The sequence below is a fragment of the Clytia hemisphaerica genome, unplaced genomic scaffold (genome assembly GCF_902728285.1).
Source record: "Clytia hemisphaerica strain Z4C2 unplaced genomic scaffold, Clytia hemisphaerica genome assembly, whole genome shotgun sequence".
Classification (NCBI taxonomy): Eukaryota; Metazoa; Cnidaria; class Hydrozoa; order Leptothecata; family Clytiidae; genus Clytia; species Clytia hemisphaerica.
Genome location: NW_027104378.1, coordinates 1,382,617 through 1,487,548, shown reverse-complemented (window position 1 = coordinate 1,487,548; position 104,932 = coordinate 1,382,617). Strand labels below are relative to the sequence as shown.

The following is a 104,932-nucleotide window of genomic DNA, read 5'->3' as shown; positions in this document are numbered from 1 at the left end:
GCCACGCTATTTATCAGTGTGTATATATTGCATATGGTGGGTTATACTCTCTGCCACTCTTACCACGCTCAATGCATTATGCATGTGCATATGCATATACCTCAATCGTTAGGTGATGAATGAGATTTGTAAATAGCTGAAAGAGCTCTCGTCCAATCAGATCACACATTCAATGTTGTTCTGGATAACCCTTGAAATTGAAAAGGGACGGTGCTTGAAAAGGAATGAAGAAAGCAGCTGAACTGTGGAATGAGAAAGAAAGAAGATGGAATTTTTATTGTTTCATCAACAGGACAGCAGCCTCCTCAACGGAGTTGTTGCTTCGTTGCAAAAAGATGTTCAAAGCTGAAAAATGAACTGTATTATGATGGTAAGAGAATCATTCCTTGGATGATTGGATTATTGGATCTTGATTCTTGGTAGTAGAGAGCACAACATGAATTTGGACTTTTAGTATGTTTTGAAATGGGAAAAAGATAATATATTTTGGATATGGCTAACCTGGAAAAAATTTATTCCTCCCCTTATTGAGTGGAAGAAGAACTGTTTGTTTGTTGTTGCTTTTTAAATTCTGGCTTGGCCGACCCTCGCTCGATGATGTGGACTCTGAGGTTGTTGTTTGTTGTTTATGAATACGCATTGGTGGTCAGAGAAATAGAACATTGACATGTGATTGTATTTTAAAGGATTTTATTGTTGATAATGATAATGGTAATGACTTGTAAATGTCAAAATAGATCGACAAAACTTGACATTATTTTTATAACTGTTTTAAATTTCTGTGCTACAATTAATACAGCCTGCCTACAGCCGAGAAAAAAGTCACAGATTTTTTTTTACTTTTTTATGTGAAGAGTTTGCTCCTGTTTGTCAGCAACTCAAGGGTAAAAGATTTGCCATATTTGTCTCCAACATACTTAAGATTTTAAGAGCCTTTAGATTTCCCAACTTTGAAAAATTACACAGCCAGTAAAATTTAGAGATTTTGCTTAGTAGAATCGTAGAGGAATACTTTCAAAATCTCAGATCTTTACTTTTTATCTGGTTTTTCATCATTTTCATCTCAGGATTTTACAGCGCTAATAGTTTTAATATAATTTTAGAACGTTGTTAAAATTTTCAGAATTTATGATGCAATTAAACGATATTCCTAATTGCTTATGATTATTGAATTTTGAAATAGCATAAATCAACTTATTTCCATTAAATTCTAGTCTTGAAATTCTCTGTATTTCACATCCCTGTCTCAATAAACCGGGTGATGTCTCAAGTTTGTTTAATTTTGTTGCCTCTATGGTCTCGCTTTGCAAGGGAAACTTTTTGAAGAAGCTAGAGCGTAATTTTTCCACCAGAGACGAAATTTTTCCAAGTTTTCCAGCGGGTATGTGACACAGGGGTACGTGTTTATGTTAGTTCTTTCGTTAAGGGGTTTGTCAAAAACTTGCATTTTGGAAAAAGAGTTTTCGAATGTGCTTTTTATAATTCGAACGTTCGAAATTAAAGATTCGAAAGTTCGATTTCGAACTCAAGGAATTCGAAACCGGAAGTAAAACAAGTTCAAAACAAAAAATAATAACTAAATATACTTAATGCTTTTACGGCAGACAAACTTTCCCGAGCAAAAACGATTATTGAACTTTTGATTGAATATTCTTAGAGAGTAGAGAAGAGCATAATGGATTAGGGGAATATTTTTAACCTATTAATCACATTCATTTGAAAGTGCTCATTTTCCAACGATTCATAAAAAGATTTGTATAATTTTCCTCAAACCGTAGAAGTAAACATCGTAAGTTTGTACGCCTGAAGTGTTTGAGTAAATCTCTTAAGTCTTCTTGGACCCTAGCAGTTGTCGGGATTTCGCGGGGTTACGAATCTATTTTAAAATCGCGTGACCCTATAAATATTTTGCTTGCAATTTGCACGGCTGACGTCACATTTGTCCTGCCGGCACTCTGGCCAAAATAATGAAAGTCACGGCAGATTCCATGTGGCTTGTAATATAACCTGCCTGCACTTTAGTCAAATTCACTTAAAGTCACGGCAGATCGATGCTGACGTCACATTTGACCTGCCGGCACTCTGGCCAAGCGAGTTTATGTATTTGCACTTTTGAGGACGGTAGAGTGACTGAAGCGATTTGGAAAAACCCGCAATTCCGCCCCGCAAAATCGAGGACGTTAAAAGCGCTGATTTACCGTCGTCCTCAGCTGGTCAGGATCTACTCAAATTAGAACCTTACCGTCTCCGTCGCTGAAAAACACACACATACATCTTCAAGCACACCTGCCAAGTAAGCTCCCACAAGTTCATCCACAACATCAACTTCACCATCATCATCATCCTCTTCATCACTATCATCAGCTTCATAACCACTACTAGAATCACCATCTTCGTTCTCACTGTCATCAACATCACTTACTAAAACATCATCATCAGAAGACTCAAAACCATCACCAACATCAGAATCAACAACAACATCAGAATCAACAACAACATCAGAATCTTCATCATCTCCACTGGAACTGTCAACAATCATTTCTTCTTCATTTTGATCACCAACAGCAAAATCAATCTCCATCTCTTCATGATTGGCAGCATCCATTTTAAAAGCACTTTATTCTTAGACGTCTGAATAAGTCTGAAAAAGAAAGCTGAAAAACAAAAACCAAACAAAATTTTTTGAAGCTGGAACCGAAAGTGAAAGGCGGCAAAACAAACATTACGTCACACGGCATAGATAGCCTCTCTGCTTAACTGTTTTTTTCCTTAATACCGTAACGTTATAGGAGTCAGGCTAAAACACCCCGGACTGAGCCTAAAACCTTACGGTACGGCACAAAATAAACTCCTGCTTAACCTCGCTAGTATTAGTAAAAGTCACGGCAGATTATTACTGACGTCATATTTGGCCTGCCGGTAAATTCTCAGCTAAAGTTACGGCAAATCATGATTGAAGTCAGGTTTTACTCTAGGGTTTTTCTTCAACCTGCCGGTACTTTAGCTTGGTCTTAGTGGTTTCGTTAGTGAACCGGCAGGTTAAAAATAATCTGCCGGTACTGTAGTAGACTATAAACTCAGAAAGAACCAGAAAGTCAGAGAAACTACGAACAAGAGACTGGAAAGTACGAAATAAGTCCAGATCTGTCTTTCGTCTTTGTGAAGAAGCCACGACCTGATCTGTTCTCCATGACAGGATGAAGGTATGCTGAATTGAAGACATTTTCAAACTTCAATCAGTTCAATTGCAATGTATACTAAACAACACTAGCAAGGTATGCATTTAAAAGTAATTTGAAGTTGGTTTTATATTCTTTTTTTTTATGAATATACAGTACTAATATTTTTAACATGGTTACTCTCGGGTACCTAATAGCCGGGGGGGTTGGAAAAAATTTCAAAACTTAATAAGCGGGGGGGTTGGAATAAAAATGTCCTGGGTGGAAAATCTTTGAAAAGGAGGCTAATACAGCTGAATTAGGACAAAAAAGGGAACTTTTAAAAACATTAATTCGAAAAATTAATTAGCGGGGGGGGGGGCGGCTATAAGTACCCGAGAGTACATGTTAGGTTTTCTGTCTATTGACTATGATTTAACTATCAGCTGTGACCATATGGATTTATCATAATAATAACTCTGTCTGGATACCGTGAGATTGGGTAACTTGCATCAGTGGAGGCTAACATGCATAGCCCTTAAATGAAAGACCTGGCTGGTCATCAAAATACAATACGCAGCTTCCAAATTTTTGTTTTCATTTCATTTTGTATTATAATGACCAGTCAGGTCTTTCATTTGAGGGCTATGCATGTTAGCCTCCACTGGTGCAAGTTACCCAATCTCACAGTACACAACAACAATGAGCTGGTTTTTCATCGATTTCTCATGTACAAGCCTTATCCAGCAACGACCCTGGACACCGCCGTACATTGTACAGTGTTGTACGGTGGGTGTACGGTGGGTACGGTGGGGTGTACGGTGGATTTCGAGTTAACCTATTTCACCACCGTACCAAATTGATTTCAGTTTCAGAAAGCATGCAAATTTTCAGATATTCAACCGTGGTCGGACTTACTGAAAAACTTCTAAGTCAGAAAAACTTTCTTTGGTACATTAAGTTTGACCACGGAACTTGTCTTTCGCGATCGCATTCCCACCGCACTATTGTACGGTGGGAAATTTAATGTACGGTGGGAAAATGTACGGTGTTTTCAAAGTTAACCTTTAATTCCCACCGGACATTTAAATCAAGCCCCACCGTACAACACCGTACAATGTACGGCGGTGTCCAGGGTCGTATCCAGCAAATCTCATAGAAAACAAACTTGTTGTCAAGAGAGATTTAACAGTAAGTGAAAATACAGACCAGAAAGTCAACCATCCCATGATATGACCACTTGGCCCAAGTTAGAGCTGTTGACGGTAATCATTTTTGCGGAGTAGAGTACCGTAACTTGGTCTAATGTCGACTTCCCTCCTCTAATTTCAACACCCTTTTTATCAGCTGAAATTGATAGAAAGGTTGAAACTGTTTTTCTTTGCTTAATGGTCAGAGAGAGGAATTATTCTTTTTCAATCAGTGATTCAAGCTTTCATATTATTCCTGTCTCTAAAAAAAGGTGTCGGAATTAGATGAGGGATGTCGATATTAGACCAACTTATGGTAGTTGTTATCACGCTTGACTCCTGTCTGGGAGGCCTGAGTTCGATACCCACCACGGTACTATGATTCACTTAGCAAGTGAATGTGCCTTTGCCCAGGTCAACCCATACCATGTGAGGAGAATTAGGTACCACTACTCTGATACAAGAGTCTAGGTAGATAGATACTTCTAGACATTGTGAAGATTGTTCTCCCAGTGTCGTTCGAGTGTCAATAGAGACTTTCCGCAGGCACAGCGAAAACGGCAAAACTTGTGAAATAACATATAGATGTGGAAAAATAGAGAAGTTGCCGTTGTGGCTCATTTTTGATTCCCAATTATTTTTCACAACGACAACGTCTATCATTTTGTAAAAGTAACGAAAACCGAAAAATCCTGGAGAAAATCTCGAAGCTTTTCTTTTTCAATGCAAATTAAAAATACTGCAATGATCATCATAATTATTTTGTAATGTTATTAGTAACGAGATTAACAAACTGAACAAATTTAAAATCAGGATTTCAAAAATTCAATACTTGAAACTTTACACATCTAGCACAAGAAAACAAGCTAAAAAATGATAAAAAGTTTAAAGATTCAGAAATATAATTTTCAAATTGTCTTACTTTTTGCTTGATGTTGATTTTAATGTTAGAAATCTCACGTTGTCTGACAACGCCAAAATGTGTGATTTGCCGTCGGGCACGAGAAGAGAAAACCAGAAATTGGGGTTTACTCAGAGTTTTGGCAAGTTTTGACAGCCCAAAGGTGTGAACTTGATGTTTTCACATTCTCGTTGTCGTACTCGTTGTGATTGCGGAAAGTGCCTAATGTATATGCCATAACCCACGTCAGCTCGCACCTGCAGGGTTGCAATGTCTGCACAGTGATTCCTACTCCTTGGTGAGTAAGCACCCATTCCAATCGCTATCGGAGGGCATTATATCTATATCTATCAAAATCAAACTTGAGCCACCACCATGACAGTTGTCCTTGGCGGACAAAGTCTGTACTTCGATTGTTTTCTTTTAAACAATGGAACAGCAATGGTTTGCTCTCCACATTTTTATTTGATGTTTATCCAGAGTTCTATCTATGATAAATCCATGCTGTGAGGGAGCTGGAGGGAGATCAGCAGGTTTCTCTTTTATAGGTTTTTTTATTGTCATTTTACAAGGAGGTTGTATACCTTTTTCTTAGCTATAAGCAAAAAGCTTGTACTCATGTCTTGTTTTAAGCTGTTAAAGCATAATGATTTAAGTTAAGTTGTTTTTTAGGGCATAAAACTTGGATATTCAAAATCTACTCCAAATTCCGCTTCCAATGATATACATGATAGGGTTATTTTCAGGTTAATTTTATCATTTTTTGGATTTCAGCCTAAAATCACAAATGTGAAATACCGTGAAGTCAGGTAACTTGCATCAGTGCACAGTGGAGGGAAATTTGCATAGCCATCAAATGACTGACCAATCAAAGCAGCAAAATTTCAAAACAAGAAACATTATTATTTTGATGTCAAGTTGTCATAAAAATACAATGAGAATGGGCAGGTCTAAAACGCCTAATACCTACTACTTACTTTACAGACCAGAACTTCCAGGCCCTGACTCTCCTTCGCATATTCGCCCCCATGTTCGAAGTTTCGTGGAATTTGAATGCTAACACATAAGTCTTTGCTTTATATTTACCTAAAGTCTTTCGTTATCTAAAAAAATATTTAAATATTTAGCATTTTCTACTAGAAATTTCTATCTAGTGATATTTAAAGCATCTTATTAAGCATATTAATAATTCTTACTATAATGGTCATAATGAAGTTTAAAAAGGCCATATTAAATGACCCTGTCAATATTCTAGCTCGAAAGGGTCATTTGTAAATCAGGTTTGTAGTAAAATCAAGTCATGTCTAAATATTCTTTGCTATCTACTTCAGTTACGTCTGCTCCAATGAAACAGGAGCATACTTACTTATTTTAAATTTTCAGATCGACTGATTCTTATAAATAAAGCTAATTGAGCAACCGAAATATTTTTCTCCTACGAAAAAGTGTGTCTCGACAAAATGTTTGTAATCAGTAAACTTTATAGAAAAAGCGTGGGAAAATAAAGTGAAGAGCAAAAAAGAGAGAAAATACTTTCATGTCTTCAAAACGCTATAAGACAAAAAGTTGAAATTTTTTTAACACCAAATTTTCAGATTAGGTCGAATTGGGCATGCTGATTATTTTAAAGGTATTTTCGAGCAATTTTGAGGTATATACAGTAAATATTAAGTATTAGGTAGTAAGTATTTTTAGGTATTAGGCGTTTGAGAAAAATTATCTTTGAAAGTTAAAACATGCACTAAATCCTAAAAAAGGATAATATTGATCAAAAATGAGAAAATCCACCTTGCAGGACCTCCAGTTCATTGTAATTCTGGATTTTTGACCCAATTTTTGCATCTGAACTCTACTCCGTCGCGGTGTGACAAAAACTAAAAAGGACTATTATATATACAGAAAATCTTGTGGGTTGATTTTTGAATTTCTTTTTTAGGTTTCTGATTGATGACACTAATGGGTTGATATTTCCACTCTCATAGATTTTTACAGGCTACTAAAGATTTTTCGTCACAACGTTACAAAAACTATCAAATCATAGATTTAACCAGTCCAAGTTTTATGGAAAGTTGATTCAGCTTGCAAAAGAGGCCTTTTGATTATTATTTTGAATCCATACCTGAAAAAAAACCCTCTAATAAGGACATATCATTCCAAAGCAGTTTTTTAAGTACCGTAGCAACAGGCTCAGATTTAGCCCATGTTGATTTTTTGGGAAACATATATGCATGTTATATATCAAATTGTCAGAAATGTAGATAGATTTCATTTAAAAATGGTTAAAAGTTGGGGTTGAAAATGAAGTCAATAAGAAGAGAATGCAAAACTTGATGATTTTTTCTCCTATTTGGGCCTTACAAAAACCTGAAAAATGCGATAAAAATTTTCTAAAGCCAGGCTCTTTTTTTTGCTTTTTGCTACAAAATAGGTTTTAGCAATAAGCAAAAAGCTTGTCCCAGTTGTTGAAAAAACTACTTGAAGCACTAAAGCTCTCACCCAACAAAGTTGTGGATTTTAAAAATTAGAATCAGAATCTATTAAAAATTTCGCTTTCAATGATATATAACATCATGGGGTTTTCAGAATGTGCTGGAAAGATATTGGTTTTTGAAAGGTCAATAAATGGCCCATTTTGGCTTAAAATTTGATGAAACAATGAAAATCACAAATATGAATAATATATTTTTCTCATTGTATATTATTTCAACATATTGAATGAAACATTTTCGAAAAAAAATCTGTTAGTATTTTTCCTAGGCTATTTCTAAGGTATGAGTAAGTCTTAAATTAAATTTTAGCAATTAAATATTACCAGATGACTTGTTTGAACATGTCATATAAACATCAAGTTGATTGATGAACAAGTTTTGGAGAAAAGATAATTTTAAAACGATAACCTGGATTTTCCGTCACGGTGCAACGCAAACTTTAAAGTACACTAAAAAATTACCTTGGTGTTTTAGTGTGAATTCTTTTAGTGATTCTCAACAGCCCTATAAGTCTTATATTTTAAACATTTAAAAACTGAAAAAATTCTGCTTTGTTCAATTTTATTTAGAAATTATGATTTTCCGTCATGGCGCAACAGAATTTTAGACCCCCAAAAAACTCCATTGGACATCTGAAATGACTTAATTTTTTCAGTAACTTCAAAATTATCAATATTTAAAAACATTTGGTAACAGGGGGGGGGGGTCGGTACTAAAGTCTTATTTTGGAATTTGGTTCGAAGAATGCAGGTCTTTGGACTTTCAACAAAATGCCAACTCTGGTTATTTAAGCTGTCAATGAACCTGATCTATCTCTATCTACTCTAGATAAAGACTCAGAAACAGTCAAGACACTTTTGCTCTGCTCTACTTTAGTTATTGCAAAGATTGATTGGTTATTTTTCACCTCTAATTTACAGCTTGCTATTTCTTTTCTATCCAGTTACCCGCGGTTCTTTACAAAAAACAAAGCATTCAACTTCGAAAACATTTTTTATTCCATAATATATAAAAGCAGAACAACTAATTTGAAACATGGTTTAACAGCCCCAGAGGAACCTTTTTCCTCAGTTGAGATAAAATTTCCTATTGAAATGCTAATGGGGTTTGAAATTCTATTGTTCCAAGGTTAAAAACCCAGTGGGGATATGTTTTTGGAGTGTAATTTTTAAACATGGAATTTTGAGTGTAGATGAAATTCAATTCAAAGTCAATTTCCCAGTGGGGCTGATATTCAAGGGTATTTTACCACAGAGGAAGTATTTAAATCTTATATAGAGAGTTTTTATTTTTTCATTTTGCCTAAAATGCTCAGTCAATAGTTAAATTTCCTAAAATTTGGTGGTTTTTACTACTCATGTACTAATTCTTCATAAGCCTTCGTTTTGTCTTGTTCGGCTTGCAAGAGCTCATTTTCCAGTTGGTTGTGCGAGTAGATTTTGTTGGCTGAAAGATCGTACTCACGTCTAAATTTGTTAAAATAGGCATCTTGGTAATTTTTACCACCGTATTGGTTAAGTGTTTGTAAAGCATGCTCTTCCCCGACACATCTTAAAATTTGGGTGTTAGTGGACGGATAGCCGAAACCGTACTCTTGAAATTTAGACCAAATATACTGTGACAATTCGTAATTTTTTACGCCGTCAAAGTCCTTAGTTACCCGCCTGTAGGTCTCTTTGTGAGATTTTGAAACTTCTCTTTTGAGACGCGCCAACAATTCCCGCTCAGAGTTGTACTTTTTTCTATTGTGAAACATTTTTTTATGTGTCTGCCGTTCAGCTTGAACTTCAATAAAAATTTACCTGGAGTCTCGAAAGAAGATAGTATTTATTTAACTATTTCATTGAGTATATATATATCTTTTTCGTTCTTTCCCGTACAGACGGCTGCACGGACTTTAGGTGTCGAACCGGGTTCTGGGCCTACTTTTTAAAAAAATTTGTGTTTTTTGTCGTTTGTCTTGTTCTTGTTCTTGTCTGTTGTTTACCCTTTTTTGTTTCTTTGTATTTGTGTGGGAGTTTTTGTTTATTTTTCTATGTTTGTTAGTTTGTTTGGACTGCGGGTCGGTTCAGGGTTATGCAATCTGGGGGAGGCTGAGTGTTGGACGTCCATAAAACATGTTTAAAGCCGCTGCACCTGTCGCAAGTCAGGGACTCCAGATTGCATTGGTTGGGTTTTTGAGTGGGTTTTGGTGTTTGTGTTTTTCTGCTTGGCTTTTTAAACTTTATGTCTATTGGTTTGTTGGTTCTTTTTCGCATAAAATTCTCATTTCTTGACAGGATGTTTGATTGGTTTGATTTATATATTTAGAAAAATTCAAAAAAATGGAAAAAAACGTATAATTATAAAAATATTAGTGCCTTTTTATGTTTCATCTTTATTTTATTTCGTATTTTCAACACTTTCTCTCCTTGAGGTCAGATCTCTGATCTTCACCATATATATTTTTTAAACAATAGGGAAAATACTAAAAATCACAAAGTCCGATGCTTTAATTTTCGCTTTCACTGTCACTGCTATCGTTTTCACTACTGCACTCATACCCACTACCTTCGTCTTCGGACTCTTTGTTCACTTTGTAGGGAACGATTTTACTGGCAGGTAAAATTAACGAGCCTTTAGGGTTTCGAGACAACGCAGTCTTTCTAGGGTCTTCCAGTTTATATTTCTTATGTGCCTCATCACTATCGTCGTCTGAATTTTGTTTTCTCTTGAGGTTTTGAGGTTGACTTTGGCTTTGGCTTTGCTGTTGTTGTTTGCGATGTTGGAGCATTCTCGTGATACAAGCACTCAAATCAGACATGTATGAGATATTTTCGTTAAGTTTTGTTCTAGCAGCCCTGTTTGTGATTATGGAGCCGGCATTTTCAGTCATCTCTTGGACACGGTCAACCATCTTTTTGTAATTGTTGGTTGCATCATTTGAACATTGGTTCTGTTCGAGCTTTTTGAACATCATCACAATATTTGAACGGTTTTCCTTTAAAACTTTGACACACTTTTCCAGATAGTACTCCGCAAAAGGTGTGGAACTTTGCTCGGGCGTACTCTTTTCCAGCTGGTTAAACATCCAATCGTTGACGAGAGTAGTGAAAATTGTGGAACTATTCTTGTTGACGAGAAGTTCGTGTTTGCAAGGGATCTTTTTCTTTGACGTGGGTGAGGCGGATTTACGGAGTTTCCTTTCTGCCTCGAAAATAGAACTGCATACGGCGTAGAGTAACTTTTGAGGAATGATATTGTGAATCAATACGAAAGCATTGCTAATCTCCAAGGCTCTCAGCTCGATAAGGGCCGGGTTGAAAGGGTAAAATGTCTCCAAGATCATTATGATAATGTAGACTAGCGAACCTCTCTGAATCTCTTCAATCGGGTTGTTGGTAGTACAAAAATTACGAGCAGCTTGCTTCATTCTGGATTTTTGGCTTTTTCCTGACATGATTCCCATCCTAGTACGTTGCTCGTCGTTCAAAGAGTCAGAGGGTAGTTTGGTCCACTGGTCACGATACTTGGTTGCGTCGCTTAAAGGCTGTAAAATTCTCTGAACTTTTTTCTCACCGTTGACGTCCATGCACACGTTCTCGTATTTTCTCATGTTGGAAACCAATGAAATGGTTGCGGCAAAACTCCTCTTATTCTTGCTCTGCTCGTTCTTTTTGAGTGCCGCAGCCGCTGTCGCAGCAGCTGTTTTCGATGATTTCTTTTTTAAAGATTCCATTTCAGCTGTCATTTTTCGGTCCAAAACTATTTGTTCTTGACGATGTTTGACCTTGTTTTGGGCTTCGATGTACTGTTTATAGAGTTGTTCGTTACTTATAATAGTTTTTTCCGTCACGTTGTTCATGTCAGTCAAAGTCTGAGGAATTTGATAGTTGTTCTTTGTTGTGTTTTGCGGTTGGAGCAGAAACTGCGATGGATTGGGACTTTCGCCTACTGTGGTTGATATCATTTGAGAATGAAAATTGTTCTTCCTTTGCGAAGTTTTTGCTTCTTCGTCTCCGTTTTGGAAAGCTTGTTGTTTTCCCTCTACGATCGTGTCGAGAAAAGGAAACGATTGAAACGTCGTTTTCTCTTCTTCCATTTTCGGTTGGTCTTCTGCTTCTTTTTCTATACTTGTTGCTCTTTGAGGACTGTCTACTACTAAAATGAAGTTCTGGCAGTTCTCTTCTTTTTTTATATCTAGATTTGGATTTACTCAGGGGGTAAATCCTCGTTTTCGCTTGGAATATCGGTTGAATCACCACTGTCGCACTCGTCCTTGATTACACCCCTGTTATGATTTTTGAATGAATCTCTTTGTTTTGAAAAACTGGTTTCAAAACTAGTTTTACCTGTTTTCCCTCTACCTTCACCTAATTCTATAACCTCCCCACCATTTTCGGGGTTTTCCATTTCTTCTTGCAAATGGTCTTCACCTTGTCCTTCTTTCATGTATCTGGTTTGTTCTCTTTCCGACATCACTCGCATCGTGGCATTCATTCGGTTTTCAAAAGTCAATTTTTCCGTTCGTTTTGCGAACAAAATTTTCACCTGAGCACAACCTTCCTCTTTGAAACAGACCTGTCGGTGGGGATTGGCAATCGCGGTTCTGACGTGGGAAACATTTTTGGGTGCTCTTTTAGGCATTTCTATATACAAGTAAGACGTGTCATCGGGGTCGAAACCCAGCACAGAGTCATTCATTAACACCAGTTTTGTGTAAATGTATTGGAGGGACGATCGAAATAATTGGCTTTTTGTTCTCGACTTGGAAGAGTGTAAACTCAAGTCGTCCAAAAAACTATTCAGTGTCACTTTATTTTGTGACAATTTAAACAACACGACCCACATGAGATTCTCCTTCACCAAATCGTGCATGTTCACATTTTTAAAGGACTGTGTAACGAAAAGCATCTCTACACCAGAATGTCTAATGAAAGCGAATTTTGCTGCCACGTCCACAGATTTTACAACCTGTTTGTGCAAATCGTCTATAACAATTTTAACGTTTGCAAAAGCCATGCCCGGTCTGAGGTCTATGTCATCACATGAAGGTACGCCGAGTCTTTTGTATTCTGTGTTTCTGTGACGAATTAGAGCATCTTCTATCTCGTTTATTTTGGCCAGTAATTCTTCCTCGGTACGTATTTGGTACGAGTATATCAAAGTTTCCTCAGACTTTTTAGTGGACTTCCTACGACAGTGGGAAAAGCGACCATTAAGACACAAGTCGTCAACGAGATGTGATTTACCACATGAAGTTGTGCCGTAAATGGCTCCATGACCCGTCAAGTTTGGGTTGTACTCGTGCCCTTCAAACTTTTCGTATCGACTCACAAACTCAACCATTTCACACAGGGAAGCTCAAACGAATGAACATAAATTCAAATCAAAAAGGTATATTTATGAAAAAAATTGTATTAAAATAAGCTTGATAAAAAATATACAAAGAAAAAAAAATTGTTCTCAACTTCAGTTGAGCTATAATCTGACAATGTCTGTATGTCTGTCTGTCTGTCTGTCTGTATGTATGTCTGTATGTCCGTCCGAAAACTTTGGGGCAGCCTGGAGACTTCAAAAAAGGTCGGATTTGGCTGAAATTTGGCACACTTGTTCCTTGGGTGAATATCTGGGGGTGTTTTTTTCATTTTTTGAAAATTTTGATTTTTGGGGCCTGGGGACGAGTTTTTCGCCAAAACGAGGCTAAAACTTTGGGGCAGGCTGGACACTTCAAAAAAGGTCGGATTTGGCTGAAATTTGGCACACTTGTTCCTTGGGTGAATATCTGGGGGTGTTTTTTTCATTTTTTGAAAATTTTGATTTTTTGGGCCTGGGGACGAGTTTTTCACCAAAACGAGGCTGGCAGCCTGGACACTTCAAAAAAGGTCGGATTTGGCTGAAATTTGGCACACTTGTTCCTTGGGTGAATATCTGGGGGTGTTTTTTTCATTTTTTGAAAATTTTGATTTTTGGGGCCTGGGGACGAGTTTTTCACCAAAACGAGGCTGGCAGCCTAAACACTTCAAAAAAGGTCGGATTTGGCTGAAATTTGGCACACTTGTTCCTTGGGTGAATATCTGGGGGTGTTTTTTTCATTTTTTGAAAATTTTGATTTTTGGGGCCTGGGGACGAGTTTCAGCCAAAACGGACAAAGTATATTTGCTACCTAATACTAAATATTTGAAATGTTACAATTGGGCCTTCTAATAACGGGAAAATCTGAAGTTGAGCCCAGTGCGGTGCGCACGTTCGACTATATTAAAATAAGCTTGATAAAAAATATACAAAGAAAATTTAAAATTTATGAAACGCAAAAGTGTTTATTTACTCCATTTCTTCATCGCTTTCACCGTCAACATTTCTATCATATTCGACTTTCATAGCATTGATTTTGTTCGAAAGTTCTTCTTCATTGCACTTTGCTGTCTGCTTTTCCAAATACTCCGAGCAAACATTGTAATCAATCTCCTCCTCGAGTTTCACAAGTGCATTCGCTTCGACACCGTTCGGGTAATACCTGGGCATTTTTTCGAGGAAAGCGGTCTCCAAGGTATAAAGTTCAAAAAGATGATTTTTATCAAAAAGTTCATCATACGATTTGTTCTTGTTAAATCTTTTAACAGCATTGGCGAATCTGCTACCAATAGAATAAGCACCAAATGAATATCTTGGGAAAACAACTTTGTCTGAGGGTGCAACGCCCAATCTTTTTTCGACCTTGGTCATATAAACACCAAGTTGGGTGGTGTAAAAACTGTAAGAGGCATACTGTTTTGCATTAATCTCTTCCAAGTGGGAACTGTTTCTAACCATCTTTGGCTCCACTTTAGGATTTTTGGGAGCACGTTTGCCGCCTTTCTTGTTGTTGGTCTTTTGATTTTCCACGAACAATTGAAGCTCTTCGCCCAGACGTTTGTCCAATTTTTTGAATGCGTTTCTTCTGTCTTGAAGGGAATATGATTTTATGGCTCTAGTTTGGTCAAACTGTTTGTCCCAGGTCACCAAAAGCATGGAATAGTCCTCTTCAGTGACTTTTTGTGACTTTGGTACACCTTTGTGTTTGGTTTTACTCACAGTGTCGTCAGCATTTTTCACATCTTTCAACATCTTAAATTGATAATTTTTAGGTCCCACACATTGAAAGGAGACAATTAATCCTGGTAGGTGTGTTTCGTCTGTGTATAGACCCACGACCTTTTTGCGGCTTTCGTCGAAGTACGGCGCGTCTTTCTCATAGTGAGCTGCATCTATAATTCGACACATTTCGGGCGAGCAATTTAGAAGGTTTCGATATGTCTTTTCATCTTGTCACTCCCAAGGCCAGACATTACACTTTCCTTTTCTTCTTCATTTCTGAATTCCAATTGACGTGTGATCAGATTGCGTCTCAACAACACAGTGCAAGTGGCTTGAAGAGCGACAGAATCAGTGTCGGTCATCATGAGTTTGAGTGACAACCCACCCATTCTACTCGGCAAACAATCGTTAACGAGTCTGAAAAACTCACCAATTCGAGCTTTCGCGTGAGAAAGTACTGCAATGGCGACATCGTTCTTGGATTTCATTACAATACTCGTTCTGGGACTTGAGACCATTCCGAAACACACACTTTGAATTCCTTCATCTCCAGTGTTGAAAAGCACGACAGTGGTGTTTTTGTTAGATTTGCCTCGAAGTGCGTTTTGGACGACCTCGTCTCGCGTCTTGATGTTTTTCTTGTTGATTGGTTTTTGGCTCTGAGGGATTTCCCAAAACTTTTTACCTCTCGCCTCGCATTCTTCTCGTTTTCTTTGAAGTTCAATTTCTTTGACGGCTTCGTCAATTTCAAACATTGCCACGGTTTCGGATCTTGAAATCTTGGCTGACTCCACATACTTCATGAGTGTCTTCAGTTTCTTCTTTGTGACTCGAGTGCCAACTTCGTCTTGAGCATTCTCCAGTACGGTTTTCAAGGTGGAAATCTTTTCTCTGGCCATTTCGATCTGTCGGTCAAAGAGATCGTTGATTTTGTTCACCTTGTCCTCTTGGTTATCATGGGGGTTGTTTATTAAAAAAACTGCCCTTTCTTGAAGTGTTTTGTTGGAGCATAACACCTCGCTAGCTCGTTCGAAGTGCTCGTAACTGGTTTTGGCGCACAACAACAAATCGGTTCGCTTGTACTTCTCAACGGATCGACAGAACCCCATCCATAAAAGCCATTATTCATTAATTTATGAAACAAGCCCATAAATTCGCGGTTCAACTTCATATATCTCATTCGTTCGTCTTGGTTGAACTGGATATAAGATTCGCAAACACGTTGAGCCGTAAAGGTGAGCACGTTCAGGACCTTGGTGATTTTCCATCCATTTTTCAAAGCCATGTCAATGATTGCTGAGTGAGCCCAGTAGCAAAACATTGGTTTGGTACCAGACATGAGTTTCCTGTTGGTTGGAATGGATACATATTTCCCAGGTCTTCTGACGTATTCTTTTCGTTTGACCCTCAGCATTTTTTCTGTGTAATTGAAAACATTTGGAGTGTCTTTGCGTACGAGCAGATTAAACTCTTCCTCTCGTTGAATGTCGGCTTTGGAGCAGTATTCGTCATTCAGCTCGATGTTTACGCAAGCGTAAAAATCTATAACGCGAGCCTTGCGATTCTTTTTCAAATCTTCTTTCTGCTTTTTCAAGATTTTCTCCAATGTTTGTGGTGTTGACGTATTTAACCATGCATAATTTCCAACTGGCAATATCTGTTTTAAGGCTCTCCCATACTGATTATTCTCGTCGTAGTATATCAAGCATGATTGCAAGACGGCGATATACTGAGTAAAATCTTTCACCGATTCTTGGTTGTCTGGCTGATAAGTGGTTTCTCGTGTCTTAAGATTTTCATAAAATCTGGTCAGCTCATCAGCTAATTCGATCAAATCGGATCTGCTGTCAGAACCAGATTCTCTAATCTCGTCTCGTAAGTCTTGTTGAATTTGCTTGAGCTTTTCTTTACATTCTTTGACTGTGCGATTGGTTTCTTCCTTGATAACCCTCAACTCGTCTGAGCCTCTCAAGACCTTTACGAAAGGTGCACACTTTTCACAATCTGGAGAATATTGACACTCTTGAATGTGTGCGTTGAGTGGAGAGGCTATGCTAACTTGTTTTTTTACCATCGCAAATCCGGCTCGTTTCATATCTGCAATACAATTGAAAACTCTGCCGTTGGGAATGGTTTGCATGTTCAGATTCATCAATCGCTTGCACGCAATGTAGCTGTACTTGGCTGTGCTGGTGAAATTGGTGGGGTCCAGTCCTAAAGCCTCATACATGTCTTGGAACGTATTTGACATTATGATAGCCAACAGCATTCTATCTTCCAATGTGTAGATATGAAGAAGATCAGACATGTTTTTACATTCGAAATAATCGTAAATGTTGCTCATGTTAATATACTGTTCAGCTGTGATTTCCTTTTTACCCAACTTGTTTTGCATGAAAACCTCAATGTGTGGAAGTTTGTCGGACGGCTTGTGAACCCAATCTATGTCATTCATGTCTTCATACGGGAAAATCAATTTTCCCTTGAAATTATTTTTGAAGAAATCCAAATCGAATGGTCTCCCTTCTCGTTCACGTCTTTCAAGAACATGTTTGAACCGTTTGCTGCGCTGGAAATAGGAGAGATGAAGTTCGAAGAGCTGCTCGATGTCTCGCTCGTTCATTTGACTGGCCATGGTTGCAAGAGACGACGCAAAGAAATTCATTGAATCCGAAAAGGTACCAAAAGGAGTCATTAATAGTTTGATTTTATGTTTGTTTCCATCTGGTGAAATGACTGACCATTGGCGCTCTGTGTTTTTCCCTTTGTGAGCCATAACGTCTGGTGGAATCATCTTCAAAATGAAGTCCGAATCATAGTTGGTTAGATTGTGTACGAAAATGTGTGGAGTGGGAACACCTTTCGTATAGGTCACAATGTTGCAAGATTCATGAGCATGACCAATGGGATCCATTTCGGGAAAGTAGTGGTGATGGTGAACAACAATTGAATCAAGATAGATGTTGATCATTCTTGCCAAATTGTATTCCCCAACAACTTGATCTTGAAAGAAGAACCGCAACTCGAACTCGAACTTTGGATACATTCTCACGAAGGCATGAAAAAGACGATGCTTTAACACCTCGACACGTTGTTTGAAAAAGTCAGCTTGAAGCTCTTCTTGACTGACTTCGCCGACACTTTTGAAGTTGTTTTTAACTTTGATTTCTCGAATTCTTTCGTAAATGGTTTCTGGGGTGTAGTTCTCTTGGCTGTAAGTTTCACCATCGAAGAGCAAGGAGACCAAACGAAGAACATTTTCACCAAGTTGCTCATACTCGTTTTCATTCACGAACCAAAAAACGCGATTCTTCTTGTTAGACATGGGATCAAGTCTTGTTCGGTACTGTTTGCCTGTTTCCTCGTGCTCATCTTCAGCCGCACTGTTTTTCGAAAAGTAGCTCTTTACAGCGAAAAAGGTAAGGTGTTTATGTTTCTCAAAAAAAACTTTTTGAATTTCTTCTCCAGAAAATTTGATTGATGCTGGTTTTTTGACGGATTTTTTCGTTTTCTTTGTCGATGTAGCAAGAATCTTTTGCTGGGAACTCTCCCTTTTTCCCTTTACCAATGGTGATTTAACTTTCTTGAGTTTGGGTGTAGCCAGTTCTTCAGAATGTTGGTAATTTTTTTTGTTTTCATCTTCTTCTTTTTCCCACAGTTTTCTTTTCACTGCTCCAACACTTGTTTTGGGATTTGTTAAAAGTGACTTTTTAACAGGTGCGACTGGTTGTGCTGGAGGTATTGAAGATGACGCTTCATTACACTCAAAATCAGTTTCGTCTTCCTCTGAAGATGAAGATGAAGTTACTGTTACTATTTTTGAAGGCTTTCTGATCGATGGAAAAGGTACGACCAATTCACCTTCTGATTTTTGTGAAACTGCTTGCTTGCGTTTTCGGTGGGTTGATGATTGTTGTTGATCCTGATTCTGTTTTGTCATTGAATTCATAATGGTGATTGTTTGTTTGGAAAATGTTTTTATGGTCTCCAAATCGTCGTTGTTCAAAGTTGGGTAGGATTCCGAATTGATTTTCCTGGAGGTTGATGCGATATGCCCTTTCAACATCTTTTGAAGACGTTCTCGAGTCTTGGACCTGTTTGCGTGATTTGACTGGATTTGTTCATAGCACATCTTGAATAGGACTTCGAATTTTTTGATATCAATCTTAAATTCATCTTCTGCCATGTCTCCTGTTTTGTATTCGTTTGAGTCTATTCTTCCCTTGACGAGTCTGGAAAGTGATGCAAACGAATTAATATCATAAAGTACACTAATATTAAAGTTTACAATGCGCCTGACAGTCCAGTTACTACCGACAACATTGAAAGTGTTAACAACTTTGGAAGTTATGTTTCCTAGTCCGTCACTCAGGAGACGTTTAATATTAAGTACATGACCAGAAACAAGAGCAGAATATTCTCTGGTGGTTCTGCGTTCCGAACAATCTTCAAAATATTCATTCGTAGTATTAAAACCGTCTTCATAAGCAAAGTCATCCATTTTCTCTACGCTTTTTGAAAATTCAACAGTTATTTCAAACAATATTTGACAGCTGTTCTGGGTTTTTGAAATTCCAGCAAAAAACGTTTTAAATAAAACTTTTGATAGCATCATGAAAACTTCTAAGGGTGAACCAATACCAACATAGATTTTCATTTTACGATTAAAGTCAAGTTCTATATTCTCTTTCTGTTCAATTTTGACTCGAGCACATTTTACGTAATGTCGTTCTTCTTGAGAATAAAAGGTGGCAATGTTATTTGTCTCTTTTTCACTCAAAGTTTTCACATCGTTATATATAAACGCGTTAAAGTAGTAGAGAAACCAAGCCACGGCAGAAGATCTGTTAATTCTTTCACTCTCAACAATCGTTTCAGAATTTACACTGTCAGCCTCATCAAAATTCTCGTAAGCTTCAAACATGTGTCGTATTTTGTTCGAGTCAAGTTTCACCTTTTCTCTTTGTAAAGTGTATTTAGTAGCTTTTTGCTTTAAGACCTTCAAAAGCCTAAGCATGGTGTCAAAAGTTTTAGCATCGACCTCTTTTTTACTATATCGTAACTTGACATACCTTTCAAGTGTCTGGTCGTTTCTTGGAATATGATGTTCCTCAATGAAATGTTTTTTTAGTGTTTCTCGGCTTTTGAATATCTCGCTGCAAAGCACACATTTTACTTCTTTTGTCATTTTGAAAAATAACAATCAGATCAAAACCACCAATCGTTGTTGTACCTCCTTTTTTTTCCCTTATTTCTAATCTATTGATATCTGAAAAATACAAATAAACATGTTTGATTAATAAACAAAATTGATTAAAGCACTAAAACGTGAGAAACAGTTTTTTTTATATACAAAGCCAGACGCGAATGTAATTTTTTCTTTTCTCCAAACAAATTAATTTTTACAAACATATTCATATATAAAACTACACCTAGATTAACATAATTTATCCACAATAAAAATGTCAACGTTAAATAAAGGTTTGCAAATATTGCTTTCATAATCGTTGAAGTGGTGAATAAAATATTCATGTCTTAAAAATAAAAAATTGGTATTACAGCTATTAAAATTATCTATATACTTTCCAGACATTAATTCCTCTTCATTATAGTCAGGTGTGATGTCAATTATATGAAACTTCGCTTTATATTGCGTAACTTGTTTCACATAAGACTTTGCGCGCTTAGTTAGAAAAATACCAAAAAAACTCTGCACCACGTTCAAGACACTCTTTTTAAAACAAAAATCCTTATCTGAAAGTGCGATGCAGGTAAACAAAATACTGTACGCCGCGTCCAAATCATTTCCAACTTCGCTGGCTACATGAAAAAACCGCGCATATACATAAACACTCAACTCATCAAAAATTTCTGAAATTAAACTTTAGCCGCAAAAAAAAAGATTTAAAAAACTATCAAGTTTAAAATTAACATACAAATCAATTAATAACCGTAAATAACAATTGGCAAGCAAAGACAAAACTCTACGCCCTTTGTTGCCCGAAGAATACTTATCAATACATAAAATTTCTAAACCATTCTCACATATCAATTTATCATCGTCACCCACGTCATTCTGATATAAATTGGAATAATATTCTACACACAAAGTTTTGCCCACTTGAAGAGTGAAGCAATCTCTTCTATTATTTGAAAAATCAAATGAATATAATAGTTGAAAATGCTTATTATTAATCTGTAAAATACAAAGACTTTCCTGGCTTAATTGTAAACCAATATGAGTTTCCTTAGTGGTCGTTAAGGAAACAAAATCATAAATTTGAGGTTTTGAGATTACATTATAACATTTATCAATACCATACATATATTTGAAAATTCGAGTGGCACTGTCGTATTTTCCTCCTAAATTCCTTTCATTCATGATACTCATTAAAGATTTATCTGTAACAACCAAACGGTGATTATCATGAACTGGAATCAAGATCGAATAAAACAAAGTATTGAATATCGAAGGCTCGCATTCAAAATACTGATCATTTGACAAACCAGTGTAGATATAATGACGATCTGAACGGTATCGTGAACTATCCAAAATCATTTCAAATTGCTCGTCCAAAGGAATTATAGAATAGTGATTTTGCCAATGATAATCTTCCACCAAAAATATCAAATAAAAATTGCATTCGTTTTCTGCCTTGTCTAACCTCAGATTATGATCGTTTCTTCGGCTTTCCAAAAAGGTAAAAATATCATTTTGAATATAAGACAAATACGAACTGGCAAAAGTCCCCTTACCGTTTATCATCATAGAATCTTTTGAAAAATAGAGCGGTATGAGCATATTCGCGTTGTCATCAGAATCCCTATTTTCGAAAGTGAAAAAATTCGAAAGAATCAACTGCTCCAGAATTTCCTTATCGAGTTTGATCTTGTCAACGATATTCATTGTATCAAGGTACATTGTTGAATTGAGTTCGATCGAATTTTTTGCAAAATCAAAGGCCTTGACAAGCGAATCGACTCTTTGCTCTGAAAAATCAATTAAGAAAAAATATGTCAAAATTAATAAAGAATAAAACAAAAAAAGAAAACAACATCAAATTACTTAATTAAAAAACAAAGTCTGTAAACCACATAATAAGTAATACTATAATAGCATAATAGTACAACATTATGATGCAAGAATGATTAAATGTATTATCTTATTTTTTGTCCATGAATTCTATTGGTAATATGTGATTCACGTTTGTGAAACTTATTTGCATAGTCTTCCATGTAAGAAAGACAGTTTGCAAAAAAACCCTCAGTGGGAACATAATCTTTTAAACGATATCTCTCAGCCTCAGCTTCGAATTCGTCAATTGAAGGGTACACTCATTTCGTTTTATAAGCATACGGTAAATTTCGGCTGAAGCTCACTATGCTTAGGTAAAGTTCAATTTTGAGCCTCGACTATGCTTAACCCTAATGCTTGGTAAAAAAAATTATGAAGGGGGGTAAAAAATTTCGCGCATTTTCCCCTATCTTTAATCTTGAGAGAAATGAAGTCATTCTATTGTTTTCGAATGTTGTTGTTATTATAAGTTGTGTTATTTATAAGAGATTAAACAAAAATAAAATCACCAATTTTGTTTGTAATTCTCTTCTTCATTCTTCTGTTATTTTCTGAAGTTTTGGAAATTATGATTCTAAAAGTTTCTTTGGCTGAGCCTCAAGGTATGCTTAGCATATGCTTAATTTTTCTGGAAATTTGAGCTTCAGTATGCTTATAAACGTTATGCTTATAAAACGAAATGAGTGTAGTCCTCCTTTGTCATGTCAATTTTTTCGCAACACGGTTGATTTTTAATAAAAAAACATTAAAGGAATACTGGACTTGTTTTCGTCTTCCTCGTTTTTCCATTTCAATTCATCGTACTTAGGTACGAGAACCAAAGCTCCAATGAGAAAAGAGAGATCATAAGCATGTTCGAATTGGTCTTGAAATCTCTTTGGTAAATGGAATCTGAATTCAATTTCCTTGTAATCGATTTCATCGGGTTCACCATTTTCATTGTTACACTTGCGAACATTATCCTCCCCGGTTAAATCAAACAAAAATTTTATATCTATGACAATCTCCTCCCGACATTTGGGGTCCTTCTTCTTTGAGAAGTTGACCCGATTTGCACCCACACAAACGGCTATAGCTTGAGTTGGGAAGCGTTTTTTCTTCAAAATAACTTGCCTAGGGGCATCACAACAGTCAGTAGGGCTGATTGCATCGACGTCAAAAGCAGAAATTTCTCTTGACATAACTAAACTTTTACTACCCTTACTTGCTCTGGCAATCATCATATTTCTTTTAGCGTATCCATTATCCTCTTGTAATTGGATTCGTTGGTTGGTTGCAGAGCTGCTCGAAACTTTGGAAGTACGTTGCTTTTCAGTCTTCTTATTCTTTGGTGATGGCTTGAAAACCGGAATTAAGTCCTCTTCTTCAATTTCATCCATTTCTTGCTCATCCATTTCAGAATCAGAATTATTTTCGATGAGTTCTTCATCTTCTCCTTCCTCAAGAATTTTAGGTTGCTTATAAGCAACGGTGCGTGATCGTTTAGACATCGTTTTGGTGTTGATTCCAAGTCTTGATTTGTTGATTGGTTGTTTAGATGCTTGGTTTTCTTCTCGGCCTTCTATTTTTTCGGCATTGGGTGATTTTGTTAGAAAAATTATCGGTTTTTATAGAAATTTTTGAATTTTTAATTACAATGGTTTTTCCATATATGGTTCACACATAAAATACATAAATTAGAAAATAATTGAAACATTGATATAGCAATGTCGTAAACATTGTATGTAATTAGGGGGGGCATGGTTAAAAAAGACGATGTTGGGGCATACTTATGTCGAAAAAACAGGGTCTGAATAGAGTGGTAATTATGATATATTGGAATGAATTATTACATAATTACTAAAAATGTAATTTGTTAATAAGGAAGTACAGTCTGTGACGTCATTTTTTTCAAGATTTTTGAATTCTTTTAAAAAACGTTTAAGAAAATAATTGAAACATTGGTATAGCAATGTCGTAAATATTGTACGTAATTAGGGGGGACATGGTTCAAAAAGACGACGCGGGGGCATATGTCGAAAAACAGGGTAGTGGTAATCATGATATATTGGAATGAATTATTGCATAAAATATTTTATAACAAATTTATAGTATAATTACTCATTAAAGAAGTCATGAAAAAATGTTTTTTTGTCGATAAGAAAATATAATCTGTGACGTCATTTGCTCGGGTCTCGCGTAAAAATCAACAAAATTTGTGCAGGCAAGCCTCGAATTTTTTGGACCTACCTCCGGGTACCCCGGTGGAGGTCCTTTAAATTAACCCATGTCCGTTCGTCCGTTCGTCCGTTCGTCTGTTGCCAGCCGGAAATATGCCGGAAATCGCCGTTTTTCTGGATTTTCATTGGACTTTTTCCTTATAACTGATTGTTTTTCATTCAAAAACATTATTAATAGCAATGCCCACCATCAAGCATGTTTCAATTTTCAATAAAATTGATTTTTGAAGCCGGAACTATTTTAAAATCGCCGGAACAACCTATTTTCGCCGGAAAGACAGTATTTCTTGAATTTCTCGAGCTGTACTTTATATTTTTTTATGAAATTTTGCACACTGATGCAAAATGACAATACCTAAAGTGTGACGGGGCCCGATTTTCGAAAAACATTTTTTTCCGGCCGAAAATGCCGGAAATATGCCGGAAAAACCGGTTTTTTGGCATTTTCTCAAGATTTCATCATTAGTTTTTTCTGATTTTTTGCACAAAGATGCGTATTAGCAATGCCCAAAACTTGGCCGAGTCCGATTTTTGAGAAAAATTTTTTTCCGGTCGAAAATGCCGGAAATATGCCGGAAATCGCCATTTTTGCAGATTTTCATCGGACTTTTTCCTTATATTTCGTTGTTTTTTCACACAAAAACATTATTAATAGCAATGCCCACCATGAAACATGGTTCAATCGTCAATAGAACTGAGTTTTGAAGCCGGAACTTTCTAAAAATCCCCGGTGCAGCCCATTTTCGCCGGAAAAACAGTATTTCTTGATTTTCTCGAGCTGTACTTTATATTTTTTTATGAAATTTTGCACACTGATGCAAAATGATAATACCTAAAATGTGACGGAGCCCGATTTTAGAAAAAAAATTTTTCCGGCTGAAAATGCCGGAAATATGCCGGAAAAACAGGTTTTTTGGCATTTTCTCGAGATTTTATCATTAGTTTTTTTCTGATTTTTTGCTCAAAGATGCCTAATAACAATGCCCAAAACATGGCCGAGTCCGATTTTTGGGGAAAAAAATTTTCCGGCCGAAAATGCCGGAAAAACTGTTTTTTTGGCATTTTCTCGAGATTTTATCATTAGTTTTTGGGCTTTTTCCATACATTTCTTTGTTTTTTCACTTAAAAAAATTATTTATTGATAACAATGCCACCATCAAGCATGATTCAATTGTCAATAAAACTTTTGAAATTTTGCAACCGGAACTTTCTATTTCTTTTTTCCCTAAACCCCTCCCCCCCATTAACAATCAATGATGACATTTAATGCATTTTCGCTAAGCGCTATATTTTCTTAATGATTGTTTTTCTCCTTATTGCTATCTAAGTTTCATCATCAGGTAGGTCCATTCAGCATGTTGCTTGTTTATTTTGAAATGTGTGGGGGCAATATTCTTTTTTTCAAGATTTTTGAATTATTTCAAAAAATTTTGAGAAAAATTTTTTATGGTGAACACGTCTTTTTTTTTTTTTTTTTTTTTTTTGGGGGGGGGGGGCATGGTTCAAAAAGGCGATGGGGGGGCATATGTCGAAAAACAGGGTCTGAATAGAAGTCACGTGTCAAGCTCGAATCTGATTGGAGTTGCTATTGGATTCAATTGTCTTTTTTTTTGGGGGGGGGGGCATGTTTCTATCATCATCATAGATATGCTTATAAGTGCAATATTTTCGATGTTGTTTATTCAGGTTTTTGGCGAGCATCTTTTATCGCTTCCAACGTGGGCCGAAGTGCAGGTAGTAAGCGTTTGGAAAAGATTGATAATGAAGGACATATTTACCATTACCAGACCTATGCCAGTAAGTCGACTTCACTCTGATTGAAATTTTTATTCATCTCGAAAAAGTATAGAGGTTTTTTATGTTTTGTTAAGTTACGTTATTGCCGCCGTCATGGACACAAAACGTTCAATATGTGTAAAAGATCGTCTCTAAAGATTTGAACGTTTGCTTCCATATTGGCTGAAGTTACGTAACTTTGAAAAACCTCTTTTTTTACTGGAATAAATTCCGGTATTCCAATATTGTTTTGAAATCCTCGCCCCCGTGTATCCCAGTACTACGTTACTGATGGACGCAAGAAAATTATTATCTGTACCCATCATGTATCATTAAGCATTATTAAAAAAATAATGATACGCTGAACACGGGACTTATTTTAAATTAGTGATCTAGGTCAATTAATTTTAAGTGTGCACGTGGAAACCATACCATACCAGCGAAATTAGAATGAGCGTTGTTTTCACTTGGTGAAAGTAAGGAACAATCTGCAGTTTTTTTACAAGCTCTTTCTTGATTTGGTCGTTAGCCTGTAATAAATCAATTTTGTTACTTTTTCTAAAGAACGCGTCATCTCTATTACTTTAAATGACCAATTAGTGAAGTATCTTATAACAAGAGCCGCAAAGATGCGGATAAATATTTCCTTTACAAATGTTAATCCCTAAAAATTTCAAAATTCCATTTATGTAATTGCCAGTATTTACAGGATTATTCATAAGATAACTGTAGGTTCAAAGCTACGGATCACGAAATATATCCAAGCTGAACCCGACTGAGAACAACAATGCAGTAATCAAATTGGCTGGAACTTTAATTTTCGTTAGGTGGACTTTAAATTGATTTTAGTATTATACTAGCGGTCACCCGGCGTCGCACCGCCAAGTAGAGTGTTGTTGAACACATCAAAAGACCTGATTATATAATTATTATTTTAAGCGCTGATTTCCAGAAATATTATTTAGCCAAAAAGGGCAAACATTTAAAATGAAAGAATGACAAAAAGGAGAATATTTCACAGTAAGAAAACCAAAGAAAATTTTATATATTTTTAAAATGAGCTGAAATATTTTGTATTATACTTTCATTATATATAAAATATTGTAAAAAATGTAAAAATTTAAAGTAACTTTTGGAGTTTTTTGAAATAATGTACATGCCAAAAAGTAAAAATCTTTCAAAACAGGGAAACAATTTCAATTCCGACAGAATGCAAAAAAAAAAAAATCTCATTTTTATATATATACTGGGAAACATTTCATAATCTGAAAGAATATCGATAGGAAAAAAATTCCCCTAACAGAAGCCATTTTATGATTTCCAAAAGCATGCTACAAAAAATATTTACAGCAAAAGCAAAAAATGTCACATACTTGGAAACAATCATAATTTCCAAAAAAATGTCAGAAAATAAAATAAATTGTCATGCCAGGAAATCACTTGAGTTTTCTTCATTTTTTAAATGCATGTGGAAGAAAATGTCGTGTTCACAACAAAAGTTTTCCACGTTTTGCACGTTTTAAATGTACATACCGTCAACTGCTTTAACTTGGGACGATTGGTCGAAACATGGGACTGTTTGATATCTGGCCTGTATTTTCACTCACTTGTTAAATCTCTTTGACAACAAATTTGTTTTGATAACTTCACCAAGTTTATCAATCATACTTTCTTTCATAACATTTCACAATAACTTGATTGGAGAATTAGAGAACGCCCGCCGTCCAACCGCCTATCGCCCGATGGGATTAACAAAAAACAAGTGTGTAACTTGCCGCGCGAGTGACGTCAAACGCTCCATCATTTTGTCACTAATTTGTTCATCTTCGATCTAGACACTGGTGTGTATTCCACTACGGATTTTTTTCATATTTCGATATAAAAGCCTACACAGTGTGAAAGAGAAATCGTGTTTTCTTTTAATACGCCGTTCATTAACTCAAATTAAATGACTTTTGACTTTGGAAGTTCGGTGAAATGGCGGCCAAATTGCCGTCCCATGTTTTGTCAGATATTCCCAAGTTGGGGAGCAGTTGACGGTAAGAAAATCTCCAAGTTCATGACAAAAGTTTCCACGTTTAAAACGCACGTGGCAAAAGATCTCTAAATTCACAACTAAAGTTTTCCACGTTTTAAATGCACGCGGTTCCGGATCCGGTTATCAGCTTTAAAATTTGAAATTTATAACCGCAACGAGTTTTCACTATACTGTCACTAACCAGCAGTTAATTCATTGTTGTAGATAAAAACACCAAGGGAAATTCAATCATTAACCAGTCAATTTTGCTCCATGTTTAAATTTTTAGCTAAAATCAGTTCATCAACCATTCCCATTGTTGCATTGTCGGCATTGCATTCGTTGGGTGCAAACTATTTTCATATTTCAAGTTCAAGTATGTAATTTTTCAGGTATACCATGGTCAGATTTATTCACAGTCACTTGCCTTCGTACGATTTATGTATATATACAAGCAAAATTGAAGTTAGTTTGTTGTGAAAGTTGATAAAATGTCCTGTTTTTCCAAGACCAAGACTGCAAGAGATTGTATCTCTCATTCCAGCTCATTCCAAACCAACAGAATGTAAACGAAACATCAAATCCAGAAAGGAATACCAAGAAAAGTTCACTATCGACCATTCCTTGTGACAATCGTACAAAAATCATGATCCAATTCAACTCATTAAAGCATAAAAACCAAGCAAAGAAAAGTAGCGAAAGAGCAAAAGTTGTTGTAGTCTATTTCCTGCCATCTTTGTTTTGACAGTTAGAAACAAAGCATCGACAAGAAGAATAGAGCGCCGTACAGATATTTATCACAGACGTTTCTTGAAAACATAACGTCTTCCGCCTCGAAAAAAGAACATCCTACTGTTTTTACCGCCGGAGCTTGATTTAAAAAGAGACTCTTGTACAAACTCACGAAATTGACCAAAACCGGCGTTAGACTTGAAGGAGAAGGAGAAGGAGAAAAATTACCGTTTTAACAAATATTTCCTATATAGATAGGAAATATTTAAAAACTCCAGAACATCTCGAAAGTGCCAGCGAAATTACAATTTTTTAGAATGTTTTCCCTTAGAATTAGAATGTTTTCCCTTGGTGAAAGTGGTACACACTTAAAGCGAATGGGCTTTAGATCACTCATTGAAAATGCTTATTAATACTAACGAATGCTTGTAAATCATCGTTGGAAAATCTCTACTCGAAAATCTCAAAAGCACGGCTGCACTTGTCCTGTCGAGCGATTATAAACATTTTCAAAGACTCGCAGCTCAAACTCTCCATATTTCGAACGCTAACAAAGTTTCAATATTGTGAGTTGTAAATTTGATTCTATCTTTTAGATGTTGAAAGCATTTCACCTGACTGCGGAAGCATCATGGGTGGAACCCAACTCACCATCAGTAAAGGTTTTGGAAGTGCCGACGTCAGCAAAGTGAAAGTGAAAGTTGCAGGAGTGGAATGTCTAATTGATGAGGTCACTGATACGGTTATCAAATGTACAACTGATCTTGAAAGGGATAGTTTTCCAGGTAAGAAGATTGAATCGTAGATATCTTATATAAAACACTAGATAGAGATACTCTGTATTTCCCAAGTAACGGCAGGTGAAGCAAAATAATGCGCCATCTTTGCTGAAAGAAGGTCACAGTTCTGTACTGTTAATGGAGAGCTTCCATTATTTGATGACGTCAATAATTATGTATATATTTTTAATTAGAAGTCCCTTGTGCATAGCGTCCTTTCCTTTCAGTGTCCTTTTGTTTGAGTGTCTCGCGAGGCTTTCTTTGTTTTCAGTTCCTTTGTTCAGTGTCTTTAGTGTATTCCCGGGTCGTGTTTTATATTATTTTACGTCACTTTGTAATTCCTCTAGGGAAATTAGCGAAAGCTTTATCAAGTTGTGTTTTTGAATTGTAAACTAGTTCAGCACTGAGAGTCTGTGAGAAGTCTGTGTGTTGTGAGAGTGAGCAAACTTTTGATTTACGATACGAATTTGCATTTTAGTTTCTTTTTAAGTTCAAGAATTTTCTGTTGATTTTTACATTTCGTCTCAAGTTTCTGTTTGCATTTTTGTTCCTATTTTTTCTGTTCCTTTTTTACAATGTGATTTCGACCAGTGATCAAAAACAATTCTCTCCGTTCACAAAGTAAATCAAAAGTCCTTTTTTTTTTGTTCGGTTTTTTTTTTGCTCTGATTTTTTTCGTTCTAACTTTTTTGTTTTCTCGTGGCCTAAAGTGCTGAACTCCTCTTGCGTGTGCCTGAGAGTGTTTGAGTGAGCGTTAGAGCTTGGAGCTCTCGTTCTTAAGTTGATCTAGTTTTATCTAGTTTGCCGGCTAGTTTCTTGTTAGTCACAAGAATTTTGTTTTCTCTTTGAGAAATTGCTCATGGTTTGAGCTGTATTCCTCGTGAATAAATTTTGAAGTTTTATTGGCTAGCTTAGTCTGTCTGCCAAGTTTTTTGATTTTGAATTTTTTGTTTGTCTGAAATCCTTTGACTTTTGATCGTTAGATTTTGATTGAAATTTCTGTTTGGTTCAATTCCATTGCACTGCTCTTCTGAGCATTCTGTTCCGTAGTATTGTATTCCACCATTTGTTTGATTGCTCTCTTGTCGCTAATTTGATAGAAATTCACGATATATACTATGATTTATATAAATATTGGATGTTAATCACTTAAGTGTTGAAAATCCAATTAGGCTAGGCATTTATATCTGTGCCTTTGAAAATGTCTGATTGGGATAGAAATGTCACTAAGCGTCGTCCGGTCAAAAATCAATCTGACCAAGGTGAATTTAATTTTGAGCTTTTTGAGCGTCAAAGAGAAAGACTTACTACCGAAATTACAGAAAGACTAGAAAATGTTGACCTTTTATTGAAAAATAGGTCTTCTACCGATCTTGTAAGAAATGCCCTTGAATAGAGCTTTTGTTGAGCTTCTTTTTGTCTGTGAAAAATTAAAACCATTAGTGTATGAAGTCTCTGAATTTGATAACTGGTTAGGAATATTGATACGGACATTTTTCTTATAAAAAATTCTGCTATTCGTTATTTGAAAGATAATGAACCTCGTGAGTCTCAAGCTCCCTCTGGAGCTTCTTATCGTGATTCGAAAGCTTCGTCTTCAATTCGATCGACTTCTTCTTCTATGTCGACTGCAAGTCAAAAAATGCTTAAAACAGCAGCAGATGTTGCTACTCTTGAAGTAGAGCTCGCTTTTGCAGATAAAAAAGGGATTAGTGAAATGGATAAGACTCTTCTTGAAGAAAAATTGGCAAAGAAAAAGGCTCTTTTGAACGTTTATGAAAATTGGCATCCTAGAGTGCCACCTGATGAAAATGCATCGAGAAATTTAACTTCAGGTTCGATTATTGAACCTTCTGAATCTCCTAAAGTTGAATCTACTAGAGTTGAATCTCCTAGAGGAAATCCTGAGCCTCTTAGAGCTGAAACTCCTGAATTTGTTCCTACTGAGAATAGTCAAACTGTCGATGCATCCTCTGGTCATAAGACAACCTTTTTACCAGTGCCTCCTTCTGGACCAAGACCTCGTATTGCTAGAAGATTTGGTCTTCCTGTAGCTGCTTCCAGTCCTATAGATTCTGTACTTTCGAATGCAATTTTTGACTTGGTGAAACTTCAAGGTGCTCCATCTGTTGAACTTAGTGTCTTCGCTGGTGATCCTTTGGATTACAAATTCTTTATGACAAATTTTGAAGAGCTCGTCGAAAAAAGAATTTCAGATAGTGAAGGTCGTCTTGCTCGTCTTTTGAAATTTACTACCGGTGATGCCAATGATCTGATTCAGTGCTGTCTGTATATGACGAATGGCTATGAACGTGCTAAGGCTCTTTTGAAGAAGAAATATGGAGACCCCCATCGAATCATGATTGCTTATAAAAAACAGTTGGATAATTGGGAGAGTGTCAAACTTGGTGATTCCTCTTCATTTGGAAAATTTCATTCCTTTCTGCTTAAGTGTGGCTCAGTTATTGAGGGTAACTTGTGGAATAGTTTTGATACTGCTGACAATCTCTGCATCATTGCCAGTAAGCTTCCAAATGTATGTCAAGATAAGTGGAATAGGAAAGTTGTTGACATTCGAAATCGTTTTAAAAGAGAACCACTTTTTAAAGATTTGTTTTTGTTCGTTGAAATGGAAATGACAGTTGCAAGTGATCCTCTGTTTTCTAAAGAAGCACTTAAGGAGCGTTTTCCAAGTGATTCCAAAAGCTCTGGTTTTTCTGGCAGTTTTAAGCCAAGAAAGTATTTTGATAATAAATGTGTCACTTGCAATTTTAACCATGATATTGAGGCTTGTCCAACATTTAGATCCAAAACTCTTGAAGAAAAGTCCAAATTTTTGATGAAAGAGAGATTGTGTTATGGTTGTCTTGGTAAAGGCCATATATCTGCTCAGTGTAGAAATCGAAGAACTTGTGTTGTTTGTAACAAAAGACATCCTACAACTCTTCATGGTTTGAGAATTGAGCGTAGACCACCTGCTGATGATTCTAAGAAAACAGATTGTGATGTTAGACCTTCTCCTCCAGTGCCACGACCAAGGCCTGATATAGCCAAGTTTGATGATTCGAAATCAAAACCTGAAACAAAAGGTACTAAAGGAGGTGTTAAATGTGGAGTTCTGAATAACAGTGCTAATAAAAATCTCAGTATGTGTGTTGTACCAGTTCTTCTTCGACATGATCATTCAAAGTCTGATATTGTAACATATGCTCTTCTTGATACCTGTTCTCAAGCTTGCTTTATTTCTGACGAAATTGTTTCTTTGATGTCATTGAAAACTATAAGTACTGATTTGAGCATTAACACGATAACATCTGTCAAGTCAGAGAAGTGTCAAGTGGCTTCTGGATTAAGAGTGAAAGGTCTTCATGCTGGTGATGGTAGTTGGTTATCTCTGCCGAAGTGTTTTAGTAAACCTAATATCCCTGTTGATTCCAGTGAGATTCCGACAGCTGACTCTATAAAAGAATGGCCTTATCTTAAATCTATTGAAAATGAGCTTCCTAATACAACGTTTTTAAAGGTTGGAATTCTGATTGGTGCTAATTGTTTGAAAGCTATCGAACCTTTAAAAGTTATACCAAGTCAGGATGATGGTCCCTTTGCCTTTAAAACTAAGCTTGGTTGGTGTGTTGTCGGACCTATCAGTTCGTCAAGGTCATCAGATACTATTTCTTGTTGCAGAGTCATGGTAAATGATCATGGTAGATCGAACCATCTTGTTGTTGAAGAAACACAGGTTAAAGACTCTGGAATTGAATCTATGCTAAAAAATCTTTTTGATATTGAAAGTGTTCCTGAAACTAAGTTATCTACTGAGTACGAATCTTTTTCTCAAGATGATTTACACTTTCTAGAGATTGTTGAAAATCGTTCTGAATTCATTGATGGACACTATCATGTACCTCTGCCCTTTCGTAACGAAAATATTAGCTTTCCAGATAATCGTCCTCTAGCTCTGAAAAGGTTGAGTTTGCTGAAGAAAAAGTTTGAATCTTCTTCAAAATTTTACTCTGACTATGTTGCCTTTATGAACAACATTATCGACAAGGGTTGGTGTCAGGAAGTTTCATCACCTTATCCTGATGGTCAAAATTGGTACATCCCCCATCATGGAGTTTACCACCCCACAAAACATAAGATAAGAGTAGTGTTTGATTGTAGCTCTTCATATAAAGGTGTTTGTATGAATAAAGAATTGATGCAGGGTCCTGATCTGACTAATCATCTGATTGGTGTGCTTATAAGATTTCGTCAAGAGTTTGTTGCCATTACTGCAGATATTGAAGCAATGTTTTTTCAAATTTACATCCCTGAGTCTCAACGTCGGTTTCATCAATTTTTGTGGTGGAGGGATGGTGATTTCTCCAAAGATTCTGTTTGCTATGAAATGAACACTCATCTCCAAGGTAGTACCTCTTCGCCTAGTTGTAGCAATTTTGCTCTGAAACAAACAGCTTCTGCAGGTGAAAATGAGTTTGGAGTTCAGGCTGCCTGCCAACACACTAAGAAAAAATTTTTACGTTGATGATTTGCTGAAATCTACTGAGAGTGTTGAGTCTGCAAAGTTTCTTATTTCAGACGTTTCTAGTATGTGTGATTATGGAGGTTTTCATTTAACAAAATTTACTTCGAATTTTCCAGAGGCGTTAGAGTCTGTTCCTCCAAAAGAAATTAAAGAGTGCAAATCCACTGAACGTGTGCTAGGTGTTTTGTGGTCCCTAGAAGATGATGTTTTCCAGTTCAAAGCTCCTTCTAAAGTTTTCTCAAGATCTCGTAGAGGGATGTTATCAGCATTGAATTCAATCTATGATCCTTTGGGTTTGATTTCTCCTTTCATTCTTAAGGGAAGACTTATCTTTCAGACAGTGTGTCAGCTTTCAATCGGTTGGGATGATCCAGTTCCTAACGAGTATCTCATTCAATGGGATAAATGGGTTGAATCTTTAGTAAATTTACAAGTGCTCAGTGTCAGTCGTTGCTTTAAGCCAAGAAGTTTTACTCGAATTGTTGAAATCAGTTTACACCACTTTTCTGACGCTTGTGATTATGGTTATAGCGGTTGTCATTACTTAAGATTCGTAACGTCTGATAATTATGTTCATTGTTCTTTGGTAATGGGTAAATCTCGCGTTGTCCCAGCTAAAAGTAATCACACTATGCCTCGTTTGGAGTTGATTGCTGCTACTCTTTCTTCTCAAATAGCTAAGTTTATCTCAAAGGAATTTGATTATGAAATAGCTTATGAACTTTTCTGGTGTGACAATACGTGTGCTTTAGGCTATATTAGTAACACTACGAAGAAATTTAGAAAATTTGTTGCTAACAGGGTGTGTCTTATTACGAAAACAACGAAATCTTCTCAATGGAATTATGTTGAATCTGAGAATAATTCTGCTGATCATGGATCAAGAGGTTTGAAAATTGAAGGGAATGAGAAAAAGGTTTCAGAATGGTTCAATGGTCCCAGCTTTCTTTGGGAACATCCTCTAAAATATGATAAATCTCAAGTCATTAACGTCTCTGAAAGTGATCCTGAGGTAGTGGTTGATAAGACCACTTCTGTGATGGTCATAAAGCCTAATTATGTAGATATCATTTCTCATCTCGAGAGTCGTGTTTCAAGCTTTTTGAAAATGAAGAAAATCATTTCGTTTGTTCTTCTTTATATGGAGAAATTACGTAAGAAAAATCGTATTTATTTTAGAAAGACAAGATCACAACCTGAGTTTAAAATGAGTAGCCTTCTGTCTGTTGATATTATGACTAAAGCTTCAGTTAAAATCTTCAAGCTTCTTCAATCTAAGTACTTTTTTTCTTCTGCTTCAAATTCTAAGATCTCTAGTTTGAATCCTTTTACAGATGATAATGGTTTATTACGTGTTGGAGGACGTCTTGGTAGATCTCTGCTTGACCCATGTGTTAAGTATCCTATTATTATTCCTAGAGAGTCTGATATAGCAAAGGCAATTGTTAGGTTTTATCATGATAAGGTTCACCATGCAGGGAGAAATGTAACGATGAATGAGATTCGTGAAAATGGTATTTGGATAACTAGTCTTTGTTCTCTTGTTAAGTCGGTGATTTGGAATTGTTTTCTTTGTCGAAAGTTAAGAGGAAAGTTTGGTTCTCAAATTATGTCTGATCTACCTTTTGAAAGAACTTTAGAGGCCCCACCATTTAGTTTTTGTGGTGTAGATTTGTTTGGCCCGTTTTTAGTTAAGGAACGTCGCTCATTGGTTAAGCGTTGGGGAGTTATTTATACTTGTTTGTCAAGTCGAAGTGCACATATTGAATCTGTGGTTTCTATGAATACTGATTCTTTTATCTTGTGTCTAAGAAGGTTTATATGTCGTCGTGGATCTATTCGAATGCTTAGGAGTGATAATGGATCAAATTTTGTTGGTGCTCAGAGTGAGCTGAAGGAGTTGTTTAAAAGTCTTGATCATGACAAAATTAAAGCTTTTTGGAGAGACGAATTTGATGCTGACTATATTGTTTGGGAAAGAAATCCTCCTTATTCTAGTCATTTTGGGGGCGTTTGGGAACGCCAGATTAGAAGTATTAGAGCTGTATTGGATGGAATTTTGCAAACTCATAGCAGTTCATTCAACGATGAGTCATTGAGAACATTGCTTTGTGAAGCTGAGTGCATCATCAATTCTCGTCCATTGAGTGTGGAGAACATTGGAGATCCCTTAAGTTTGAAACCCATCACACCAATGATGCTTTTGACTGGTAAGTCAAGAATTGTCCTGCCTCCTCCTGGTGCATTTGGTGATGCAGCAGCTTATTCAAGACGTCAGTGGAAACGAGTGCAACACGTGGTCAATGAATTTTGGTCAAGATGGAGGAAGGAGTACTTGACCAACCTCCAAGAACGAACAAGATGGCTATCCAAACGACGAAATTTTCGGATTGGTGACATTGTAATGGTCAAAAGTGATGCCAAACGTAATCAATGGCCAATTGGGCGTGTCACCAAAGCAAATGTCGACGAACGTGGACATTGTCGAAAAGTAACAGTTAAGTTAATCAACGGTGAGGTCGAAAGACCCATAACAAACATTATATTGTTGGAAGAATACGAAAAATGAGATTCCCCACCGAGGAACCATGAAGATGTGAAATCTTCAGGGGAGCCATATGTTAATGGAGAGCTTCCATTATTTGATGACGTCAATATTTATGTATATATTTTTAATTAGAAGTCCCTTGTGCATAGCGTCCTTTCCTTTCAGTGTCCTTTTGTTTGAGTGTCTCGCGAGGCTTTCTTTGTTTTCAGTTCCTTTGTTCAGTGTCTTTAGTGTATTCCCGGGTCGTGTTTTATATTATTTTACGTCACTTTGTAATTCCTCTAGCAGGGGGGGGGGGGTGAAGCAGTTAATACAAGACATCATCCAATTAGTACCGTGGTGGTGTGCCATATGAATTGGATAAAATCACTTAGTACTCAGATGTACTAACTGCAAAAAAGGGTGGTCCCCTGCTAAAAATTTGCCAAATTTTGGTACTAACTGTGTAAAAAATAGGATTTTGTGAGAAAATTAAAAAAAAGACCATATTTTACCAAAAAAAATTTTTGGGAAGTAGATTTTTTTTTCAAATTTTCGAAATATTTTTTTAAAGTCTTAAAAACAATTTGCTGGTTGCAATAGAAATTTGATTTTCTAAAATGTTGTTTTTTCCTATTGAAAAGCTATGGAAAATTGAATCATTTTTAAGATATTAAATTTTATTTTATTAGATTTTATTGAATTTATGAAGGTCAAAAGCCTTTTTCAAGGCTAAATTCAGTTAGTACTAACTGTACTAAGTGTACCAAGGTGGTGGTGTTACTAACTTCTTCCGAGAAAGCAGTTAGTAGGCATGATGTCTTGTACTAACTGCTACACCCCCCCTGCCTCTAGGGAAATTAGCGAAAGCTTTATCAAGTTGTGTTTTTGAATTGTAAACTAGTTCAGCACCGAGAGTCTGTGAGAAGTCTGTGTGTTGTGAGAGTGAGCAAACTTTTGATTTACGATACGAATTTGCATTTTAGTTTCTTTTTAAGTTCAAGAATTTTCTGTTGATTTTTACATTTCGTCTCAAGTTTCTGTTTGCATTTTTGTTCCTATTTTTTCTGTTCCTTTTTTACAATGTGATTTCGACCAGTGATCAAAAACAATTCTCTCCGCTCACATGTACCGGCAATTTGTTCAACCAAGCAAAAAAACCTGAATGGCGCGATGGTAGTTTGAACAGTATCTGATACAAAAATGAAGATCTTAGTATTATTCTACAAGAAGTTGATTTTCTTCTTCTTCATTTTTGGACCTACCACGGAGGTCTTTTAAATTAACTGATGTTCGTCCATCCGTCCGTCCGTCCGACCAGCGTTTCGACCAGCTTTTTTTGCACAGTGATGCAAAATGGTGATTCCCAAAAAGTAACGGAGCTCGATTTTCTTAAAAAAAAAAATTTGGGGCAAATTAGACCCAAAAAGTGCCTAAATGGGGTTTTTTAAACTTTGTGTGAAATCGCTTCATTAGTTTTTTTCTGATTTTATGCATAAAGATAGAAGGCAAGGTTCTCTAAAATATGGTGGAAGCAGTTTTTTTTTGGAAAATTTTTTTTGGCCGTAAAAATCAAATTTCCTTATTTGGGGAAATTCTCTAATGTCATTTTTAGGGGAAAAAAGCATTTCTCGCGGATTTGCTTTATATTTTTTTCTAATTTTTTGCACAGTGATGTAAAATGGTAATTTTTATAATCTGATGGAGCCCGATTTTCACAAACATTATTTTTTTGGGCAAATTTGGGCCGAATTTGGATACTCACGGTAATCTATTCAAGCTGCTCACTACATTTTTTTACTCTCTTGCTATTTTTCCTATTTTTTCTGATTTTCATCATCAGGTAGGTCCATCTTCTATGTTCATCTTCGTTTTTCCAATTTTTTAATTTTTAAATTTTTTGAATATATTCCACTCCGGATTATCTTTTTAACGAGCACAAAACCGCTAACTAATTCAAATTCTATCGAAAGTTATTGAGGTTTGAAAAAACACTGTCAACTAATTTTAAATAGACTTTAGTTCCATCTATTCTGAATTGCAGAAAATATGAGGAACATGAATCCGTTGGAGAATTCCAGATAAGCCAATTGTTCATACAATTTTCTCCAACTCATCTCCTACCTCTCTTTAAAACAGATTTATAAGGATGTATTTAATATTATGTAATTCCTAAAGAGCAAGTAAAACTCAATAGAAAAAGTGCACTGTCTCAAACTGTCTTATTTTAAACGTAAACGATCATCGCTTGAAAGGGTCGGCGCGTTGAAAGTGAGTAATGTCTGAATTATATCCTTGAAGGCATCAATTTTCATTTCAGGCCAGTACATGTTTCAATTGGGACTTTTCGGTGGCAAAACATCTCACACAGAAACAGAATTGCCGGAAATTGCTCGTGATGAACAACAAGAAATCAAAGTCGTTTCCAATGCCCAACCCTCTGAACAGGTACAGTACACTTCTCTATAACTCGAACTAACCGCAGAATTCGTACTTTTTTTTCAAAATATAGAGAGTTTGAGTTTAAGTAAAGAGTCTTTGAAACTGTTTGAAAATGTTTATAATCGCTCGAGGGATAAATGCAGCCGTGTTTTTGAGATTTTCGAGTATAGATGTTCCAACTATGCAGCGATGCAGATTTTAATTTACAAGCATTCATCACAAAGATTTTGATTTCTTGGTGAGGTATCTGTCCAAGTCAAACCAATCTCGTCTGTTTGAGTATCAATCAGAGAGGTATCAAGTACCATTTTTCGTACTAAGTGCGAAGTCTTTGGTAAGACCCGGCTGATGATTGTAGCCGAATGCTTTATCTTTAAATCAAGGTTCGCTTCTAAAACGACAGTATTTAAACGCAACTTAAATACTAAAGTAATTTATTAAAAATTAGATGGGGAAATTGAATAAATTTTCCGATTGGCAGATTTTAGACCTTTCCAACTTCAATGGTGGTTCATTTAAATTGAAACTGGGAAGTCGAACCTCCACCAACTCATTGCGTGCATCAAGTACTACCAAGAAAGAAGAACTTCAAGCAATGATAGATGACGTCACTGGCATCAAGTGCACATACTCTATAAATGGTAAGCATTGTTAAAAGTTCAGTCTCGACGAAGTATATAAAGAAGTATTTCCGTTTCCAAATTCTGCATATCAAGAATATTTGCTAATTATACTGTGAAAATCAAATTTCAAGCTCATGCGAAATACCTTGCTTTGATTATTGGCAGCAGTTTAAAAAATATTTCACTGTCCCTTTAGAGCATGGATGGACGGATCCATCTCTCATATACCTGTTAAAAAACAAATATTATTTGAAATTTCGTCCAAATTTTCAAGAGAAAATAAGGGACAATGATAGCTTTTGAAATAAAGGACTTTTTTTTTCTTTGATCCATAAATCACGTGAGGTGATCTCTGAAGTAGGTTAGAGAGTCTAGGTCTGTATCTTGTCTTATCTTATCTCTGCTGAAAAATGTGTCTTTGGGTGACGAAGTTTAATTTTTGACTTTCTTCATTTTAATCTTTTCCAGTCGATGGAGGCTATTTCTTCCAAGATTTCGAAGCACCTGACCCTAGAAATGAAATTGGTACACGTACGTCCGAAAGACCATCAACGTGCGGACGAAAATCGTTGAGATTTTATAAAAACAATTGGCATAACCTCTTCCATCTTGGTCGATCATACCTTCGGAATGGAACGGTGCTCGGACCCTATCGTCTACAAGATCACCATTATGTAAGTTTTTTATAAGTCAAAATATTCGAAACTGTAATTGCACCCCAACCTCGTTCCCTGTGTATTATCAGTATTTTTATTGCTTACTGATAGCCTTAGATAATTCTCTGGCGTCTAGCAGTAACGTGAATAAAACCTGGAATAGATTTTAGCGATAAATTTTAGTTTCAATCCGGCGTCTGTGTAAAAAATATGCGCGGGCGTTCTGGATGGAAAATAAGTGAATTTTGAATGAAATAGCCTGCTGTTTTGACTGGCATGTTTGAATACGGCGACAACAATGGTATGAATGAATAACACTCCAATTTCTATATTTTCAGTTTTGTTTCTCGCATCGTGGAGACGCGAAAGTGTCGTATGTTCAACTACAAGTCGATTACGGGAATACAGAGAATGCCGATCGTAGACATGATAACGTACGTATTTCAGACTCAAGCGTCCACAACGAACACAAATGTTTCAATATCTATGACGCAGTTACAACTAGTTGGCTCGTAACGAGTGATAGAAAACTTGATGTCACTAAGGATATTCTTATCCGCCATCTTTATACTCGGACGTCATCTTACTGGACGAGAAGTTACTATGACAACGTCTGGATTGGAAATGAAGAATTGAGAAGTACGTTTTTTCATCCGTTTGATTTTAAGTTATGTGTAAAGGTATTGTGCGATATTGTCTCAAAAACTGAATATTACCATAATTTTTAGATCGCATTAGTCGACAGAAAATGACCAAATAAATCACAGAACACGAAGGGTGCTATGATGAAGTTTCTAACCTGATGTGTAACCTAATTATTTTTTCAATGATTTTCGCGAAAAACCGCAAAAGCTGATTATGACCTCATAATCGATGACGTCATAAAAACTAAAAATTGAATTTCTCAAGGATTGCTTATCCAATTATCTTCAAATTTTCACCAAAGATATATCTCACTAAGTCAATCATTTGCAAAAAAAATATTTCCGAAATTCTGATTACGTCAGCAAAAGGATTTTTTGTTTTTTACTAATTTGCGGTTTTTAATTTTAAAATTTTTGCGGTTTTAAAATTATGGTAATTTTAAGACATGCCATAATTTACCCGAGTAAGTTAATAGCTGTAAGTGAATTTCAGTGAAAACTCGAATCCATTGTCAAATTCGAAATCCCTACGTAAATTATATTCATAAACGGAAACACTTCTGGCAAGAACTTATTTTGACGAGAGTAAGTTGTTTAATCGAGATTATGTAAGAAACTATGGATTTTGTAAAATAATCTTGCAATACACAACGCTCAAGTCAATCCCCTCCTACTGGTTTCCAAGTAATCAAGAATTCCTAAATAATCAAGGATTCAAATTTATTATTCATTTTATAATGTTTATTTTCAGTTACAAGGACAACCGAGCCAGATTTTGATTGGTCAAAAACAGTTACCGTTTCAGACGACCTGGCCATTTCATTACACGCTCAAGATTGTATGGTCAATATTCCAAGGCTTGAGATCCATGACTGGGCTAAATCTACTGTTGATGTAAGTTGTCTAGTATTTTCTCAGATACTTTTAGTAGGGGGTCATTCTTTAGGACCCATGACAACAATTTCCGGAGTGGAATTCTTTTGGCTCATTCCAAAGAAGAATGTATTTAAAAACCTTTTTGAGAGGGGGTAATCAAAAAGGCCCTATGACGCCGTTCTTCTCGAGTTACGTTGAGAAATCCACCATATCCGCTTCAAAGTCCTCTAAATTTTGTTTTTCAAGAGCTTTCCAATAGTATAAGTGGCTTTAGGTTTTAGCAACTTTGAATTTGCGTCAAATTTCGGGTTTTTGTTTGTGACATCAATCTTTTGCCCATAAAAGAATCTGGGGGGGACTTATTTCGAATGAGCCAAAAATTCACGGACAGAAATGAAAAGGAAATCTTCATCAGGGGTAAAAATTCTATTTATTCTCTGTATTGGCCCTGTATTAGCACGTGATTAACAAAAATGATATTTCCCCCTAAGATTTTTTTAATTTTTGGACCTACCCCGGTGGAGGTCCTATAAATTAACCTTTGTCCGTTCGTCCGTTCGTCCGTTCGTTAGTACGTTAGTTACCAACTTTTCTCGAGATTGGCTCATTCAATTTTTCTTTGATTTTTTGCACAAAGGTGCATTACTATAAACCCTCGAATGTGACGGAGCCCGATTTTCGAAAAAAAAATTTTTCCGGCCGGTAGAACCGGAAATGTCCCGAAAAAAGCGGTTTTTTGAGATTTTCTCGAGATTTTATCATTAGTTTTTTGCGATTTTTTGCACATAGATGCACATTAGTACTGCCGAAAAGGTGTCGAAAACCGTTTGCCGAAAAAAAAATTTTTCCGGTCTGTAGAACCGGAAATGTGCCGGAAATCGTCGTTTTTTCACATTTCCGTCACATTTTTTCAACTTATTTAATTGTTTCTTTACAGAAAAATGTTCTTTATGATGATGCCCAAAACTTAGCATCGTTTGATTTCCAAAAAAATCATCCTTTGAATCCGGAACTCCTTAAAAATCGCCGAAAACGGTTTTCCTTCATTTTTTCAACTTATACTCGACAGATTTTCATGATTTTTTGCACAATGATGTAAAATGGCAATGCCCAAAATGTGACTCCTCAATCTGTGATGAAATAATGAAAAACTGAAAACTAAATGTTTTTTTTACTTCAGTTTTAATTTTCTCTGAATGATTGATTAAAGTGTCGATATTATTTTTCTTTCACCGTTAAACATCGATGCGTTTCTTAATTGCTTTCTCCGTTCCAATAGATATATAAATCGAAATTTAAAATTATACATTACTTCCATTAAATTCTAATTATTCGTTTTATAAATAGGTAGGTCCATTAAAGTATTACTTGTTCTTGGATATATTAGAACCTGATATCGACGAAACTCTACCGGGTGCACCAAAAAAAAGTATACGGGTTTGTTGAGATATTGTGAGCTTCAGGATTTATATTTTTTGTTCATTCTTTTTTTATTGTATAGAGGATGCTCTAACTTGAATTCTGAGCTATTATACATTAAATTTGAAAAAGTAGTTCGAAAGTTATTTCCAAAAAACTGACTTTTTTTCCATGTCGAAATTTCAAAAAATCATTAAAAACAGCAATCACGCTATAAATAAGACAAAATGACAAAAACACAATTTCTTTGTCTTTTTGATTCTTTTTTCTCCTATCTTATATTTTGCCAACGGTTTGTCTATCTTATTTACACGTCATGAATATTTCCAACACCAGCAAACTCAATGCAGACCCAAGTTCTTTGAGCAACTAGTTGAGGAATGGTGATTTATTTTTTCAAAAATTTTCTCACGTAGCACACCACACCTCTCTTGGAGATTTCCAAAAAAAATTTTCAGCTTTACCAAAAATATTTTTCCACATGGGAATAGCTTGTTTTACCATATTCTTAAATTCCGTAACGAGTTTTGATGAACACAGTTGCATTTTTTGGTATTTTTATGTGTAAAGAAGGTAAGTGCCAAGAGAAAAGTTTGCTCGCTGTTTTTGATGATTTTTTGAAATTTCGACATTAAAAAAAAGTCAGTTTTTTTGAGATAATTACTTACTTTTTCAAACCTAATGATGATAGCTCAGAATTCAAGTTAGAGCATCCTCTATGCGATAAAAAAAGAATGAACAAAAAATTTAAATCCTGAAGCTCGCAATATCTCGACAAAGTTTTATACTTTTTTTTGGTGCACCCGGTATAATTTATTTATTCCTCTAGATATTCTATTGTCTGTTTCTTTCTTGTTAGAAATTCGTGTGTAATTTGTCTGAAGTGGGAGGCTGGGATTGTGCCTTATTTTTTTTTAGGTTTTGGCCAAAAATGAGCCTCATGTTTTCATATAGAACCGTGTACGCTCCTATAAGAATTCAGAATTCATACCTCAAAATTCAAAGATCATCATCAGCATCTCAAAGGGTCCAATCCAAAAATCAATAAAATCGATAATTTACCTCTCAAAGGGTCACGATTTTCGACCGACGCACGCTAATTGACCGAGAAAAAAAACATTGATGGGTTGCATATACCTCAGAACTAGAAGCCGAAAGGTATATCAGCGTCTTCAAGAGTTATGGGTTTGACTTTTATTGAATTGTGAAAGTTATCATGTTCAGAAATTTCTTTAGATATTCCTGTCAATATCACATCAGACCAATTGAGAGCTCGATTGGAAGGAGCATTAGAAGATTCTGCTGGGACCCTTGCTGTCACAAACTTAGGTATCATTATCGAACATTTTCAAGGGTTGAATTAAATAAACATTGATGGGAACTAGACGCGGTTTTATCGTCCTATGCCAACGACATGGAAAGATACAACTCTCTGACCATGTTCAGACGTTGCGGTTCCGTTCCGTTCCATACCGGAACGAAACGGAACAGTAACGTGTGAACATGGTCTCTGTCTCAGTTCTCTAAGACTATTTTTATCAAATCAACGAAAATTTTAAATTAAATATGCTCTATTAATATAAAATCAAATCGGATCAATTCGGCTTCCGTGGGCGTTGGGTAGATTCTTTATTAAGTATTTGACCAGTTAAAAAATTTACCCGGAGGTCAATTTACTGACTAAAGAACTGTTAAAGAATTTACCCTTCGATGGTAAAGAGCTTGTTGTTACATATATATTTATTCCGCTGATATAAAAACAACACCTTCAGTTCTCATGTTAACATACGTACGAAACTTTCATTTTTTCAAGGTGACTGTCATGGTTTGATCTGGTATGTCACTTTTAAATCGATTGGAGGTGATCTACCACAGCTCGAAGTGGTGAGCAAATCAGAAGACCTGCAGACGGATGTTGTCGTTAAAACCACGCAAGACGGAGGAATTGTACATGGTCCATTCACAGGTGATTTATTGCAACAAAAGATGGACAAACCGCAGGTATTTTGACTCGATTTCTAAAGCCTATTCCTTTTAAGTGTGCACTGTATTTCGCCACTATGTGAAAACCACTGTCAAGGGAATCAGTTTAGTTATGCTGACATGGTTTCCCAAATGTAGCAAAAAATGTGCACACTTTAAATAATACTGTTTTTCATCGTCCGACAATCCTGATTTCGAGTGGGTCGGCATGTAAGAAGTTATATAAACCTCGAGTGTTGACGATCCCTTGGAATACAAACGTGTGAACCAAAATACGATGTTGGAATACTCTCAAATTTAAGTTCACTAGCAATCTAATGACATTGTTAAACGTCCTGTCCCATGCTTGGAAAATAAATCCATTATTTTCACTTAGGTCACAGTTGATTTATTCGGTTTAATGTCTACCTGTTCAAATGGTTCATGCGCTTACAACTACACAACGGAAAAGACGCCAAACATTACCGCCATAACGCCTCAATCAGCCGCCCCTGGTGAACAGATTACTCTTACCAGTCAAGATTTTGTTGGACAAACAGTTACAAAGGTTACTGTTGGGAATATTGATTGTTCAATTGATTCGACCTCAGGAGAAAATGTTGTGTGCACGATAGGCAATGTATACTATGAGTCGAAAAAATTCATAGATAGATAAGAGCATGGAGGTATAAAGAAACAGGAGAAGTATGCTATTGTAACCATGCTCGCCCTACGATTAAAAAAGTTACGAGGTATGCATGCTCATAATCTCATATATCGTGCATTTTTAATGAGCTCTTTTGTTGATAGATAAAATCTTATTGGCTAACTTAAGTGTTGGAAATAAGATGGAACGAGATTCATTGTTTCTGACATTGGTGTAAGAAAATATTTGGATTAAAAAAGGGCCTGTAAACTTTGCAATCCTTCATCAAATGACAAGATTTTTCGATCAACATTTTCTTCAAGGTGAACTCTATTGCTTAATACTTTCCTCCAAAATTCTCCAGCGACTTTTTGTCTACAAATTGGGTCTGAAATTGTGTGTGCTTATAAAGAACTTTTCATTTTCTGGCTTGAGAAAATATCTTTTCAAAACAAAATTTAATGGATGACACAATTGAACGCAAACTTATTTCGTGGAGCTAAATTTTATTTTATTCTCGTATATTAGAAGGCTGGAAATCTTCGATGCTGATAGTAAGAATGTTCAGAGCAAACTTGAGTTCTACTAAAAAGTCGTATTTCATCGGGCGAGCCTAGAATTTCTTTTGATTTATTACATAAAAGAAATCAAAAGACTTTAACGACCAATTACCGACAAATTCATCTCCTGTCTTTCTTTATACCTCTATGATAGAGTTTTATTTTATATGGATAGCCAAGTAATCTAGGACTTTTAAACAGTCTATTGATTGTTTTCATGGGGTCATGGCCAGCCCAGCTCTGTAATCTACGAACTGAACGGAATTGGAAGGGGTTTGAACCACGAATCCCCGGTTTGCAACCCTCACTTGCTATACCACTTGTCCATCGCTTCATTACACAATTGATAGAGTTTTATTTTACATGGACGGCCAAGTAATCTAGGACTTTTAAACAGTCTTTAGATTGTTCTCACGGGTGATGGCCAGCCCGGCTCTGTTATCTATGAACTAAATGGAATGGTATGAATTTATACCACGAACCCCCGGTTTGTAACGCTGACGCCTCATACCACTTGGCCATCGCTGCATTACACGATTTAAGCGGTCTATGACTTAGTTATTCAAGCATGTCATTTTTCTAACTGTAGTCGAGGGCAAACTTAAGGTTAGGCTGGTTTAGGTTTAAAATCCTTGTCATACAGTAATGTAGATGTTATATGTTAATACGATAATTGTCACGGTATAATATCAGTTTGTTTGACTACAATTGTCCCTTTTAATTATTTTTACTATGTTTGAATTATACTAACTTTAAAAAGTCCTCTTTTTGATGACCATTTACGTCAAAGGAAGGTGGAATATGCAACTCCTTTCTTGGATTTTCCCACTTACTAAAAACCGTTGATATTTTAACAGGTGAAGAAACGCGGGGAGGTCAACAGGATGTCATTGCGCATGTGCAAGGAATGGGCAATGCTTATCCAATCAAATTCGAGTAAGAACTAATCTTTTAGCTAATGATTTTTTCGCTGTAAATGAACAATAACAAAGTTTGTTTAGTGACATTTACATAATAGTTTGTCTAATTGAAATAATTTAACTTTCCTGCGGTTCGTGCGAAATACTTGATTGAAACTCCACTGCACTGCGATACACAGGAAACTTGACAAAGACGTCTATACGTTTAGAGTTGTATTGTTATAGTGTATACCTTCCCATTATCATCTTAGGGTTGCTATAGTGATCACATCTATAAGTCCATCCACACTTGGAACAAATGGTGGTGTTGACATAGAGATTAACGGTAAAGGTTTCGGTAAAGATGGTAAAGAGCTTGAGATACAATTGAAAATGGGCTCAGATAGACATGATTGCAATATCCATTGTTATTTAAAAGATTGCGGACCTACACGAACATACTGTCGTTCACCGGTACTTGTTGATGGGTCAGCTGAACTAGAGGTAAGTGGAAAATTTATGTACCGTTAGGGGTACTAGGGTATCGCGTGGCCCGGAAGTCTTTTTCATAGTATTGGTCCCCTCTCTAGTAATTAGCCAGCATATGTATTTGCACTTTTGAGGGACGATTTGGAAAAATACGCAGTTTTGACCGGCAAAACTGAGTTTTGGAAAAGTACTTGTTCACCGTCGTCCTCAGTTGATCATGATCTAGAACAATCAGAAGCCAACCGTCTCCGTTGCAGAATACCACTCCTTGTAAGGGCGTAAGGGTCACAAGGACAGAATAATACATATATAAACTTGCTGTTGTTTGTCTCTTAATATAGGCAAGCATCAATGGTTCAACGTACACCTATCCACATGTCATCACCGTTGGCATTGGATCAGACCCAATTGTCAATACATTATCCTTTCAAAAAGCTTCCGTCAAAGGTAACTCAGACGTTCAATTGTTTACTTGTTCCACATTTTTATTTCATCGTTTATCTCACGCTGACGCTTCTAATGATTCTCTACACTCTAAAATTACTTACACTTTTCTCTCGTTTATGAGCTTTTCTGCAATACACGTTTTTTTTTTAAGAAGTTAGTTTTACCAAGCAGCCTCAATGTTTCTTAAGAAATCGGCCTTTTGAGCCTTAAATGTTTCTTACATGTTTTTAAACTTTTTGACATTATCAGCCTCATGGAAGGCTGGATCGGATAGTTCTTAAAAGAAACCGATATGTTATTTTCTCATTCTTAGCCTTAGCATGTTTCTTAGATGTTTCTTAGTTTTTAGGCATTCTGAGTCTCATGTTTCTTAAAAATTAGTTTCTTAAAAAGAAAAACGTGTACTACAAATACAAGCAATACGTATGAGACGCTCTACAATCTATTGTACCATAGGTGGTCAGAAGCTATCAATAGCAGGTTCAAGTTTCAGTGAAAAATAAAGTCAATGTTGACACTAAAGAATGTAAAATCGTAGCCGCCAGTACGTCGCATATCGAATGTACGTTGCCCGAAAATGAACTGGGTGTCAAGAAATGTGCCGTGGTACGAAGCGATGGTTTCTCCAGTATTGAATTCGATATGGAATACGTACTCTCCTTAACCAGCGTCTCTCCAAACAAAGGTTCCTACGCCGGAGGTTCCATTTTAACCATCACTGGAGAAGGCTTTGGAACGGTGGACTCTGACGTAGAAGTGAGAGTGGGCCAGAAAAAATGCGAAATTTTGACGGTTTCGGATACCACGATTACCTGCAAACAGCCACCTGTCACGCGGACAGTTCAAGTGGGCAATAGCGGACAGCACGAAAGTAAGCCTTTATATTATTATATTTTTTAGGTTTTGAAGTTTTTTTACATCTCCACTGCAATCAACTTTGAAAGGAGCTTCTAGCAGTAAAACATGGCTCACTGATTAATTCTGATATATTGCTCAGCAACATGAATAAATTTTTTCAAAAGAACATATGATGTCGATATTAGGACTATTATACTGACAAGCAATATGATGACGATATGGTGCAGGGAGGAAGAGTGTAGTAGGGTTGAGTGAGTTGGGCTAGGTTGATAAGAAGAAATACCAATGGGTCGAGGTTGAAAACCCTGTTGTTCAACACGCTCTAGCCAATATTTCCTCGCGCTCCAAAGCAGCTCCTTATTAATAAAAAGTCCGCTCGCCCTTCTATCATCTCCCACCCCTCTGCCATGATTAATTGACTTGTTTGCTAGTTTGAAACGTTCAAAAATATTTACTTTGAATTTTCCCTATAGCATTTGGTATTGGGTACAAGTGGAGTAAAGAGAACATCAACATTCTGACTGGTGACACTGTGGAGGTACGTTCTTTCTGGATGCTGTCTGATGCTAATGTAACTCCCAAATTATTGAGAAATAAAAGGGCCCTAGAATACTGTATGGTGTTTCATGCTGGTACAATTTCCAGGCAATACAGAGTATTGTAGATTTCATTTCAATCATTTTGAAAGTAAGCTAAATGTGAGAGTGTTCTTCATGTTTTGAAGTTACAGCTCATATTACTAAAATGCTTTAAGAAAAGTGTTCGCTAATATGGTTTCACCAGAACCGTTGACATTTTCAAATTTTCAAGTTTTCAAATAGTTGGTTTAATTTATTTTGTTCATTCTATATTTTATAGTGGTCATGGGGTTATTCCCCAGAATCAGGCGTGACATCAGGTATCTACCCTTCCGATCCCGATGACATACTCTCGTATGACGCTTCAAACTTCTACTGTCAACCATCACAATCGGGAACTTGTTCCAAAAGGTTCGATTTTGATTATGGCTTCACTAGCGGAACACTTAAAGGATATGGTTTCAGTTTCGGTGGCAACATCGTGGTCATTGAACGAACTTCGAATGTAGTTGAAGATATCCTCGTCCTTGTTAATTGAACTAAGTTATATATCCTCGCAAGCTTCCCTACTTAACGGGGTTCTTAAAACTTTGAATAAAAATTTTATTTAATGGAAAATATTTGTATTAAAGAGTGCGAAGTCGGTCTTCGACGTAGCTCATATGAGCCTGTACCACGTATTTTTTTATAAAATCTTATTGCGTTATCTTCTCAACAAAGAAGAGTTTGGTACAAGCTAAGCTCATATTTGATTATTTGTTCTTCTAGGGTATGAATCCACCAATACCCTCCCATTCACGTACCGGGATGACCGTACACCTAAAATCACATCCATTGAACAAGATCAATCCACTGGATTAATGCATCGGTTACCAAGCCAACGGATCAAAATAAATGGTGTTGGATTCAGTAGCACGCGCTCGAAAAATAATGTCAAGTTTGGTTCACATCTTTGTGACGTCAAATCTGCAAGTGCGACATCCTTAGAATGTGATATGGATCTTACAAGCGAACCGCCGATGGATATTTTACTCCCAGTTTCACTTTTGGTTGAGGGGAAAGGAGACGCTCTTGTGCAAATCCGTTCCGATCTCAATTATTCTGTTGTCTTTCAACATGAGGTTTCCGGTGTAAGTTTACACCACACATTTCACACTGCTTTTAAAATTTCTTGGTAAAAGTGTTCAGTTTTTAGATGTTCCATTTTCAAAAGTTCCGAATCCCTTGACACATCATAGCATACAGCAACGATCAGACGACAAGTAATTTTTCTTTTCAGAGATTGAATAGATCTTCAAGAATAGGTTACTGAACGGTTGAAATTGTATGTTTTTGCCTCATGTTATTCTGATATATAAAGGTCGGTCTCCACTTTCGCGCAAAATGTTGCTCATGTTGCTCGAAAGTGGAGACCGGCCTTAAGACTTTAATCGTTTATCCCCCCCCTCATACAGATTTCACCACTACGAGGCTCTGAACAAGGGCGTACGAAACTAACAGTTGGTGGTCATGGTTTAAATGGACACCTTGTTGAAGTCATCATTGGTGTTTCTGTTTGTGAAACTATCGAAAGTACGTACTCCCAACTGACGTGCTGGTCACCTGCTGATGCATCTGGCTCAGCAGATATCGAAGTCCAAGACAAAGGATATCAACTTGATGCGCAAAAGACTGAAACCCCTTTCACTTTCGTTTATGATTCTACTTTAACACCAATTGCGAAACAAGAAACTATCCTCGGTAAATGTTTTGAAAATAACTTAATTCTCAACCTTAATTTTTCTTGCCAAGATGAAGTATACGGCCTTTTTTATAGCCAGCCCTTAATTTAGCACTGGCTCCTTCTACCCAGGCCCTTATTACGCCAAAACTCTTTTTCCCCACTTTTAGCCCCGCTCTATTTTGGTCCCGATCTCTTACGCTGGCCCTTATTACGCCAGCAACGAAAAATAACGCTAATGAAAAAAAAATGAAATCCACGTCTTTATTATATCAAGAGTGTCTACCGAGAATGTTTACCACTGACCCGTATGAACCCTGGACAAAGCTATATCCGCCATCTTTGATCAGAGTTTTTTTTAAACGGTGCTTCATCCAACATTATCACAAGTACTCAAGGAATAGTAGACCTAGCGCTCTCGGTGTATTTACAGCGCTATTGAGTAGTGCTACTATTAGGGTATGACTTTTAAATAAACTTGTAAGATAACGAATTTTGTTGGCCAGAGTTGAGAAACTTCCTCTAGGGTTTATATAAAGGTGATTACCTCCTTTTACCCGGAGAAAAGGTCACCGAAAAAGAAGCAATCCCTAACTGAATTCTCCATTTTTCCATATATTATCATAGGTAATGTTATGCAAGATGCTGGCAATACGTTGAGAATCGGTGTGGAAGGTGGATCAACTACTCAATCTTATCAATTCCATTTCAATGATATCGTCATTCAAGGTACTGAAGTGGTGACAAAAGAAGGCGATGTTTTCACATATTCAGATGCTTTTCTTCTCCCGCACGGTGGCTACTCCATTCGTCTCTACATCGAGGGCAAAGGATATACTCAATTCACGCATAATGGCAAAACCCAGGATTTCTATCCTGGTGCAATTACGGGGAAGATTTCTTCGGTAACACCACCCCTGGGATCAAAGTATGGAGGAACGGAAATTACAATCAACGGATATGGTTTCCGTGGCGAAGGTAATGTCATTTTAATGGGTTTTTGTCTGAATGGAAAAACAAACTTATTCGAGTTAAGGGGGCACTCGAGTAATTAAATTTTAATTAAACTTTACAGGTGGTTCTTATCCGAATCGTCAACCCGGCACCTCAGATATCGTGATCGCTCAATCGACAGTTACCATTGGTGGAAAGCCTTGTCGAATCACATCAAAAACAATGACTCAAATCAAATGTATAACACCACCATCTGTTGATGAAGTATGTCCGAATTGCATGACGGGACCGATTGAAGTTTCGGTTGATGACCAAATCAAATCGACGACCCATTTTGAATATTCAGATGATGAATCACCAGAGATCAGTTCAGTTTCACCGACCACTGGAAAGAGCGGTGATACGATCACTTTAACGGGTAATGAGAACAAATGCTTCCCATTCAATTTACAAGAATTTCGTTGACCACCAGATTGAACATGTTGCATGGGCAAGGTTTAAGAAAATAAGAATGCAAGGAGATTCAATGCCTTAGTAGCAACCTGAATTATCGTTTATGATCTATTGGGATAATTCTACAAATCAATAGTTGGCTCACCATCTATTATTGTTGAAACATGGTTAAATATACCTGATGGTATTTTATATTGTTTCTTTTCAGGAAACTTCCCACACAGCACAGGAGTGAGTGTCAAGGTTGGAGTTTCAGAGTGTCAATCAGTGATCGTGGAATCATCCACAAAAATCACGTGTACCCTACAACACCATACAGCTGGAAATACAACTCTCAAAGTCCACATCGATGTACGTATGAGAGAGTTACTTCATAATTCGTTTTTCGACGTCTTGTGAGGTTAAGCTAAAGTCAATTCTCTCTAATTCGAATCTCTATTTTTCGAATTTTTGTAATTCAAACTGAAATATTTATTCCCTAAGCTGAACGAAAAGTGGCTTGAATTACCCTCTGTAATTCGAATATTTCTTTAATTCAAATGAAATTTTTGGTCCTTTGAAGATCAAATTAGAGAGAGTCCACTGCAATGTCACAAAGTTCTTGAAGAATTTTGATTTCGAAAAGTATATATCATATCTATCTAATTATGCCGATGAAGTCACGAACGATGACGAAAATTTCTACATAAGCAGTCGCTTCACTTCAGTTTGCTGGTTTTATAAGATTCAAGCCTAAAAATTATATCTTTCCCCTGAAGAGTGAAATATCGCTTTTCGTAAGCATAACTTTTTTCCCTTTCCTAGAGTTCGGGTGATTCAAACAGCGTACCGTTCGTATACGGTTTGAGTGGAAGTGTTTCTGGCTCACCGTTAAGTGGGTTCGGTGGTGGAATTGAAGTGGTTATCAGTGGAACCGGCTATGGTGAAGATACTATGGTGACAATTTGTGATGTCGATTGCCCTGTCAAGAAAGATGAGGTGACTGTCACCAACATCAAGTGTTTATCTCCAGCGCAAGAAGGTGAAGAAAACTTGGTTTATTTAGACACTGGCCTCAGCCTTGGACACAAAATCGATCATGGCCCAGGAATATCTTTGATCAGATTTTCTTTGATAGTTGTACCCTATTGGTAGCACTACTCTATAAGGGTGAACAAAATTTTAAACAGAAAGTCTCATTGAATTATAACTTAACCCACATCGAGTAGTGCTATGATCAAACTAATTAAAGATTAATTCTGTATGTTGAGTAAACAAAACTTTTAGGCTGATTTTTAACAACCATTTATATTTTTACAATATATTTCGGATTTATTATTACAAAACCCTTTAGTGAATTTAACCACAGTGTCTTGTTCCCCTTGTAAATGGTTAAATTTTATTGATTGAAAAGTGCATCACGTAAATTCTATAGCAAAGAATATATACCTTTATCGGCGATCCAAAAAATATCTGCAATCTGATTGGTTAAAAAGAGTACAATATATCTTGTATTTTACATGTAAAAATATAAATTGACGAAAAGATGTTGTTGCATTGTAGCGGTAGAAGCAATCATCTAACGTCACTTTGCTACAAAAGTGTCCTCCAACACAAAAAATGCATTTTTTGGGTCACCGATAAACCAGTTATCAGACATTCGCTCGTACAATATGGAAATATTTCACTCGTTCCGGATTTTCCGTATATTTTCCTCGCCTAAAGGCTCGGAAAATATTGTACGGAAAAATCTCGGAACTCGTAAAATATTTCTCATATTGTACTCGCAACTGTCCGATAACTATTACATATGATCTTACATTTCAGGTCCCATTGATGTTGCGATAACATGCGCTATCAAGATCTCAAGCGGTGAACAAGAACAGATCTTATCAGCTCAATATCTATATGATCCATCAAAGACGTCCGTCGTTACAGACGTTTCTCCGTCACGTGTCGGAACTGGAGGAGGCGTCGACGTCACTTTCACCGGCACTGGTATGTCGTCTTTGTTTGTTTTCTTTTTGACAAGTATATCTTTCTTCAATTTCTGTGAGATCTTTTGATGATATCATCAATATTCTATTTGAAAGAACGTCAACTTTATATACCAATCTTCATGGCCTTAGTTCTTCTAGATTGAAAACAGATTCTACACCCATTTCATGGCAATTAGTTTTAAGCTCTAATTCAGGGAGATTTTGCATGTAGTCCATCAGCTTAGCCTGGTTGAATAGAAACTATACGGCAATTGACTTATACATGATATGCACCTCTACAATGTCTTTAACATCACACCATAGACCTAATAGCTGATTGGTTGTAAGTGACCCTTTTAAATAGTTTTCCAACCAATCAACCTTCCACCTTCAACCTTCAACCTCCAACCATCCATCAACCTCCAACCATCCTTCAACCTCCAACCATCTGTCAACCTCCAACCATCTGTCAAAGCTTACCATCCTTCCAACAGCAACAACATCAATTTTTTCAAACTGGCATTTTCAATTACCAACAACCAATGTATCCGGTACCTTTTCCTGCTCATCTTCCTGTTTTCTCGCCAGTAACTTTACCTTTTTATCCCGCTTATAGATTTTAACTTTTTTGTTTAATATTTTTTGGGTTGGTTTGTTCTGTCTTGTTGCTGTTTTAATAAGCTTAAAATAATAAATTCTTGAGTTTTCGGGTTGGTTTGTTCTGCCTTGCTGCTGTTTTGAGCTTAAATAATAAATTCTTGAGTTTTTCTTTCTGCCAATGTCCTCTTGTCGAATTAAGAAATGAATTCTGTCCTTCTGTCTTTGTCAAATTATAAAATGACTTTGCTTTTAAATGTTTTGTCCAGTAATAGATAGAAAATGAAATTTTATCCTTTTGTCCTTTGAATAAGTAGAATTAATAAAAAGACTACATGCCCAGTGATAGCTTTGTCCTTTTTCCTTCTTTTTTACTTTTAATTGAAGTTCTTAATCGGTTCACATTCAAGATTTTGAATTTTCTTTCTTCAGTTGTTTATAATATTATATGAATCATTCTGTCGGTGTTTCCAATCACAGTTTTTTTCTGTTTTTGCCTGTTGCTTCTCATCCAATAAATGTAGAGCATCGTTTTTTGCCAATTCCCTAACAATAGCATGATCTTTGTAATAAGTTTCAAGTCTATTTTGTTTGCATGTTTTTAGACTAATTAAACATTCCTATATTACATTTATGAATAAAGTTAAAATACTTTTCTTGTTATTCAACAGGTTTCTTTCCCAAAAGATATTAGTTATAAAATATGTTTTTTGCTGATATACAGTATTTGAAATAGACCAGGTCGATCTGGGGGGTCTGCGTCCCCCAAGAGGTGAAAAATATTTGATGGTGGTTTTGGGTTGCTAAGATGCTATATTTTCAGGAATGAGACGGTAAATAGGCTGTTAAGGGGGCTAACTAAAATGGTAAGCTAGGTAAGTGGGGGTGTTTTTTGCCAAAATACCAATTTGTAAGGGATTTTGCTTGAGACTTGAAACACCATGGTAACTTAGAAGTGCGATTCTGCACTATCTAAAAATTGTTATTGCTTGAAACTTTCCAAATATGTTACAAATAGGTAAAATAAAATTTTGAAAAAAAAAAAGTCCAAAAATATTCACCAGGGGGTTCTGTATCAAAGAAAACAGGGGGTAAAACATGAAAAACCCCCAAAAATCGTCTTTTTTCAGCAGAAAAGTGGTCCTAGGCAAACGAAAAACTGTTTATGATACTTCAAAGGTTACGTGGTGATAGATCCTGATTGCTCTCATCATAATATCAGGATTAACTATCCCCTGAGGGCTTAATTTTTTATTTTCAGGGGGTAAAAATTGCAAAAATACTCATTTTTTGACCAAAATTCAATTTTTTGAGCTTATCTCTCGCGATTTACCCCTCAAACAGTCTCCAACTATTAAAATTCCCAATAAAAAGCCTTTAAACTAATAAAATTATTTGTTTCTAGGTTAGAAAGTTTCAAAATATCTCAAAACCGGGGGTAAACTGTCTAAAAATATGAAATTTTTACAAAATATCACCTTTTTGAAAAATTAAAATCAATTTTTTGACAAAAAAACAACATCATAACCAGTTTTCTTGATTTTAGGGCGAAAATTGCAAAAAAAAACTTCTTGTCGACAAAAACTGATAAAAGTAACAGCTTTCTATGAACAATATACTGAGACAACGTAATAAAAAAGTCTATCATAATATCAATTATCCATAATAAACCAATCGTAACAATGTCGAATTAAACATCCACCAATCTTACACCTTCATATTATTTAGTTCTCGCCGTCTTCCTCAGCTGATTGCTCGTCATCAGTTTCTATCTCTTCATCTTCGTCCTCATCCGATTCGTCGTCGGAAATTTCATCTTCTCCATCTTCAGCTTCTTCGCTGTTGTAGGTCGCATCACAAAGTATCTCCTCAACTTCAAGGGGAAAGACCTCATCAACCCAAATTGTAGATCCGTCGTTCGACCAACCATTTTCTGTAATATCTCCTTGTTCTAACCAACTTATTAATGATGATTTCCAAAGTTTGCTAACGTAGTTTGCCCTCTTCAAGTGGAGAATCAAAACTGACTGACACGGAGGAAGCATGGCCATATCGATAATTTTTCCGCTTTTGGTGCACTGCAAAATCTCAAGTCTTTTCAGAAGTAAAAAAAAACTTACCGGAAGTAAAAATTTACTTCCTGGAAGAATTACTAGTTTGTCCGTATGTTGAGCCATGGATTACTCCGGGTAAGTAATATTATTTTACTCGAGAGAAGTAATGTTGCATAAGTTACATTTAGATTCGGATGTAGACGAATGGAGAGAAAAAAATAAAAATAATGATTTGTAAACTGCTTATATGTTTCTGAAATAAAAATGGTTACATCTTTTCTGCTTGTCTATCGATATAAAACGAAATGTCGATAATGTCTCCTGTAAAAAAAACTTAAAAAGGAACTAAAAGAAATGAATATAAACGTTTATCATAAAAATCCGCATTCCTGTCATTGATACCAAAACTTTTCAAATTTGAACAAAGCACTAAATTTAAACCACATGCGTCTTAAACCCTGTAAACCAACTTCACAGGTCTCATTAAACGATTCGGTGTTAAAAAATATAGCGTAAAAATCTAGCTGGAACAATTTTACAGTTAAAAATCCTTTTGCTGACTTACATGTCTCAAACATAAAATGTTTTTCTCTTTTCTCAATATGCAAGAACAAAAGAAAAAGTTGAATAAAAGTCTGATCTTTCACTCTTGTGTGCTTAATTATATAGGGGACTTTCCGGAAGCAAATCATAAAATGGGGAGGGGTCATTATGAAGTGATTTCGGAGTTAAAAAAATCATACAATTAAGCACAGAAGAGTACCTAAAGAGGTACATTATTTACATTTAAAAAATACCCAGACGGGGAATGAAAAATATACACATATGCTGTATAAAGTGTTACTTTTGAAAATCAGCATACAATTCGTTGCAGTGTGCTAATATTTCTATCGGTGCTTTAAACGAACCGAAAACAATCCACTGCAATATTGTGAGCCCGGATTCAAACTCCTTGGGATAATCTATATCCAGAACGTAAAACACCGCGAGGTAGCAACACAATGCTTCTATCAAAGATGCTGTTTTGAAGACCACTGACTTCTTCACAAGCAACGATGTACTATGGTTGTCTTTTAACAACACAGGAATGCTTGTGGTAATTTTGTTCAATTTAAGTTCCGGCTCCTCGTGGTCCTGAAAGTGAGTAAAAAAATTGAGATGAAAACAAAACTTAAATTTTGAACAAACTTCAGAATCCTTCTACTTCAGAAGCTCCATTTTGCCACAGACTATTGCCCAAGCACCCAGTTACTTTTTTGCAAAAATCCATAATGGAGGATTTTTGAGCTTAATCCAATTTTTAAAACCCCCAAATTGAAAAGAATTCCTTGGCGCAAAGTTATTTACATACGAATTTTTTTTTGCATTATGATCATGAGGTGAAAGAGAAAAATGATTTTCTGCAAAGAAAATTTTCTTTTAAGCCAGCGGAAAGAAAACAGGTAACACTAACAAATCTACCATTTTGGACTTTTCTCCTTAATATCCAAGTAATGTATTCAATTTTTTAAGGGGGAAGACCCCTACATGATGCATTTCCATTCCCAGAAAAAAAATCTTGTGTATCAGCAATACCATTAGGGAAAAAGGGAGCTTCTGGAGTATTGATGTGTCAAGAATCATTGGATGATGAAAAATTACTCATCTAAATGCTTTGAATTGGCTTTATAGTTTTATATTACTAACAAAGACATGGAAAATAAAGCAAATTGATTACCTCAAGTTCAACAATTACTTTCATTTTCTTTGATTTTTTCAATTTCTTTTTTGATGGGAAAAGATGATCGATGTTTTCAATTATGTGCTTCATTTTGCCATCTAAGAAACAATAAAGCTAAGCTAAATTTTGCTTACTCTCGGGTACCTAATAGCCGGGGGGGTTTGGAATAAGCAGGGGGGGTTGGAAAAAATCTCAAAATTTAATAAGCGGGGGGGTTGGAATAAAAATGTCCTGGGTGGAAAATGTTCGAAAAGGAGGCTGATACAGCAGAATTAGGGCAAAAGAGGGAACTTTTAAAAAAATTTTCCCAAAAATCAATAAGCGGGGGGGTTGGAATAAGAATGTCCTGGGTGGAAAATTTTCGAAAAATTAATTAGCGGGCCCCCCCGGCTATTAGGTACCCGAGAGTACCGCCAAAATTTTTTTTGTCAACGTATTTTCAAAAGGTGCAAAAGACTCCTAGGCTGTCAAAATTTTAGAATTTCTATGGCACTCATCTCTCTGCAAGTAGCACACTGATCGTATTTCTATTGTCCACCCTGTATAACTCAATTTTTATCCAAAAAATGTAATTTTGTACGTTTTTGACCAAAAATTAACATTCTTGGATAAAAATTGAGTTAAATAGGGTGGACAATAAAAATATTGTCAGTGTGCTACTTGCAGAGAGATTAGTGCAATAAAAATTCTAAAATTTTGACAGTTTCTCTTTGTTTTTTAATAATCTTTTCCCCCCACTTTCAGATTTTTTCATTTGTAAAAAAAAATCCCCCAATCATTTCAACTCCCTACTATTTGGGACCGTAGACTTAGAGAACAGAAAAATCAGGACCATAGTACTAGTTCTAGTTTACGGTTTTATACCTTCAGAATTGGTGTCTGGTGGACCAAACTTCCTATTAAGAAGCCCATAGTAGAGCAACTTATCCACGTTCTTCTTCAAATTGTCAATGCATTCCAATGCAACTCCTTGTTTTAATGGGAATAATATTCGGCGGACCTCCTCAATAATCTGCAAAACATAAGAATAATAGTGATAGTAACTTTGGGTCATCCATATACTCTAGGGTACCTAATAAGTGTCCCCCTGCTAATTTTTTTGGAAATTTTCCACCCAGGACATTCTTATTCCAACCCCTCTGCTTATTAATCTTTAGAAAAATATTTTTTAAAGTTCCCTTTTTTTGCTCCGATTCTTCTGTATTAGGCTGCTTTTCAAAAATTTTCCACCCCGGCCATTTTTATTCTTTACTAATTGAGTTTGGAGATTTTTTCCACCCACCCTGCTTATTCCAACCCGGTCTATTAGATACCGGATAGTACGTACACAACAATTTTCCAAATATTTGATACTCCCCTTGTATGCAGAGGAACAATAGAAATGATGTCATTTAAACAATGCTTAACCTCCTCACTGTGTTCATACTGAATGGATGGCCCTTTGACAAAAAAAGACAATCTGTGACAAAGAAGCCTGAGGTTATCTTTGACATCTTTCAAATTGTTCGAATCAATTGAGGGTAATTTAAAAAAAACATCAAAATGAACTGAGGGTCTACACGAATAAAGTTCTTTTATATCGTTGGGGTAAAAATTTTGTCACTACTTACTTGAAGATGCTCCTTTTGAAAGCATTGGTAAAGGATTCCTTTTTCAAAAAGTGAATAGCGATCTTCAGTGTCCTTTAAATTATTTTTTCGACTTTGAAATGTCTTGTCCAGGTAAAGTTGTAAAACAGAAGGATTTGGATTCTTCTTGCTCGATTCTTTTTCCAACAACGATTGAAATTTTTGGATGTCTGGCTCTTGCAAATTCTCTATTGATTCAAAAAACAAAACTAGTATTTCATTTTAAACCCAAAATATTTTTATTGAAGTTGCAAATCCTTGTAATTTTCTTTGTTAACCTGGAAATTAGAAAGAATCGAAACTTCAACCACACATTTCCCTACTTTTCCCCTTAATTTTAAATCCAGGTCCTCCCCAAATTGTAAAGGTCTTTTTTCATTGAAATTGCGATTTTTGGTTTTTATTTATCCCTAACATTCAAATGATATTCTCATGAAAGTCCAAAGCTCTTACCAGGTGATGGAGTAAGTTTTACTTTCTTTGCACAATCAGCTCTGTCTTCTTCAGCTATGATAATAGAGAGAAAACTATTTACTAAATGATCCAATTCAGAGAAACAATGGAAACGTATAAACCTAGGTGGATGAACAGAGTCAATTTTATAGGACCTCCTGAAAGTCCAAAGATTTCTGGCTAATTATTAAAACTTGAAGCTCTTACCAGGTGATGGAGTACGTTTTACTTTCTTTGCACAATCAGCTCTGTCTTCTTCAGCTATGATAATAGAGAGAAAACTATTTACTAAATGATCCAATTCAGAGAAACAATGGAAACGTATAAACCTAGGTGGATGAACAGAGTCAATTTTATAGGACCTCCTGAAAGTCCAAAGATTTCTGGCTAATTATTAAAACTTGAAGCTCTTACCAGGTGATGGAGTACGTTTTACTTTCTTTGCACAATCAGCTCTGTCTTCTTCAGCTATGATAATAGAGAGAAAACTATTTACTAAATGATCCAATTCAGAGAAACGATGGAAACAGATGAGGCTGGATTTAAAAAATTGTTGGTTTGCCGTCACCCGACCGACTCTACCTCGAAACCTGCCGACCCAAAAAAATTTTATTGCCATTTTAAAGAAAATTTTTTTTCCTTCAAAAACTTCAAACAAATAAAAATCAAAATTTGCATCTTGTTTGTCTCAAGCATATGAATCGTAAATTCCCTGCTAGCACTTCTGTTTTTTATTCAAAATTACCTAAATGCAAACAAACTGTTAACCCTTCCATGGACGAAAATTTCATCAATCGCCAAAATAAAAAAAATTCCGACCAACCGACCCACCTCCAAAATCTAGGGTCGGGTGACGGCAAACCAACAATTTTTTAAGCCCAGCCTAAACAGGTGGATGAACAAATAGAATCAATTCATTTCATAGGATCTCCTGGAAAGTCCAAAAATTACTTGCTTAAACTTCAGAGCTCTTACCAGATGATGGAATAAATTGTATTTTCTTTGCATTGCCAGGTCTTTCTTCTTCAACTATGACAATAAAGAAAAATTATTCAGAATTGTTCTACACTACCCTTTTTGACTTGTGAACAATAATGGTAAAAACAGTGGGGGAGGGACGTGGCTACTCCTGGTTAAATCAATTAAATGGGGGATCATAAAAAAGTGTTATTGGCCTGATTTTGCTGAAAAACCCAAAGAAAATTAAGTATTTTTGTTAATTTTATCATACTCTGTAGCATAAAATTTGTAAAATGGGGGTGGTGTGGGGTCATTGTTAAGTGATGCAGGGGTCGAAAAAATAGCAATTTGATACCCCCTACAATTAAGCACAAAAGAGTACTATATCACTTACTATCACTATCATCTATTAGAAATTGTTTTTCATTGGCATCAACTAGTTCTTTATACATCCTGTTTCTGTTATATTGGCACTTGATCATCACTCTTTGTAGATCTTCCTGAAAAAAAGGGTTGGATGGTTGTGTTAAAGTTTTCAGCAAAAACTGGCATACAAAATAATAAATTCATAAAATTTGCTTTAATAATACTCTGTAGGGGTGTAGATGGAATAAGCAGGGTACTCCGGAAGAAAAGGCATAAATTGGGGGGGGGGTCATTATCAAGTGATTTTCCCAAAAAACCCTAGGAAAACAAAGGAGCGAGTGAGCGAAAGTTTTAGGTACTAATAAGGGGCACCATTTGTTGGTTTTTCAAATGTCAGTCTTTTGATAGGGAGCACCTAAAAATCATTTTTGGTGCCCCTTCTCATAAGAGCTCTGCTGGGGGGCCTGCCCCCTGGCCCCCCCTGCAACCACGCCACTGCTTACAATTAAGCACAGATAAGTAAATAGGAGGTGGTCATAACATTAAGGTTTTTAAAAATTCTACATACCAGAGAATGTCCTCTTTCTTTTTTCACTAAGGATGGATAATGTAATTGCAAAGATTTTGCCATTTCTTCTATTTCTTTTTTTGTTGGTTTTCTACTGAATGGTTCCATTGATGCTATTGTGTTCATACTGTCTATTTGTGATCTTATAACTCTTTCTTTGAGTCGCTTAGTTAGACCTCCAGCCCTGTCGGTGTTTTTGGCTTCTGCGTCAATGTATACTGTATATGATGGTGCTGCTAGGTTAATACTAGGTTGGTGGTTGTTAGACGAAGTATCAATCTCATGCTCCTGTTTACAGCGGCTTTTCCAAGTTTTAAGTTTGTTACCTAAAATTGCTGGAACAGATCGGCGATGGTTGTCTGGAGAGATGACAACTTTATCCTCTCGTTTTTCCAGGCTTTTGAGTTGCTTAAAGCTTGCAGAACTAGATCGGTTGTGGCGGTGGTGTTCAGGAGAGGTGTCAATTTTGTCATCTTGTTTTTCCAGGCTCTTTTTAAATTGCGTAGGTAAAAAGCTTTTTGTAGAACCAGATTGGCTGTGGTTGTGGTGGTGGTCAGGAGAGATGTCAATTTTATCTGGCTGTTTCCTCAGGCTTGTATTGAATTGTTTCTGCATAAAGCTGTTTGCAGAACCAGATTGGTTCTGGTGATGGTGGTGTTGGTTGTCAGGAGAAGTATCAATTCTATCTTCTTGTATTTCAAGGTTTTGTAGTGGTGGTGTGACACAACGAGAAAGATAGCTCTGAAGTGTAAAAAAGATTCAACATTCAAGTTTCTGGTTGATTCAATTATTGTCTACCTTATTGGAAGAATTTTAGTCTGAAAGAAAATTTGGGGGATTTTGGCTAAATCAAGTTCCCGCCAAAATTCTTTTTTCACCATCAGTCAAATTGAATTCCCACCAAATTCAAGTTTTCTCAAATGTTATTTTCACTATTTACCGTGAGATCGGGTAACTTGCATCAATGGAAGGAAACTTGCATAGCCATCAAGCACCTGACCAACCAAAGCAGCAAAATGTAAAACAAAATGTAAGAACTGTAAAGCACTGCAGCTTTAGTCTACCATTAATTTTAGAATCTCAAATTTGCCGGGCGAGTTAATTTCAGCAAGTTACTCGCCAACCAGTGAATCACGGGTATATAAACCAGCGTGGTTGCGTAATAAAAATCATGTGAGATCATAATTTTAAGATGGCGGGAGTTTTGATGTTTCTTGATGGCTGGCTGGACGTGTAATCTCAAATCTTAACATAATTATGCCTGACATCACTTTCGGAAATTTTGTACTCAGGTTTGATTTGATTTAACTTTGTATTTTAATGACCAACCAGGTCATTGATATGAGGGCTATGCATGTTAGCCTCCACTGATGCAAGTTACCCAATCTCACGGTAGGTCATAAAAGGGTTGATTTTGAACCTTGAAGCCATCGCCAAACAAAATTAATTTATTTGACGATTCGCCAAATTAAATTCCCTGTGAAATTTTTTTGGGGGCCATCCACCAAATTAAATTCCTGCCAAAATTTCTACCATTAGGTAGATTAGAATCGTATTCAAAATAAAGCAAAAAGACAACAAATGTTGGAAATTTTTGCCAATTTTTCCTATTTTCACAAAATAGCATATCCAATTAATAGCAGGCTGCATCATTTGAGGCGTGCAATCAATCACACCCCATAAAGTAAGTTTCACAACTGAAAGTTGTGCATAGCACTCTTTATCACACGCCTAAATTACTAAAATTAGGATTTTAAGAGTGTGATTGACCACACGCCTGAAATTTTCAAATGATGCAGCCTGTAATAGATCTCTAAACAGACCGATCTAAAAAATACTTCAATACCAACATGAAAAGCTCAACTCACATTTATTAGTTGCCATACTTTGATCCTTTCTTGGGGGCTATGTTCAAAAAGAATATTTTTCAATTCTTTGATGCCAAGTTGAACCAGGGCATTGTCTGATGTCATTGAGTTTTCTAAATTGAAAAGTCGAGAAGCTTTTATTTATGCGTACAAACTTTCAGGAGCAGAAACTTATGCAAATTTTGGTCAATGTTTGGGAAAATTAAAAAAATTTAAAATCTATGAAACTTTGATATCAGGCGGCAATCGGCGGTTTTCTTAAAAGCGGTCGATGAGGTGGTAAAAGAGCATAAACTGAGGCGCGGCGGGAGGCCCAACGGCATGTTTTGCATGGTTTCAAATTATGACCTTTGAACACTGTGAGCTTTTACACAATATGGAGCATGTAACTATGACCAAAGTTAAAATGCTGCGAATGCACTAGAAATCAGCAAAAATAAGATTTTTGAGCAAAGGAGACGCCATGGACACAAAAAGTCTGACATATTTACTTACTCTCCGAACCAATTTTACTCAATTTTCAAGAGTCGGCCAGGCGACGCGAAACGAAGATATTTGTGATTGCCGCCTAATACAAACATCAAGTTTTCCACAGATCTTGCGAAAATCTGTCTGAGACAGAAGAAATTTGAACACTTTTTGAACTGTTTGAACACAATTTGAACACGGGTGTTAGGGTTACTTGTTTCTACTACGTTGGGCGGCAATCAAATATCTTCGTTTCCCGTCTCCCGACTGACTCCTGAAAATTGAATAAATTGAGTCGATAATTGTTGGAGGGGTTGGAAATTTTTATTCCAAAAACCCAAAAATGAGCTAAAATCAGTCTTTATAGAGCAAAATAAGGAGCCTTCCTTCCCTCTGTCAGCTGAAAATACCTGATAAGGTCCGGGGGTTGGAAGATTTTCGTTTTGGAGCAATCTCATGATTTAAAATATAAAGCACTGAGGATCCTTCACTTGCGATCGGAGTGATCTGAGGATTTAAAAATTGATACGAAAATTGATGTCATGTAGTCATACACGAAGTCTGAATTTTGAAAGTGGTTGAGCGATATATGGGAACTTAGTCGACCGCGCGCACATTATACCAAAGTTATTCACGTATGTTTGGTAGGTTTTTGTTGAAGGTGGTGATAAAGAGTGTCTGGTTGTTGTCTCGATTGGATTTGTTTTTGTATTTGAGAAGATCAGATCTGTCTATACTTGATGCTTTGGTGTACGCATCTGTGAGATGTTGTTGTTGGTATCCTCTTTTAAGAAAAGCGCCATGCATTTCACTAGTAGCTTTTTGATAGTCGTCTACGTCTTTGCAGATTCTTTTGAGTCTAAGGGTTTGACCGAAAGGTATGTTCTTCTTTAAATGGTTAGGGTGGTAGGATTGGTTATGGAGATAAGCTGATCTGTCTGTTGGTTTTTTGTATAGTCTTGTGATTAGTTTAGATCCGCTGATGGTAACAATGGTGTCTAGGAAGCTAATTTCCTTCTTTGAATAGTCAGCTGTGAACTTGATTGTTTCGTGGAGAGTATTGATTTCTTGGATGAATCTTTTTAGTTCTTCTTCTGTTCCGGACCATATCATGAAGATATCGTCTATGAATCTTAAGTAAGTTTTGCACTTTTCGGTTAGAAGTGGATAGATGTTTGATTCTTCGAACTGTGACATGAATAGATTAGCATAGGTCGGGGCACATTTTGTGCCCATGGCGCAGCCTTTGATTTGTAGGTAGTGGGTTTCATTAAAACAGAAGTTGTTGAGGGTGAGAATGAGTCTTAGAAAGGTGAGTATTTTTGTTTTTAACGAGTTTTGTGTTTTATTGGTTGTAAGGATGTTGTTGATGGCATTGATTCCTTCTTCGTTAGGGATGTTTGTATATAGAGATTTAACGTCCATGGTGACTAGTATTGGATTTTGTGGAAGGGTTATGGTTTCAATTTTGTTGATGAAATCGGTTGTATCTTTTATGTATGAAGACGTCTTGGTGACATGATCCTGTAGGTGAAAGTCTACATATTTTGAAATATTGCTGCTTATATTGTTTCCGAAAATCCGTAAAGCATCTGTATGGTGGCCCATAAGTGCCAAGTAATTTTTTATTGAAAAACACAGAAAATTTTTTTTTTATAAATGAAAATAACTTTCATTTTACAATTTAAATTAACTTTCATTTCAAAATCAATTTAAAAGTAATTTCGTTTTCAAAATGACTTTAAAAACAACTTAAAATACGACCCAGCAAGGCCACACAAATGATTTAAATTTTGTTTTAATTCTCATTTACTTTTCGATATCATTTTAAAAAGCATTTTGTTTTTTTATTTTTAAAATCACTTTTCTCACGTAGCCCATCAGTGCCAAAGACAGCTTTGTCTCCAGACCCCTACAGGCTTAAAAGATTGAAGTTACTATGGTTACTTATTGGTTTGTTTACAGTTCACGGCCCATCAAGGCCAACACAACTTAGTGCTTAGACCCCAAACATATTTACAAATGTGTAGGAGAGTATAAAATGATATCCTTTACTCCAGTGTTCTATGGTACCATAAATGAGAGATTTTTTGTCCGTCACAGTGCTTTTCCTTTCTATTGTTCATTGTTTGGCTGGTGGGTTGTATTGTTTTGAAAAATTTACTTCTTTTTGCAGACAAAATTATTCATCAAACAATGGGGAACATGAAGAGCCTTTGTTTTGATGTGTAAATAAAGAGTCGAATTTTTTCTTAATATGCAGCATGCGAGTATGAAAGGAAAAATGTTGAGAAGAGAGGAAATACACTTTTTTTATATAAGAACAATTTTATAAGAACAATGAGGCTCAAAAATGCCAAAAAATAAGAACAATTTAAGAACAGTGGAGAGGCTGAAGTTAGAGAGTTATAGCAAAAAGAATACCTGGTTGCCCTGGTTTCTAAAATCCTCTAAATAATAAAGTAAATAGACAAAACTTGTTTTTTACGTTGGAAAAAATAAGAACAATTCAAGGCCGAGCCTCAGCAAAAATTTACTGGTTCTTATAAAAAAAAGAGTGTAATAAGAGGGAAGTTTTATTTACTTCTAACCCCTTTCATGTTGCCGCCATATGCTTTAATATTTTTGGCTCCGAGGAAACCCCAATGTGACCCCCCCCCCCTAAAACAAACAACTGGTTCGTTCTATTATCAAAAGAAACTTTATCTGTTGAAATTTACTCATTTCTATGAGTGGCCTCAATGGGCTGTCAGATCAATTCATTTAAAAAAATTTAAAATTGATTTTAAAATGACATGGCCTCGATGGGCTGAGTTGGAAATCGTTTTTGAAAACAAACCCGTTTTTAATTTGAAACGAAAATAGAAAGTAAATCAATTTTGAAATCAAAATTTAGTTCAAAACTTAAATTAAAAGCTATTGCAAAAATGAATGTAAAAAGTAAATTGTTTTGAATTTTTTTATAGAAATGTCAAAACAATTTAACTTGGCCCTCATGGGCCACCATACATCTGATTGGTTAGACGCTAAAATTATATTAAATGTCACCTGAGGCACCTGACCTTGGTAGGATTTCCTACCTTACCATGACATGACCAAAGAACGTTGAAAATATGTGCTGGGTATTTAATGCCTTTACATATTATACCTTGAGAACTACAAAGCATGTAGAATTTCAGTCACGTGACTCTCAAGCTCTCAAGTTCGAATAGAAATTTGATTTTTAATTTTCAATTGATTTAAAAAATGAAAAACAGCTTTGATTTTTCATTTTTCGATAATTTGAAAATTGAAAAACAGCTTTAATATTTGATTTTTTAATAATTTGAAAATTGAAAATATATAGTTTGATTATTTATTTTTCAATAATTTGAAAAATAAAAATTAGCTTTAATTTTTGATTTTTAAATGAATTGAAAATTGATAGAAAACATGGGCGAAAAATCTTTCTTTCGTTCGTGGGTACGTAGGCGGTCGTCGACGGCACACCAAGTCAACTTGCACACTGCGGAAGTAGTCCTTAATTTTCTTCTAAATAAGCCTCTAAATTTCGTTTTTTATAATAAAATAGAAAATTAAAAATTGATTTTGATTTTTCAATTTTGGTTTCAAACTGAAAATAGAAAATTGGAATTTTTCTGTTTTTCGTTTCAATTTGAAATTGAATAATCAAATGTCCCTTTCGGGTCCTGCATTTATTACAATTCCGAATTTTTACAAAACTTCAATTCATGAATAAAAATAACAAATAAATAGCTGTATATTTCAATTTAATTTTTAAAATATTTTTTAAAAACATACTTTTAACCTGTTTTAACACAATTTTAAACATCTTGAAAATATTTAAAAGCAATAAGTAATGGCTTTGTAGTACACATTGATAAAAATACATACATAATTTTTTTGCTATAAAAAATAAATTTCAAGTTTCTTTCCATGGGAAAATTGGCAAAGTTATTTTAGACCAGGTCGATCTGGGGGGTCTGCGTCCCCCAAGAGGTGAAAAATATTTGATGGTGGTTTTGGGTTGCTAAGATGCTATATTTTCAGGAATGAGACGGTAAATAGGTTGTTAAGGGGGCTAACTAAAATGGTAAGCTAGGTAAGTGGGGGTGTTTTTTGCCAAAATACCAATTTGTAAGGGATTTTGCTTGAGACTTGAAACACCATGGTAACTTAGAAGTGCGATTCTGCACTATCTAAAAATTGTTATTGCTTGAAACTTTCCAAATATGTTACAAATAGGTAAAATAAAATTTTGAAAAAAAAAAAGTTCCAAAATATTCACCAGGGGGTTCTGTATCAAAGAAAACAGGGGGTAAAACATGAAAAACCCCCAAAAATCGTCTTTTTTCAGCAGAAAAGTGGTCCTAGGCAAACGAAAAACTGTTTATGATACTTCAAAGGTTACGTGGTGATAGATCCTGATTGCTCTCATCATAATATCAGGATTAACTATCCCCTGGGGGCTTAATTTTTTATTTTCAGGGGGTAAAAATTGCAAAAATACTCATTTTTTGACCAAAATTCAATTTTTTGAGCTTATCTCTCGCGATTTACCCCTCAAACAGTCTCCAACTATTAAAATTCCCAATAAAAAGCCTTTAAACTAATAAAATTATTTGTTTCTAGGTTAGAAAGTTTCAAAATATCTCAAAACCGGGGGTAAAATGTCTAAAAATATTAAATTTTTACTAAAGAATCACTTTTTTTCAAAATTAAAGACTACCAAAGAGACTTTAATGACAGCGCGGTTCACACAAATCATTGAATTATACGAATTAGGATCAAATTTGGTTGTAGTCAGATTAATCGAAAGAAAAATATGACCTTTATAGATTTAGAAACCCCTTGTGACCAATTTATCTCATTACACAATGTGTTACGTTGGATTTTCAATCCAATCTAGAGAGTGTTTTCAGTTATTCAAAACGTTTGTAATGTAAATTTTGTAACATTTTTGTTAAAAGAATCTCTGTTTAAGTTATCAAAGACTAAGTTGCAATCAAAATTGTTCATTGCTTGCTATATAGCTTAATGGGTGTTTTAGAATTAGATTTGGAGAAAATATTTTTATGGTTTACATAATGTAGAAAACTTAGATAATGTTGATAAAATTTCATGTTGTTTTTTTCTCTTTTAAGAAGAAAATTTAAAATTAAATGACAAAATGAAAAAGTGTATCATACATTACAATGGATATCCAAAATATTCAGTCCCTAAAGCTCTAAGTGAGATTAACCGGAAGCGTATTTTAGAGGCAAAGGAGGAACGTCAGAAACTTGGCGGTGCCCATTATGAAAATCATATGGAACAATGCAATGGCGTGCCAGAATTTTTCAATGAAAATCACTTTATGCATTCAGAACCTTGCTATAAAAAGTTTACAATGATCTTAAGTGGCCAATCGAGTAAACAAAAAGATAATCCTGAGGCACCACAACGCAAATCTAAACGAAAATCAAGTATAGAAGAAGAACCAAAATCACCTGGTTGGGTTTATCCACCTGAATGTCAAGATTGCAAACGTTACCGAGTTAAATACCAAGGAGAGCATGTCTTTCCTTTCAAAATTAAAACTCAACAGTGTGCTGAATCGATAAAGGCAGCTGCAAAAGCAAAGAGTGAAGATCTGTACTACGAAATCCATTTACTTGATTTAGTTGCTCGAGAATTCAAGATGCATGATCATTGTCGTAAAAAATTCCTGAAAGGATTCGGTGAAGTAACCAGAGACAATAACGAAAGAAATATTGCAAGCCAGGTAAACATTTCTCATCAATCAAAATTCAATTTCCTTTTAAACGGCCGTTTTTTAGAGTACCAGATAGTTTTCTTGTTGAGGAGTGAAGCCAAATATGAAACCTTAAGGATTAGAGTGGATTTTTAGTAATATGTTTTGATTGCAAATTTCTTTCATTTTTTAGCAATCATCTCGAATAGACGAAAACGAAATTTCGAAAACAGATTTCACATCACTGAAGCTCTACATTGAACGCAACTTAATCGCAGAAAGTAAAGTTGTTTCTATGAAAATTTTACAATCCATCTATGGTGACAACTCCGACGATAGAAAAGCTCGCGCTAGGCTTAAGGAAAAAATTTTGAAGGAATTTCCTGACAAACTTATATTTGTACAGCCTGGTCAAAAATGCCCCGAAGTTGTTTTCAGCAAATGCATTTTTGATAAAAAGTTGATGCCATCGCTGGACCATGAATCAAATGTTGTCTCTGTGGCCAAACAGTTAAGAGAAGATATCATTTCCTATTGCAAATCTGTGCCGGAACATAAATGGCCACCGACTTTTGAAACGTTAAGTGAAGAGTATGGAAAACCTCCACAATCTGTACAATTGTTTTTGAAACACTTGCTTTCTACTGAAAAATCAAACAAAGAGACAACATGTCGGCTAATCGAATCTTTCACATCAGATTTCATTCACAATATCAGTCATGGTAAAGTTATTACACCGAAACATTACTTGTTCGCTCTTGGGCTACATAATTTGACAGGACAAAAGCAGCCAGTTGAAATCACAAACAAATTCGGTCACTGTATCTCATACGGCACCTGTTGTGAGATTGAAACTGCTCTCTCGGAAGCCGCTGTCGAGAAATCAAGGTTGGCAAACATCCTTAAAGTTCGACCCATTGATCAGGAGTACATTTCCACTTGGTTCTGGGTCGACAACTTTGACATTATGCTTGATAAAGCTGGAGGTGGTGGATCAGTAAACACTACTCATTTGGTCGCGTTTCAAGAACAAGATGGTCACGCTATTAATGAAGATCTCCACGTGTCATTACCTAGATCGCGAAAACGAAAACTAAGCATTCCTACAGATGGTGAACAAATGGCATACAATGTTGATATAACAGCTGAGCCTCCAAGAATCACTGCAACCGCTCCAACACAACGTTTTGATAGCAAAGAATTCAACAGATCAATGTTCATATGGGTTTTCTTCAGGAAAATTAACCATTACGATCAAGCTGTTCCAATTTTCACTGGCTGGAGATTGTTTGGAAATAAACCTCGACCTCAGAATTTCAAAAAGACCGTCGAAACATACCTCCCTCCAATCACTACCAAAGTAACCGAGTTCACTACCATCTCAAAGTATATGACCTATCTCCAATCTTTGGCAGCCTCAGTCAACATGCCATATACTAACATAACGTTGGATGTCGGTGCTGCTATCAACGCATTCAAGTTTTTGTGGTCAAATCAAGATTCTCTGAGCAATGTGGTGATCCATCTTGGTGATTTCCATTTCATGAAAGAAAACTTCCAGGTAATAAAAAGTTGCTTAATTTAGCATATCTAGATTATTTTTGATGATATTTTCGTCAAGCGATAGAGTTTTTCTTGTATAGTATCTTATGTAGTTTGTAATATATATCTCGTGTCTTTTTGCTGTGAATGTAATTTATGTTTTGCTAAATCTTTTTCAGGTCATCGGTATGTTAATCCATTCTTCTGGTTTCAAAGATACCATATTCCAGTCTAGAGTCTGCGACAGTGGTTTGAATGGAGTTTTCAATGGGAGTCATTATAATCGTTGTTGGTTCATCCACTCGCTCTTTTCAGAAGCTCTTGAAAGATTGTTATTGGAAAGATTCCTAGCTGAGGTAAGGCATACTTGAAATAAATTATTGATTTTGTCACTAGTGGAAGAACTATTGATCACAATCGCTGATTTCAATTGTTCATTCATGAATTATACAACCAAAGACGTTATCCTTGTTATTTCAGAAAGCTCCGAAAGTACCCGATTGTTTGTACGACATCAGTTCTGACCCTGAGAGCTTTGACGGCAAGATACCTCCGAATTGGAACGAATTCTTACAAAGATACGAGCGCTACCGTCAAGATGTTCGAGATGGGAAAGTCGGCAAAACAGCCCAGTTTTGGATGATATACCTGGACATCATGAGAATTCAGCACAAGATTCACACAGCCGTCCAAACAAACAACTTCGAGATGAGATTGCAAGCGTGGGATGAGATGTTGCCTTTCTATTTTGCATTTAACAAAACCAACTATGCAAGATATGGCTCGTGGTATGTCCAAACTATGAAGGAGATTGATCTGCGATACCCTGGCTTGAAAGAGACCTTCAAAATGTCTGGAATTTCTGTCCAAGCTCAATCAGCTTATCCTTCACGTACTTCCACCGATCAGCGTGGAGAACAGTCGATCAACCGCGATGCTAAAACTTCAGGTAAATAGTTACATTAATAGAGAATTAGGTTCAATATGAAATCTTTCCCAATCAAAATTAATATGTATTTACCAAGAGTTTAATTTTTAACCTCGTCATTTATCACACTGGAGATAAATTAAATAGAAGGGTTACTACAGAAAAATTCTTTCGTCATTTTCAGGTGGAATCAAGTTTTTCGCGAACAAAAAGGACGCTGTTCTAAAATGGTGTTTGAATCGAGCTGACATAGCTAAAACAACCTCTGAATTAAAAAAGATGGCTGGCACTTCAAGACCATGTGATAAATACAAGCCTATGAGACCGTCCGAGATTCTTGCCAGTGAAAAGCATGTGAAGAAAATTATTCAGGTGTTGAAAGGGAAATACATCAATCCTTTTGATTTGGGTCTGGAGGAGCTATACAACCTTTCTTCTGGGGAAATGGTTGAGGAATCGTTTGCAAGCAAGATTTTGAAAGTAGAAGAAGACGGGAAGAGAATGCGAGACGAATTTGAGCAGTCACGTGTCAAAGGAAATTCAAAGAAATTCCACGACAGATTGAGCCGAGTTCCTATCTACACATTCAAGACATATTCAACATCAGTCATTAAATGTCAACATTTTACAAATACAATAGAAGTAAATCGGGATATCATTGGTACCCTTCTTTCGTTTTCAATTAGAAATGAACGCGCAATTGATATTCCGTCAGCTCTTGTCTACCCATTGGCTCCTGTACCTCTCAGTCTTGCACATGGAAATGGAAAAAAACGTGAAACACCAAAAAGCAAGCTAATGAAACTACTGGTGGCAGATACGACAAAGAAAGATCCTAGATCAGATGTTACACTGAAGTCTATCAAGAAGAAAGATAAGTCCTTTGTCATTGACCTGATTGCTGCTATTCGAACTATGACGAAACTTCCAGATACCTACGAGAAATTCATATGGAAATTCATCGGAGACCTGCCAAAAGGGTACAACCGTATTGATATTGTTGCTGACACATACAGATCCAATTCGATCAAAGGTGCTGAACGTAATGAGCGTGGTAAAGGTCAAAAAGTTATCATCGCTTCCAAGGAATCGAGATTCCCCTATGACTTCGGAGACTTCATGAGGAATGGTGAAAACAAAACAAAATTGATTGAGCTGATGTCAGAAGTAATGAGAAGCAATTATCAGAGAGTATTGCAGACCACAAATTGTTCGAAGGTCTATTTTTCTCAAGAAGATGTTACGTATTGTCTTAGTCGAACGGGCGTCACTATTTCAGAGGATTTGTCATCTAATCATGAGGAAGCTGACACAAAGGTCATCCTTCACTGCAGTCATGTCCTGAAAGAAAATCCCGAAGCGAATGTAATCTTAAGATCTCCATCTGCAGACACCGACATCTTTGTTCTTGCAGCATGTCTTCTAAGTCCAACCAAAATCTATCTTGACTACAGCAAAGGGAAGACACGGAAAGGGTTTTGGATAAGCGACCTTGGCAAGGATGCTGTCAAGTACAAAACATCTTTGATTGGTTTCCACGCCTTTACCGGAAACGATTACATATCATCATTCTTCAAAAAAGGAAAATCAACCTGCTTCAATAAAATGAAGAAGAATAGAAATTTCGTGGAAGCTTTTCGCCGCTTGGGAGAATCATGGGATTTGGAAGAAGAAACTCAAAATGATTTGGAACGATTCGTCTGCGCCCTTTATGGTTATCCTAAAGAAACATCAGTCAACGTAGTGAGAGCAAAAATGTTTGAAAAGAAGTACACACTGCAAAAACTCAAAAATAAGTAAAAGTAAAATTTTACTTCAAATTCTTCATAGGAGTAACTTATTACTTCCTATAAGTAATTTGGTATCCAATGAAATTACTGGATCTTGAAAATCAGCAATATTTTACTCGAAGTTAGTAAAGAACATTTTCTTACTCAGGCATTATTGCTTTATTAAAGAAATCCCATTCAAACTATTTCAACTCATAATTTGTTTGATTTTTTGAGGTCGTGAGACTTAAGTGTCCTTTAGTCAAAGCACTTGTTATACATTTTTGGAAAGCTAAGGGGTAGGGGAATCAAAATAGCTTGGGTGCCACTTTTTTTCGGACACTTCGCTATTTTTTTTCGGACAAATATGACAGTCAAAAATTAATGAAAATTTTAGCTTGAGAGACCCATTAGGGTGCATAGAGTCACCAAAAGAAAACCTATCAAAAATGACCAGAAAAGCCTCCGCCTTTCCTATTAGTCCAGGGGCTTATATATCAAAAGAGCTTCTCGTGTGCACAGGTTTGTTACAAGCAAACTAATTTTCGATGCCCTGACCCCTCAAGGATCAAGAAAATCTTAGGTTAAAAAATTCTAACACCCCTGTTGCCATGGAAAATGGCGTCATTGGTTACCATAGCAACAAAAAATTAAAGTCGTCAAATTCAAAAAGATTTTGTTCCATTCGAAAGAGCATGAAAAACTGGTCACAACTTATTATATCTGAAAATGCATATATCTCGAGATATTAAGGAAATAAGACATATTATATAAAAAAATATTATAAAAAATGTTATAAAGTATACATATGGTCTCTTAACAACAAATACCATTTTAATAGCTTGAGTGCAATGGATTCCTCCCGGCCGAATGTTCAATAGCTATGTCTCTCAAGGAATATTTAGTTTGGACATATTCGTTTCCTTCTATGTCTTGTTTTAAATGAGCAACATTGTAGTCCAACAATCTTTCATTGGGAAAATAGCCCAGGTTGAAATTGCCTTTCTCTACAGCATACGCCTGAAAATTTTCTGAAAACAATTTGGTGTCGTAGATGTTGACTTCAAAGTAGACAAAATCATAAACAATGAATATATTACGAACTTGACCAAATATAGGCAATCCTGATATATTAACACTTAGTGCCAAGATAGCATCGGTTTTATATTTTGTGCCATGACATACGACCCAGCTAACTTTGTATGGATCGACCAACTCGACACCAGGCAGTAATCCATGTGCATTAAAGTTAATTCTCAATAAAGCTGCTTCTTGATTATCAAGTTTTTTACAAACACCATACTGTCTTTCCTTTTGAAACAAGGGGTGTGATGAGCAATTTTCATTATAATCACCAAAATTACAGGTTTCCAAATACTGATAGCGTTTTGCAAGTGAATACGGTAGATTTTTGAAATTCTGGACTTTACCAAGCGATTTAAAATAATTATGGGCTGCTTCGTAACTGTAGCATGAATATCGTATCGGTGGTCCAAAAATCTTGATGGAATTGACTAAATGGAGAATAAAATGATGTTTTGGCAGTAGGTTCTTGTCAGGAAAAAATTCTTTAAAAGTTCTCAAATGTTGTTGCATTTTTTGATCTAATTCTGTTATTGTTGTTTTAATGAAAACTGGTGAAAATAGGAACTGCATAATATCCACAAGATCAAGAGCAAATTTGAAGTATTCGTTTTCGTTACTAATTAGTGGTTCGAAAACAAAAGGAAACACGCGTAAAAACAAACGGGCCTGATCTGCGTTGAATTTAAGTTTGTACTGTTCGACATCAATAACAGAATCTCTTATTTTAGGAGGTTTAGACGGAGTTTCTGAATAACCAAAATTGTGATTCAAGAGCGAACCATTTATATCTTCCAAACGCATTGCACCTTCAACTTTGACAAAGTGCTCAATTATAGATCTCAATTCGTACTGCACAACCCCTTCAAATGCATCGTGCATGATATCTTGTGGAAGCTGCTTACTTATATCGAATCCTGGTAGTTCAGTTAAAATGCTTCTCTTGTTGAGTCCATAGCTAGTTTTCAAACCTGATCTTAATTGTTCTGTTACAGCATTTTCTATCTCGTCACAATGGCTATCGTATAGTTCTTTAGTTCTCATTGTTAATTTATTCAAGTCAAATTGAGTTTGTAAGGAATCAAAATCACAGTAACATCCTCTACATTTTTGATAAGCTCCCCCACAGCTTTCTTTAAATCCACCCCATAGATTTTGCCCAGGATTATCACCAAGGCAGACAAGCACTTTCCCATACAGAGTTAAGTTTCTACCATTATCAAACTCTATTTCATGACCATGATAAAGCTTTTTTAGATCTTCAATTATTGGCGAGAGAATTTTTTCTATGCCATACTTTTTTACCAGCGCTGCATTTGCAATAGCCAGAAGTTTCACAGCACAATGACGTGAACGGTATTTTAAAGGAAGATTGGCAATACAATAATAGTACATGTCTATTTTATGAACACCAGTAGCGCTTCCAAGAGGATTGCAGATTTCCAATTCGTCATGATATAAAATGAGAATAAGGGCATTCGGATGTTCGGAAAAATAAGGGTCATCTTTGAAGAAAGAACCATCAAAAAGGTCATAAAACACTCCTTCTCTGCATTGAAATGGCTTTTTAAGAAGTAAATGTGCTAGTTTGTGGTTTCCAAGCATCTGCTTAAGACTATCTAACAAAGGAACATACATGAATGTTTCCTCTTTGTTGTAAATAGTAGTTTCTGAGTGTTTTCTTTTCCTGGCCAAGCGTGTACCAAGTTCAACTTTTTGTGGATCAACATAAGGTAAGTTGCTTTTGACAAACGATTTATGTTGAGCTTCGGTGGATACACCATCAAATATGTTTCCAACTTGTTCAAAGATTTCTGATATGGTTTCTAATGTAATTGGTTGATTTGATTGCTCTTTCTTGGTAATTTCCTGTTTCACAACATCTATGTATTGGTTGACAAGACTGGAGGTGTTATCAATGATTTTGTCCATTGTTACCTTTGGTAAGAAAAAGAAGTAACAGTGTCAATAAACTTTTTCCTGTTTTAAGAGAAGAGAAATTGTATAGCGTAACCATGGGGTCCTGGGATTTGGATCTGGTAGAGCATAATGAAAATGACCACAGCAAAAATTTCAGTTTCATCAATTCTGAAGATATCGCGATTTGAAAATTAATGGCATGCATTTTACACAAATTTCAAAATACTTATATATCTTGATTGACTTGATATTGACACCAAGGGTGGGTACTATGACAAAAATGGGTGCTGGGTATGTGTGGACGATAAGGGTCGGTTTTTTCACCTTCAAAAGTCTCTCAGGGTTACTAAAATTAGAAAATTTCAAAGTAGTCTCTCTCTAAGGGTGGGAAATCACGATTTGTATATATTTACTATAAACACAAACCTGGGTTAGTTTGTTTCTCTCCTTGGTTTTTAGGATAAACATGGCAGCAGATTTCTTCAAATTGAATCTCCCCTAAGAGATGTAAAAAAAATTAATGTTAAAATAATATGCCTATATATTACCTTATTAAGCGCACCAGACTTGACGGCACCGGATATAGTGGATGTTTGACGTCAGTTAAGAATACTTTATACGTCACCGGACAACTGACAACCCCAACACCGGACTTAAGTCCGAAGTCCGATGTGTCCGGTGCGCATTAACTTTTTTTCCGACGCATGTCCGGTGCCTAGGGCTCCCGGCATTTAACACTGAGCTTACCACGTCCGGTGTAGCAAAGGATATTTTGACACCAGACAAAAACACCGGACTGTCCGGTGCGCCCGCGGCAGAGCCAGAGGGTTGTCAACAGTATTTGAACACCCAGACAATCCCAATTGCCAAGATTGCAAAATAGAGACAAAAGCTTACATTATCATCTTCATACTCTTGATTCTGCTGGTCCAATTCATCTTCATCATTAGAAGAGGAATCAAAGCTGTCGGGTTCATCACCTTCTTCAGCGTTATCATAAATTTCTTCCTCTACTATGTTTTCTTCTTCACCGTCTACTCCTATCTCTTCTTCATGGTCATTCTGTTCTGATTCAATATTGTTTAAAAAGTTTTCATTCCCAGGTGTGTTATCACTAGGAAGGTTGTAAACACTGGTATGGTTTCTCACAACATGTTTGTAATAGGAGTTATAACGCCGGAAAACCAAAGGACAGCCTGATACATTGCACTTAACATTGAAATTCAATTCATTAGCATGAACAACATTGTAATGGTTCATCAAACGTCTTAATAATAAAGTTTGAAATGAAGAACATAATAGGCATTGGAACACTGTCATTTTACAAAGTTCCTTTCTCTCTACATTTTCCCGCCACTAAAACGAAAACAAAAATGGCGCAATTGTTTTGTTCGTTCAAATAATTGACATTAAACTCTTTTAAACATGTGCGATTTGAGATTAGTATCAATTTAAGTAATACTTACCTTTTCAAAAAATATATCCATTATTATTAGCATTTTATAATCATTTATAACAAGTTCTGTAATCTTTGGCAAGTTAATTGACTTGAATTGAATTGATTGATCAGTTAGTAGACGAAATTAAGTCATTAAAATATCTTCTTTGCTATGGAGATGTCTCGTTTCAACGGATGCGGGTTTTTTCCCATGTGCGATGGGCAAAAAACAACAATTTGAGGCAAGTTCACAAAGCGAAAAAGAAGAAGAAGGTTCCAGTTCAGTTGATTTCCACCTTCAAAATGAAATTGCTTGATGAAATTATTGCAGCCTATCCAGAAGTTGCTGAAACGTTTATAGGTAAGCATTTATTTCTTCTTTTCTTCATCGCTATTTGAAGAGGTTGTTGCTGTGATAATAAATGGTCAGATTTTCTTTATCTTTTGTATATATCTCTAAAAGCCAAAATCTATTTGATAATCCCTTTAGCTTCAATTGAGCTAGAATCTGAAAATTCTGTGTGTGTGTGTGTACTCTTAGGTGCCAAATAAACGGGGGGGGGGGGGTTCGAATAAACGGGGGGTTGGAAAATTTTCGAGATCTTAATAAACGGGGGAGAACTAATTGTCGGGGGGGTTGGAAATTTTACTTCTGAAAACCCAAAATAAGGTAAATATAGGCTATCGATTAACCGATTGAATTGATAGGTAATCGATACTCAAGATTTTTTCAAAGCTCAATTATTTATCGATCAATTTTGTCATCGATTGTTTATCAATTATAGATCGATTATACTTCGATTAAATCGATCGGCTATCGATCACAGCTTTTGATCGATTAAATGTCGATCAAAAATTGATTAATCATCGATCAAATAGTTAATCGATCAACTATCGATACGTGATCGAAGATAAGTAAATAATTGATAAGTAATCAATGCTTGAACGATAAGTAATCGATGATTGTTAACAATCGATGCATGATTGATAATTAATCGATAGGTTGTATGTAGTCAATATGTGATCGATAAGTAATCGATAGCTTGGAAATAATCGATCGCTAATCGATACTCAAGATTTTTTGAAGGTCTGATTACCTATCGATTCTATCGGTTAATCGATATCTAATCCATCGATTACTTATCGATTATTTATCGATTACTCAAGATTGTCGATTATATCGATTAACTACGCCTGGAATAAGGTCCGGGGTGGTTGGAAAATTTTCAAAAAATTAACAAGCGGGGAGGCCCGTTTATTTGGCACCTAAGAGTATGTCCCAAATACTTTATGGGCAGCCAGGAGGCTTAAAAAATTGTAATTTTTTGGCCTGGGGGGGGGTACTTGGGGGCAAAATGGGTGCCAGGTACATGCGGGTACGTGCTTAGCCATAAGGTTACCTTTTTTCATGCCTCAAAAGTCTCTCAAAGGGTACAAATTTATAAGTTAGTCTCTGAAAGGGTCCCAAAATCAGGAAAATAAAAATCTTTCTCTCAAAGGGTCATGATTTCCAGAAATGTTGATCAAAATTTGGAAAAGATCACCCAAGAGGCAGCGGGAGGTAAACGGCGGTAAATTTACCGGCTTTTTATAAAAGGGTATTAACTAACGGCGGTAAATTTACCGCCTTTCTATAAAAGCAGAAGCAGTAAAAGGGTGTTAACTGAGGTGGCGAGAGGATTGACTGCGTGTACATGGTTTCAAATTATGACTTTTGAACACTGTGACCTTTGACACAAAATGGCGCATGTAATGATAAACAAAGTTAAAAATGCTGCGAATGCGCTAGAAATCGCTTGCAAAAAATCAGCAATAATAATGATAAAGTTTTTGAGGGAAGGAAACGTCATGGACACAGAAAGTCCAACGGATTTACACTGGGACATACTAAAAATAAATGACGAACTAGCAGATACTTTTAACGAACAACCCAAGATCGTATATAGAAGAAACAAAAACCTTCGTGACCTAATAGGTCAAACAACAATAAAAAATAATAAAGTATTTAGAAAATCCCACACACTGAGAGAAGGCAAATGTCGCCCATGTCTCACAAATTCCAGAAACCTTTGCTGTCGTCAAGTAACCACAACCTCCACGTTCGCGTCACAGCAAACAAAACGCCAGTTCAAAATATTCCACAATGTCAACTGTAAAAGCAAATACGTCATCTACCTACTAGAATGTCAAATCTGCAAGATCCAATACGTCGGTAAAACTGAAACACCCTTCAACGTCCGTTTAAACAACCACAGAAGCAATGCACTTCATCCGAAAGAAGACACCATCCCAGCGTGCAAACACTTCAACAAGGAAGGACATAATTTCAATAGAGATGCTAAATTTACGATCATTGAACAGCTAAGAAATATCGAAGGAAATGAAAGCCAGCTGAAAAACACCATTCTATCACGAGAGAACTTTTGGATCAACAAACTAAAAACCTTAAAACCCAAGGGTTTAAACCAAGAACTCAATTTGATAGCGCCTTAAGTCTGTGTTTACACGTCCATTTTTTCCAGATCACTTACAGACGGCTCATAAATATACGTCACAAAAAAGCGTTTATTTGACGTCAAAAAGTTTTTTTTTGTTAAAAAAACTGAATTTTTTTAGCTAGAAATATACCTTGAAAACGGCCCTGGCCGAAACATGTTGGAAATTTCTAGCATCTAATGGTATTTTTGTCTCGATCCTCCGTCCGATATATAAGCAGCAATATATATATTTTCACTTTTTTTGCTTTGAAGAGCTTAAACACGACATCTAGCAGTTTGGGCTTTTTTATAAATCTATGGGTAGTCTCTTTTGTTTTCACTGCACTTATACCAAGGAACTTGCTTATACAAACCTCTGATTGCGAACAATTCTCATTGCTGGTCTTTTTTTCGCATACAATCAGATTATTTTTAATTTTTTAATAACCGGAAACACGAGTTTCAAATATAGTAAATTTTTCACCCATTTTTCTGTCATTACAGTTTTCAACGAAAACGATTGATACCATCGCATAGAGCATGAAATTCTGAGCAACAAGGTATACTACAACAAGTTCCTTACTCAACCAAACGAGGACCGTGTTTTTTTTATTGGGACTTTTTGTAGTATAATTGTTTTGCTCGGAATTTCATGCTCTATTATGCAATGGTATCAACCGTTTTCGTTGGACACGAGTTTCAAAATTCGTCAATTTTTTGCCTTACAGTTTTTTGCCTTTAACGCCAGTCTTTGGCCTATAAATATTTTTGCGGAACCCCCTCGCGAAAACGTCTTCAAATACATCCAACTTTCGAATGAAATTCGTGTGGTTGCGTCCTAGAAAAGTTGTCGTGGATTTTTTGGCCCCCTACTATAGAAGAAGAATCCGCTTTAAGAAAAAGTATGGCGAAATTCCTGAACTCTTCAAACGAGCGTAAACCAGTTGACCATGAAAAATCCTCTTCGACAAATAAAACAGTTTCTTCTGAAAATTTGGATAGTAGTAATAGTGGATAATAGTTTGGAAATCACTGTTAATGAAATACCGAACAACAATAAAAGTAAAAGCGCGAGTAGTTGAGGTCACCACGAGGTCGAGGATGAGGAGATAATAAGTAATAAATGAACGATAGTTCCCGATTATTACTTTTATGATGTTAAAGCTTTTCGACAGTCAGTGGTGTCTTCTTTTCAATGAATTAAAGTACTAGTTACCCTTCCAATTTAATTAAAATTATTGCATAAGTATATATTAAAACACTTGGGAAAAACACTATACAAATGTTCCTAGTTGGATAGGCTTCGTCCAATCATCGGGTGATCATTACGAAGAAGTTTCAAAAGTTGTTTACCTTCCAAGCATATCTGAGTCACCAACAAAGATTTCAACAGTGCAAGAGATAAGGGTCTGAGAAATTATGCTTCATGCTAATAGTGTGGTCGCCTGACATTATTTGTAGGAAAAAAATATGATCCGGCTGAAATTTTGCACAGGCCTTCCTTATAGTATCCTTAAACCACAAAAAAAATTCCCCTAAATTCCCACTGGTGGAACACCCTTTTTAGGCCATTTTAGTGATGACGTCATAACAGGAAATTCAAAATATCGTCATTTTCAGACTTTTAGCAATATCTTCGCTGAAAATGGTTCAAATGTGATCAAATTTGGCCAAAAGTTGTGTTTTATGATGGCAATTAAGATGAAAGTATAAAGAATGACAAAGTTTTATTTTTCAGGGGGTTTGGTTGAGTCAAAATAGTTCAAATTAGCAATTTTTGCCTATTTTTGCCTATTTTTTTGCACTTTATCATCGCCTTATTTTAAAAGAGTCATTCAAACTCTTGATAAAGTATTCTAGCTTCCCGAGTAAAATGTTTGAACTTTTTAATGGATTCCCCAAGGGATCAGCATGCAGTCCATTGATTATTGTTAATTAATTGATCGTAAAATATCATTGCATTTGCGTGTATAGTGCGTTCACTCTACTTTGGATAATGTCTTTATGGTTGAAAGAAGAGAATTCTACTTGAAAGTCGTTAACGATTATCTAAAGTAGAGTGAACGTACTATAATATTTGAGACTTGCATTCTTATCTAAAGTACGGGTCGGTGTGAGTTTCTATGTCACTTGTATTTCTTTTATTTAAAATGTTTATGAATTTTCTTGCTTATGTTCTAGTGGTAAACAATAATAAAACTTAGTAATATTGATTGGTAACTTTACTGGTATGAACCAAGAAACTTGTACGAACGCAGGAGTACTCAGATTTCATACTAAAGGTTAGTTTTATAATCGTTCGTTTTGCACATTTGCTTGAAAATCCATGACAAGACCACCAGTACATAAATCTAGCTGTCAAAATTACACAATCATCCGGTGAAGACCTTAGAAATTAAACCTATTTTTTACTCTGTTTTATAGATAGTTTGATAAGCTGTTCTTGGGTTTGTACCTTGTCTTACTGTCTTAGAAATTACCCCTGCCTCATCGTCTCAAGAATTCATCTACTGATCTCAGTTGTATGCATACCCGTGTCTCATTGCTTTATAACCCTGTCCCACCTAACTATCTCAAAAGTTTTGACCTGCTGTTCATGAAAAATTTCTAGACTTTAGAACAGAATTTTTTCGTAAAAATGCGTCGCCGGACGCTAAAATTTAAAAATTCTAATAAATCATAATTATAATCCTTTTAGAACAATGGATCCAGAAAACTGCGTTATTTGTGGCACAAAAGGCGATGACCCTACCAATCCAGTTGGTGAGAAAGGACTACGGACTATGCAATATGTATGCGGCAAGAAAGGAGAGAGTGGGCTGTTACAAGAGATCAAAAATCTGTCAGCTAAAGAGTCCAAAATTTTCGTGCATGAAAAGTGTCGTAAACGCCTAACTGATAAAAGAACGATTCCAATCGAAACCCTTCCTCCAAAACGACTACGATCTTCGTTGGATAGAGTTTTCAATTGGAAGAAAGATTGCTTTTTATGTGCCAAACCATGTGATAGTAAAAAAGATGATTACAAGGAAGTCGAGACAATCGAGAAGCGCAAACTTGTTTTGGAGGCTGCATTAAACCGGAAGGACGACTGGGGAGAAGAAGTTAATGGAAGATTGCAAACATGCATAGATTTGCCAGCAGAAGAGGCAAGATACCACTGCTATTGTATGATGGATTTCTGCTTACACGATCAAACCCCGAAGCCTAAAAAAGGCAGACCTGAAAATATAGAAATGTCTGAAGCGTTCGAGTTGTTTTGTCATCACTTCGAAAACATGATGGATTGTGAAAGCTACACAATACAAGAACTTCACGAAAAGCTCCTTGAATTCAACGAGAACGGATACACTCTTCGTAGATTTCGTGATAAACTAAGTGCCAAATACGAAGGGCACATCTACTTTGTTAAAGGAAAAGGTCGCCAAAGTGACTTAGTAATGTTCAGAAACCTTGCTGATTTTCACCTCCGAAGACTTAAATCATTAATGACAAAGGAAGGCGTCTTAAGAGCAGCTGCGCAAATCATAAAATCTGATATTCGAGATCTAGATGTCTCCAAGGAGCACTATCCTAATGCAAAGGACATCATCGACGAGATCAAAGGTGGAAAGTGGGTTCTAGAGTCGCTTTCAATACTCATTGGCCAACTTGTTGGATCCAAAGTTAAGCAGCAATATTTATCACAGTGCATCGTCCAAGCAGCTCGTCCAAGCAGCTCGTCCAAGAACTATCATTACGCCTATCTTGTTCGGTCTTGGTGTTCAGTTAGACAAAACATTTGGCTCAAAATGGCTTGTTAATCATTTGTCAAAACTTGGATTAGCAATAACACCCGATGAAGTTACAAGATTCAAACAATCAGTCATCACAAATCTAGATGCCGATCAGTTGTCTCAAATCAGCTTAGAAACGCTGACTCAACTGTTCGCTCAGTGGATCGCAGATAATGCTGACCATAACACTGTCACCCTATCAGGAAAAGGTACATTTCACGGTATGGGCATCATTTGTACCAGTGACAAACCACCTCAAGGATATTTCGGACGTGTTCCACGATTGAAAAAACGCCTCAAAGTCGAAAGGTTAACCAAGAAAAGAGGAGTCGAAATTGTTGATTACTTCAAGAACCAGAACACCGGACTGAATCAGCTATTATTGAAGCCTTACCATGAACTTCAATCTGTATCTACAATTCCATCTTCAATCAATTACGACATCATATGGCATTGTGGTTGGTTCAGTCATTCAAAAACAAGACCTAATTGGAACGGCTATATGCAATTAGCAACTGGCACTACACCCGATCCCAAATCCAAGTCTACCGTTACATTTCTACCTATTATCGATCTGACACCATCAAGTCCGACATGTATCTACTCAACGCTACAGTTTATCATCAACGAAGCTAAGAAAGCTGGAATCACAACACCAAGTGCCACCTTCGATCAACCGCTTTGGTTAAAGGCCATGGGAATAATAAAGCAAGAATCACTGGATATTGTATGTCGGCTTGGAGGTTTCCACACTTTAATGAGTTTTGTGGGAAGTATCGGGACCATGATGAAAGGCTCAGGTCTAGAACTGCTATTGGAAGAGATGTATGCCGAAAAAAGTGTACCCCAACTCACATCTGGAAAAGAAATCGAGTAATATTTGGAGCACACAAGAGGAAGTCGGCAAAGCGTCGATTGAGGCTTTCAAAATCCTATATGGTGGCAAACTGAATTCGACATTACCTCAAATAAGGTTTGTTTTGAAATGAGTCATTCTATTCCATTTCTTATAATTTACGACTCGTCCTCAATAAATCCTTACTGTCCTTTTTAGACATGACAGATATGTGGATATGGCGTGCAAGGGAGTGATTGAGCCGGCGAACATGCCTCCAACAGAACGAGCCGTTTACTTTCATGGATTGCAGTCACTATCAAATATTGTGCTGGTCTCTCATTAAAGATGATGAAAAGGATTTCTTTGTCTTCGACGTATGTAAATGGGGATGGAAAACACACAAGGCGGGTGTACTTATTCCAGTTAAGACCGGATTCTCTCCTGAAGGTAATCAGATGCAAGTGCAAAACAACTACCAAAAACCCATGTGGAACGAAGATTTGCACGTGTAAGAAGATTCCAAATCTCAATGTTTTTGGCTCCCTAATATCTTACATTTCACAGCAATTAGGCCATCTTAAATTCAATGGCGTTTAAACATCTTTATTGGTATGCTAAATATTTCATCATGACTTTATTAAGAGTTTTGATGACTTTTTTAAAGTCAGGCGATGATAAAGTGCAAAAAATCGTCAAAATCAGGCAAAAATTGCTCATTTGAGCTATTTTGACCCAACCAAACCCCCTAAAAAATAAAATTTTGTCATTTCTTACATTTTCATCTTAATTACCATCATAAAACACAACTTTTGGCCAAATTTGATCATATTTGAACGATCTTCAGCAAAGATATTGCTAAAAGTCTGAAAATGACGATATTTTGAATTTCCTGTTATGACGTCATCACTAAAATGGCCTAAAAAAGGGTGTTCCACCAGTGGGAATTTAGGGGAATTTTTTCTGTGGTTTAAGGATACTATAAGGAAGGTCTGTGCAAAATTTCAGCCGGATCATATTTTTTTCCTACAAAGAGTGCTTTTTAAGCTCGCACGACCATACTAAGCGAAAGCCGAAGTCATTGGTCTTGAGGAAACCGATTTAGTACTCGACCATGCCTTGCAAGCCAGCGCTAGAAGTATTAATGGACCCAAGGTATGTTAAGTTAAAAGATTTCATCGACTTTCGGATGGGGGGGGGGTTTCCATGCGTCTTGTATCTTTATCGCAGTAACGGTATTCTGGTTTCTTTTCTAGAGTCTGCGGAAATTAAAGAGCTAATCAAAAAATATGCAATGAATTTTTTTCTAAGGGAGCCATTTTTCTTTTTTGAGTTTCATAAAATAAAGCATCTGCCCTAAAATTGCATTAAAACCTCTTCAATTCAAAAATATCTTTAAAAAAATTCCAAAAGATAAGTTTTTATATAAGAACATTAAAGCTAAAATTCAGTTCTTTGTTAATTTTTTGGATAAATGATTATAGGGAAATAAGGCAGTTTTCTGGGGGGGTAATTGTCCCGGGGGCAATTGTGTGGGGGGTAATTGTCCTGGGGGCAATTGTCTGGGGGCAACTGTCCGGGGGCAATTGTCATGGGGGGCAATTGTCCTGTCACCAATTACTTTAAATGGAGTGATTTCAGGCTCAACATTGTTCTTTATTTTTAGGCGGTTTTGAGACTCATTATTATTGTTCTTAAAAAATTAGTTCTTATACAAAAAAGTGTACTTTAGGAATAGTCTTCGGTCTGGAGGCCGGGAGGGGCGAAAGAGGACGAGACGTGAACATTCGTCACAAGCACAAGCCTCCCCCCCCCCAAGGGCAGAGCATCTAAAAAGATATTTTTTACCCAGGATCGGCTTTTTATTGTATTTGGGTCGCGGGTCGGCCCTTTACAAGAGTCAGGGTCGAGGTCGAGGTCGGGTTAATATAGATTGCCCAGATTCATGATGTTGTTTCTTCCGATTCTGAGCCGGCCGTTGCGGTTAAAAAATTTTTGCGCGCACCTTATTTTGCGTGCACCTTATTTTATCTTTTTTGTTTTGATAAACAGAACGCCAAAGAATAGTGCGCATCTTCTGGGTAATTAGTTACGTAATGACAGATGAGTTTTGTCTGAAGAAAAGTGAGCCTCTGGTACCCAAGGTATATACATATGTATTATGCAATTACGCTGGCACAAACGACTAACTAAAAAAAGCATGTAGAATTTCAGTCACGTGACTCTTAAGCTCTCAAGTTCGAATCAAAATTCAATTTTCAATTTGAAAATTATTGAAAAAAACGAAAAACAGCTTTGATTTTTCATTTTTCAATAATTTGAAAATTGAAAAACAGCTTTAATGTTTGATTTTTCAATAATTTGAAAATTGAAAATACAGTTTGATTATTTATTTCTCAATAATTTGAAAAATAAAAATTAGCTTTAATTTTTGATTTTTAAATGAATTGAAAATTGATACTAAACATGGGCGAAAAATCTTTCTTTCGTTCGTGGGTACGTAGGCGGTGGTCGACGGCACACCAAGTCAACTTGCACACTGCGGAAGTAGTCCTTAATTTTCTTCTAAATAAGCCTCTAAATTTCGTTTTTTATAATAAAATAGAAAATTAAAAGTTGATTTTGATTTTTCAATTTTGGTTTTAAACTGAAAATAGAAAATTGGAATTTTTCTGTTTTTCGTTTCAATTTGAAATTGAATAATCAAATGTCTCTTTCGGGTCCTGTAATAATTTCCTTTAATTATCATGTAAATATATAAATTATTGAAAGTTTTGAAATTTAAAAACGAGAAAATAGAAATAAATGAAATCAAAAACTTGAAATCATGTCTACCTTAAGGGAACTAATTTTCGCGGTTGAAAAAATGGAAAAAATCGCATTTCGTGGAATTAATTTTTGCGGTTTTGCCCTTTTTTAGACAAATTTCTTTCATTGTACTAGGGGGGGGGTTTCAGGGGGTACCCGATTCCGCAATTCCGCCAATTTTTTCTCCAATTTCCGTCAAACCGTCTTAAATTGAACCAAAATTCCGTCACCGAAAATTCCTTTGAAATTCAATATTTTTGTCGAAAATTCCGCAAATTTTGAATATCCTTTACCAATTCCGAAATTCCGCAAATTTTTTTGCTAAATTCCGTTTTTCCGCACTAAAATTGTCTAATTTTCCGTCTCCGTCAGAGAACCCAATTTCCGTAATTCCGTCTAAATTTTCGCCAAATTCCGCCACTCCGTCCGAAAAAAGGGCAGATTCCGCTCCTCCGCCAACCATGAAACCCCCCCCCTACTAGGGGTTTTGTAAATTTTTGGATGAAATTGGCATAAAATTGTATTTCACGGGTTTGAGTTTAATTTTTTAGCAAAAATTAGCTTTTCCAATAATGTCCTGGCAGGTCAACTATTGTATTGTAGTCTAAACTCGAATTGAAATTTGGAAGCCGGCAACAATGAGCGTACCTTGGCAGTCGTGAAACCCCCACCTCTGAGTGGATAGTACGCACACGATTTTGCGGGGGACCGGTAGCCTGTAATTTTTTATTATCAACTTAAACTTTTGAAAAACTGCAGATGTGTTCATGTTCCTTGATCTAAATTTGTATTTTTCCTTTATTTAGAAAAATTGCGGATGAGTTGCCACGTTAGCTTAATGTAAAGCACCTATATAATATATAGGAGATCTAGGTTCAAATCCTAGGCGTGGCAGGTAAATTTTGGAAATCGACTCTGAAAGAAAGAAGTTCACTTCAAAGGTGAGAGAGGGAATTCATCTTAAGATTTTATTATTACATAGCAAATATGAGGAGTTGCTGGCTGTTAGGCAGAAAGTGCCAATTTACATACTTACCTGTTAAAGTGCATAAAGCAAATACCTAACACAGGTTGACCCTGAACATTCCTCAATTTGCCATGTTATAATTATGGATTTATGCGAGGGGTTTTTAAGTACTGAAAAAAATTACGTACATCCTTTAGAAAAATCACAAAAAAAATCAAAAATCAAAAATGTCAATGAAGCAGAATGAAGTTTATTCTTTTACTTTAAAAAATAACTTTAGTTTCATGAGGGAGTCCATCCTGCTTTGTCAACATGTCAGCCCATCTCCACAAAATTTGGTTATGTAATGAAATTAGTTTTTACCCATGTTTTAAAGAGACATGTTGACACTCCTGGGCTTTGGACCAGGCAATGGCGAGTTACCTCCAATAAGGGTATCGAAAGTGCCAATCAATTTTTGAAATTTGAAAATTGAAAAAAAGTCATTTTTTGATTTTTCGAAAATTGAAAATTAGTATTTTCTCATTTTTTCGGACTTGCGAAATCATTAGTTCACGGCAAGGTACTTCACAAGGGAGTGAAAGTGCCATTTGTCTCTCTTAATTTCTTCCATTTGATTTGACCCAAAAAAGTGAATTTTTGTCATATTTCAATTTGAAATGAAATGAAATGAAATGTTGATCAACAGCCACCAGTCTTTTTTTCTTTTTTTAATAGTTACAGTATGCGCTAAAATTAATGCAACCTATTATTAGGCTTATTGTAGAGTAAAGCCTTTGTAGGTATAGAATACATGACGTCAGTTTTTCATAATAGCAGTGCTTTACTTATTGTAAGCACATTAAGACCAGACCTTACATAGCCTCTGTAAAAGAATGTTCTTATAATAAGTACAAAATAGCAGATAATAAATAGCTCGATTTAAAATCAGAGGAGGTTCCTTTTAATAAGAAAACATTATCACTTTAGCATTCAGACACACTTTTCCCCTTCTCGATTTTCTTTTCTTTGACGTCATAGCTCCATTATTCTGAAGTTTTTTTCTTCTCTTCTTGTAATTTGAGACACGGCACACCTTAAATATTCTTTTGTCTATTTTGCTGTACATGTTAAACAAACAAATACCCGAGAGCTCTGTTGTTTCAAGGGTCCATCCACAGATCTGTAAAGCCCGAAGGGCTAGATTTGCGGCCTTTATCGAAAAGTGAAGCAAGTTTTGGTAGGATTTCCTACCAAAGAAATCACGTGACAACAAGCAATTTCACTGGTTTGAGAGATGCGAAATAGCGTTTGCCACCTAATTTTTTTGATCTCGCGCTCTGAAAACAATTAAAATGCTAGATCCTATCCATCATCTGTGGGTCCATCCAAATCAAATAAAAAAGCTAGGTAACGTCTGCAGAAAAACAAAATAATTTTATCAGGGTCCAGGCCTATTGATTATCGACCTCTGAAAAGGAGCCCTCTTTTTTGCCGTTTACACCGGTGAAAAAATAATCATATAATTGCCCTTTCGTTGAGGCTCATTGCATCAGGATATGAAATATTCTTTCAGCAGGTCAAATGGGATGTACGGAAAAAATATTGAAGCATTTTTCTTTTCAAATAGATATTTATATCGTTGGAGAGCTTATAAATTGCTGATTCTAAAAGTATAAGAATCGCAATGAAATGACAGTGCAATAAATTTTCTTGTTGCTTTTAAGCAGGCTTTATTTAACCTTGGAAGGTGTAGCAAATGTGACATCGACTCACAGACAGTTTTTCATTGCTTGCCAAAATAACTTTTTTCTTTCACATGTCCATTGTGTATAATGACCCGCCCAAAAATTTTCCTTTTGCCACATGTGGGAGATCATGGTTCATGTCTTTATTATTGTTTTATTAATCAAACAGAAAGACTTTATAACACTTTGACTATAGCCTCGAAAACAATACTTTCTCGGCCTCTTAAATGTGATTGGTCAACGAGACAATGCTCTGGCTAGTAAAACAATTATTTTACCGAATCGTGAATTTGATTGGCTAACAAGCAGCGCTGTTTGTCAAAATTGACAATATAATGAAGAAGCAAGTAAGTTGGTTAATTGTCGAATAACACTTCAACAACAAAGTTCAACCATCAGTGCAGCTCCGCGCAAAATGGACGATTTTACTTTTAAATTCTATCGTGCAGCAGCCGGAAGTAACAGAACCGAGGTACTTCTGAGGAAAGCAAACGCGACTGCTCAAAGACTCTCATCAGTATTTAAGGTAAGAGAAAACTGCTTTGCGTTACATACTTACAGTTTTTGTTTTGAGGGTGGGGGTATACAAAAACGTCCATTACAATGAAAACTGTAATTTTATTTAGATATCGCCAGGGAGTATATTCATTACAGAAGACTATCATGCGGGTGAATCGGATTTCCCAAGAGAAGACGGTGGGAAGACGGTACATTCTTACTATTAGAGACTGCACTACCAGGTACGACCTACAGAGTAGAAGGAAGCGATTATCAACAACAGCAAAGAATAAGCATTCCAAATTGCCCTTCATCATTCAATGCCGCATTCAATAAGCCCTCGACATCTAGCTCAAGCTCAAGCTCAAACTCAAACTCAGGGAGGTAAGAAATTCAATCATCAAAGTTCAAACTATTTGTTTGGTTAGTTACAGTTTATTTTCTGATTTAGACGGCTAGGGTTATTTCAAATAATTCAAGAAACTAAAAATACGTCTAATTTCAGTCTTGTATGATCAATATAATCAATGTTTTACCGCCCCTAATATTTTGTGTCATTTCTTTTATTTTACGTACGCTTCCGTTCTCTGCCTACATCGTTTAGAGAATATTTTTCGTTTAATTTTCTAATATAGGAAATTAAATTCGAGCTTTTATGTACTTCACTTTTTATGTACGTTGCTCGCGATAAAGTTAGTCGCTGAAAAATTAAACACATGCTTATTTTAAATTTAGATTTGGCGCCTTTCGAAAAAGAAGTTCACCTCCTACTGAAGATTTGGTCCAGGTGAAGATCACTTATGCTGAAGCGAGAAATAATAAAATCGGTAAGAGTTTACAGTATTCTAAAAATGACCGAGATGTTTTGAGTTGAACCTTTTTCGATGGTTCCTCATTCTGGTTGTTTTTTTTCTCAATTTTCTCAATGATTCCTTTTGACATCTGGCGGTAAATTTTACTTTCATTTCAATCCGGCTTAAAAACCACCTGGGCCACGCCAAGACGGGCAACTTATGTAGAAGATAACTGGCATCAAATCTTAGATAGAAGATTCGCTTCAGCTCTTCAGGCGATAGCTTTATTGGTTTCAACTGTTTCTAAAAAATAAAGGATCATAAGTCAGTATTTATCAATACACCTTTCCCGTAATTCAAATTTCTCAGAAATGGCCCGGGAAAATGTGCGCTCCAGCGTTGTGTATAAAATTTTTTGGGAGGTAAAAAACGCGTTTTTGCCTGCGAGGGGTTAGGGAAAGTGGGATTTGAGCCTCTAACTTTTGACAGCGACCTTCTTTTGGCAAAATATTTTCAGGGTGGTATAATATCATGAATAGATTGAACATAATAAAATTTGAGGGGATTTTGTTCGACAAAACTTAAGAAAAGCTAAAAAAACCAACTTTCCCTAAGGGAACGCAGGCAAAAACGGGTTTGTTTACCTCCAGAGACCAAACGGTGGAGAGCATCAAAATAATGCGCGCGCATTAGTTTTACGAATTACGGGAAAGGTGTATTCATATTTTTTTTCTCAGGTAAACACCTTCGCGAGATGTATTTTAATATCGATGAGGAATCCGCTAATGTTGACTCATTGACTGAAAAAGCTCGCCAAGGCTTCGACAACGACACTTTGGTTCTAGTCAACAGTTCGTGCTTACCAATCGAGGACTCCGACGCAAATAGAAGTAAGTATAACAGTTTAGGATATCCTGTATTTACGATATTCGTTCTTATACTGCAATTGCACTGCTGGACTTAAAAAATTGTTGGTTTGCCTTCATCCGACCCTAGATTTTGGAGGTGGGTCGGTCGGTCGGAATTTTTTGTTATTTTGGCGATTTAAGAATTTTCGTCCATGGAAAGTTTAACAGTTTGTTTACATTTAGGTAATTTTGAATAAAAAACAGAAGTGCTAGCAGGAAATTTACAATTCTTATGCTTGAGACAAACAAGATACGAGTTTTGATTTTTTATTGTTTGAAGTTTTTGAAGGAAAAAAAATCTTCTTTAAAATGGCAATAAAATTTTTTGGGTCCTCGGGTAAGTTATGGCATGTCTCAAAAAATGAAAATTACCATAATTTTTAGATCGCATTAGTCGACAGAAAATGACCAAACAAATGGATGAACATGAAGGGTACTATGATGTAGTTTCTAACCTGATGTGTAACCTAATTGTTTTTTCACTGATTTTCGCGAAAAACCGCAAAAACTCATTATTACGTCATAATCGATGACGTCATCAAAACTAAAAATTGAATTTCTCAAGAATGGTTATTCCAATTGTCTTCAAACTTTTACCAAAGATGTATCTCACCAAAGTCGATCTTTTGGAAAAAAATATTTTCGAAATTTTGATGACGTCAACAGAAATTAGTAAAAAAACGAAAAATTCTACTTTTTGCTGACGTAATCAGAATTTTGAAAAAATTATTTTTTTAAATGTTTGACTTTAGTGAGATGCATCTTTGGTGAAAATTTGAGCACAATTGAATGAACCATTCTCGAGTCGGCAGGTTTCGAGGTAGGGTCGGTCGGGTGACGGCAAATCAACAATTTTTTTAAGTCCAGCCCTATATTACGTCACTTTGTTCTTTTGCTTATATACCGGTTTATTTTTTAAAAGTTCATGGTGAATTCGGGTTCCAGATCAATTAACGATAATTTCGATACTATTTCGCAATACTCTGCAAAGTGATCTTTCTTTTGGAACAATAAAACTTTCTTTTTTTTCTGACCAGAATTATCATTTTGGAAGAAGAGTGCAAGAAAAATCTTCGCCATCGAACACGAAGATAACGTACAAGAAAGCAATAGAGAATTACTGAGTAAGTTCGTTGGAATTTTTATGTAAACTTTTATTTTAGTGGATCGTGATTTAGCGAGATTTTCAACCAAAATTGTATTATTAAAGTACATCAAAATACTATACAAACATCTACATAGGTACATATGATGAGAAATAATGTTATACAAATATCTATATACGATAGTGAATACTTTATAGAAATGCTACATTGACAGGAAAAATACTTGAGTAAGGATGAGATTCGATAAATAAAAAGCGAAATTTTAATTCATTTTCAGGTCTGATTGATTCCAAACTTGACAACTTAAATCGATCGATGGAAACTAACAGAAGTTTATTGGCCGTTGTAGACAAATTGAAAGAAGCTTTTAAATGTGTTATATGTCGTGAATTTGTTCGTGGTCCAGCTGTAGCTTTTTCAAAATGCTGTAAGCAACAAATGGGAGATGTGACTTGCACAGGGGGGGGTACAGCCGCAGGGTACTAACCCATAGCCGGGTGGTGGTGTCTAATTTGGAAATTCAAAAAAGTTAGTACCCGGTACTAATTTTGGGGTGGGGGTGGGTATATCTCCAATTTTAAGTTAGTACCCGGTACCAATTTTAGGGTGGGGTGGGTATCATTTCAATTTTTCTTCAAGTACTCAGGCCCTGAATATGGTACATTTGTTTAATTTTTTGTTTAATTTTTGCCCTACTTTCTAAGAGGAGAATTTTATGACCACTAAGTTACAAATATTGAAATAGCTAATGTAAAGAAACCTATTTTTCAAAATCAGTATTGTTTTAATTAGTGAGAAGGATAGTTCGTCTTTGATATCTCAAGTTAGAATGAGGTATATGTTTGTCATTGCCTTCTGATGAAAAGAATTACAAGCTGTTGCATCCAAAGGGATACAATCTGTCTTTTAAACAATAAAATTCTTATCCAAACTGATGATTGTTTTTGTTAGAGGGGTTAGTTTATTTTAGTTTATTGCAGTTTATAATATACCCTATAGCTTATTTCTGTTTATATTTGTTTGTTTGTTTGTTTGTTTGTCTGTTTATGACAATTAAGACGGAGGCAGGTCAACTAAGCAAAGCCAACCAGAGCCAACAATGCAACTTTTTTCTATTTCAACTTCTTTCATAAGATTGACACAGTTTTGAATAATTTGAATAAATTACCAATCTATTGAAATCCATCCAATCCAAGCTTTCATACTATTCTTCAATTTTTAACAACTTGATTTTTACATCTTCTGATAGATATATACTTTTATTGCCGTTATTACAGCTATATAATATTTTACTTTTGCCAAGGAATTTCCTTGTTTTACCTTTGTAATTAAAAGTTGTGTTTGATTTAAAGAACTTTTTAGAGGATCTGAGTTAAAAACATGGTATATACAAGTCACAATAACAACAAAGAGCTGCTTTTGCTGGCTTTTGAAAGATTGGGACCATGCTTGGCAAGTTTTAAGGGTGGTGTCTTCTATTTTCCTTGGTAATTTTAAAGCCGGTACCTTTTTAGTAAAGGGGGTGGGGGTCCCTTTTTCCTTAAAAAAAAGTAAGTACCCGGTACTAAAAGGGGGGGTGGGGGTCCCTTTTTCCTTAAGAAAAAGTAAGTACCCGGTACTAAAAAGGGGGTGGTGGTACCTAAGACAATTTTTCTTAAAAATCAGGTTAGTACCCTATGGGTTAGTACCCTGCGGCTGTACCCCCCCCTGACTTGCATGGATCAACTGTTATCAACGTGCCCGCTTTGCAGAAACAGCGATTTTGGATTCTATACTGTTACCTCATTCGAGAATCTTTTAACTGCAATGAGGAACCATGGTGATTGAGAACTTTATATATTTGTAAATTTCTTTTGTTATGGAAAGTGAAGTGAAACGTTTAAAAAGATATTCTTATGTTCTTAATTTCATTTGCATGAATTCATTGTTCCCGTCAAAGTTGAGATCGAGATTGATTTGGTTTTTGAGAAATCCTCTTATTAATAAATCTTTATCAAATCATTAAAAATTAGGAATAGCGTTTTTGTAAGCATCATTTTTATCAGAATCAAAAGCCTCAAAATTTCATTTCTTTTTAGCCTTTTTTTACTTAAATGACATACACGCTTGTGTTTTTATAAGAACCAGTAAATTTAAGCTGAGTCTGAGGTTGTTCTTAAATTTCTATTGTTTAAATAAAAAAGCGTGTATTTGAACAAGAATTTAGATGTAACTTTGAGCTTTTTATGAAAAGGTTCCGAAAAACATCTTTACAAGAGAGAAACAGATTTTTTCGTATGAGTGGAAACGTCTATTTTTTTTAAAACTTCAGAACAATTAATGATACGATTGAAATCACTCTAAGATTGCATAATTTTTACTATCCGAAACACGAATTAACCTAGTAACATCTTTAATAATAATAGCGTACTTTGGCTAATAACGAACATTATTTTTATTATTCTATTGTTCTTGATTGTTCTAAACCCGATGTCTCACCATGATATTCTTATAGAGGTTATTCCTATAAAGCAAAAATGTGTACCATGATGGCTTGACATTGGCAACTTAGTAGAAGGGGTAGAGCCACCGAAATTACTGTTCTGAAGAGTCTTTCGACACTACTCTTGGGTACCTAATAGACGGGGGAGGTTGAAATTAAAATGAACGGGGTGGAAAAAATTGGAAAAGGATACAGAATACAGAAGAACTAAGACAAAAGAAAGAAATTTCAAATATATTTTTCCAAAAATCAATAAGCAGGGGGTGTACGTTTATTAGGTACCCGAGAGTAGAAGCCATACCGCTGACTTAAACACTGATCCGCCAATCCAGATAACATACATTTTCTATAGGAATATTGGCTAAGTTCGATAAGGATAAACTCATTTTGTAATAAAGATGTCTGTATTTCTTGACCTGGAAAAGCGGTGGAATATTCGTGTCTTGAGAAAATTGTCATTTCATTATAAAGTAATACAGATAAAATTGTTTTCTTTGCGGCTGTTAGTAAAACATAAGACTTTTTAAAGAAAAAAACAGCAGTACTAAAGTTCAGACAACACTTTGATGAGACTTCCTATCTTGCGAGTTCCAAGGTTCTTTGATAATACCAGACAATAGCTTCTCCCAGCAGCTGCGATCTGAAGTTTAGACAATCTTCGAATATGTCCTTCATAGAAAAGTGTTGTTCGAATTCGGCCCTTCTAACCTGCCGTAAGTCTGGGAAATCAAACAATGGATCACTTCCAAAATCACGTTCCATTGTCAAGTTTCCTCTGTAAACCTGCTGATAGAGATCCACTGCTTCTAACACATTTGGGAGATCGGTCGGCCGTAACGGCTGCAACAAATTTGTCTCGTCTTTTATTGTTCTTGGTTTGCCTCGACCTTAAAATTAAAATTGAAACAAAATTAAAAAACAATAAACTTTGCAAAAATTAATTGTAACAGGTGTTTAAAAAAAGTTTGAATTGACATTGGAAGAGAATGTTATGAAAAGCACCATTTTCGATATTTTTCCAACACCTAAAGATTCAACCGACTTTTGATTCATAAATCAGGATTATCGAGAATAGTCTAAACATAGATATCATTGACCAGTGGCGAATTGGAGGCCGATAGTTTAGAATTTTGTGCAATCTAAAGATGTCAACGTTAGAGACGGTTCAGAATAAGGGCTTTAGGTGTCAAAAATCTTTTACCTCTGATATGATGTTCATTCCACGATCTAATACATATGCCAGCACCATATTTAGCAACAGCCATAGAGACTCTGGATACAGAATATTTTTGAATTTCGTCATTGATATCGAAGATATTATTATTGTCTAACCAGACAAGTGCCGTTTTCAAGGGATAGTTCACGCGCCCGTTCATTTCTACCCAAAATCGTTCTACTGGTAGATTCTGCTGAAATGTAAAATTGCATTGCAATGTTTAGAAACAAAACAAGGCGTCATTTGGAACGCCAAAAGTGATCAGTAATCGTCCAGGTTACAGGGAGTCAAAGCAGAGGGCATTAATAATCATTCAAGTTAGAGAGAGAGAGAGAGATTTTGTTGTCATATCTTTGAGTTGCTGAACTGGACTTGCTATTGGACTACACTCTTGGACCTGGATTTATCATCTTAAACTATTGAAGCTTGCCTGAGTTTGAGAATGTTTAAAGGGAGAGAGAGAGAGACTAAAAACTAAAAAATCCCAGAATACCTTTTTTGACTCTGTTTGACGATAACACTGAATATCCCCTCTCGATCTCAGATTTTCAAAGATTTCTTGCATTCCCAACATTAGATAGAATTCTTTTCCATGGTCGACACGGAGTTGATGAAACATACCATATGAAACACAGCTTTCTCTAAAAATTGAAACAGAAAACATCGATAAGATATATCTCGATATTTTAAATTTCCGTGTTCAGTTCCAGTAGAACTAACCAGAGATAGATTTGTACAGTAGAAACCCTGGAATTTACGAGTTTATATACTATGCCTGGAATTTTGGCCGTAGCAACTTCGTGAAAAAGTACTAGTTTCAAACCCCCGTTAGAACAAAATATCTCATTGAAATTGCCTTCACCTGTATGGATTACCGAGCTAACAGTACAGATTTCGCCTCAATGGTTTTTTGGAGCATCTGTGAGAAAACTTGAAATAGCAAAAAAGCGTTTACCTGTAGATTTCTTTATAGATTACTAAATTATTCTTGATCGGCATAATTGAATGTGCAACTACGAATCTTGAGTGACCATCGATTGCGAGAACATGGGTTACCCCATAGTTTATCAACTTCTCATTCTGATCAATGTGAAGTTTGTGTCCAAAATAGTCGGCACTGTATGGGATCGGGTTAATGAGTCGAGCTGTATTATTACGACGTCTATTATGATTACGAGGATGCTCGACTGCTAATGCATCTCCTACTCTTCTTTCACCAAACACAACTCCTTGACCTTGATACTTTTGATTGAGATAGCCAGTTATCATTCGCCTTCCATACACTGGACCAACCTAGAACAAGATAACAAAACTCTTTTTTATTGCTTATTATACTGGTCTATACTGAGAAGATCTTCGACCCTTGAGGATTATGACTGATTATGATCCTCATTTTTCTTTTATGATACCAGAAGCTCAAAGCCACTTCTTTCCTCAGCCTTCGGTTCATCGTGGATTTATTATATATATAAGTTCTCTATAATAAATTCACGGGTTCATTTTATAAGAAAAGGATTTTCATAAGAATTTTATTACGAAGATTTAATTAGACTATTTTTCCCGCAAAGCCCCCTTCACCCTTCACCTCCCGCAAAAAAAAACAAAGCCTAATTTCTTTCTCTTTAGTAGGGAACATTTCCAGAGTTTCAAGTAAAAAAGTTAAGAGAAATATCTTTACCTCTTCAATTGCTGTTGATACTTCTCTTCTAATACAATCTTGGGAAACCACAGTCGATAGTCCATTTTCAGAAAAAAACCTCTTAATTGAACGTACAGAGAAACCCCTTGTACCAGGATATCTCTCTTTCAAAACGTTACTTATTTGGTAAAAAGTTTTTTCTTCCCTTATAAGTTGCTCGATGTCTGCTAAACTGATGTTTTCCATTATAGCGTCCGTAACAGTAAGGAGGCGACAATGCAAGTGAGGGAGGTTTGTTGAGAGCAAACGTAGGCACGTTTGTTCGTCAATAGCCCGTAAGAAAAAAACACAGTAAAATAATCGTACCAAATATTAAACTTCAGTTTTGTCTCTCTTCATATTTAAATTTTATTTAAACGAATTCTAATGGCACTATCGGCACCCAGACCAGGAAACTTTTAATTTTCAAATTTGAAAAATTGAAAATTAAAAATAAACTAATTTTTAATTTTCGAAAAATCAAAAAATGACTTTTTTCAATTTTCAAATTTCAAAAATTGATTGGCACTTTCGATACCCTTATTAAATCGAAGTAACGAAAGTGCCAAATGAATTTCAAATTTTGAAATTTGAAAAGAAGTAAAAGTTTTCAAATTTCAAAATTTGAAAAATGAAAAATACAAAAAAAATTTGATTTTCAAATTTTGAAATTTAAAAAATTGTTTATACCCCAATCGACGTAATAAAAGTGCCAAAAGAGGTTTTTAAATTTTAAGTATGGATAAATTGGGCTATTCCATTTTTAAACTGTACAGGGGTATTGACGAAATTTTCAAGGGGGGTCTAAGCCTTGATTTTCCAAGGGGTTTTTGTTCCTTTTTCAGCTTTTCCAAGGGGGTTATTCAATGTTTATAGGGGGTTCTCCCCTCATAAACTGACATCAGTTGTTTTCCAGCCCTTTTTCACAAAACTTAGTTTTCCAGAGGGTTTGTATCCCAATTTCCAGGGGATAATTTGCTATTCAATATTTCCAGGGGGGCTAGTGAAAAAAGTTCGTCAATACCCCTGTATAATTTTTTTTAGAATAGCCCATTAGAAGGTTAACAATCTGTGTTGACGTCAACAGGAGGTACACTAAAAGTGCAATAATCACCTAAAGCCCTGCAATTCGAGTGATTCTATCTTTGAGAGAATTGATTGGTTGATTAACGTCACGTGACCCGTCAATAGACTTTTTGTTCCTAGTATACAGAAGTGTGATTTGCACACACTGTAACATCATAATTTGACCTTAAGAAGGTTTAGGTGATCAACTTTACCATATAAGGCAAAGAAACCACGTTATGGGGGTTTAGAACGATGTTTACTTTCGACTAATATAGCCTAATATCTGAGACAATAGGCAAAAAACAGGTGGATATTTTGTCCCTTCAATTTCACGAATATGTTTTTTCAAAGATAATTCTATTAGTTTGCTTCTTAAATTTCAGATAAATGAAAAAAGTGTGACAAATATAATTTTTAAAATTTAAACCTTTAATTGGCACTTTTATTACAACGAGCTTTGTCCAATTTTAAGCAATACTAAAAATTTTCCATTTTTCATTTTTCAAATTTTGAAATTTGAAAATTTTTACTTCATTTTAAATTTCAAAATTTGAAAATCATTTGGCACTTTCGTTACTTCGATTTAAACTGCACAAAGTGATTTTCAACAAAAATCAAACGTACACATCAGCTCAGAATAATCAAAACAACACGTAACAATAACAACTATTAATTTCAATAAACCAAGAGAACTTAACAAATACACAAATTGCAGTTTTAGAGATGATCCTTGACCCCTCACTAAACTGTGTATATTGTTTTTTGTAGCAAACAATGATCATTTTTCAAAAACAAAAGAATCAATCAACAAAAAGCACTTTTAAAGAAAGTCTGTGAGACAATCTCATTAAACTGCATTTGTTGTTAATTTTGCATGAATGCAAATTCAAAAAAAAATTTGAACACTATAGTATAACATCATGTAACTAACAAGAACAAATCTAACCCATAATCATAGAAAAAAAAAGAACATTAACAAAAATATCTTTAATACCATGGTTTCTGCCCCCCCCCTTAAAATAAGGGGGGGTCAAAAAAATTGCCTTTTAAAAAAGGGGGGATTTTTGTCATTTTTTTTTAATAAGGGGGGATTCTTTATCAAGGGCTGCAAGAATCTATCAAAATAAGAAAAAAGGGGGGACTAAAATATTTGGTTTTATTGATAATAATTTTCTTTGTCTAATAATTATCTTCTTTCCCGTTTTTGTGCTCACAATTTCATGCCCACTATTTTGCAGACCATGCTATATTGAAAGTTATGTACATTAGAATGACCTTTAACAGACCAAATCAAACCATAAAAACTATTATTCTCCCCAATAAGATAACGTTTTAAGCTGTTTTGAGGGTGTAAAAAGTGAAAAAATTTCTTCGTTGCCCAACCATGGTGGCCGACATTTTTTTCCTAAATCTTGCCGCCCCCCACTCAAATGGCTCGCCGGGGCCCATGAATCTGCATACTCTCTTCTCTCTCTCTATTGTAAAAATTGTTGGCTGAAGGGTACAAAAATTTCTTGCAATAGTTGGTCGACATCAATGATCTTTGTCATTAATGATCTTTGACATTTTCAGCTCTGTCACATCCAAAATCAATGTCATAAGCATGAAATCTTACTTGTGTTTTACTGCCTAAATTCTCAACTTGGGAAGACCACTTACTCAACCTAACTTAAACTAGGACTACAATCAGAAAACATTCCCAGTTCAAATCTAATGATAAAGATAATTTACAAGGCCTTAAGATATGAACAAAACACAACTGTTATACCAAGTACTGCATCTTTTGTTTGGTTTTATTCATAAAAAGTTTTATTGTATCATTTGATTATAGGATCCAGTTTATTTTCAATGATTTCTTTTTATTGAATTTTATTTAGTTGGATATCATCATGTACCTAATATAATGTTGATGGCATTGATATCAAACCAATCGTTGTACTTTGTTATTGTCAAAGTCTAAAAATAAAAATCTGAGGGGGATTCCTCTTTTTTTTCATTTTAAGGGGGGACATTCTAACAAGGGGTACCGGTAATTTTTGTTCGATTTAAGGGGGGAGTTTTCTTTAAGGGCAAAATTGCATTTTAAGGGGGGACTGAAAAAGTAGGCAGAAACCATGAATACAAGCCAATAAATTTTCAACAGTTTTTTTTATCGTTATTTTTCTTTAAGTTGTTTCGTACTTACTTACTTTAGGCATCCACTTGGGGTGACATGATGTGTTCCCTCCATCTATCTCTGTCGTGCATCAGCCGTATAAGTTCCCTCTCTTCCAACCCAGTGTCTTCATGTATCAGTGATTTAATCGTTTTGGTTGGTCGACCTCTTCGTCTAGGCTTTTCAGGTTCCCAGAACAAAAGTTTTGTTGCAGGTTCGTTACCACGTATGATATGGCCAGCTAGGCGGAGACGGCGGATTTGAATGACTTTGCTGATTGGAGGTCGCCCTCCGTAGAGGACTCTGTTGGTGGTATGTGATTGGGGATTGATGTTTTTCACCCTTCTCAGCATCCTTGTGTAGGTCCCGTCAATTTTTCTCTCGAGAGATTTATTGAGGGACCAGGATTCACATGCATATAAAAGGATCGACATGATTGTCGCATCAAAGATCTTTAGTTTCGTTTTAGCAGAAATTTTCGACTTCCAGCATGTATCAAGCCTGTTGAGAGCAGACCAAGCTTGTGCCATTCTCGTATTGACTTCAGTAGATGTTTCGGAGTACGAGCCGAGGTATTTGAAGTCTTGGACCTTTTCAAGTTCTGATCCATCAATGGTTTTGAAGCTTTGGTTGTTTGTTGAGTTGATATGCAAGTATTTGGTTTTTTGTATATTCAAAAACAAGCCAATAGATTGTGTTGCTAATTCAAC

At 35.8% G+C, this 104,932-nt stretch overlaps 7 protein-coding genes and 1 long non-coding RNA gene across 8 annotated transcripts; 4 read left to right on the top strand and 4 right to left on the bottom strand.

The window, feature by feature from the left end:
* Window positions 1-44,379: 44,379 nt before the first annotated feature.
* On the top strand, window positions 44,380-55,956 carry LOC136819102 (fibrocystin-L-like). Its single transcript, XM_067075274.1, has 17 exons — window positions 44,380-44,436; window positions 44,921-45,108; window positions 45,467-45,637; window positions 47,133-47,211; window positions 47,447-47,678; window positions 48,005-48,110; window positions 48,567-48,981; window positions 49,442-49,506; window positions 49,827-49,957; window positions 50,315-50,676; window positions 51,001-51,286; window positions 51,894-52,244; window positions 52,342-52,638; window positions 52,882-53,024; window positions 53,478-53,694; window positions 54,480-54,650; window positions 54,956-55,956. Exons 9-17 carry the CDS (start codon window positions 49,888-49,890, stop codon window positions 54,976-54,978), a joined length of 1,920 nt encoding a protein of 639 aa, XP_066931375.1. The 5' UTR covers window positions 44,380-44,436; window positions 44,921-45,108; window positions 45,467-45,637; window positions 47,133-47,211; window positions 47,447-47,678; window positions 48,005-48,110; window positions 48,567-48,981; window positions 49,442-49,506; window positions 49,827-49,887; the 3' UTR covers window positions 54,979-55,956.
* Window positions 55,957-57,808: 1,852 nt separating this feature from the next.
* Window positions 57,809-64,981, bottom strand: LOC136819101 (uncharacterized). Its single transcript, XM_067075273.1, has 9 exons — window positions 64,846-64,981; window positions 63,304-63,718; window positions 61,498-61,551; window positions 61,291-61,344; window positions 61,084-61,137; window positions 60,613-60,818; window positions 59,867-60,014; window positions 59,000-59,100; window positions 57,809-58,416 (listed from the first exon to the last, which is right to left on the bottom strand). Exons 1-9 carry the CDS (start codon window positions 64,948-64,950, stop codon window positions 58,123-58,125), a joined length of 1,431 nt encoding a protein of 476 aa, XP_066931374.1. The 5' UTR covers window positions 64,951-64,981; the 3' UTR covers window positions 57,809-58,122.
* Window positions 64,982-65,940: 959 nt separating this feature from the next.
* On the bottom strand, window positions 65,941-66,921 carry LOC136819093 (uncharacterized). The gene has a single exon (XM_067075262.1). It carries the CDS (start codon window positions 66,919-66,921, stop codon window positions 65,941-65,943), a length of 981 nt encoding a protein of 326 aa, XP_066931363.1.
* A 3,562-nt stretch (window positions 66,922-70,483) lies between these two features.
* LOC136819092 (uncharacterized) lies at window positions 70,484-73,320 on the top strand. Its single transcript, XM_067075261.1, has 4 exons — window positions 70,484-71,077; window positions 71,241-72,608; window positions 72,769-72,945; window positions 73,168-73,320. The coding sequence occupies exons 1-4, from the start codon at window positions 70,484-70,486 to the stop codon at window positions 73,318-73,320; spliced, it is 2,292 nt and encodes a 763-aa protein (XP_066931362.1).
* Window positions 73,321-73,323: 3 nt separating this feature from the next.
* On the top strand, window positions 73,324-75,391 carry LOC136819100 (uncharacterized). The gene is made up of 2 exons (XM_067075272.1): window positions 73,324-73,538; window positions 73,702-75,391. Exons 1-2 carry the CDS (start codon window positions 73,391-73,393, stop codon window positions 75,315-75,317), a joined length of 1,764 nt encoding a protein of 587 aa, XP_066931373.1. The 5' UTR covers window positions 73,324-73,390; the 3' UTR covers window positions 75,318-75,391.
* A 65-nt stretch (window positions 75,392-75,456) lies between these two features.
* LOC136819099 (uncharacterized) lies at window positions 75,457-81,318 on the bottom strand. Its single transcript, XM_067075271.1, has 3 exons — window positions 79,187-81,318; window positions 78,716-78,787; window positions 75,457-78,307 (listed from the first exon to the last, which is right to left on the bottom strand). The coding sequence occupies exons 1-3, from the start codon at window positions 79,607-79,609 to the stop codon at window positions 76,121-76,123; spliced, it is 2,682 nt and encodes an 893-aa protein (XP_066931372.1). The 5' UTR covers window positions 79,610-81,318; the 3' UTR covers window positions 75,457-76,120.
* Window positions 81,319-92,696: 11,378 nt separating this feature from the next.
* On the top strand, window positions 92,697-96,109 carry LOC136819091 (uncharacterized). The gene is made up of 6 exons (XM_067075260.1): window positions 92,697-92,843; window positions 92,944-93,199; window positions 93,551-93,642; window positions 94,347-94,499; window positions 95,555-95,641; window positions 95,901-96,109. The coding sequence occupies exons 4-6, from the start codon at window positions 94,364-94,366 to the stop codon at window positions 96,107-96,109; spliced, it is 432 nt and encodes a 143-aa protein (XP_066931361.1). The 5' UTR covers window positions 92,697-92,843; window positions 92,944-93,199; window positions 93,551-93,642; window positions 94,347-94,363.
* A 2,323-nt stretch (window positions 96,110-98,432) lies between these two features.
* On the bottom strand, window positions 98,433-99,963 carry LOC136819059 (uncharacterized). The gene is made up of 3 exons (XR_010848388.1): window positions 99,815-99,963; window positions 99,307-99,511; window positions 98,433-98,992 (listed from the first exon to the last, which is right to left on the bottom strand). It is a non-coding gene; the product is annotated as an uncharacterized lncRNA (long non-coding RNA).
* Between the last annotated feature and the right edge of the window lie 4,969 nt (window positions 99,964-104,932).

Excerpts from the sequence above, each read along its gene's own strand:
- LOC136819093 (XM_067075262.1), bottom strand. The coding sequence starts at position 66,921 with ATGGGCCACCATACAGATGCTTTACGGATTTTCGGAAACAATATAAGC.
- LOC136819100 (XM_067075272.1), top strand. The coding sequence starts at position 73,391 with ATGAAGGAGATTGATCTGCGATACCCTGGCTTGAAAGAGACCTTCAAA. Across the intron at positions 73,539-73,701 it reads CCGCGATGCTAAAACTTCAG|GTGGAATCAAGTTTTTCGCG; the intron begins GTAAATAGTTAC and ends CGTCATTTTCAG.
- LOC136819102 (XM_067075274.1), top strand. The coding sequence starts at position 49,888 with ATGACATACTCTCGTATGACGCTTCAAACTTCTACTGTCAACCATCAC. Across the intron at positions 51,287-51,893 it reads GAAACAAGAAACTATCCTCG|GTAATGTTATGCAAGATGCT; the intron begins GTAAATGTTTTG and ends ATATTATCATAG. Across the intron at positions 52,639-52,881 it reads TGATACGATCACTTTAACGG|GAAACTTCCCACACAGCACA; the intron begins GTAATGAGAACA and ends GTTTCTTTTCAG.
- LOC136819091 (XM_067075260.1), top strand. The coding sequence starts at position 94,364 with ATGTATTTTAATATCGATGAGGAATCCGCTAATGTTGACTCATTGACT. Across the intron at positions 94,500-95,554 it reads GGACTCCGACGCAAATAGAA|AATTATCATTTTGGAAGAAG; the intron begins GTAAGTATAACA and ends TTTTCTGACCAG. Across the intron at positions 95,642-95,900 it reads AAGCAATAGAGAATTACTGA|GTCTGATTGATTCCAAACTT; the intron begins GTAAGTTCGTTG and ends ATTCATTTTCAG.
- LOC136819101 (XM_067075273.1), bottom strand. The coding sequence starts at position 64,950 with ATGACATCAGACAATGCCCTGGTTCAACTTGGCATCAAAGAATTGAAA. Across the intron at positions 63,719-64,845 it reads AAGTATGGCAACTAATAAAT|AGCTATCTTTCTCGTTGTGT; the intron begins GTGAGTTGAGCT and ends TTTACACTTCAG. Across the intron at positions 61,345-61,497 it reads AAAACGTACTCCATCACCTG|CTGAAGAAGACAGAGCTGAT; the intron begins GTAAGAGCTTCA and ends CTATTATCATAG.
- LOC136819099 (XM_067075271.1), bottom strand. The coding sequence starts at position 79,609 with ATGACAGTGTTCCAATGCCTATTATGTTCTTCATTTCAAACTTTATTA. Across the intron at positions 78,788-79,186 it reads AAGAGTATGAAGATGATAAT|GGGAGATTCAATTTGAAGAA; the intron begins GTAAGCTTTTGT and ends TACATCTCTTAG. Across the intron at positions 78,308-78,715 it reads AGAGAAACAAACTAACCCAG|GTAACAATGGACAAAATCAT; the intron begins GTTTGTGTTTAT and ends TTCTTACCAAAG.
- LOC136819092 (XM_067075261.1), top strand. The coding sequence starts at position 70,484 with ATGAAAAAGTGTATCATACATTACAATGGATATCCAAAATATTCAGTC. Across the intron at positions 71,078-71,240 it reads AAAGAAATATTGCAAGCCAG|CAATCATCTCGAATAGACGA; the intron begins GTAAACATTTCT and ends TTCATTTTTTAG. Across the intron at positions 72,946-73,167 it reads TGGAAAGATTCCTAGCTGAG|ATACGAGCGCTACCGTCAAG; the intron begins GTAAGGCATACT and ends ATTCTTACAAAG.